Consider the following 144,179-nt stretch of genomic DNA (forward strand, 5'->3'; position numbering starts at 1 on the left):
ACCCAGGCCTCCTGCAGTGGAAGGCTAAGTCTTAAACACTGGACCACCAGGAAATTCACCATATGCCTCTTTTATTCCAGGGACTATCCTCCTATTATTGTAATTTATTTGTTGAAGAAATGGTGTCCTTTGTCTCTAGAGTTTCCCACAGTCTTGATTTCACTTGATGACATTCTCTGTTGCAGTTTAATATGCTTCACATATTAACTTCACAGACCTGAGTTTCCTGTAGATTAGTAGTTCTACAGGATTAATCAGATTTGGTTTTATTTGTGTTTTTCTTTTGGCTTCTTAGGTAGTGGTGTGTTCTATTTGGAGGTACACAATGTGGGTTGTCTCTCTTTTTTGTCATTTTAGCTGCCATTAATGATCAGTGTCATCAGTCTTTAGGTAGGTTAACATTTCTGGATGTTTTGATTGTTAAAAGATAGTTCTCTAAAATTAGGAGATGACTGTGGGAACAAGATTTCCTGATTTGTCACATATTGATAAATTTGTTGCCTTTCTATTTGAAAATCAGACTGGGTATAAAATCTTTGGCTCAGCTTTTCTTTCCTTGAGTATATGAAATATGCTATTATTTCCTGCTGGCATAATGATTGTTGTCAAAGTCTGACAACAATCTGGCTTTCTCTCCTTTATGAGCAATTTTGTCCTTCCACTGGCTTTTTTCCCCTTTAGAGTCTAGCAATTTTACTTGAATATGTCTCATTGCTTTGACTGGGTCAATTTCCTTTTATAACATGCAGTTTCAAATTCTATTTCAAATACATTTTCATGAACTATACTTTTTTGAAATTGTTCTGTTTCCTTCCTTTGATTGTCTTCTTTGAAGATTGAGAGCCCATGAAGAGTGAAACAATTTTGAACAGCTGCTTGAGGGACATCAACATAGGGGTGAAGAAATAAAGAATTGCCAATCAGTATTTAAGGCTGAACTGAGATTAAATGGCATTCACTTGTAGTGGAGCCAACTTTGTATTGCAGAACTCAGCAGATATAAACAAAACAGATGTTTGGGTATGGTGACAAAGCAGATAGCATGTAAGGGTAAGGGATTGAGGGATTCTAGGATGCTACTTAAAGTAGAGCTGGAATTATTACCAACATATTCATTGCACAAATAAATGAAAAAAATACACCTAGGTATTTCTGGGAGAGTTTCAACTTACTGCTATTTTACTTTATTTTTTGTTTTCTTAAAATGATCTTCTATATATTATGACTGAAATATTTATTTATTTATGGCTACACTGGGCCTTGATTGCTGTGTGTGGACTTTTCTCTAGTTGTGGATAGTAGGGGCTACTCTCTAGTTGTGGTGTGCAGGTTTCTTATTGTGGAGGCTTCTCTTGTTGTGGAGCACAGGCTCTAGGCATGCAGATTTAAGTAGTTGTTGTGCATGGGCATCGTTGCCCAGCAGCATGTGGGATCTTCTCAGACCAGGGATCAAACCCTGTGTCCCCTGCATTGGCAAGTGGATTCTTTACCACTGGACCACCAGGGAAGTCCACTGTTTTATTTCAAATGAAGGGAACATAAATGTGTAACTCAGTGGGGGTGAATTCTTATTCATTTGTAAGAATGTTCATAATATATCAGCAAATCAGAAAAGATAAACTTGATAAACAATCTGTCTGGATTTTTTGTTTGAAACAAAAATATTCCATATCCGTATGTTATATCAGCTAGGTCACAAAAACAGTCACACATGGATTTTTGTTAAACAGTAATAATGTCAATGAAAACAGTGCCTGGGACTTAGGACTTTTTAGTTGCAAATTCCTTCTTACAAGTCATTTTTGCAGATGTCTCAACAACATTATTTCTACTAAATTTTAGGTTTGTGGCACTGAAACTATCACTCACTTAGAAAGTGAGCAAAGTTGATCTTTGTTCATAGGCTACATTTCTGAAGTAGGAATTCTTCAGTTTCTGGTTATTTTCTACATTTACACTTACCTTGAAGTAATACTAGACATATTGTAATGTTAGAAAAGTGTATTACTTTTTGGCCTCTCTTTTCCTCATAGTAGTGGTAAAAGGGCTCCTTGGTCAAATACCTTTTCACTCTCCTGTAAGATTCCCTGTGTTCCTCTTGTCACATCTGCACCTCTTGTTACATCTGCACAATAAGCACCATTGATGCTTATTGGTTGGTTTTCTTTGCCACTTTCCCCTAGGTGCCTGTTAAATAAGAGTTAATATACTGATGTCATCTCAGATAAAAATGTTTATGTCCACATGGTCTTGCCCTGCATGGCAGAGGAGGGAGGAGCAAGCTAGATATACATCAAATATATATCCAAAGGAATTCTGCAAGCAACTTTAGAATCTCACATGAAGTTTTATTACTTCCAACCACAAACTGTTGTTCTTTCCATACCTACAAAGTCTAGTCTTTCTTGATGCCCTCTCTTGCAGTTGTCCAGGCAGTAGCCATTTCTTGCTTGCTTTGACAAAGATGGTGAAATGCAGTTGGAATGCTTCTCAGTGAGCTGAATAGGATCTTAAAATGAGCTTCTTGACTAATTTGCTCAGCCTGCAACAATCTCCTTCTAAAAGATTTCAACCCATTTCTGTCCCTATCTATTGTTAAGATGCATTTTGTGGCTAGTCTCCACAGATGGCTCCAGGATGCTGATACTTTCACCAAGAACACCAGTGCCTAAACTCTTTGTTGGACCAAGGTGACATTGTAGATGCTGAATTCTTTGTTGTGACAACCTGAAGATACTTGCACTTAGAGTACTGACACTGTATCAGAGGTCGTGCGTCATGTTGCTGCCAAAGCTGTTGGCACCCATGCTACTGATTCTTTTGCTTTCAATGTCCTATGGAGATTTACTGCAGTAAAGCAGCCTCCTTGCTAAAGGGTTCGGACTTCAGTCTCCAAGGTCTGGCCTAAAATACAATCTGATATACACCATGCTATAGTTAAAGTCCACCTCTCCTCATCCTCAGATACTAATTTATTTCTGTTGAGTCAGATTTGCTCACTTTCCCATACAACTGTTTCCCAGAAGAATCCTTATGTCCTAGAACAATATCTTTTCCAGCCTCACCAATGATCCTGATAATGCTCAGGTTGTATCTGGAGTCCCTGTTAACATTCTTCCCCTTCCCATTAACCCCAGTAAAAAGTTTGCTGTCTTTATTTAGAGTCTAACCACACCCAATAACCAGCCTGAGCAATAGACACTCCTTCCAGTGAGAGCTTACACAACACTAAGTCATTGAGAAGAGAGAAAAGTGGAGCCATCTGGTCTTGTTTATTATCTCACACAAGTTGCCACAGCCCTGTTGATACTGTCCCTGTCTGATGACTTATGGGACCCAGCAGGAAACAGCTATTCAGTGCCTGCTTGGGACATGGTAATCTTTCTGTTGGGACATTGGTATATTTTATGAGATGTCTAATGGTCCTATCTTAGACGCACATCCCATATCCATTTCCTTTTCAGAGTCATGAGACCTCACTATCCACACTGCCAATAATCAGGATGCAGGCCTTTGTCTTTGTTATCCACATACCTCTTGCTTTCTATTTCCATTGTCTCTTAGCTCAAGGAACTATCCAGACTATAGGAAAAACTCCAATGACCCCACCATTCACAACCCTTACAAATTAATTTAACATACTTCTCCCATGTAGTTTAGCCAGAGTCAGGGCAGGGTGAGGCTCACAGGAACATTTTAAATATATGTTAGAAAGAACTAAAGAGCCTCTTGATGAAAGTGAAAGAGGAGAGTGAAAACGTTGGTTTAAAACTCAATATTCAGAAAAATAAGATCATGGCATCCGGTCCCATCACTTCATGGACAATAGATGGGGAAACAGTAGAAACAGTGACAGGGCTTTATTGTTTGGGGCTCCAAAATCACTGCAGATGGTGACTGCAGCCATGAAATTAAAAGACACTTGCTCTTTGGAAGAAAAGTTATGACCGACCTAGACAGCATATTAAAAAGCAGAGACATTACTTTGCCACAAAAGGTCCATCTAGTCAAAGCTATGGTTTTTCCAGTAGTCATGTATGGATGTGAGAATTGGACTATAAAGAAAACTCAGTGGTGAAGAATTGATGCTTTTGAACTGTGGTGTTGGAGAAGACTCTTGAAAGTCCCTTGGACTGCAAGGAGATCTCACCAGTCCATCCTAAAGATCAGTCCTGAATATTCATTGGAAGGACTGATGCTGAAGCTGAAACTCCAATACTTTGGCCACCTGATATAAAGAACTGACTCATTTGAAAAGACCCTGATGCTGGGAAAGATTGAAGATGAGAGGAAAAGGGGACGATAGAGGATGAGATGGTTGGATGGCATCACTGACTCAATGGACATGGGTTTGAGTAAACTCCAGGAGTTTGTGATGGACAGGGAAGCCTGGCGTGCTGCAGTCCATGGGGTCACAAAGAGTCGGACATGACTGAGTGAACTGAACTGAACAGAGAAAGCCTTGGAATAGGTATCTAGCATCTGCTTGAAGTTTTTTTTTTTTTTTTTTCTTCTTTTTTTGTATGTATGGATGGGTAGCTCCTCTGGTGGCTCAGATGGTAGAGTCTGCCTGCAATGCAGGAGGACCCATGTTCGATCCCTGGGTTGGGAAGATCTCCTGAAGAAGGAAATGGCTACCCACTCAGTATTCTTGCCTGGAGAACTCCATGGACAGAGGGGTCTGGTGGGTTACGGGGCCACAAAGAGTTGGACATGACGGCGCGACTAACACTTTCAGTTCACTCTTACTGTCTTCAGCTTTGAGATTTTTAATTGAAATTGTGACCAAGAGTTCCTATTTGTAAGCCTGTAAGTTTTCCCTCAGTAAATGTCAATCTTCCCCCTGAGTATAGCAAAGTTCAGGTACTTACCTAACTCTTACCTGTTCTCTTAATAATAGTCCTCTTCCAAGGCCGGAGAGGGCCGTCTCTAGCATTCTGAAATGCAGGCACACTTAATGTGCTGGGGATGGAGAGTACTGTGGGACTACCTCAAGGGGAGTGCTGGTCAGAGATAAGGAGAAAAATAAAGTAAGAAAGCATTTTATTTATTGTATCGTAGGACAAACCAAGGCTATGTACTTTAATTGCTCTAATTTACATATTCACTAATTAGTATAAATAAGTCAATTTTTAACATAGAATTCCAGGGAAGATAGCAAGCTCCTATATCCCAGGGATGAAAACACCTTATTTAATATCTTGCGAGAGATAGGTAAAGAAGGGCATGAGACTGGTATTGTGGAGAATACAGGCAATAGAGTGCTTTGTAAATAGTAAGTTACTGCAGCAGGCTACCATGTTCATTAGGGGACTATATTACTAGATAGAGACCATGCTCAGTCCAACTTTGGGATGCTCTCAAGCACAAAGTTCATGGAAATTATGGGAATTAAAAGATTTGAAATGTGTATAACAGACTTTATGGGTAAGATCCAATGACAGGTGTATATGTGTATGTGGCAGTATTGCAAATTTTTGAAAATTTTACAAGAAGACAAGGGTGCCTGATAAACACTCAGAGAGGAGATAGTGTGAAGAAGTGTACTTTCTCAAATGTAAGGTGACCATCTTATTATCAATTGATTGATTGATCAATTGGCAGACTTTCCTTTTCTCCAGCATCACCTAATGATGTATGGTAACTCAGGGTGGAGACTCCCTGACTGATGTCTAACTGTGCTGCAATCTTTTAATGACAGTGCCCTCCTGCCATTCAGCCCAGATGACTGTCTCCTTTGGACAGTCTCCTCAGTTTTTGGAACAAAGCCAAAGGAAGCAAACCCCAGGGCTTTTAGGGAACCCTTTGGTTCATTCAACCAGGAAGCCCCACACCAGGACAGTCTCCAGGTGTCACACATGTGATATGGTCACAGCATTTAGGGCAAAGCCAAGAACACATTTAATCAGAAGGACAAGTGAGACATGAATTCAGTGGAAGGAATAAGCCAAGACATTGAAACAAGGCTGTGGAGTGCACATCTATCAGTGAGGAAACATTTAAACCTTCCAGTGATGCATGATGGGTGTTTGGTCTAATGAACTATGAGACATTATTCTCTGTTAAACAATAGGAATTCTTTCCACTTATTAAGAAAATGAGGAAAATAAAAACAAGTTTCCACATAGATCACTCCCAGGTGTATATGGTGCCTTGTAAATGTCTAGTTAGGTAGTTCCCTGAGGATTCGTGGGGATTTTTCTTCTTAAGGTGAGATCTTCTTAATTAGGTGGCCTAAGAGTGTGAAGGCTGCCAGGAGGAGAGTCAGTAGTCTTGATCAAGGGAGTAATAAGACAGATAATGGAAAATAAGTTTCTGACTTTTCAGGATCCACAGGGGATCGATCACCTTGGCTGAACTCATGACGTGCTGCTGTCTAAATGGAAGGAACAACAAAGCAAAAAATAACTGTGAAAACTAAATAACAGGCTAATGGTGTCAAAAATGGCAAAGGACATTTGAAAATTCTCTCTTCCACAAAAGCAATGAGAAAACAGGTAAAATGTGTCAGAATCAACTTTTTCAGAGCTCTGGAAATTAACAAAAAGTTTATGGCAATTTTGGAAATGTTTATTTAAGAAAAGTGGCTAAATCTTGATTAAAACAGTGAGCTTGTGGTGTTTTAACATCTCTTATTTACACTGCATTCTTTCCAGCTCTGTGGTAGTCTTGAAAACCAGTAGTTCATAATCACAATAAAAACCAACATAATGGGAGCACTGGAGGAAGCAGGACAGTTTTGGAGCTCCTTCAAAGCCTCACTCCAAGAGAATTGCTTTTATTTGACTGATCCTGGAATGCTCCTACTTGCAAGAATATAGTCAGAGCTCACATAGTCCTAAAAGCCTTTTTCTTGAGGATATTTGTCAAATATATATATACAGGCATTATTTAACTTCAGTATTGCCTTAAGTGGTGGATAATAGGGGAAAAAAATAGGCTAACCAAAATCTTAAAATGAAAAGCTGGAGAATGAGATGTCCAATGGACTTTAGAAAGCTCTTATGTATTCCTGAGAGTTTAGATGGCCAAACACATTTTTAGACTGTGAGCAGCTCATCAAAGGACTGAGAAAGCCCTAAATACTGAAAAAGGTAACTATAAAGGTAAATATAACAGATAATTAAATATATTTTTGTTTATAATTTTTCTATATACTTTGAGACACTTATAAATCAGTTATTATAAATCTGTGTTGATGGGCATACCATCAGTTCAGTTCAATCACTCAGTTGTGTTCGACTGTTTGCGACCCCATGGACTGCAGCACACCAGGCTTCCCTGTCCATTGCCAACTCCCTAAGCTTGCTCAAACTCATGTCTGTCAAGTTGGTAATGCCATCCAACCATCTCATCCTCTGTCCTCTTTTCCTCCTTCGATCTTTCCCGGCATCAGGGTCTTTTCAAATGTGTCAGTTCTTTACATCAGGTGGCCAAAGTATTGGAGTTTCAGCTTCAGCATCAGTCCTTCCAATGAATATTCAGGACTGATCTCCTTTAGGATGGACTGGTGAGATCTCCTTGCAGTCCAAGGGACTCTCAAGAGTCTTCTCCAACCCCACAGTTCAAAAGCATCAATTCTTCAGTGCTCAGCTTTCTTTATGGTCCAACTCTCACATCCATACATGACTACTGGAAAAACCATAGCTTTGACTAGATGGACCTTTGTTGGCAAAGTAATGTCTCTGCTTTATAATATGTTATCTAGGTTTGTCATAGATACCCAGAACAAATGAGAACATATGTTCATACAAGAACTTGTACACAAATGTTCATGACAACATTATTCAATAGCCAGAGAATGGAAGCAACTCAAAAGTCTATTAACCAATATATGGATACAACAAAATGTGATATATCCATATAGTGGAATATTTTTCATCCACAAAAAGAATGACTTTATGAGACAAGCTAAAATATGGATAAACCTTGAAAACATTATGCTAAATGATAGAAGCCAGACACAAAAGTCCACATATTATATTTAATTTACCTGAAGTGTCCAGAATGCAAATTCATAGACAGAGAAAGTAGATTAGTGGTAGCCAGGGGCTTGGACAGGGCAGAGAGGTGTGCATGCTAATGGGTGAAAGGTTTCTTTTTGCATAAATGAAAATGTTCTGAAATTAGTCACTCTTTCATAACTATAAATGGAGTATAACCTTAAAAATTGTGAATCGTTGTATTGTATACCTTTAAATTATATAATGTGGTGGTGATTTAGTCACCAAGTCGGGTCCAACTCTTGTGACGTCATGGACTATAGACTTCCAGGCTCTTCTGTCCATGGGATTCTCCAGGCAAGAGTACTGGATTGGGTTGCATTTTCCTTCTCCAAGGGATCTTCCCAACTCAGAAATCAAACCTGGTCTTCTGCATTGCAGGCAGATTCTTTACCGACAGAGCTATGAGGGAAGCCCAAATTATATAATCAACTATATATATCAACTATATATCAACTATATATCACTTTAAAAAATAAAAACAAATCAAACAAAAGTAAAGGTGATAAAATAGGTAGGTAGACATTGATGAGGGTGAATCTTAGGACAATTGATTTCACCTTGGCCAACCATATAACTGAGGTTCTGATAGTTAAAAAGTATAACACTTGAAAAATATAGTAACTATTAGTAACCCTTCATGGGATAACACCTGAAGGGCACCATTCCTCTGTGTGGTGCCAGGACACTCAGAATAAGATTTTATGGCTTAAGTGGATAATGGAGTGATAATCCTGATTTTTGTGGGGGTACAAGGAAGAGGTTTACCAGAATTCTGGCTTCCAGTCAAAAAAAAAAAAAAAAAAAAAAAAAAAAGCCAGAATGGAGAGAGCCTCCTGGAAAGGCAAACTCCTTGTTTAGAGGTACCATTGGCTAGACCTGAAGTTGGGGTTCAAGAGGAAGCAGAATGCTCTGATTAAAACATTTTGGGACTCCAGAGTGTATAATCATAAGAGGAAATCTCTAGGTCTTCATGAGAAAATCTCTCTAATGCATAGTGCACATTTCCTTTAGCTAACTACGTGGTACTATTCTCTGTCTTAAAGATAAGAAAATTCATCCCTTTGCCAAAAGGGGGAAGAATTAAGATAGAGGAATCTGCCACATTGAGATCCCCAGTTGTTCATAATCTAAATTGCGAAGCCCAAATGCCAAGTCTGCTCCTAAGGGAATCACTTGGTCTGACCTAGGGGGTACAGTATGCTATTGAGTGAGAGTCGCTCAGTCATGCCTGACTCTTTGCAACCCCATGGACGGTAGCCTGCCAGGCTCCTCTGTCCATGGAATTCTCTGGACAAGATTACTGGAGTGGGTTGCCATTTCCTTCTCCAGGGGATCTTCCTGACCCAGGGATTCTGCATTTCTTAAACATTAAAGAATAAGTAGACACTGGTGAGAAAGTCTTTTAAGTTTTTAGGACCCACCTTGGCCGATGAAACAGAACTTTTTGAAATAGAAGAAAACAACCATTTTCAAAACTGAAAAATAGCAACAAAAGTATTGATTTCAGGGAACACACAAGAAGGCCACCACTCCTTTGTGTGATGCCAGGACCTATAAGAGAAAACTTTATGGTTTGCATGTTTTACATAGTGAGGTCTGAGGAGTATTGATTCCTGTGTGTATGTGGGAGGGAAGGGGGTTGATGAAATGAAAATCAGCTAAAAAGCTAGCAAAACTCAAGACACAGAAGACCTCCTGGGAAGGCCAACTCCGTATTAGAGGATCCATTGGCTAGACCCAAGGACAAGGTGAGCAGAGGGCCTGGAATAGGTAGTCACTGGTGATATAGTTTTTTCACCTTTCTGATCTGTCCTGAATGTTTGCTTTAGCAAAGCTGAAGTGGTCATCTTTTATTAAAAGATAATAATATCTTCCTCTCACTAAAAAAGAAAAATAAAATTGTAATTGAGCAACAAAACAAAAAACACATGCACAAACACTGCACACTACTAAAAACTCACTAAAATGGGGGCTTCCACACTGAAACCTACCAAAGATGTTTTTATCTCCTTAAGATGTGGTTTGTTTGTCTCCTGTGGAAAGCCTACTAAAACTTAGTTTTCAGTGATAGTGTTTTTATTGAAGGTTCCCTTTATTCGCAAGGGGAAACATTGGGAAGTATTCCTTACCCCTGCCTCCCTGGTGGTCCAGTGGCTAAGGCTCCATGCTCCCAATGCAGGGGACCCAGGTTCAATTCCTGATCAGGGAACTAGATCCCACATACTGCAACTAAGAGTTTTCATGCTGCAACTAAAAATATCCTGTGCGCTGCAACTAAGACCCAGCATAGCCAAATAAATAAATAAAAAAATAAATATAAAAAGTAAAAGACAGTAAGAAGAGCAAGGGGGAAAACCAGGAGCTTATACACAAGTGGTTCAATAAACTATAATTTGTATGTACTCTACACTTTTTAATACTTTGATGTATATATTGAAAGGTCAATTTTTATGGAAATTACATAGAGTAAGAAAAAGAACACCTGGAGCCTCCGTATGTGATAATTTCACAAAGGGAAAATCATGTTAAATGCATCAAATATCAGTTGCCTTCTTAGGAATAATGAAGAAAAACTGATGCAAGCTTCAGTTGAAAGTACAATCTATGTGTGATTAAAAAATTTGATTGTCTTCTCTTATTCTGAGCTAAAATGGAAGCTCTGAAGAGGCAGCTGTTGCTTTGTGTAACAATCCACATTTTAATAATTTCTAGCCAAGCTTGGACCAGATGACTTTCAGGACAATTGGCCCATTAATCAGCAGGATGCCTCATGATTATTTGATGTCATTCAGCTCTCTATTTTCACACAAAACTCTATTATTAGCCTTATTTCTTTCAAAGAGCCACAGGCACAAAGCCAGCTACGGTCAACCTGAATATTTGCATTTACAGGAAGATGTTGTTCTGCAAAGGATGGAAGTCAATGAGAACTGAAGCTGGCTGTGTTATGGGAGATAAAAGTGGAAGTGCATGTCATTGGTAGACTTATTACTGCAATACCTAGTTTTCTTGCCATTGCACTGGCTTGTAAGTGGTCTTCACTTTAGGTAGTCCTCTCAGAGATTACTTTGAAGGGTTCTACTCAATAAAAGGGCTCAGGAGCAGCCTTAAAAACTAAGTACTCAGATGTGGACAACAAGGTTCACTCTGAAAGCACAGAGTTATGTTAGTTCAGAGGACCTGAATTTCAAAAAAGTTAATTACAGACTTAACAAGAACTCTCATTTTTGTACTTTTCATTTTCCCCTCACAGAAAAGACTTCAAAGACCTCCATAAGTCTTGAAAACAGCCAACTCTGGATTTTAAGGTCACAGAACACTCTTGGCAAAAGATGAGATGAAGGAGGCTCAAAGGGTTGAAGTTCCTTTATGCTCCATTCTATTTCAATGGTAAGCAATATCACAGACCCTTACAAAAGGACTTGAGTTGCTGAAGTACCGTCTCATTGGTCAGAGGTGATTACATAGGAGCAGTGGGAGATTTTAGAGAAATGGCCTCATGAATGTACAGGCAAGACTCTCTAGTACTCTACCAACCTCCTCTGAGGGGAGCTAGTCAGACACATGGGTGATTATAGAACTTATTCTCCAGTCCATTCATTTATGGGAAAAATAACAAAATAGCTTTGTAGCACACACCTAACTTCTAGGAGGAATTCAGGTCATCCTCTCTCACTCCACAAGAGGATACCTGAAGGGAGACAATGGAGTGTAGGGTGGGGTGGATTGGGGTGTGGCCAAAAGAAAGGGCTATGATGCAAATGGTAAGCTAAAGAGCGCAGGGATGGCTATACTAACATCAGACAATAGACTAAGTCAAAAGCTGTTACAAGAGACAAAGAAGGACATTGTATAATGTTAAATGGGTCAATTCACCAAGAAGATATAGAAATTATAAACATTTATGCACCAACCTCAGACCTTCTAAATATATGAAGTAAATTTTGACAGAATTGAAGATAGAAATAGATAATAGCACAATAATAGATTTGAATACCCCACTTTCAATAATGTAAAGTACAATCAGGAGGTGAGTAACGAAATAGAGGACTTGACTAACACTAAAGACCAATTAATTGATCTAACAGACATGATCAGAACATTTCATCCAACTTAGCAGAATATACATTCTTCTCAAGTACGGATGGAACATACTCTGGGATAAATCATAACTTAGGCTGCAAAACAAGTCTTAACAATCAGAAAGATTGAAATCTTACAAAGTATCTTTTCTGATCATGATGGAATGAAAATAGAAACCAAGAGTGTAAGAAGAACTGGGAAATCCACAAATATGTGGACATTAAGCAACACATTCTTAAACAACCAATAGGTCAAAGAAGGAGTCACAAGGGAAGTTAGAAAATACCTTGAGACAAGTGAAATGAAAACACAAAATACCAAAATTTATATGACACAGCAAAAGTAATAAGAGAAGTTTAAAGCTATAAACTTCATGTATAAATGTGTACATGAAAAAGAAAGATCTCAAAATAACAATCTAACTTTACATATTGAGAAATTAGAAAAACAAGAGCAAACTAACCCCAAAGCTAGCAGAAGGAAGGAAATAATAAAGATTAGAGATAAAATAGAGAACAAACATAGTAGAAAAAACAATGAAATGAAGTTTGTTTTTTGAAAAGATCAACAAAATTGACTAACCCTTACCCGATTTAACTTAGAAACAAAGAGAGAAGATTCAACTAACTAAAATCAGAATTGAGAGAGGAGGTATTAGAGATGATGGCAGAGAAATAAAGAAAAGATTATAAAAGAATACTCTGAAAATTATGTACCGAAAAGTTGGATAACTTAGAAAAAATGAATAAATTCCTAGAAGCACTCGACCTACCAGTGCTGAGTCATTAAAAAATAGCAAATCTGAACTCACTGATAACAAGTTAGAATATAGAATCCATAGTCAAAAACTTCCTAACCAAAAAAGTCCAAGACCAGATGGCTTCACTGCAAATTCTTACCAAATATTTAAAGAACAATTAATACCATCTTCCTAAAACTCTTCTGAAAAGCAGAAGCAGAGGGAACACTTCTAAGCTCATTCTATGAAGTCAGCATTACCTTTATACCAAAGCCAAAGACAATACAAGAAAGAAAACAGATCATTTCTGATGAATATTGATGCAAGAATTCTCAACAAAATACTAGCAAACCAAATACCATAGCACATTAAAAGAATTATCCATCATAATAAGGTGAAATTTATTCTTCAAATACAAGGATGGCTCAACATACAAAAATCAATAAATGTAATAAAACACGTTAGCATTATGAGTGACAACTACATGATCATCTGAATTAAGGCAGAAAAAACACGAGACAAGAACCAACACCATTTTATGATAAAAAAAATACTCAACAAGCCAGGAATAGAAGTAAATTACCTCAGCATAATAAAGACCATATATGAAAAACTGTTAGCTAACATTATACTTAATTGTGAAAAACAGAAAGGTTTCCTTCTAAGATCAGGAAAAAGGCACAGATGTTCACTCTCATCACTTCTATCCAACATAGTACTGGAAGTTCTAGCCAGAGCAATTAAGCAATAAAAATAAGTAAACTTCATCCAAATTAGAAGAGAGAAGTAAAATAATCCCTGTTTGTAGATGATATTTTGAATGTAGAAAATCCTAAAGATTACGCACAAAGACACACACACACACACACAAACTGTTAGAGCTAATAAACTATTTCAGCAAAGTTGTTGGATACAAACTCAACATTCAAAAATATGTTTCATTTCTGTACATTAATAATCCAAAAAAGCACTTAAGGAAACAATTCCACTCAGAAATAATAAAAAATTTTAAGAATAAACCTAACCATGGAATTGAAAGACTTATATACTGTAAACTACAAAACCATGATGAAAGAAATTTCAAAAAGCACAAATAAATGAGAAGACAGCCATGTTCATGGATTATAAGACTTAATGTTGTTAAGATGTCCATACTACCCAAAGCAATCTACAGATTCAATGCAATTGTTATCAAAATCCCCATAGCAAATTTCCAAGAAAGGAGTCAAAGGAGTTCATTACATATTATAGTTATTAACTCTTTATCACATATATGATTTGCAAACATTTCTCCCATTCTAGAGGTTGCTTTTTCACCCTGTTGTTTCACAAAAGTTGCTAAGTTTGATGTCCCATTTGTCTATATTTGTAGAAAAAAAGTTATCCTAAAATTCATGTTGAATTTCAAGGGATCCAAAACAACAAAACAATTCTGAAAAGAACAAAGTTGGAGACCTCACACTTCCTGATTTTGAAACACATTACAAAGCCACAACAATCATAAGTGTTACTGACATAAAGACAGGCATATAGATAAATGGAATAAAATATAGAGTCTAGAAATAAATCCTCATGTATATGGTGAAATAACCTTTGACAAGGGTGCCAAGACCATTCAATGGGGAAAGGATAGTATCCAAACTGTATTTGGAAAACTGAGTATCCACATGAAAAAGAAGAAAGTTGTACACTTATCTTACACTATATACAAAAATTAATTCAAAAGTAGATTAAAGATGTAAACATAAAATCCAAAACTATAAAACTTCTAGAATAAACCATGGGGGAAATTTTCATGACATTCGATTTGGCAATGATTTATTATATAAGATACTAAAAGCAAAATAGTTAAATGGGGCTACACCAAACTTAACTTTTATGCATCAAAGCACACAATCAGAGTGAAAAATCAACCTATGGAATGTCAGAAAATATTTGAAAATTATATGTCTGCTAAGGGGTTAATATCCATAACATATAATTAACTACTGCAATTCAAAAATATCAAATAACTTAATTTTTAAAATGGGCAAAGTACTTGAATAGACAATCTTCCAGTGATGATGTACAAATATCCAACAAACGTACAAAAAGATGGTCAACATTTCTTTTTCTTTTCTTTTTTTAATGTAGGTTTTTTTCTTTCTTCTTTTTTTCCTTTTACTTTTTTTTTTTCATTTATTTTTATTAGTTGGAGGCTAATTACTTTACAATATTGTAGTGGTTTTTGCCATACATTGACATGAATCAGCCATGGATTTACATGTGCTCCCCATCCCGATCCCCCCTCCCACCTCCCTCTCCATCCCATCCCTCTGGGTCTTCCCAGTGCACCAGCCCTGAGCACTTGTCTCATGCATCCAACCTGGGATGGTGGTCTGTTTCACCCTTGATAGTATACTTGTTTCAGTGCTATTCTCTCTGAATATCCCACCCACGCCTTCTCCCACTGAGTCCCAAAGTCTTTCTGTACATCCGTGTCTCTTTATCTGTTTTGCATATTGGGTTATAGTTACCATATTTTTAAATTCCATATATATGTATTAGTATACTGTAATGGTCTTTATCTTTCTGGCTTACTTCACTCTGTATAATGGGCTCCAGTTTCATCCATCTCATTAGAACTGATTCAAATGAATTCTTTTTAACGGCTGAGTAATATTCCATGGTGTATATATACCACAGCTTCCTTATCCATTCGTCTGCTGATGGGCATCTAGGTTGCTTCCATGTCCTGGCTATTATAAACAGTGCTGCGATGAACATTGGGGTGCACGTGTCTCTTTCAGATCTGGTTTCCTCAGTGTGTATGCCCAGAAGTGGTATTGCTGGGTCATATGGCAGTTCTATTTCCAGTTTTTTAAGGAATCTCCACACTGTTCTCCATAGTGGCTGTACTAGTTTGCATTCCCACCAACAGTGTAAGAGGGTTCCCTTTTCTCCACACCCTCTCCAGCATTTATTGCTTGTAGACTTTTGGATAGCAGCCATCCTGACTGGCGTGTAATGGTACCTCAATTGTGGTTTTGATTTGCATTTCTCTGATAATGAGTTATGTTGAGCATCTTTTCATGTGTTTGTTAGCCATCTGTATGTCTTCTTTGGAGAGATGTCTGTTTAGTTCTTTGGCCCATTTTTTGATTGGGTCATTTATTTTTCTGGAATTGAGCTGCAGGAGTTGCTTGTATACTTTTGAGATTAATCCTTTGTCTGTTGCTTCGTTTGCTATTATTTTCTCCCATTCTGAGGGCTGTCTTTTCACCTTGCTTATAGTTTCCTTTGTTGTGCAAAAGCTTTTAAGTTTCATTAGGTCCCATTTGTTTAGTTTTGCTTTTATTTCCAATATTCTGGGAGGTGGGTCATAGAGGATCTTGCTGTGATCAACACTTCTAATTATCAGAGAAATGCAATGCAAATCAAAACCACAATGACAATGCAATCATTACGATGGTCACTATTATGAAAACAAAACCACTTTTCCAAAGAAAAGTACAGATAGCCAATAAAGACATGAAAAGATATGAAAAGATATCACTAATTAGTAGAGAAATGCAAATCAAAACTGCATTGAGATATCACCTCACGCCAGTCAGTATGTCCATCATCAAAAAATCTACAAACAATAAATTCTGGAGAGGATATGGAGAAAAGGGACCCCTCTTGCAGTGTTGGTGGGAATTTTTTTTATTTGTGCATCATTTATTTTTTTAAATTAATCTATTTTTTATTGAAGGATAATTGCTTTACAGAATTTTGATGTTTTCTGATATAGCCACTATGGAGAACAGTATGGAGATTCCTTAAAAAACTAGGAATAAAATTACCATATGACTCAACAATTTCACTACTGGATATATACCCTGAGAAAACCATAACCGAAAAGACACATGTACCGGAGTTTTCTGGCAGCACTGTTTACAATAGCTAGGAGATGGAAGCAACCTAGATATCCATCAACAGATGAATGGATAAAGAAGATGTAGTACATATATACAATGGAATATTACTCAGCCATAAAAAGAATGAATTTGAGTCAGTTCTAGTGAGGTAGATGAACCTGTTATTCAGAGTGAAGTAATTCAGAGAAAAACAAATGTATTAATACACATAAAATATGGAATCTAGAAATATGGTATTGATGAACCTATTTGCAGCGAAGGAATAGAGACTCAGATACAGAGAATGGACTTGTGAACACAGTGGGGGAAGGAAAGAGTGGGACCAACAGAGAAAGTAGCATTGACATATATACGCTACCATGTATAAAATAGATAGCTGGTGAGAAGTTGCTATATAGCACAGGAAGCTCCGTGTGGCCCTCTCTGATGACCTAGAGGAGTGGGATGTGGAGAAATCTGGACCCTTGTGCACTGTTGGTGGGACTGTAAAATGTTGAAGCCACTATGAAAAAACATTATGGAGTTATAGAATTTCAATTTTTCAAAATGGAACTGTTCTGGAGATCTTTAGTACAGCAATGTGAAAATATTTAACACTGTTAATATTAGTCACACATTCATGTCTTTTTGTGATGCTGTGGACTGCAGCCTGCCAGACTCCTCTGTCCATGGAATTTTCCAGGCAAGAATACTGGAGTGGGTTATCATTTCCTTCTCCAGGGAAATCTTCCCAACCCAGGGATCAAACCCAGTCTCCCTCATTGCAGGCCGATTCTTTACCATATGAGCCACCAGGGAAGCCCCTTTTAATACTGTTAAGAAGTGAAGTTGCTCAGTTGTGTCTGACTCTTTGCGACCCCATGAACTGTAGCCTGCCAGGCTCCTCTGTCCATTGGATTCTCCAGGCAAGAATACCGGAATGGGTTGCCATTTCCCTCTCCAAACACTGTTAAGATGTACACTTAAAAATGGTTAAGATGGAAAATTTTATTTACGTGTTCCTTACCAAAATTTTTTAAAAGAACTTTAAAAAATCAAGGGCTCTGAGATCTGACTGACTGAAAACTGGTCATTGGTTTGAGTATGTTCATGAGCTGAGAGATCTATGACAAGTATGTTATAGTTGTGTTTCAGTATTTCCAATTATTAAGAAAGAAATTAACATAGTACCTCCTACACAAGGTTGCTGTCAGAAGCAAATGAGATAAACTATGTCAAAGCACTTGGCCATGGTACTTACTAGATAGTAAATGCTTAGTATTTGTTAGCAATGGTTGCTAGTTCAGGACACCTTTAGGCTACAGTTCTAGAGTAAGGGTTTTTATGTGATGAGGGAAGCAAAGCCCGAACTCTGATGACCAACGTACTCTTTTCTCACAGGCCTTAGGTGAGTCAGAGAAGCAGGGTCATGAAGGTGTACAGATAGGATATTTCTGATACTCTGCCTATCTCCTTTAAGGCAGCCAGCTACATCTCTGGTTGGCCAAAACTTTATCTATTTAATCCTCTGAATTTACCAGAGAAAGAATAAAAGGTGTTAGGAGCATACCCCTAACTTTTAGAAGGATCTCAATGCTCCCTCTTCTGCCTGCAATGCGGGAGACCCAGGTTCTATTCCTGGGTCAGGAAGATCCCCTGGATAAGGAAAGGGCAGCTCATTCTAGTATTTTTGCCTGGAGAATCCCATGGACAAAGGAGCCTGGTGGGCTACAGTCCGTGGGGTTGCAAAGAATCAGACATGACTGAGCGGCTTTCACTTCACTTCTAACTCCACAAAGAGAAGCACTCCTGAGGGTCAGATGAGACAGGGAATATGGTGTGGAGCTTAAGAGCAAGTTTAGATTGACAGAACTTGGGTACTGCCCCTTATCTATGAGATCTTAGGCAAGATTTTAACCCAGCTATGCCTCAATTTCCTCACTTGTTGAACTGGTGTTACAAATGTGTAAAATCCTCACTAGATTATTGTGTGGTTCAAATGATATAACCTATGTAACTCCTAGCATAATGCCTGGCACAGATAAGCATTTAATAAAATGCAGCTGTTAATGTTAGCAAGGTGATCCTTGGGCCACAGGTCTGGATAGTAGAGCTTTTGATGTTATGTACTTGGAACCATTGGAACCATTGTCCTTGGAACAAGCATATTGTATCCTCACTCCATTATGTCCTTGGTTGTATTCATGTCTCTGGAGCATTTAGTGGGGATTGGATGGAAGCTCATACCCTGAACAGGACTAGAGAGAGTAGTTGAACTACCTCTGCTCTAGATGCAAGGAAAAGTACTCTTTTTCCCTGAGTTAGAGGGTTCCCTGATCTTTGATTTTAGAGGCCCTGGGCCTAGCATGAAGAGGCCAAGAAAGCTGCTTAGCATATATTTAGCATTATAAGCCTTAGATCTACAAGAAGCCTTAAGAAGATGGTATCCTTAGGTAATTTCCATCTTTGCCCTTCTATCACTTTCCCTCTTTATTTTCCTATAACATTAGTCTGCTTTTTTGTGATTACAACTTTGGTTGGTTGGTTGGCTGATAAGTCGTGTCTGACTCTGCAACCTCCATGCACTGTAGCCCACCAGGTTTCTCTGTCCATGGGATTTCCCAGGCAAGAATGCTGGAGTAGGTTGCCATTTCCTTCTCCAGGGGGCCTTCCCAAACTAGGTTTTGAACCCAGGTCTCCTGCACTGGCAGGTGGATTATTTACCACTGAGCCTTATTGACATATAATTCAGATATCATTCAATTTACCCATTTATTTTTTTTTCAATCAGTAAAATCCTTTCCCTCTCAGCTTTATTGAGATATATAAATTCACCCATTGCAAATGATTTTCAGTATAATCACAAAGTTGGGAAACCTCACCATTATCTAGTTTTGTAATATTTTCATCATTCCTAAAGAAAACACTGTACCTATTGAGCAATCCTCTATCCCTCCCTGCCAGCCCCTAGCAAACAATAATCTTTCTGTCTCTGTAAATTTGACTATACTAGATATTTCATGAAAATTAAATTATGATATATGGCTTTTTGTGTCTGGCTTATTTTATTTACCATGTTTTCAAGGTTCATCCATGTGTCAGAATTTCATTCCTTTTATATGGCTATACTATAATTTGTTTATCTGTTCATCAATTGATGGATATTTGGGTTGTTTAAAGCTTTTGGCAATTATGAAAAGTGCTTCTGTGAATTTTCATGCACAGTTTTTTAATACTTTTTTTATTTTTGGGGAGAGGGCACACGGATAGGAGTATAGACTTGCTGGATCATATGGTAACTATATATTTAACTTTTTGGGGGAATTGCCAAGCTGTTTCCCACAGCAGCTGCATGATTTTATGTTCACACCAGGTTATTGATATCTTCTTTGGAGAAATATTCACTTAAATCCTTTGTCCATTTTAAAACTGGGTCATGTGTCTTTTTTTCCCTTGAGTTGTAAATGTTCTTTATATATTCTGGATACTAGGCCCTTACCAGATATATAATCTGTAAACATTCCCTTCCATTCTATGGGTTGTCTTCTCACTAACTTGATAGTGTCTTTTGATGCACAAAAGTTTTTAATTATGGTGAAGTCCAGTTTGTACATTTTTTCTTTTGTTTCTTGCTTATGCTTTTGTTGTCATGTCTGAAACACACTGCATAATCTAGAGTCATGAAGATGTATCTTTAAGTATTCTTCTATGAACTTTATGTTATTTAGCTCTTATATTTAGATATTTAATGCATTTTGGATTCATTTTTGAACATGGTGTGGAGTGAAGTAGGGGTTCAACTTCTCTCTTCTACTCGTGGACATTCAGTTGTTCTTAACCCACTTTTAATTCCTTAAACATTCTGAACATTTTTATGCCTCTTAATTTTCTGTCTTCTGCCTCTGCTTTCCCTCTGGGGAAGTTTCTTACCGTGACTCTTTGCATGCCTCGATCCTTCTGATCTTTTAGGTCTCATGTCAAATATCACCTCAGAGCCTCTCTGAACTACATCTAATCTAAAGTTGCCCTTATTCATACCTCAACACCTTATCTTATGACCAAATTTTACTTTTGTTTTGCACATTGTCATTCTATTTCATTAGTTGTTCACTTTTTTTTAAAATTTCTATTCACTAGGATGTGAGCTTGGTGAGAACAAGGATCTTGGATTTCTGATACACAACACATGGTCAACATTTCACTGTAGAAAGAACAAAATGGTCCCATCAGTAGTATAATACTGACAACTATGCCCTCTAAGTCATTTTGGAACTTAATAAATGATCTGTTTCCACTGTGTATGAGGCTGGTTTTTAATTTTCTAAAATCTTTCCCTAGATAGGAAAAGTAAGTTCTGGGAAGGATATAAGTGACTCCCCAAGGTCGAACAGAGAGTCCTTCATTTGTGGAGTGATTCCCACAGCATTAATTTAGCTTGTGGTATCCCACAAGAGTAGAGGAGGAAGGCACAGGAGAGACAGTTCAAGGCCAAATCCAAGGTGCTTGAACCTGCTTTCAGCCTCCCTGCTGTTCCTTGAAATTTCTCTACACTCAAGGAAGAAAACCAGGTGGTCCCGGAGTTGATGACTCTTTGCCAAGCACTCGCTACTGAGTGGCCCCTTAAAACTCATTAAAAATGAAAGAGACTTGTTAAACAACCTGGAAGTACTATAGTGAGATTGGTTTCTCACAGCTCATCCCTGGTTACCTCGGGACAGTGGTTGATCAATAAAGCACTTAACACTGAAAGATTTTTAACCACTCTGCTGCCTCAGCCTCCATATCCCCACATCCTTCCTGAGCCAGTTCTTCCTGAGCCAGCTCTGCTCTTGAGAGGCTGTGGTGTGTGGGAAGCAGGATGGTAAGGGGAGGACTGAGCAATTTGTGTCTCCTTCATAGGTCCTTGTCTCTTTGTGTGCATTCTCAGTCGCTCAGTCCCGTTTGACTCTTGTGATCCCATGGACTGTAGCCTACCAGGCTTCTTTGTCTATTGATTTCTCCTGGCAAGAATACTGGAATGAATTGCCATGTGCTTCTCCAGGGGATCTTCCTGACCGAGGGATCAAACCTGCATCTCCTGCATTGCAGGCAGATTCTTCTTTACCACTGAGCTACCTGGGAAGCACTCCCCGCCACCTTGTCTCTTTGTGAAAGTCACTCAGTGGTGTCCAACTATATACAACCCCATTGACTGTATTGTCTCTTTACCCATTCTTTTAATGTGGAGATAAACTTTATCAGGGTTATTCATGTCCTCGGCCCTCCTGTTTGACAAACACCTTGGTCTTGTAATCTACTCTTGGGACTTCTGTCTTCCACATTTGAACTTTCAGTATAGACTTCCCTCTGAGCTTCAGGCTCATATAAACTGTTTACTATGTACTAGCATATTCCAGAGATGCTTTGAACAGCCAAGATGAACTCAGTTATTTCCAGTTCTTCACTATCCATCACCAAAGAAAAAGGATGTAGGGAGGTCACAGTGCAATCTGCCTTCATTCTTATTTTAATGAAGGATGTCTCCATGCACCTGGTTTCTCAAAGCAGAAGTGTAGGGTTCATGCCATGCTTCTCCCTTTCTCTCATACTCCTTTTGACCCATCCCCTCTGTTCCCACACAACCTGTCTTCTGTCTCCAGGTCTTTTTCTGCATATACTACTTAAGAGCTCCCTGGCTTTGGGAAAGTCATTTAACTTTTATTTTTTTTAAATATTTCATTTATTTGGCTGGGCTGGGTCTTAGTTGCAGCACATGGAATCTTTGATCTTTATTGTGGGATCTTTAGTTGCCACATGTGAAATTGTTTTAGTTGTGCCATGTGAACTCTTAATTGTGGCCTGTGGGATCTAATTGCCTGACAAGGGATCAAATCCAGGCCCCCTGCATTGGGAGCATGGAGCCTTAGACACTGGATCACCAGGGAAATCTCCCCATTTAACTGTTCTAAGTTCCAGTTTTCTGCCCTGAAAATGGAGGTAATGTCTACTTTATAAGGCTGCTGTGAGGAACAACTTTACTATTCAAATTTAAGGGTCAGTTACTAAGTAAAAGGCAAGTTCTGCTTGTGAAGATGAGGCAATGTCTGCCCCTAATTCCCAGCAAATATCCATGATGACAGTCTTGGAGGCAGGTTTTCTAGATAGAAGGCATTTTTACTTTTAATTAGTTTATTTTTTTATAGTTCTTCTTTACCTGGTTGCTCAGTGATAAAGAATCTGCCTGCAATGCAGAAGATGTAGGAGACCCAGGTTTGATCTCTGGGTGGGGAAGATCCCCTGGAGAAGAGCATGGCAACCCACTCCAGAAGTCTTGCCTGCAGAATCCCATGAACAGAGGAGCCTGGCGATCTATAGTCCATGGGGTCGCAAACAGTCGGACATGACTGAAGTGACTGAGTACACACATGTGGATAAAATTTTATTTTCATATTTAAAAGATATTATTTCATCCTTAATAATAATGCTCTTTTTTCTGATTTTATTTATTTTTTTAATTGAAGGATAATTGCTTTACAGAATTTTGTTTTTTTCTGCCAAATAGATGAGCCTATGATGTCCCCAGAAAGCAGGTATATTCCAGGAAGAGAATGAGCAAAGTTTTTTGGCTGCCAATTGTGTTTTACCCACAACTGTCAGGAAAACATGGTATATACTGCAAGTCTCTAGGCAACTGCCCAAATATGTCCTCAGGTGGTCTTACCCCAGCACCCAAACACTCACCCAGAGAACAAAGCCAAGGTTCATAGAGCAGGGCCTTTCTTATTGTGTGGTCCTTCCTTCCTGCAGCTGTTGCTTCATGGGATTTTGTGGGCAAGTAGACTGGCTCGTAGCACTGTCTCTGCTGGCCAGCCACTAGCCCTATCAGATTACCCCTATGGAAAATGCTGTCATATATTTCCTGAGCTCTGCATCTCATTTCCTGAGCATTTGGGGGTTATCCTGTAACCCTCACTTTCCCTGCAGCCTTTAAGACTGTACTGAACTGGCAGGAGGCACACTCATCGTTTCAGTTCTTTTCATGTCCTTCTGGAGTATGATAGCCCAGGTGTTTTGGAGCAGTCTGACTGGCTACACCGGTCAGCAAAGCCAGGGAAGTGTAGTAATGCTGTGATAACCAATGGGATGTCCAAAAACCAATCTTGGGAGTGAGGTCCCCAAATTGACAAAGCTCCATGACCTGCTTCAGGGATCAGAGACAAGGATAGTAAGAATTTCTTGGTTCTGGAATGCTGCTTCTCTTGTTTCATCAAAACTCTTATACCTCATATTATACCTCAGATCTGGGAAATGAATCAGGGTGGTTAGAAAATCACTTATGCTATCAGAAGACACTCCCCACATGGTTTGGCTGGCTGTGAAGATAGGGGTTTACACTGATGGTTTTGCAGTGAAAGGTGAGATAGAGAAGAAGGACAGAGGAAATATTTTCGAGAGACTTGGAAGAAGACTTTTTTTTTTTTTTAACTGTGTTAGAACACTGCCCTAGGAATAGAATTCTAGTCACTTTTTGATTGACTGATGTATGAGAGTAGACCTTCTGTTCCTAGGCAAGACAATTTCATAATTAGTCAGCATTGGGGTACCTTGAATGCAGAGGCTCAAAGGGAAAGGAAAAGTGAAGTTTGATGATTATAAATGTAAGATGATTACCTAGAACAAATGAAAGCTTTGAGAAAGACCTGGACTGCAAGGAGATCCAACCAGTCCATCCTAAAGGAAATCAATCCTGAATGTTCATTGGAAGGACTGATGTTGAAGCTGAAACTCCAATACTTTGGCCATCTGATGCGAAGAGCTGAGTCATTTGAAAAGACTCTGATGCTGGGAAAGATTAAAGGCAGGAGGAGATGGGGACGACAGAGGATGAGATGGTTGGATGGCATCACTGACTCAATGGACATGAGTTTGAGTAAACTCCGGGAGCTGGTGATGGACAGGGAAGCCTGGCATGCTGCAGTCCATGGGGTCGCAAAGAGTTGGACACGACTGAGGGGCTGAACTGAACTAGAAATGCTAATATTGCATTTTTTAAAAAGAGAAGACAGTTTTCAAATATAAATCAGATAATTGCTTAAACCAGGAAGTTTATTCTCACTGGTCTGATCTGACCAGACCAGAAAATCAGGTCAAGGGTCAAAGACTGATGAAGAAAATGACTTAGACTAGGTCAAGGCAGACTAAGTGATAAAGTACTAAACCTCTGTTTACTGCTAATAATCTGTGACTAGTAGTACCTCAGAAGCCCTGAGATAAAAATAAAATGATGGTTACCATTTCCTTGTAGCTGCTCCTGTTTTCACAACAGTACATATGAAGTTGTGTGGTCTTAGAGACCTACTGGGCTTCCCTGGTGGCTCAGCTGGTAAAGAATCCTCCTGTGATGCGGGAGACCTGGGTTTGATCCCTGGGTTGGAAAGATCCCCTGGAGAAGGGGACGGCTACCCACTCCATTATTCTGGCCTGGAAAATTCCATGGACTATAAAGTTCGTGGGGTCACAAAGACAGATGCGACTGAGTAACTTTCACTTTCACTTTAGGCTTCCCTGGTGGCTCAGATGGTAAAGAAACTGCCTGCAATGTAGGAGACTTGAGTTTGATCCCTGAGTCAGGAAGATCCCCTGGAGTAGGAATTGACAACCCACTCCATTATTCTTGCCTGGAGAATTCCGTGGACAGAGGAGCCTGGCAGGCTACAGTCCATGGGATCGCAAAGAGTTAGACACAACTGAGCGACTAACACTTTCACACTTGCACATAAATCCTTGCAGCATCCGCCCTCTGCTCACCTCTCCACCCTTACCTGGTACCACTCCTGCTGGGTTCATTATGTTCCAGTGCCATTGGCCTTTCTGTTCCTTATCATTCCAAGATCCTTCCGCAGAGCCTTTCCATTTACAATCTTCACTCAATTCTTCCACCTCTTCTCTTACTTCTCATTCTTAAGCTTGTATGCTCCAAGCCACATGAGAGAAGCTTTCCATGATTCCTCTATTTAAAGTAGGTCTCCCTCATTTATTCTTTGTAGATTTTTAAATGATGGCCATTCTGACCTGTGTGAGGTGATATCTCATTGTAGTTTTGATTTGCATCTTTCTAATAATTAGGGATGTTGAGCATCTTTTCATGTGCCTCTTGGCCATCTATATGTCTTCTATGGAGAAATGTCTATTTAGGTCTTCTTCCCATTTTTTGATTGGTTTGTTTGCTTTGGTGATGTTAAGCCTCATGAGCTGTTTGTAGACTTTGGAGACTAATCCCTTGTCAGTCACATCATTTGCATATATTTTCTCCCAATGGTTGAGTCCCTTTGCTGTCCGCCTGAAACTATCACAACATTGTTAATCAGCTATTCTCCAATACAAAAAGTTAAAAAAAAAAAGTAGATCTCCCTCAACCTCATTACTCTTTCAGTATAAGTACTTTTTAAATCACTCAATATTCATCAATGTTTATTATTATCATGTTTTTTTCCACTTGAAACTATCACATTGTTAGTCAGCTATACTCCTAAACAAAGTAAAAAGTTAAAAAAAAAACAAAAACAAAAATAAAGTAGGTCTTCCTCAACCTCATTACTCTATCAGTATCACTATTTTTAAATTACTCAGTATTCATCACTGTCTATTATTATTATGTTTGTTTGCTTGTTTAATCTTTTGCATCTCTTTGAGTCGAGTGTAAACATCACAAGGGACCCTCTCTATCTTTAACTCTTGTGTTTCCAGCACTTAACACAGAGTCTGGCACACATGAGTGATTAGGAAGTAACTGTCAGGTAGCCTTTCTCCAAGAGGGAAACAACAGCATGAGTGATGGATCTCCCCACCTAATATATTGGACTTTTTAAGAATTTTGTTTGCTGACAAACATTTTCCATATTTTTTTCTTTTTAAAAGTTAATTTCCACATTAACACACTTACAGAAAGATACTCATAGTAGTCAATATAATACAATTTAGTTTAATTTATACTGCACAAGATGGACTAAAAACATTGTACATTATTTAAGTTTTTTAAAAAAGGATTGCAATCTGTTTTTAAAAAAAATATTATGAATATAGTAAAGATTCTCTCTCAGAAGTTGTTAAAGCAGTCAGTAAGATCCATAAACAATTTATCTTTGGTTTACTTCTTAATAATACACCCATTGCACTCCAAAGGCTCTAAGTTGGCACAGTAAAAATTTTTGATATGTTTCAGTGTTGGCTGACTAGTGTGTTGAGAGTGGGGAGACGTCTGTGTGCAACACATAAACAACTATGGTAGATATTGTATTTTGGTTAATATTGTTACAGCTTATAAACCTACACAAAACAAGACTGAAGTAATTCCCTGAATCTGAATTCCAGTAATGTGTGGGAATTGGATTGTACCAGCTCATGAGAGTAGACTGTGTATGTATCTTTCCAACTCCACTTTCATTGACTTCAAGTTGGTAGCTTGAAATTGGCCATGGTGGGAGTATTTACACCATGGAGATCAGCAAATGCCACCAATCAGGGCTCTCTTGCTCCCATGACACCCAAAACCAGTTATTAAATTAAGTATTGACCTGCCCAACACATCACTCAGTTCAGTTCAGTTCAGTTCAGTCACTCAGTCATGTCCAACTCTGTGCGACCCCATGAATCGCAGCACGCCAGGCCTCCCTGTCCATCACCCACTCCCGGAGTCCACCCAAACCCATGTCCATCGAGTCGGTGATGTCATCCAACCATCTCATCCTCTGTCGTCCCCTTCTCCTCCTGCCCTCAATTTTTCCCAGCATCAGGGTCTTTTCAAATGAGTCAGCTCTTCTCATCAGGTGGCCAAAGTATTGGAGTTTCAACTTCCACATCAGTCCCTCCAATGAACACCCAGGACTGATCTCCTTTAGGATGGACCAGTTGGATCTCCTTGCAGTCCAAGGGACTCTCAAGAGTCTTCTCCAACACCACAGTTTTGGTTAACACTAATAAGGTCATCCTCTGAGGGTAATAAGAAAACTCATCAAAGAGTTGTTAGTTCTAATTTTTATGCAAAAAGAAATATAAGCTTCATCCACACTGTGAAAACTCCATTAATAGCTGAATGAATAAAGAAGATGTACATATTTATATACAATGGAATATTACTCAGCCATTTAAAAAATGAAAGCTTGCAATTTGGGACATCTTGAACAGATCTAAACAGTGTTATGCTAAGTGAAATAAGTCAGATAGAGAAAGACTAATACTATATGATTTCACTTATATGTGGAATCTAAAAACTAAATCAAATAAGCATACAAAACAAAACAGAAACATATTCATAAAGAACAAGCTGGTGGTTGCTAGGGGGGTGGGAGAAGGGGCAAGTGTTGGATGAAATAGGTGAAGAGAATTAAGTGGTACAAGCCTAGGTAATATACAGCATAAGGAATATATAAATAATACTATAATAACTTTGTATGGTGATGAATGTTTGCAAAACTTATGGTGATCATTTTGTATAGGTGAAGAGAATTAAGTGGTACAAGCCTAGGTAATATACAGCATAAGGAATATATAAATAATACTATAATAACTTTGTATGGTGATGAATGTTTGCAAAACTTATGGTGATCATTTTGTATTAAAGTGTCAAATCAATATATTGTACACCTGAACCTAATATGACACTGTACATTAACTATACTTCAATAAATTTTTAATCTCTTGGTAATGTAAAAAAAAAAGAAATATAAATTTCATTTCTAGGTTTTCAGTCTAGAACTGAAAATATAGTATAAGCAAGATGTAGTTACCGTATCCAACCTGCATGAGTGACAAGTCATAGAGTCTATGTGGTTTTAAATTTGTATTCATATAATGCAAATTCTCCCAAGTTCAAAGGCAATGGGACTCTGGAAATAAATGGTCCCTTCAAGTAAGACTAGAACAGAGCATAGAACCAGAGTAAGAAGAAAGTTTAAAATTTTTTAAAAAGTAACCCCTAAAGAAAAAGCAGCTCTGATAAAAGAGGAAAAATAATTTAAGTTATATGCTAGTAATTATATGGCTTGTTTTGGGGGTGGTTAAAATATTCTGGAATTATATTGAAGTGATGGAGTGTACAATTTTGTGAATATACTAAGAAAACCATATTCTATACTTTTAAAGGGTAAACCTCATGGTATGTGACATATGTCTGTAAAATTGTCAGTTAAAGACTTAAAGCATATTGGAGAAGCACGTAAAAGCAGGTTCAAAGAGTAGCCAGTTAACAGAGAAATACATTTTTGTAGACATAGCAAATATTTGGCTTATACTGATCTCTAGTGCATTCTTAACTTCACAGATTGATTCTAAAGAACTGGCAAGGGTTGACTGGCACCTTCACAAAGCTGAAAGCAAGCAACGGCTTCTCTTAATTTCACTTTCCCTCCCTCTTTTTTCAACACCTTTCTTATAACAATTAACATAATGTCTCTGTTATAATCTATTGGTGTGAATCTAAACCAGTAGTCAGAATTTTTTTTAAATAGCCAGAGCGTAAATATTTTAGGCTTTGTGGACCATGAGATCTTTGTCACAACTACTCAACTCTTCAGTTGTAATGTGAAAACAGCCATAGATGATACATACATGAATAAGTTATGTCTGTGTGCCAATAAAACTACAAAAACAGGCAGCCTATTGAATTTGGTGCATGGCACAGGCTCCAGCTTGCTGACCCCTTGTCTAGACTGCAAAATGTTGTGGGAGTGTTGATTCTGCTTGGGAAATTCTATTGTACAGAGCAGTGTTTTGCAAACTAAGAATGGGGGTGGAGTGGTGCTATGTATCAGAATCACCTGTCACCATATCTTATCTTTGCAAGATCTCTTGTTTCATACTGATCAAAGGCAGAATGTAGGTATTCCCCAGGTCCCTGACCAATACCCATTTTAGTATTATTAAAATATTATATATCACCCTGTCCCCTAAATGACTAATAAGATGTGTTCCCTTCTCAATCCTTCCCATATGATATTATGGAAGCGGGGCTGAAAAGCCTTTTCAGATGTAAATTTACCAAGAGCTGCAAGATGCCAGCAATTTTTTTTTTCCAAGGTCACTGCTGCTGCTGCTGCTGCTAAGTCAACGTCAGTCGTGTCTGACTCTGTGTGACCCCATAGACGGCAGCCCACCAGGCTCCACCGTCCCTGGGATTCTCCAGGCAAGAACACTGGAGTGGGTTGCCATTTCCTTCTCCAATGCATGAAAGTGAAAATGAAAGTGAAGTCGCTCAGTCATGTCTGACTCAGCGACCCCATGGACTGCAGCCTACCAGGCTCCTCTGTCCATGGGATTTTCCAGACAAGAGTACTGGAGTGGGATGCCATTGCCTTCTCCTTCCAAGGTCACTATCAATTGTTAAATTAAGAACAGGAAACAAAACTTTACCCAATAAGTTTGATTGTTATTGAGCATAGTTTCCATGGTATTCCACTCAGGGAACTGGAGGCACAGGAAAAAGAGGATAAAAAAAGTAAGTAAAATTAGCTCTTAGAATTGCAAATAGTGATGTTACCCAAATGTCAGGTGTAGCCGCTAAGCAAAAGGCAATCTTTATCAATGCATAACACAAAATCACTATCTTTCTGATGTCAAAATTTTCAGCCATATCTCACACACAGTGTCTGTTAATATCGACTTATTTTTAATGAGAAAGGGTCAGCATTTTTCTTTATATAGTCCCATATCTGAAGCAGTAGTGCTTAAGAGGACATAAACAGGAAGATTATAAAACTTATCTTTGGAGTTTATACTGCTAAAAGTCTGACATTCAACCTTTGGGGTCACCCCTTCCTACCCCAGTAACTGCCTTAGTAAGCCATTATCACATATGGGAATGTGGTTTATCAGTGTGCTGGAGCAGGAAAAAAAAATGGTTAGAAAGTGCTGGTGGGAAGTAGCAAGATAGACAGATGCATACATTCATGAATATAAGGCTATATCACTGATGAAAGACAGGAATGCCCACGGGAAAGATTTCAACAACTTCATTAAATACTCAGGCTACAATGAATGTGCTAAACTGCTAGTTCATTTGCTCTCATATTCTGAATCATAACAGGCCTGATAACCTCCATAGCATTCTGAGAAGGTAAGTGGGCCATTATGGAAGGAAAGTTTCTTTGGATCAGTCTAGTATGCTCTATTAGGGTTTCCCTGGTAGCCCAGATGGTAAAGAACCCACCTTCAATGCAGAAAACTCCAGTTTGATCCCTGGTTCAGGAAGATCCCCTGGAGAAGTGAATGGCTACCAACTCCAATATTCTTGCCTGGACAATTCCTTGGACAGAGGAGCCTGGCGGGCTACAGTCTATGGGGTCGCAAAAAGTCAGAAACGACTGGGCAACTAACACACAACAACACAACAGTATGCTCTATTAAGTTTAGCTAGATACCATTCCTTCTTCTAACTCATTTTGTTCAGCCAAGTTCCCTGTTCACAAGGCAACTCAGAGGTGAAAGAAGACATATATGCAAAAAGTTGATACAAGGTAGAAGGTAATAAATTTCCTGAAATAAATATAGAGTGCCAGGGACATTAGAGGTGGGAGAAATGACATCAGCTTGGAGCAGAGTGTCAGGCAAAGCTTCATGACTTTCCAGACTTCTCAACTCTTCGCTCAAATATAAGAACAGTTATTGGTGCTTTGGGATATTAAACATTGACTTTTGGTAGTGCTGCTATTACTTTTTGATAGTACTGTTATTTTTTTTTCAATTATTTTTATTTAAAAAAGTATTATTTAGCCTTTTCAATGTGTGATTTTAAGTTTTTCAGTGTAAACTTGAGACACCTTGGAGTCATGGATGGCCCTGTTGGAGCACCTTCCCCATCATATAGTGGAAATCAGTTTGGGGAAGAGTTTATTCTGTCCTACTCCCTTCTGGCATGTGTCTACTGAGTCCTTTCCAACCATGCAAATCTGCTACGTAATATACATGGTGAGATTATTTAGGGTTTGGGAAGTTAGGGAGAACATCTAACCCTAACCCTAACCCTAACCCTAACCCTAACCCTAACCCTGCCCGGCAGGCATTTGGGCAGCAGGTGAGGAAGTGAGACAGCTATGCAGTTCAAGTGTGGACATATCTGCACACGCTCACACACACACACATACGCACGCATGCACACACTCTCACTTACTCTCGCACATCTGACTTGGCATCTGTGAGGAAGGAGGTGTGGGATGCTGTGCCCGCTAAGCTACTTAAGTGCCCGCATGTCTGAGGCTGACTTTGAAGCCTCCAGCGTGTTTGGAGTTAATTCCCATTAGGTTAGACTCCGCCTCTCTCTCCCAAAGGTAAAGCAAGTTTTTTTCAGGCATCACTGCAAAGAGCAGCTGGAATTCCCATCCCCTCTGACAAGCTGTGAGGAGAAGTTGTTTCTCAGATGTGAGTCCGAAGAGAGGGAACAAGTCAATCAGCCTTCGTGGTCAGAAGGTAAATTTGCAACTTGGGCCAAATACAATTGAAACAGCTGGATAAGAAACTGTTTGCTCTCCCTTTGCTCAACCCCCCTTCTCCCCTTCCTTTCTCAGGCTTCCTGCCCTTTCATCTGACAGCTCAGAGAAGCCGTTTTCTTCCCAAAGGCAAACTGGTTCATTTTTACTTCCTCAAGTCTGTTGTTTACACAGAGGCTAAGAGGAATCGGGGCTGGATTCCCGTTTCGTGTTGACACGGTGTGAAGACCTAAGAGTTAAATGCTGGTTGGTTTCCCCAGGAGAGTTGGTAACTTGAGTAGAGGAAGTCCGGGTCTCTGGGAGTGGAGGGAAGGATTTTGTTCTGACCTGTCTATAGAAATAAAAGTGGATCGGGTTTGCTGATGTGCTGGGTTGACTGCTTAGACTTGCCAAAATTGGGGTTATGGTACTGAATTGGGATGCTGGGGTTAAACTGAAATGCAGATGTTGAAGTGAGTTGGACTGGAAGTAAAAGATTGCATTTGCTCAGTAAATATTTGAGTTCCTACTGTGTGCCAAAGCATGATGATTTCCAGAAAAACCTGAAATAGTTTAGCTATAAATCCATTCTTGAAAGGAACACTGGGCCAAATGATTCTGTTTCATGGTAGGAAACAAAGCAGAAAGAAGTCTCATGGTGAGGAGAAATCACTGAGAGATTGGTTAGGGGAGAAAGGGAAGAGGAATAATGTTCCCCTTCTTGAGTGACTCTGAGTCTTCTCTATTACTTAAGGGGACGATATTGTCTTCTCTAGTAGGTGGGAGAATTACCTATCCTGGTGTTAGGATAACATAGCACAGATGATACTTCACTTGAACTCTGTGTTCCATTGTCTTTATTTTATAGAGGAAACTCAAACTCAAAGGTTTTAAGTGAGCCTTTCAAGTTCATCTATCTTGTAAGGGGCAGACCTCAGGACCCTATCCCAGATCTGGATTCCAAAATCTGGACTCTTGTCCATGAAGATGCTATTTCTCAATCATTAGTTTTCATCAGAATCAACTGAGGATTTTTGAAAAATGCAAATTCCATAGACTCTAATTCAGTGAATCTTAAAAGGAGGTCGTAGTCTACATTTTTGACAAGTACTGATGGTGATTCTGATGCAGAGGTGTTAGGGGACCCCATTTGAAAAACACTCTTCACATGCCAGACTGCCTCTCATGTCTGCTGAAGTAGTAGAAGCATTCAGTGCACTTTCTTCCTACACTGGCTAGATTCATTGAATGGAGGAGGTCAGCTGTGGTGGCATTTTATTCATTACTGGAGGTCATGGGTAGAGGGAGTACTGGGCAACAATAGCAGGGCTGGGACTATTAACTTAAGGTTGTAGGGAAATGCTTTACCGGTTAATCCATTGTTGATAGAACTTAATGGTGTCTTGCTAGAGCAGGCTGGTTGGAGTAGTTCCTAACCGGTGGAGGGTGTGAGATAGGTCTCCTAGCCAACCAATTGAACACTAAAGGTGTTGGCATTGGTCCAGGCAGAATAAGACCTGGGGTGAAGATCTCTGATTGATACCCTACTTTCCAAAGCAAAAGACAGACAGGGAACTCAATGAGCAGTATTTTATTTTATTTTTACAAAGAAGGGAGAAGCTCATATAAAATTTAGGAAATCATTCCAATTTTCACCTTTCTAATCTCAGACTCAGGAGAAAGGGAATAGCCCAGGACTTAACATGGAGGTTCTTTTTACGGGCTTTCCCTGTCTCTCCATGGCCAACTTGATTATTTATAATTGACCTTCTAGGTTATTGATGACTCGGTTGGTCCTCTGCACTAACTCCTTGGCTTCCTGCCTCCCAACATCTTACCTCCTGGTGAACATCTTCACCTCAGGATGGAGAAATGCAAATAAATGAACAAACAAACCCAACACAGCTACTTTTGCTAGTCTTTCTACCCCAGATTAAAAGAGGATGGGAGGAGAGAGAAGGCTTAGAAAGACAATCCACAAGCAAGAAAGCTGAGAATTTGAAAGACAAGATTTAGACCTAAAGTGAGGTCTTTGTAAGCATAGAGTAGACTGGTGGTTGCCAGAGGCTGGAGGAAGGGGGAATGTGGAGCTGTTTCTCAGTAGGCGTAAAGTTTCAGTTACACAAGATGAATAACTTCTAGAGATATTCTGTACAGCTTTGTGCCTGTGGTTAACGATATGGTGTTGTGCACTTCAAAAATACATTACAAGGATAGACCTTATGTTAAGTTTTCTTAACACACACAAACCCACAAAACAATACAAGGAACTTGTTTTTTCAATTTGTTTATTTATTTTTAATTGCAGGATAATTGCTTTACAATGTTGTGTTGGTTTCTGCTGTATAACATGAATCAGCTATAAGTATACATGTCTCCTCCCTCTCCAAACTCCCTCCTACCCCCACCCCATACCATCCATTTAGGTTGTCACAGAGCACTGGGTTGAGCTCCCTGTGTTAATACAGCAACTTCCCATTAGCTATCTGTTTTACATATGATAGTTTATGTTTCAGTGCTACTCTCTCAATTCGTTCCGCTCTCTCCTTACCCTCTATGTCCACAAGTTCATTCTCTAGGTCTGCATCTCTATTCCTGTCCTGCAAATAGGTTCATCAGTACAGTTTTTCTATATTTCATATATATGGGTTAATACATGATATTTTTCTCTTTCTGACTTACTTCACCCAATATAAGAGGCTCTAGGTTCATCCACCTCACTAGAACTGACTCAAATTCATTACAAGGAACTTTTTGAAGATTATGAATATATTCAGTGCCTTGGCTGTGGTGATGGTGTTACAGATGTAGGCATGTGTCCAAACTCATTGAGATATATACATTGAATATGTGCAGATTTTCATATATCACGTGTACCTCAATAAACCTTACAAAAAGTGAGATCTTCTTCAAGTTGCCACAATACAAATGGGAAACAAACACAACTCTGGGGGTAGATAAGTCATGAGATGATTTCAGGCATAGGAGAATCTGGAGAGATGCCCATTGTGGAGATGTATAGAGGAGAAAATTCTGGGGGAACTCAGGTGGCAGAAAATAAGGCAAGAAATACTTGGAAAGTTGTTATAGATTCTTTTTGAGGCTGTGTCTGAAGCAGGTGGCACTTGTAAAGAATCCACCTGCAGCACGGAGAACAAGGTTCCATCCCTGTGTCGGGAAGATCCCTTGGAAAAGGAAATGGCTACCCACTCCAGTATTCTAGCTTGGAGAATCCCATAGACAGAGGAGCCTGGCGGGCTACAGTTCATAGGGTTGCACAGAGTTGGACACAACTGAAGTGACTTAGCACGCACTTAAGCAGAAAGATCTAGAATGGTCAGGTTGCTTATATATCCAATTCAATACAAGAGCAAGAAATTTTTTCTGGAGTAGGACTCTATTTACCCACTGAAGCCATATCCCTATGCCTATTGATTATTTCTTAAAGTCTCAACACTGAGTATGATGAGTGAAGTGAAGTGAAGTCGCTCAGTCATGTCTGACTCTTTGCGACCCCATGGACTGTAGCCTACCAGGCTCCGCAGTCCATGGAATTTTTCAGGCAAGAGTGCTGGAGTGGGTTGCCATTTCCTTCTCCAGGGGATCTTCCTGACCCAGGGATCAAACCCGGGTCTCCTGCGTTGCAGGCAGACGCTTTACCTCTGAGCCACAAGGGAAGCCCGACTATGATGAATAGGGTTGGCCAAAAAGTTCTTCCAGGTTTTTCCGTAAACTGTTATGGAAGAAGCTGAACAAACTTTTTGGCCAAGCCACTATTTGTTAAAGGGTTGGCTAGTAGGCTATGCACACTGTCTGGGGGTGTGAGGAGAAAGGCCTATTCATATTCCCTTGCCAATAACAGTGCCAACAAAGCTGCTTCTCGCAAACCAGTCCAAAACCAGTAGTGTTTTGAGTCCTTTTCCATGGAGACTGGGGAGGAGATAAGGTGTTGGAAGAATTTGCTTTGTTTTTCTCCACCAAGGAAAATATAAGAGCAATGTTTCCAGTTTCATTAATACTAAGTAAGTGCTCACATATAAGTAGGGATACACAGGAGTGAAAAGTTGAGAACAAATGATCACAGGCTTGGGAAGGAGACACCACAGGGAGAGGTAGAGTGCTCATTTGGGGAGGGAAAAGTCCAAAGGTAAGGTACCAGCAGGGCTTCTCCTGTGACTCAGATGGTAAAGAATCCTCCTGCCAATGCAGGAGATGCAAGAGATACAGGTTCAATCCCTGGGTTGGTAAGATTCCCTGGAAGAGGGCATGGCAACCCACTCTAGTGTTCTTGCCTGGAGAATCCCATGCATAGCAAAGCCTGGTGGTCTACGATCCATGGGGTCGCAAGAGTTTGACACAATTTAGCAACTGAGCGCAAGATACCAGCAATCTGAGTTAATCTGTGTTGATGAAGGGCTCTTGTCAGGATGACAGTGGCCAATCTGTCCTCCATTTCCTCTGAGGACCTGACCAAAGGAATTTACCTTAAGTTGGTAGATGGTGATGGACAGGGAGGCCTGGAGTGCTGCGGTTCATGGGGTCATAAAGAGTCGGACACGACTGAGCGACTGAACTGGACTGTATCAGAAAAGGTTTAAAATGAGACGTAAATGATTTATTGACAGTGAGAGTCATCAAGCTACTGAGAAAAACTGTTGAGTCCTCTTTCCTCTAGAGTTCTTTAAAAGCAGTATAGATAATCATTTGATGTGTATGACTTAGGAGGGTTTCCTGTATCTTATAGGTTGAAATGACCTCTATCCATTAGTCTATGTTAGAATGACCACTGTATCCATACTACTAGTCTCTAGTAAGGACAATAAATTTAGGGCAGGCTTCATGCTTCCACCCTGGTCATTATAACTTTCTAGCCATATTCACTGCATCTCATACAGCCACTCTCAGAAACAGGCATGTGATCCATTGAGGAGATAGAGCAATGAAGGGGGAGAGACCATGTGATAAACAAAGAGAGAGGGGCAGTAGCCAACCTAGCAATACCTGGTTACTGGACAATTTAGCAGGAGCACCGGGATGAGTTCTTGGTTTCTGAAATCCACTGTGGCTGTGTGGTGAGGCCTTCCAGGACAGGGAAACAAAGTGATTGCTACATGAAATATACAATAGAAGTAAAGTGAAGTATAGCATTGTGTGTGACTTTTATTTATGTGAATGTAAAAGAGACTTGGCTAGCTCCTGGGAATGAACTTGATTGCTTTGGAGCGCTATCATGAAAGGAGGTTACTCCATGACAGCTGGTGCAGTAACTCAAAGCACTTGGTTGAATGCATTTCTCTGTGTGAAGGTAGAACAGTGTACATGCAGACCCCACATGGCCGATTGCCATAGTAGAAGCTGGACTGGAGCTTATTTTGTGCTCAGAAAATATTGAGCAATGGGATCTCTGACCTCCCTTTCTTGACTGCATGAGGTCAAGCCTATGATTCAGAAAGATTTTACCTTCAGGATATAAAGATTTCATCTCTCCATTATTTAATTCCATGGTCACTTTTCACTTCATATTGTTTGAGTCCTAGAGAGAGAGCAAGAGAAAATTATCTGTGGCAGTGATTCTCAACCTGCTGTCCGTGGATTGTGCTGGCTCACCACACTTCTAGTCCTAGATAGAGTGACTAGCTCATCCATTTTGGGACTTTGTTCTTTACAGTTTCATCCCTGACAATCCCACATCCCTTAGTCCCAAGTTAACTAGCATGGCTGGACATCCTAGTTCTAAATGAGATAAGGAGAACGAGTTTTTCCTGAAGTTGAAAGTATTTAAATTCTGAAAGCCAATGAGTTTTTCTAAAGCTAAACATATTTAATTTAAACTGAATTTTGTGATTCCACCTTCCTATCTCTTGGCTTCAAAATAGCATCTTTAAAATGAAATGATGGTAACAGTGGTTACCATAGTAGTCTTATAGTTTTTTAAACAGCCTGACTTGGCCCAGATGGTGATTACCTTACATCAGAAGCCCTCCTCCTATTTTAGTATAGTCTAGGTACCACTCACCGATTTAATCCCTTTCTCTGCCTTATACTCTCTGCCCTTCTACTGGATTTTGTACTGGAACTTGATCTCAAGATGATAAACATTCATGGTGGACATATGGGGCTAGTTCTGACTACAAACTTGAAATAGCTAATGCCCTGGTCTTGATGGTGACAAGCTGGGTAGAGAAACTCACCTTCCTCTTGCCTTGCCTGTCCTTCCTGTCTGATTTTTTTCATCATCCTTAAACAGATTTGCCATTGTGGGTGGGAAACCATGGAAGCTTTTCATCAAAACACTTGGTGTGATGAGGAAGACTATGGGGAATGTGAAGTGAGAGGTGAGAAATGATGGTGCTGCTATTTGAATCACTGTGTAAATTTGGGCAAGTTCCTTAGCTTTCTTTTTTTAATTTATTTTTAATTGCAGAAAAATTGCTTTACAATGGTGGTTTCTGCCATACAAAATGCAAACCAGCAGTAATTATACATATATCCCCTCCCTCTGGAGCCTTCCTCCCCTCCCCACATCTCACCCTTCTGGGTCATCACAGAGGACCAGGCTGGGCTACAATAACTTCCCACTAATTATCTACTTTACAAATGATAGTGTATGTATGTCAGTGCTACTTTCTCCATTCATCCTGCTCTCCTTCCCCCACTGTGTCCACAAATCCACTCTCTACATCTGCATCTCCATTCTTTCCCTGCAAATAGGTTCATCAGTACGATTTTTCTAGATTCCATATTTGCTCATTTGTAAACCAGGGGTACTACCTTTCTTACCAACCTGAGGAGATTGTTTGGCAGAGCACATGAAATAATGATCTTGGAAGGGAATATGATGGTGCACCCAGCAGTTGTTTATCAGCTTGTTTCCTCTCATCCTCTGGCCTGGGCTTCTTCACCAGGAAGTGAGCTCATAAAAGAGAGCTGCTTGCATTTTCCATAATCTTACATGCTCTAATATAGCAAGCAGAGGCATTACCTCATTGTGGCCAAGCATACCTGCTTTCTAACAGCAATTACTCAAGACTAGTTTCACTTCTCCTGTTGGCTTTCAACCCTGCGTCACATCTTTCTTTCATTCCCCCAACTCTCAGGTACAAAGCCTCATTCCCTAGGGCCGAGCTCAGGGCACTTTCTTCCCAAGCCCTAACATTCCAAAGTAAACACCTGCAATTTATAGTCTCTGCTCCCTTCCTGTGCAAAACACACAGCACACAATATATCTGTATTGGGAGGGGAATTGTGGTGGAGCAAGAAAAGAGCTTTATACTAAGAATCGGATAACTGGACTCTGATCCAGCCAGGGTACTTCACTAGTTCTTTACCCTTGAGGAAATCATTTCCTCTCTGTATTCCCATCTGTAAAGTGATAGAGGAGGAGGGTGGTTTGCACTGTGGAGTACAAAAGTACTGGCCTAGGCATCTGTAGATTGGGTTTCTTATTCCAGTCTGGCTGCTTGCTAACTTCTCTGTGATTTAGGGGAAATCACTACCCACTTACAGGGCCACACCTCCCCATATGTTAAAAAAAAGTTTGAATTAGGTGATTCATCAAGATTTCTGGCAGCCTAGAAATTGGATGCTTCTCTAGAATGGGTTTCATTAAACATACATGGATGGCGGTGCCTGCTTCATGCCAGACATTGTTTGATGATAGTTGTGACAGGGCTCATGGCTGGGCAAGGTCCTTGAGATCCTGAGTACAACTGCTACTTGTTGCTGGCCATGTCTCAACTGGCAAGGTGGTGACCCCATGGACAGTTCCTATAATTCCCCTGCCTTTGGTCCCCTATCCCCTCTCCCCTTTCCCACCACCTGTAACTTTAAGCAGTGGTGATGAATCATGGAGTTTCTGAAACAGATTCCACCATCTGTTTGCTGGAGATGTTCACAGGGCTGTCAGCAAGCTGCAGTGTGGTCTCTGGCTGCCTTCATTGAGAAACAGGCCAGAATGCAATGGCAGATTAATGTAGTTGGGAGGGAAGCAGTTGATTTTTGACAGTGGGGTCTGTGAAAGCCATTTGTGAGCTGGGCTGAGGAGATTAGATCTAAAAAGGCACTCAGCATCTTGAATCTTAGACGACTTGTTCCAAAAGGCATCTTGAAAGGCCCTTACAGCTCGAGATCTATGTTCCTGCAGCCAGGCAGGGGGCACCAGATCTGTTTCAGAGAGAGGAGAAGTTTTCATGTTTACATTCAGCAAAGGACTGGGCAGTTTTTCTTAGTAAACAGTTTAGTGTTAAACAACCCTCACTGTTTGGGAAGGTGCCTCCCATTTTGTTCTTGGGGAAAAGTGACTGAACAGAGCTTGCTCAGTGATGAACATAGGGAGTGAGAGTAGGTGCCCCTTATTTTATTTACCCATTTAAACCTAACTGATGCAATACTGGGAAAGCCCAAGTTAATGCTCTATTGGATATCCTACTAAGGTCAAATGGGCACTCCATGGTGAGCGCTCCTTCCCTCTTCTCCCTTGGAGTGTGGGCAGGCCCTGTGAGTGATCTTCCTTCTTCCTTCACTCTCTGAAATCACCTTGGTTCCTGGCCCTCTTGAGACAGTACCTCCTTCCAGGCCTCAGGTAAACAAAGTTTTTCCATTGGAAATTGGGGGCTCTCTGGAGAGCCTAGGTTTGATTCAGGCCTCCCTCCTACCCGTTGTTCCATACTAGATGTCAAGAACTAAAAGCTGTCTGTTTGGGTTGCATTGGGCTTCCCAGGTGGTGCTAGTGGTAAAGAATCTGCTTGGCAATGCAAGAGATGTAAAAGATGTGGGTTCAATCCCTGGATTGGGAAGATCCCCTGGAGAAGGGCATGGCAACCCACTCCAGTATTCTTGCTTGGAGAATCCCATGAACACAGGAGCCTGGCGGTCTATAATCCATAGTGTCACAAAGAGTTGGTCACAACTGAAGTGACTTAGCATGCACACACTCGGACAGGCTGCACTGGAGTAGATGGAACAGTCACTAACTCACTTCTGTGGTTCTTCCATTGCAGCCTAGAGACCATAGAAGTCTGAACCAGGTGGAAGGAAGGGAAGATGGGAAAAGTGGTGGAGAGCAGAATCCCATAGGGACCCAAATGGTCCTCGAGACAATAACCTTATCCAGAAGTAAGGGCCAAGAAGCACATGACTGAGCCCTGAGGCTGGCCAGGCAGATGAAAACTAGGCTGGTGGAGCCTACATGACAACTTTCTGCATTTGGTGCTGTGAACCGACTCATCTCCCCATCCCCGCCAAGAAACCTGGGACCATGAGGAGCAGCCTGACCCTGGTGGGGACCCTCTGGGCCTTTCTGTCCCTTGTTACCGCCGTGACCAGTTCTGCCAGTTACTTCCTGCCTTATTGGCTCTTTGGATCTCAGCTGGGGAAGCCAGTGTCATTCAGCACATTCCGGAGGTGCAATTACCCTGTGAGGGGAGAGGGGCAGAGTCTGATCATGGTTGAAGAGTGTGGGCGCTATGCCAGCTTCAGTGCCATCCCCAGCCTGGCCTGGCAGATGTGCACGGTGGTGACAGGTGCTGGCTGTGCTCTGCTGCTCCTGGTGGCACTGGCTGCTGTCCTGGGCTGCTGCATGGAAGAACTCATCTCCAGAATGATGGGACGTTGCATGGGAGCTGCACAGTTCGTGGGAGGTAAGACTGTGTGGCTGAGATTGGGGAGGTTGGGGAGCTTTGCAGGGGTGGGCGTAGTGGGCATATTGCCTTACAGGGAAATCCACTCTCAGCTTCTCCTCTTTGTCCAACTCTAAGGCTGTGAATGGGCTAAGGCTGTGAATGGGCTTCCCTGGTGACTCAGATGGTAAAGAATCTGCCTGCCAATGCAGGAGACACAGGTTCGATCCCTGAGTCGGGAAGATCCCATGGGGAAGGAAATGGCAGCCCACTCCAGTATTCTTGCCTGGGGAATCCCATGGGCAGAGGAGCCTGGAGAGCTACAGTCCATGGGGTCACAAAGAGTTGGACATGACTTGGTAACTGGACAACAACAACAAGGCTCTGAATGGGGGATCCTTTGAGATACCTGGTCTGGGACTCCCCAAAGTGCAATCTACATCAGGGTTTTATTTACAGCAAGATTGACTAGTAGGCAGAGTTGATATCTGTTTTTTGGCCCTGATTTTCATCACATTCTTTTTCCTGCAGAGTGCCCATTTAACATATTATCCAGGTCTGCTTTGCAGAGGAAGTAACTCTAGTATACTACTAGTATGGTATACAACTCTATACTCCAGTATTGCTACTGCTGCTAAGTCACTTGAGTCGTGTCCGACTCTGTGCAACCCCATAGACAGCAGCCCACCAGGCTCCCCTGTCTCTGGGATTCTCCAGGCAAGAACACTGGAGTGGGTTGCCATTTCCTTCTCCAGCGCATGAAAGTGAAAAGTGAAAGTGAATTCGCTCAGTCGTGTCCGGCTCTTAGCGACCCCATGGACTGCAGCCTACCAGGCTCCTCCATCCATGGGATTTTCCAGGCAAGAGTACTGAAGTGGAGTGCCATTGCCTTCTCCGATACTCCAGTATTACAGTTCCCAAATAAACTTGACCTCTAAGATCCCTGATCGCTGGTAGTTATCTGAGGACCGTGATCTGATTAACACATACACAAAGGTTCTAATTACTAAATGAGTTTAATATGCAGTCCTCACCAAAAAAATACATCTCTAATAGTGAAATGCTAGCTACCAGGCAGATTGCAATTGACCACTTATCTGGCAACATCTAAGGCTAGCCCTGACTGGTAGCCATCAACAGTCTATTCAGGTTTCCTCTGGCCCCGACTCACTCTACTTATCTTTTCTCTCATTCAGTCTGCCTCTAAATTTAGTGCAGGAGACCTGGGATGCTGGCAGTGTGTGGATGGGCTAGGAAAAGACAAAATGCAAAAATGGCAGACAGTAGGAAAGCAATGGGAGTGGTTTCATTTGAACTGAGAGGAAAAAGGCAAGTTTAGACACACAGGCAGATATATGTGTGAATGTATGAGCTATTTTTTACACCTGGATGGGGAAATGGAAAAAAGTGCTGGTAGAATCAATGGCTGAAGTTTGTTGTTGTTCCTGAAAAGTTTTAGAATTCCTTTTCATTATCACTGTCATCTCCATTAGCAGCACAGTGTGGGTGACTGGAGCCAGGAAACTTCGATCCCACTTCTGGCTCTTTTGTCAAGCTGCCCTGTGGCTATAAGCAAATGACTGATCTCTCTCATGTTCACTTCCCTTCTTTCCTTGAATTGGTTCATTGGCAAGATAGCCCAGATCCTCATTTTCTTCTTCTCTCCGATGACTGCATTCAAGTAGCCTTGGGGTGCAATGGTAGTGATGACCTAAGACAGTGCTTCTCATCAGGGACTGATTTTTTACACCCCTCACTCCAGCCACCAGAGGACATTTGGTAATGTCTTTGAGACATTTTTGATTATTACAAATTGGGGAGGGTGCTACTGACAATCAGTGGATAAAGATGAGGGATGCTGTTAAATATACCACAATGCATAAAAATAAAACAGTTGCCTACTCCCCAAAACAAAGAAATATCTGGTCCCAAATGTCAATAGTGCCAAGATTGAGAAACCCTAAGCTAAGGTATGATTTCCTTGCCTTCTTATGAAAAGTACCGGATTCTCTTTTTGTGCCAGTTAAGGTGATGTTAAGATGTTTCCCTCTTTCCTTAGACTCACTGTAAAAATTTTAAATTTGAATTAACATTCTAATCTCCCTTATGTATGAACTTTCCCATTACTAATGATTTTCTGGCCATATTGAAAAGTCATTACATTAATTTCTCTCTTCCCCTTGAAAACCCTGGTACAGAGCTAACAGGTTACTAAGGCTGGTCTAAACCAATGACTTTAGCCCCCCTTTGTGGGCTCCACAGATATTACAAATGAATCTTAAGTAGGCTCACCTTTCACCTGCTTTCTTGGGCTTACTATGACTAGCTTGGTACTTCTATGGGCTCATTATTTCAGGAAGTGATACTTAGCTGGCAGAGAAAGGAGTGCTTCTTACAACTCATATTTATAGCCCAGGGCCCAACTCAGCGCCTGGCATATAGCAGGTATTCAGTAACGGTAGAAAGAATGAACATATGGCTAAGGCAATGTCTGGTATATTTTGGGATAAGTTGGTCACATGAGAGCTGGCTTCATTCACATCCTTTCCTTTTTTCCAGACTTTCATTCAAGGATATTAGCACCCTGTATTCTCTTCTCTTCTGACTTGAGAGTGAAAACTTAGCTTCATTTGCTTTTCTAAGAGTTTCCAGCAGAGAGTAAGGAGGGGCTAACTGGTAGGAATAAGAAGGACAGTAGCAACAGTCTACATCTGACTCTAAGAATTAACATTGGCTCCTACAGCCACCTTGCCTCCTACCTTGGGCTTGAGTGAGACTTTCACGAAACCTCTGTGGGTCTCCATATAATACATTTTGGTTGATCTCACCTTTGAGGTCCAGAAACTCAAATTGTTGAAGGAAGATGTGACTAGGTAATGGAGACTTGGGCTTTCTAGGTGGTGCTGGTGGTAAAGAACCTGACTGCCAATGTAGGAGACACAAGAGATGCAGGTCTGTGGGTCGGGATGATACTATAGAGAAGGAAATGGCAAGCTACTTCAGTATTCTTGCCTGCAGAATCCCATGGACAGAGGAGCCTGGAGGGCCATGGTCCATAGGGTCACAAAGAGTCAGACATGACTGAAGGGACTTAGCACGCACATGCATGCAATGGAGACTTAGACACCCATGAACTGAGTGGGGAAGAACTTTAGCTGAGTGGCAGATGTCATGCAGAGGCAACAGAAACATCAGTATCATTTTCATCTCATATGATTTCTGCCATTTTATATTCCCCATTGGCTATTGCTCACAGGAACATAGTCACAGTGTTTATGCTTAGATGAGGATCTTTAAAACTCAAGAATAAAATGCCATTTGACAGTAGTCATGGAAAGAGTTAAGACCCAAGGTGTGCCACAAGGTTTCTCCCTGGGCAAGGGAATAATACTGGACAGATGGCTGAATTTCCACAACTTCCCCATCTGTAATACCAGCCAACTAAGAGTCATTTTCATTTCCTTTTTAGAAACTGGAGCCTGTCAAGGTTATATCAGATGTGAAGGAATGGTAAAGCCTGCTTGAATGTATCATATTTTCTAGGCACCCCTTGGCATACAACCATTATCCAAGGTTCTTCAGAGATCTTGTGCCTCACTCCTCAGAGATGGGCTCTGTTAGTGGCAGAAAGCCAAACCTGAAGAGCGTTTTGAGCTGCACGGATAAAAGACATATGAGAAAGAGCTGTGGGGGTTAAGTTGAAGCCTGTTGTTCAACCGAGGGAAATTGATTTCATTGCTCCAGGCCAGACTGCTTCTCAGAGCTAGTGCATTAACCAAAATATATCGGGGGAGGAACCCATTTGTTTCAGGTTTGGTTTATCCCTGCCAGACCCCAAACCACTGAAGAGATGGAGTATCCATTAAGAACTACTCCCTCCCCTCTGCCTGACTTTTGTTCCCCAGTTTGGCGGCTGTCCACAGAGATGAGCGGTGGGAAGTGGGAGAGACAGGAAGAAATAAAGAACTGCTGGCCTGAGTCAGATTCAGCAAGGTGACCTGATGGGGCCCTTGGGTCCTATTTGCTCCACCTGCAGCCAATCCAGCTGGACAAGTGTAGGGTCCAGAGAGCCTTCCACTGGGACCTTCATGCCCTCCTCTAACCGGGGAAGGAAACATCTGGTCAGGAGATTATTTCAACCCCGGGGATGCTGAGGTTTCCAGCCAGCTGGCCCCTGATCCCTGAGAACAAGGTCATTATTTACATTCCCCTGTGTATACACATGCAACATGCTTGTGAGTTATCCTTTACCTTCAGTGAGAGCTAACCGAAGAAGAAATAGGTGAGAAGTAAATATAAAGAACTCTTGGCAGGAAAAAGTGTAAGATCTTGGATCAGGTTACTTGAGGGAGGCCAAGAATCTTTCTAGAGCAGGGAATGTATCAGAATCACCTGGAGTGCTTAAAAAAATGGTCTCTCTCCTTCTTTCTCATACTAATATACATAGCAACAGGTGGAAGGCTACATGTTTTTTTAAAAATCTCACCAGTGACTCTGATGTGTGTTCTGTGTTCCCTTTCCCCAACCCAAGTAAGAACTACCACTCTGGACGTTTTTTGTTTTGGTTTAGTTAAGCAGATAGAATTCAACACATCCAGACAGGCACTAATGTTTTGCTCCACATAAGGTCCTAATGCTACATGCTTCAAGCTGAATGAAAATTGCCATTGGAGACAGATCACTGAGAATGTGATTCAAGGAAAGGGTGGTGTTTTTTTTAAAAACCATTATCTTCTCTGCAAACCAAGCATTTCCTGGAAAGTCTTCCAAAGTGTCATCAGTCATCATTTAACTTATCTTTACCATGTTGAGCAAGGATTATAAAAGTGGCTTTCTGTTTGGGAAATGGTGTTTAAAGGAGTTAACCTATTAACAAAGACTCATGTAGAAGATTTGAAGCAGAGCAGAGAATATGGTCGAGGCCCTCTGACTCTCAGCCTTGGGCTTTCTGCACTGGTGTCATTGATTTTTCTTTATCTCTTTGGAGAGGAAGTTCTATCATAGTGTTTCTCAGAGTGGTCCATGAAGCACTTATATAAGAATTTCCTGGTGTGCTTATTAAATGCAGATTCCTTAGTGCCTTCCTAAATCTCCTGAATAAGAGCTGATGCCTGGCACTCTGGATTCTACATAGCCTCTCAGGCTGACTGATTTATTTTTCAAAGTATAGTATGAAATATTTCAGATATATGCATCCTAAGGCTTAAGGAATAGATTATTACTAATGTTGCTGACGTCTTCATACCCTGATCGTATTCCCTTGTCTCCACAGCAAAGGTAACTACTGTCTTGGATTTGTTATCTATTTGTTATTTTCCCATCATGATTCCAGTACCCACTAACATTTGAGAACCTCTGCTCAGTTTCACTCATAGTGTTGCTTTTTTCTGGAATTCCCTTTTCTTCCATCTCTGCCTGCAAATATCTGTCTATGTCTAAAAGGCCAGGTTAAGTACAGCCTCTCTGTGAAGCCTCCCTGATCTATTTTAAAATTCTCTAGAAGAGGTGAACTGTCTTATAACTTGGAGAGAGAATATGCAGTGAAATGAATGGGAGAGTTGAGTGGGGGAGTTCCCTGGGAAGGGAAAGCTGAGATATAGTTAGACCATAAACATAAATTTTCCACCATGTTTGAGCTGAAGTTGCTACAAGAGCCATAAATTGAACAAATTAATAACAAATTAACCCAGACTAGACTTCTGCTCAAGGTAGTAAATTCAAGCTACCAAATAGCCATATTTGGACAGATATTTGAGGGTGGAGTGTGAAGTGTAACAAAACGACTGCTCACTCAATAGTTGCACTTGTGATTGGGAGGGATGATGGGCAAAGGGGGTTCATAACAGCCAGTTGAGGAGGTTTTCTCTGCCCGGAGACAAAGACTAGGCATCCACCTAATTGAGAATGTGCAGCTGGGAGGGGATTACACAGCTGTTGAAATATGGGGAAGTTGTAATTCTGGCAGCAGGGGAAGATTCAGGACAGCTAGGATTGCAGCAGAAGAGAGGGTTCTGAGGTCTGTTCGAGATCATATGCACAAACATTTGTATTGGCGTTGAGATTCCACAAGGGCTGAAGTCAAGTAAAGTGTCTAATTCCAGACCTCGGCTTGGTCAGAGCAATGATTGAAAACTATAGCAACCATGTTTGGGGAGGACACTTGGTACACTTTGTGATGGGATTCTTATGGAAGGAGCCGTTGAAGAAGGGAAACAGTATGGCCACCCACTGGTCATCTGCACACGAGCTGTGGAGGAGTAAGGACAGTAACACACTCGAAAGGGCTTTCACTTTCTAGAAATAGGTGAGAATAGGGAAGTACCCAGCTGAGCATGTGCAGTTGGGACAGACTTCTCCCAGGGGCATACGTGGCTGGAGGAGCAGTAAATCCTTAGTTAGGAGTGACACATAGAAAAGTTGGAGCCAGGGCTACAGCTCATACAGGGCAGGGCTGAGATTTAAACTAATTTTCTCTACCACCAGAGCTCCTGCTTTTCATATTTTTAGTGGTGTTTTTCTCAAATGCTGGTACCAGAGCCTGAGGCATCAGCATCATGAGGGTGCTTTTGAAATGCATATTCCTGGGCTACAGTTACTGAATCAAATCCCTGAGGGTGAAGTTCAAGAATCTATATTTTTAATAAGCCCCCAGTCTTCCAGAAGGTGGCAGGGCTTGTCACTGGAAAATGACTTCTATGTTACTATTTGAAGCACATCTTCACATCCCAAATTGATTATAACTGTTGGAGACAAGTATGTGTTTAGTCGCTAAGTTATGTCTGACTTTGTGACACCATGGACTGTAGCCTGCCAGGCTCCGCTGTCCATGGGATTTCCCAGGTGAGAATATTGGAATGGGTTGCCATTTCCTTCTCCAGGGGACAGGTATTCAGTTCAGTTCAGTTGCTCAGTTGTGTCCGACTCTTTGCAACCCCATGGACTGCAGCATACCTATCCATGGATAGGCCTCCCTATCCATCACCAACTCTCAGAGTTTACTCAAACTCATGTCCATGAGGTTGGTGATGCCATCGAACCATCTCATCCTCTGTCATTCCCTTCTCCTCCTGCCTTCAATCTTTCCCATCATCAGAGTCTTTTCAAATGAGTCAGTTCTTCCCATCAAGTGGCCAAAGTATTGGAGTTTCATCTTCAGCATCAGTCCTTCCAATGAACACTCAGGACTGATTTCCTTTAGGATGGACTGGTTGGATCTCCTTGCAGTCCAAATGATTCTCAAGAGTCTTCTCCAACACCGCAGTTCAAAAGCGTCAATTCTTTGCCACTCAGCTTTCTTTATAGTCTAACTCTCACATCCATATATGAGTACAGGAAAAATCATAGCTTTGACTAGATGGACCCTTTTTTGGCAAACTAATGTCTCTGCTTTTTAATATGCTGTCTAGGTTGGTCATAGCTATTCTTCCAAGGAGCAAGCATCTTTTAATTTCATAACTGCAGTCACCATCTGCAGTGATTTGGGAGCCCCCCAAAATAAAGTCCCTCACTGTCTCCATTGTTTCCCCATCTATTTGCCATGAAATGATGGGACTGGTGGAAAATGAAATGGCAACCCACTCCAGTATTCTTGCCTGGAGAATCCTGTGGACGGAGGAGCCTGGTGGGCTGCTGTCCATAGGGTCGCACGGGGTCAGACACGACTGAAGCAACTTGGCATGCATGCATGCATGGTGGGACTGGATGCCATGATCTTAGTTTTCTGAATATTGAACTTTAAGCCAGCTTTTTCATTCTGCTCTTTCACTTTCATCAAGAGGCTCTTTAGTTCTTCACTTTCTGCCATAAGGGTGGTGTCATCTGCATATCTGAGGGTATTGATATTTCTCCCGGCAATCTTGATTCCAGCTTGTGCTTCATCTAGCCCAGCATTTCACATGATGTACTCTGCATAAAAGTTAAATAAGTAAGTTGACAAAATACAGCCTTGATGTACTCCTTTCCCTATTTGGAACCAGTCTGTTGTTCCATGTCCAGCTCTAACTGTTGCTTCTTGATCTGCATACAGGTTTCTCAAGAGTCAGGTCAGGTAGTCTGGTATTCCCATCTCTTTAAGAATTTTCCAGTTTGTTGTGATTCACACAATCAAAGGCTTTGGTGTAGTCAATAAAGCAGAAATAGATGTTTTTCTGGAACTCTCTTGCTTTTTTGATGATCCAATGGATGCTAGCAATTTGATCCCTGGTTCCTCTGCCTTTTCTAAATCCAGCTTGAACATCTGGAAGTTCACGGTTCATGTACTGTTGAAGCCTGGCTTGGAGAATTTTGAGCATTACTTTGCTAGCGTGTGAGATGAGTGCAATTGTGCGGTAGTTTGAACATTCTTTGGCATTGCCTTTCTTTGGGATTGGAATGAAAATTGATCTTTTCCAGTTCTGTGGCCACTGCTGAGTTTTCCAAATTGCTGGCATATTGAGGGCAGCACTTCCACAGCCTCATCTTTTAGGATTTGAAATAGTTCAACTGGAATTCCATCACCTCCACTAGCTTTGTTCATAATGATGCTTCCTACAGCCCACTTGAGTTCACATTCCAGGATGTGTGGCTCTAGGTGAGTGATCACACCATCATGGTTATCTGAGTCATGAAGATCTTTTTTGTATAGTTCTTCTGTGTATTCTTGCCACCTCTTCTTAATATGTTCTGCTTCTGTTAAGTCCATACCATTTCTGTCCTTTATTGGGCCCATCTTTGCATGAAATGTTCCCTTGGTATCTCTAATTTTCTTGAAGTGATCTCTAGTCTTTCCCACTCTATTGTTTTCCTCTACTTCTTTGCACTGATCGCTGAGGAAGGCTTTCTTCTCTCTCCTTGCTGTTCTTTGGAACTCTGCATTCAGATGGGTATATCTTTCCTTTTCTCCTTTGCCTTTCACTTCTCTTTTTTGCTCAGTTATTTGTAAGGCCTCCTCAGGCAACCATTTTGCCTCTTTGCATTTATTTTTCTTGGGGATGATTTTGATCCCTGTCTCCTGTACAATGTCATGTACCTCCGTCCATAGTTCTTCAGGCACTCTGTCTATCAGATCTAATCCCTTGAATCTATTTGTCACTTCCACTGTATAATCGTAAGGTATTTGATTTAGGTCATACCTGAATGGCTCATTGGTTTTCCCTACTTTCTTCAGTTTAATTCTGAATTTGGCAATAAGGAGTTCATCATCAGAATCACAGTCAGTTCCCAGTCTTGTTTTTGCTGACTGTATAGAGCTTCTCCTTCTTTGGCTGCAAGGAATATAATCAATCTGATTTCAATATTGACCGTCTGGTGATGTCCATGTGTAGAGTCTTCTCTTGTGTTGTTGGAAGAGGGTGTTTGTTGTGACCAGTGCATTCTGTTGGCAAAATTCTGTTAGCCTTTGACCTGCTTCATTTTGTACTCCAAGGCTAAATTTGCCTGTTATTCCAGGTATCTCTTGACTTCCTACTTTTGCATTCCAGTCCCCTATAATGAAAAGGACATCTTTTTTGAGTGTTAGTTCTAGAATATCTTGTGGGTCTTCACAGAACCATTCAACAATGAGGATAAATTACCCTGTGACTTTGTTTTTAAAATAATATGTCTCCTTGGACATCTTTATTCATCTATGATCAAATGTGATATAATCCTCTGCTACAAGTGCAATAAAGCATGCACTTGTATGGAACAAGTCCATGAAGTATGTTTATAACCTATTGTGTTCACCTGTCTGAAAGGCAGGAGGGAGAATGGGGGATGGGAGGGGTGATAGGGCAGGTTGAAAAGAGCATGTGGCCACCTACACTGGGGCAGAATACATACCTGGCAGATTCCTACTTTCTGGCTTGGTTACTGAGAAAAATTGCAAGAAAACAACTCCAAGCAGGTGACTTTAAAATCAAGCCTTGTTCAGCTTTTGACTTTTCAACTGTTATGAGGACAAAAATGTGAGGAAGAAATTAGCATGGAGAATATAAGTAGAAAGTTAGGGAAGAGCCAGAGGAAGAGGTTGATGTTTAATAATAGTAATAAATCTTTATTGAGCACATACTATGTGCCTGGAAACTTTATGAGTACTACTTTTGGAAACAGCCCTATAAGTTACAGTACTATTATTCCCATTTTTAAGATGAGGTGACTGAGGCACAGAGAGATTAAGTAACTTGCCAAAGTCACACAGCCTCTACGGGGCAGAGCTGGAATTTGAAATTAGATCTAGGGACTACAGAACCCAATCTCTTTCTCTCTCTCTTTTTCCCCAGCTTCATTGAAATACAATTGACATAACATTGTGTAAGTGTAAGGTGTACAATACACTGATTTGATGTACATTGTGAAAGGATTATCATGATAAGGTTAGAGAACACATAAATTGCCTTACATAATTATTTTGTGGTGAGATCATTTAAGATCTACTCTCTTAGCAAATTTCAAGTATATAATATTGTATTGTTCTCTTAAGCCATCGTGCTGTTTCTCTGACTCTTAATGCCTATAAGATTCCTAGTGCCTACTATAGATACTGTTGCCAAAAAGTGATCATTTCTGGACACCTGCATCTAGAAGAACAGCACTTCTAAGGATCTCTCTTATTAGTAAGAAAAGCATTGCCAGCAACTGGCTCTGCGACCTTGAGTAAATTGCTTTCCCTCTCTGGGTCTCAGCACCCACATCTGTAATGGAGAGAGACTGGAGTAGATACTCTCTGAACGCCTTTCCTTCTCTAAAATTCTGTACCTGTATGGAGTGTCTAGGATGACCTCTCATGTCTACCATGGAGATCCTTTCAGAAGGCTCCCCCCTTGGGAAGTGGGAGCAAAAGAAGCTGTCTGTTAGATAGGCAGAGCATACTCTGACACAGGTACATTTATTGAGCACTTATTACATACCAGATAATAAATAGGTAACAAGGATACATAGTTGAAGATAAATATGGTACCTGCCTTCAAGGAATGCACAGTCCAGTAATGAAAGCAGGCAGCAGTTTTAAGGGCTTATATCACAGAATATTCTGATCACAGAAGTAAGCACAGGGTATTTCTGGAGCAGAGGGAAGGAATATGTAACTTTGCTTGGGGTAGGCACTGGGGATGGTGAGGAAAGGTTTCCTGGAAAAGGTGATCTGTGACTTGGCTGAAGAAGATGGTAGGTTCCTCCTGCCATGTCAGGAAAGGCATTTAGCTAACACACGCCCCTGCTTGAAAAGTCAGAGCTCATGCCCGTCCCAGAGATCTGAGTGTGGAGGCTGGAATACAGAATTGCTGTTCTTTTATAAACATGTGTTTTTTTCTTCCTACTCTGTGTGGAAAAGCTCATTTTTTTATTAACTCTTCTCTCAAAGGGTAGACTCTGAAAGCAGGAAAAGGCTGAGGTTTCATTTCCAATTCTGTCCTTAACCCATTGTGTATACTCTGGGATCACATACTTTGGTGCATACCTCTTCATATCATATGATTTCAGTTTATCTGTGGTAAGAAAAAAAATGAGTGCTGTTCCATTGCCACTGGATAAATTCCAGAGCCTAGAAAAGTCTTTTGAGTGACCAGTTTCATTTCCTTTAAGACTATCGGACAGATAAGAATGTCTTTTAATTTTAAGCATTCCACTGAAGGGAATTTCTAACCTTAATTGGTCATTCTTTTTAGTTTCTCAACCCTCTCTCACCATCAGAAAGTTCCTTCTGTTTTCCTATTTAAACTCTTCTTGTTTTTTCTTTAGGTCCATATCTTTTTCTCTGGCCTCATTGAATATTGAGAACAGCTCATATTGCCATGTTGCTAACAAGCTTAGCGAGTGTGTTAAGACCTTTGAAAAGGCTTCAGCTGAAGGCAAAGTGGGCTTATTAGCATCTCAGAGTGTACATAGAATCTTCCTCAGTGAGGAGAGAAGCAAAGGTGAGGCTAGTAGTCCCTGGAGCAGCCTGCCTTTCACTGTCTGGAACCTTTCTGGAACGTCTAAATATGCCAGTTAGTCACCATTAATCAAATATCTGCTTTGTGGGGGCTCTATACTATGTTAGGTTCTGCATCCACACTCGTGGTAGGTGATCGTCCCATGACCTGTGATGTAGCACTCAAGTACAGTGTTCTTGTAGTTAGACTCTCTTGGTTGTAAGTAGCAGAGACTTGAGTTCTCCAATGAAAACGGAATTTATTATAACATAAGAAAAGTGATAAAAATAAATGAAAAAAAAAAAAAAAGAAAAGTGGAACTGGAAAGCCATTAACAAGGACTGAATTCCCTAACTCTTTCAGGAGCAGTATGGAGTTTCCCTTCACGGTGTATCTGATTTCTGTCACTGTGTTCTCTTCTTTTACCAATCAGTTTGCTCAGCTTACCCAGAACTGACGTCTATTCATAACTTTGGATTGAACTTGGCTTCAGCTTGACACAGACTTGATTTTACCTCCTGGTGTTTTTTCCCTATCTTCTGCTCCATCTGCTAACTAGCACAACGTTTCTGTATTCCTTGATTAAAATTTTCAGAAACAAGAATCTGGCCCAGCTATTCTCTTCAGAGCATGCTATATCACCCATTACTGGCCAGCCAATGAATTTGGTTGCTCTTGTGTCAGATGCCAATGCTTAGTCCAATACATGATCGCCAAAGGCAAGGGGGAGCGGGTCACAGGTTACAAAATGTAAACCTAGGCAGCAAATAAAAGCTGTAGTTGACATAAATGTCCTTAAAAGGCAGTGCCAGCAAGTAGACCCAGATTTATATCTCTACTCAGAAGAGTAATGTTATCACTAAGATCGCACAGAGTTCCTCTAATAACTAAATGACCTCAACAAAATGAGATGAAGGCAAGGGGCACAGTGGAAGGTTTTGAAAGCTAAAGAAAGTAGGAATGCTTAGCATGAAGCTGGAATGTTCTCTCAGAAGTGTTTCTGGAGGAGGAATTGTGGTCCCCTGCTCACCAGTAGATGCCTACATAATATGTATGCTTTGTGTAGATCTCAGTCTGGCAACTGACTTCAAGTTACAGAAATCATGACCTATCTTCAACTAGTAGAGACTGACCTGACTCTTAGAAAAGGCTGAATTGTAGGGACAAGTAGCTGTCTCTACCTTGTTGCTGTTTGTAAATCAGACCAAGATAGAAGAGGAATCTGGTTGGAGAGGCCAACTCAGCTTTGTGAATCATTGGCAAAAACATTTTGGCTGTAAAAAGTACATTGGTTGGTCTCAATCCCCAATACTGTCCTTTTTTTTTTTTTTATGAGTTGGCCCCTTTACTATCTGTTGCAGCTCACCACCCATGACACAGTAAAGACATCCTGTTAAGTTGATAGGGTCATAGACAGCTAGGGTAAAAGAGGAAAGGTAAACTCTGAGGGGAAGAGGCAGAATTTGAGCTGAGCTAATCCAGAGGGGATGTTGGGATGACAGAGGCCTGTTATATTTTTTTCTGCCTGTATGTATTTTTTTTTCCAGGACTGCTGATAAGCTCAGGCTGTGCATTATACCCCTTAGGATGGAATAGCCCGGAGATAATGCAAACGTGTGGGAATGTCTCCAATCAATTCCAGTTAGGTAAGATGGCTTGTGCAAGATGGCAGTGATGGGGAATCGGTTTCTCAAAGTGCTCTTAGAGGGGCCTGTACTTGCTAGTGGTGCTTGCCTGACTCTTTCATTGTGTTAGCTTGTGGGAAGTGGTATCTTGGTTAGTCTCATGTGGCCTTGCTAATTTACAAGGATTGAACATAAATTCTGCTTCTTTAATGATGTCTTACCACACCCTTATGTACTTTTACCCAGAGTTCTGTGACCGATTTAGGGCAACTCTGTCTACAGAGAGCTTGCCTGGTGGCTCAGATGGTAAAGAATCTGCCTGGAATGCAGGAGACCTGGGTTTGATCCCTGGGTCCAGAACATCCCCTAGAGAAGGAAATGACAGCCCACTCCAGTCCAGAGAATCCCATGGACAGGGGAGCTTAGTGGGCCACAGTCCATGGGTTTGCAAGGAGTTGGACATGACTGAGCAGCTAACAGTTTCAGTTTTATCTACAGAGGGATTCTAAATGCTTAGAGACTGCAGATCTGTCATCCTTTGAATAAGTCCTAGACTCTATTAGTATTTCTTTCTAGGCAACTATTTTCCAAATACAAATCAATAGCAGTTCTTCTCACTCTCCACTGAGCATAAAGCAAGAGATAATTTGTTTTATATCATGCGTTAGGAACCTAAGTTAAACATTGGGAATTGTTACTGGCATTTTTACATTGTTACTGGCATGTTAATGACAAGAGGTGTTAAATATTAAAATGGGTGACAGAAATAACTTTGGACTCTTCTATGGTTGCCAACTTCTTTGAGAATGACTTAAGTTTATTATTGTGAATTGGGAATAGATTAGACTCTACCTGGAAGATTTCAAAATACTTGTCCAAACTACCAGGATGGAATGTCTAGGTTTCCTTGAGTATTTTCAATTGTAGTAGAGGATTTTGGAACAATGAGGCCACCCATTCACTAAAGCTTTTGCTCCCATACTTCCCTTTTCTCTGTTACCTCAGACTGTTTTTTGAGCCTTACCTGACTCATCTTTGGAGAGAGTTGTTAACTGTACAAACATAATATAAGGAAAGGACTGTAGAGAAGATGTGACAAAATGAAGACCCTAGCATGTCCAGTGTTCCTGGTTCAGGGTGGGGCTGACTGGTAAACACAATGGTTCTACCATAGGTGAAGGAAGGAGTAAAGAAATTCAAAAAGAAACTTTGGGGGCAGGGGCTGAAGGAAAAAGAAGCAAGACACTGGTGCTGCTAACCAGGGTAGAGAAAGCTGAAGATTTAGCACACATCTCTTACTGGGTTCTTACTCCTATAATTCTACTTAAAAAAATAAATAAATAATGGCTTTAACAGAACATTTTTAGGGCAGTGAAACTGTTCTGTCAGACTCAGTATCTACTACAATGGTGGACACACCCAGGTGGCTCAGCAGTAAAGAATCCATCTGCCAATGCAGGAGATGCAGGTTCGATCCCTGGGTCGGGAAGACCCCCTGGAGAAGGAAATGGCAACCCATTCCAGGATTCTTTCCTGGAGAATCCCATGGACAGAGGAGCCTGGTGGGCTAAAGTTCATGAGATTGCAAAGAGTTGGACACAATTGAGTGACTAAGCACCTTTGTCCAAGCATATTGAACGTATGATACCACGAGTGATTTGTAATATACCCTATGGACTTTGGGTTGTTATGATGTGTCAGTGTTGATTCATCAGTCATAAAAAATTTTCCACTCCACTGTGGGATGTTGACAGTGAGGGTGGTCGTGGGTGTGGTGACAGGGTGCAGAGGAGAAATCTCTGTAACTGTCTACTCAACTTTGCTGTGAACCGAAGACTGCTCTAAAAAGTAAAGTTTATTTTTTTTAACTGAAAAAAGTAACAGTTTTATTGATATAAAAATTTGCATAGTATAAAATTTGCCCTTTTAAAGTGTACAGTTAGTGGGTTTTACTATATTCACATGGTTGTACAATCACTACTATCCAATTTCAAAATATTTTCAAAATCCCCAAAAGAAACCCCTTACCCATTAGCAGCCACTTCTTATTCCTCCCTGTGGCCAGTCCCTGGCAACCACTGTCAATTTAGATTTGCCTGTTCTGGACATTTCAGATAAATGGAATCATATAAGATGTGCCTTTGTGGGTCTGACTCCTTTTACTTAGCATAGTGTTTTCAAGATTCATCCATGTTGTAACTTGTATCAGTACTTCTGCCTTTCATAGATGAATAACATTCCATTGTATAGCTATATTTTATTTATCCACTTATCAGTTGATGTATGGAGAAGGAAATGGCAACCCACTCCAGTATTCTTGCCTGGAGAATCCCAGGGACAGAGGAGCCTGGTGGGCTGCCGTCTATGGGGTCGCACAGAGTCGGACACAACTGAAGCGACTTAGCAGCAGTAGCAACAGCAGCGGCAGCAGTTGATATATACTTCGGCCTTTCTACTTTGGGGCTATAATGATTAATACTGCTATAATGATTTGTGTACACATTTTTGTATGGAAATCTATTTTTATTTCTCTTGGGTGTATATGTAGGTAGGCACAGAATTGCTGTGTCAAATGATAATTCTATATTTAAGCCTTCTGAGGACCTTGCAAGTTGTTTTCCAAAGTGACTGCATCATTTTACATTTCCACCAGCAATGTATAAGGGTTCCAATTTTCCAGCATCTTCACCAATACTTATTTTACATTTTTAAAATTATAGCCATCCTAATGTGTGTGAAATGATATCTCATTGTGACTTTAATTTTCATTTCCCTCATGACTGATGTTAAGCATTTTTTCATTTACATATTGGCCATTTCTATATCTTTGGAGAAATGCCTATTCAAATCCTTTGCCGATTTTTAACTGGGTTATTTGCCTATTTTTGTTGAGTTGTAAGAGTTCTTAATGTATTCTGGACACTAGACCACTTTCAGAAATGTGATTTGCAAGTACTTTTCCTCATTCTGTAGATTGTATTTTCACTTTCTTGATGACATCCTTTGAAATACAAAATTATTTAATTTTAATGAAATCTGCTTTTATCTAATTTTTCTCTTGTGGCTTGTATTTTTGGTGTCATATCTAAGAATACAGTTAGTAGTCCCAAATCTAAAGTTATGAAGATTGTTTTGGCTACTCTGGCCCCCTTGTGGTTCCCTGTGAATTTTAGGTTCAACTTTTCAATTTCTGCAAAAAAAGTGAGCTGGGATTTTGATAGAGATTGGATTGAATCTATACATCAGTTTGGAGTGTATAATCTCTTTAGTCATTTTAAGTTTCCCAACCCATGAACACAAGATGATGTTTCAGTGAATCAGGTTATCTTAAATCTTTTTTGATGATATTTTTTAGTTTTCAGTATACAAGTCTTACAATTTGTTTGGTGACATGTATACCTAGGTATTTTGTTGTTTTTGATGATATTGTAAATGGAATTGTTTTCTTAATTTTATTTTTGGATTGCTCATTGTTAGTGTATGTGTGTGTGCTAAGTCACTTCAGTCGTATCTGACTCTGTGCCACCCTATGGACTGTAGCCGATCAGGCTCCTCTGTCCATGGGATTCACCAGGCAAGAATACTGGAGTGGGTTGCCATGCCCTTCTCCAAGGGATCTTTCCAATCCAGGGATCGAGCCTGGGTCTCTTGCATCTCCTGCATTGGCTGGCGGGTTTTTCACCACTAGTGCCACCTGGGAAGCCCATGTTAGTGTATAGAAATACAAATGACTTTTCTGGATTGACCTTGTATCCTGCAACCTTGCAGAACACCTTTGCTAATTCTAATGATTTTTTAGCAGATTGCTTAGGATTTACTATATAACTGATCATGTCATCTGAGAAGAGAGAAGTTTTACATCTTCCTTTCCAATCTTTTCTTTGTGTAACTGCCCTGGCTCGAAACTCCAGGACAATGTTGAATAGAACTTGTGACAGTGAACATCCTTATCTGTGATCCTAGGGGTAAATCATGCAGTTTTTCACCACTAAGTACTGATGTTGACTAGGCTATTTTTGGACTTTCCCAGTGTCTCAGCAGTAAAAAATCTGCCTGCAATGCAGGAGACACAGAAGACATGGGTTTGATCTCTGTGTTAGGAAGATCCCCTGGAGGAGGGCAGGGAAAACCACTCTAGTATTCTTGCCTGGAGAATCCGATGGACTGAGGAGCCTGATGGGCTACTGTCCATAGGGTTGCAAAGAGCTGGCCATGACTGAAGTGACTGAGCATGCATGCATAGGGTATTTTCATAGATGGCTTTTATTGGGTTGAAAAAGTTTTCTTTTATCTATTCCTAGTGTTGTGTTTTCATCATGAAAAGGTGCTGAATTTTGTCAAGTGATTTTTCTACACCTACTGAGATAATCATATGTTTTTATTGATTGATTTTCATATATTAAACCAACCTTGAATTTCTGGGACAAATCCAAATTGATCATGGTGTGTAATCCATTTTATATGCTGCTGGATTTGGTTTGCTCATATTTTGCTAAGGATTTTTGCATCTATATTTGTTAACCTGTAGATGTCTTTCTTGAGATGTTGACTGGATTTTGGTATGGGTGTAATATTATTCTAATAGAATCAGTTGCTGCTTTGATTAATGTAGCAATAAAATACCAGAGGGAAAACTGAGATGTGAGTTGCATGTAATCATTTGGCAATTTTCTGCACCAATCATCACCACTAAGGACTTAGTTCCCAAAAGGGCAACTTTGTTTATGTCTGTCTCTGTTCCAAGTTGATGGCCTTCAATTGTTTACCATAGGATCACGACTTTTCTCATCTCCTTTATTTACCCTTCTCTCATGCACCATATATTTGCCTAAAGACAATAATGCCTCTCTCCTTAGTGCACTAAACACTGTGCTCTGTGAATCCATAGGGATGAAAGAATTACAGAATTTTGCTTGAGTCAAGTCCTCCTAGTTCCTTTTTTGATTCACTGTTGCATTCTTCCAATTGCTCATGTCTCTTATTCTTCTGAGGCTTGCATTTGCTGCCCATATTCTCCAATAACATGCCCCTATATTAGGACCTTCCTTCAGTTCAGTTCAGTTCAGTCATTCAGTCATCTCCGACTCTTTGTGACCCCATGGACCACAGCACTCCAGGCCTCCCTGTCCATCATCAACTCTCAGAGTTTACCCAAACTCATGTCCATTGAGTAGGTGATGCCATCCAGCCATCTCATTCTCTGTCGTCCCCATCTCCCCCTGCCTTTAATCTTTCCCAGCATCAGGGTCTTTTCAAATGAGTCAGCTCTTTGTATCAGGTGGCCAAAGTATTGGAGTTTCAACTTCAACATCAGTCCTTCCAATGAACACTCCTTTAGGATGGACTGGTTGGCTCTCCTTGCAGTCCAAGGGACTCTCAAAAGTCTTCTCCAACACCACAGTTCAAAAGCATCAATTCTTCAGCACTCAGCTTTCTTTATAGTCCAACCTCTTATTCATACATGACTCCTGGAAAAACCATAGTCTTGACTAGGCAGACCTTTGTTGGTAAAGTAGTCCTTTCTAATATGCTGTCTAGGTTGGTCATAACTTTCCTTCCAAGGAATAAGTGTCTTTTAATTTCATGGCTGCAGTCACCATCTGCAGTGATTTTGGAGCCCCCCCAAAATAAAATCAGCCACTGTTTCCACTGTTTCCCCATCTATTTGCCATGAAGTGATGGGACCAGATGCCATGATCTTGGTTTTCTGAATGTTGAGCTTTATGCCAACTTTTTCACTCTCCTATTTCACTTTCATCAAGAGGTTCTTTAGTTCTTCTTCACTTTCTACAATTTGGTGTCATCTGCATATCTGAAGTTATTTTCGAAAGATCCCGACAATCTTGATTCCAGCTTGTGCTTCCTCCAGCCCAGCATTTCTCATGATGTACTCTGCATATAATTTAAAAAGCAGGGTGACAATATACAGCTTCCTGGTTAATACTAAAAACCTGTGCCATTCTTGACACATTTCTAGTCAACTGGCCAAGCATACATGACAATGACAATTCTATTGGCAGTTGTTCCCTTGTAATACAGAGGTGCCAGGAGCAATGGTAAAACATGTAATAGAATTTAAAAGAAATATTTTATGATGTGATGGGAATGCCAAGGTTTGGGAATGCCAATGCTAGAAGTATAGCCTTTTTTCTTAGACCTTTCTTTAATACTCTGGAAATTTAGATAGTGTGGAAGCATCCTCACATACCTTAGATATTGTGAGGATGGATGATAAACTAGGAAAAAAGTACCCTGAGTGTCCAGTCTCCAGGCTTTTGTTCTCTTTTCCTTGAGAGGCAGCGTGGTATACTGGAAGATCATAGAGTTTGGAGTCAAACGACTTGGTTGGTATCCAGGCTCTGCTACCTATGGGGTAAAGTCAGTTGATGTTTGTGTCTCAGTTTTCTTCTCTGTGATACTAATGATACCATGGGGTTTTACAGGTGGCTCAGTGGTAAAGAATCTGCCTGCCAATGCAGGAGATGCAGGAGGATGTGGGTTTGAGCCCTGGGTTGGGAAGATCCCCAGGAGAATGAAATGGCAACGCACTCCAATATTCTTGCTTGGAAATTTCCAAGGACAGAGGAGCCTGGTGGGCTAATCATGGAGTGTTGTTGTTGCAATGAAATAAGAAAAAGTGTATTGAAGGACCTAGCACAGTATTTGACTTAAAAGAGGTGATGGGTTTCCTTACAAAGTAGAATGTGCTGGGGAGTAGAGAGTCAAATGATGGCATTACTTTGATTCTGCTCTAGGCTCTGCACCCTACTATGTGCTCTGTATTTTGGGAAGGGAAAGACTCAGAGACAAGAAAGACATGGACCATACCCAAGGAACAAAGCTTCTTACCCTGACTGGTTTGAGAGAGATGAAGGGGACAGGAAGGACAATAGAAGCAGAGATTTCAGTTGATTTCAACTGATGTCCTAATATATATACTTCAGCTTTGCTGTGATATTCAAATCATCTTAGAGCTACAGAACTATTATGGAATTCCTTCATACCCAATGGCCTATAAGTATTGGGTACACAAATGAGTCCCATTGAGAATTTAGAAAAGCTAGATACTTCTAAGGTCAGATCGCTATTTTCAAGCAAGTTTATAAAACCATTGTGTTATCAGCAGCATGTGATTCTAAGGTAAGGTCTCTTTGTACTTTATGTACAAAGGTCTTTTTGTACTTTATGAATGGCTCACATTTGCAATGTGTTCTCATGAATATGAGCTAATCTGATCCTCAAAAGCGCATGCACAGAAGATGGCAATATACCTATTTTATAATGAGGAAATCCTGAGATATAGAGAGGTATGGCAATTTGTATAAGGTCACACAGCAAGTTAGAGTCAGAACTATGAGTGGAGCCTGTCTCCTGATTCAATTTCCTGTGTGTACTACATTGACTCTCCCCCTCTCTATTGGTGAGTGTGTGTCTTGAGTCATTTGAGATTTTTTCCCTTAAAATACACTTTAGCTCTATTGTTTTCAGAAACACCATGGAAAATACCCAGTATTTCATCCTGTCTCCCCCACCCCCACCACCTGGACTCAGCCTGAGTTCCCTATCAATCTTTTAGTGTAATCAGAGTACAAATAAATAAGGCAGTGACTGGACATGATGGAATTCTCAAAAAGTTTCCGTGGAATGAGTATTCATGGGAAATTTTAAAGTGCCTCTGAGTTTGACTTGTATTCATAAAGGCACCTAAATGGTCCTGTAAAACTTGATCATAGAAGAAAGGTATAAAGATACATAAAAAAGTTTTTGTGTTCCACATTCTAAGATCACATGCAGTCTACCTAAGGCCTCTATCTGGTCTTCTGGGATATCTACTCCTTATGTGTGTTTTATCTTCTTGAGAGAAAGAGATTGTGTGTGTGTGTGTGTGTGTGTGTGTGTGTGTGTGTGTGTGAGATAAACAATCTGAGGCAGAGAGGGAAGATACAGATCTCAAAATAAAAACTTAGAGTTGCAAAAAATATCTCAAACCCCTTGCCTTCCAAAAGTTTGAACTCTTTTTTTCCAACCTTCTCCTGTTTCTAGGATCTGCTGTCCTATTTCTCAGTCCATCTTCCAGGTGCCCTGGGGTCCCAATCCTCCCCTAGTGACTGCTCTATCCCTCTGGAAAATCAATTACCTGGCTCTTACCCACCAGTCAAGTTTAGGGAATTGACTCTCTTCTTCTTCTTCATTTAAAGAAAAAATTAACTTGTATGGAACCACACAACATCTGAATGACCAAAGCAATCTTGAGAAAGAAGAACAAAGCTAGAGGCACCGCACTTCCTGATTTTGAACTATATTACAAAGTTATAGTAGTCAAAAGCAGTATACTGTTGGCGTAAAAACAGACACATAGATCAATGGAAGAGAACACAGAGCTCAGAAATAAACCCACACATGGGTCAGTTAATCTGTGATAATGGAAACAAGAATATACAATGGGAAAAGGGTAGTCTCTTCAATAAATGGTATCAGGAAATCTTGATGTCCACATGCAAAAGAATGAAACTGGATCACATCTTACACCATACATAAAGAGTAACTCAAACTGGGTTAAAGACTTTAACATAAGACCCGAAACCATAAAACTCCCAGCAGAAAAACGTAGGCAGTAGACTCCCTGATATGGATCTTGGCAATGATTTTTTTGGATTTTACCCCAAACACAAAGGCAACAAAAGCAAAATTAAACAAGTGGAACTACATCAAACTGAACAACTTCTGTACAGCAAAGGAAACCATCAACAAAATGAAAAGGTAACCTACCAAATGGAAGAAAATATATGCAAATCAGATATCTGATAAGCTACTAGTATCCTATATATATATATATATATATATATATATATATATATATATATATGTAGAGAGAGAGAAGTCATATAAATCAATAATTTAAAAAATCTAATTTAAATATGGTCAGAGGATATGAATAGACATTTTTCAAAAAAAGATATGCAGATGACCGATGTCCAATAGGTACACAGAAAAGTGCTCAACATCACGAATCATCAAGGAAATGCAAATAAAATCCACAGTGAGATGTCACCTCACACCTGTCAGAATGGCTATCATAAAAAAATACAGGAAATAACAAGTGTTGGTAAGGATGCAGAGAAAAGGGAACATTTGTGCACTCTTGGTGGTAATGTAAATTGGTATAGCCACTATGGAGAACAGTATGGAGGTTCCTCAAAAAATTAAAAATAGAACTACCATATGATCTAACAATTCCACTTCTGGATATTTATTCAAAGGAAACAAAGGCACTTACTTGAAAAGATATATGTACCCCTATGTTCATTGCAGAATTATTTACAATAGACATGACATAGAAACAACCTTACCATGTCCACCAATGAATGAATATTTAAAGAAAATGTATACAATGGAATATTACTCAGCCTTAGAAAGCAAGGAAATCTTGACATTTGCAACAACATGGATTGACTCTGAGGGCATTATGCTAAGTGAAATATCAGTAAGTCAGACAGACAAATACAAGTACTGTATGATCTGAAAAAAACAACCAATGACAAAAGATAAAAATAAATTCTTAGATACCGAAAGTAGGTTGGTCATTGCCAGAGGCCAGGAGTGGGCACTGGGTGAAATGGGTAAATGGAGTCAAAAGGTACAAACTTCTGTTTATAAAATGTATAAGTACTAGCCATGTAATGTATGCATGGTTATTATAGTTAATGATGTCTGCTTAGTCACGTCTGACTCTATGACCCCATGGACTGTAGCCCACCAGTCTCCTCTCTCCATGGGATTTACCAGGCAAGAATCCCGGAGTGGGTAGCCATCCCCTTCTCCAGGGGATCTTCCTGATCCAGGGGCCAAACCTGGGTTTCCTGCACTGCAGGCAGATGCTTTACCACCTGAGCCATCAGGGAAGTCATATTTTATGATATGATATTGTATATTTGAAAGTTGCTAGAAGAGTAGATCTTAACATTTCTCATCATAAGAAAAACATATGTGGTGATGGATGTTAACTAGATTTACTCTGGTGATTATTTCATAATATATGCATATAGTGAATCATTATGTTTTATGTCTGAAACTAATATAATTTTATATGTCAATTGTATCTCAATAAAAATAAATTAACGAATCATATTTTAAATAGAAAAAAAGAATCATGAGCTTGAACTGAAACTTACAAGGAGAGGGACCGTGCAGATCAATCAATGGTCTCATTTATAGCTAATAAGATCCAGTAAGCACAGTGACTTTCTCAAGTCCTCACTAGGGATTTGAGACTAGCTCACTGATCCTCATATATATTACTAACATGTTGCTCAATGGCAATCCAATATCTGTTTGTTAAATGTATCACCTATTCAGTAAGAAGGGAAAAGTCAGACAACGGCTGCCAGCAATAGCTGAGTGCAAATTTCCTCACACTTAAATTTGACTAAGTAAATGAAAGATATCAGCTGAGAAAGATGTTTTGATGGTTTTTAATTGAACTCTAGATATCAAATAAAGATTTCATGGACTTTATCCATACAAATGAATCTATCTTGGTTCAACTTTAGCTTTGATGCATTTAATGCCGTCTTCACCAAGCCTTTAATTGGCTTCACCAAGAGTAGGAGCCAGAGAAGAACCCATGAGAGGATTGCCTAGTGGTAAAAGTGGGCTTTATCATCAGTACACCCTTAGTTCTGTGACCTTGGGCAAATCTTTTAGCATTTAGGAGCTTATTGCTACTTCCTGGGGTTGTTGTGAGGATCAAATGACATCACACATGTAAAACACCTAGTACAGGGTTTTGAATATAGTAACCTGTCAATAGTTGTTGTCTGGTATCATCATCATCATCATTATAATGATACCAGTTCCCAGTACTTTAGGTTTCAGAAAAAGCCTCTATTACAGCAAGGAGCCACTTGTACAAAGCATGATAAATAACAACACAGGCTAATAGTAGAAAGACCTGGATTCAAATGTGAGCCCTGCTGCGGGGAGCCGGCCTGCTCAAGGCCCAAATAGGCCCTGGGAAAAGGCCTTGAAAGAGGCCATTCCCTGTCCCGCCACCCCATGATAAAGTAGTAAAATATTTGCTGGGCCTCCTTTGTTCTTCCTTGAGAAAAACGTAGTAGTGACCTTCACTTAGTAGTTTATTTTGGGAATGCCAAAAACAAGATGTAACCTTCTGCAATCACTTAAAACAAAGAATTGTATTGATCTGACAAACACCAGATGGCATTTTTTATGAATTATGTTTTCTGCTTGTACTAGTATAAAGGTAGCTGTTTTACTCAATAAAATCGCTGGCTTGCCTAAAGAGCATTCAGCCCTCTCGACCCCATCCTTTACTATCATCTTTTTTTTTCCTCAGGCTTCCGTGTGGTTGCGGTCGGGACTTGTTCATTTTGCCGACTGGTCCCGGCACCCTGCCACTTAAATAATTGTGCAACTCTGGGTGCACTACTCAACCTCTCTGCATTTCCATTAATGGAGATAGATAAAAATATGTTTTTTCCTAAGGTTATTGAGAAGGTTAAGTGAAGTAAAACATGCATAAAAACATTTAGTACACTCAGTCAGTCAGTTCAGTCGCTCAATCATGTCTGACTCTTTGCGACCCCATGGACTGCAGCACGCCAGGCTTCCCTGTCCTTCACCAACTCCCGGAGCTTGCTCAAACTCATGTCCATCGAGTTGGTGATGCCATCCAACCTCTGTCGTCCCCTTCTCCTCCTGCCTTTAATCTTTCTCAGCATCAGGATCTTTCCCAATGAGTCAGTTGTTCGCATCAGGCAGCCAAAGTATTGGAGTTTCAGCCTCAGCATCAGTAATTCCAATGAATATTCAGGACTGATTTCCTTTAAGATGGACTGGTTGCATCTCCTTGCAGTCCAAGGGACTCTCAAGAGTCTTCAACAACATCACAGTTCAAAAGCATCAATTCTTCAGCGCTCAGCTTTCTTTATAATCCAACTCTCATATCCATACATGACTACTGGAAAAACCATAGCTTTGACTGAACAGACCTTTGTTGACAAAGTAATGTCTCTGCTTTTTAATATGCTGTCTAGGTTGGTCATAGCTTTCTTTCCAAGGAGTAAGTGTCTTTTAATTTCATGCCTGCAATCACCATCTGCAGTGATTTTGCAGTCCCCCGGAATAAAGTCTCTTACTGTCTCCATTGTTTCCTCATCTATTGGCCATGAAGTGATGGGACCGGATGCCATGATCTTAGTTTTCTGAATGTTGAGATTTAAGCCAACTTTTTCACTCTCTTCTTTCACTTTCATCAAGAGGCTCTTTAGTTCTTTGCTTAGGTTGCACTAAATATAACCTGCTATTAGTAGGTAATCAGCCCATTTCTCAAGAGCCTCTTTGGAGAGAATGTCCCAGGCTTGACTTCTGGGAGGGAGAGTGGGAGGGACCCAGTCAGCTTGATAAAAACCCACAACAGAGGCTACCTAAAGGCCTTGGGTATGCTCCCTGTTTCCTCTCTTAGAGGCCCATTTCCTCTATTTTCCCATCATTTCCTGTCATTCTTGCCAGTTCAAAGCCTTTTACGGTCACTCGGGGTTTAGCTTTTATGGTTTCAGTTTACAGGGATTTCCTGTTACCTTTCCTCTCTGCCAGTTTCCTTCTTTAGGAACGGAGTTTTCTTGTGCTCACCAGAGCACAATAGAACAGCTTAATACATGCTCATGTCCACAGAGGGGCAGCAGAGTGTGGTGGAAATAGCCCTTGCCTGGGTATCAGAACAGTTGGGTTTTAATTTTCCCGAGCTTGCTTGGGCATGTCACTTTCTTATTCTGAGCCATGGTTTCCCTGTTTTGACATAGAGAGCCTTGGACTAGCTGAAGAACAACCAGAGGCCCCAAATACCTACCGAGTTCCCTGTCATGACCCGCCTACCTTTTTTAAAAAAAATCTTCTATTTTATGTATTTTTAAAAAATGTTACACGACATTATTACATGCTTTTATAAAAAAGAAAACCCACAATTCTACATTTAGCTGCTGATGTAAAGAACCAATTATCTTGCCTCACACATGCTTCATGTGGGATGAATTTGATGAGTTAAATAATATGTTTTTATTTTTTTATCTAAACCTTCCTGCCAGCCAGACACACTCCCTGTTTTTCTAAACAGTTTCTCACTTTCACATGAGCATTAGCACAATCCACAAACCTTCATGGCATATGGGTGCAATTATCTTTTCTCCTGAGGAGGTAAGTCAACCGATTTGGAGAAGTGTTTCCCTAGGCCTCCAATGGTGTCAGGCATGGGAATGGTGTCTTAGGGTTTCAGTCATGCGGTGCTGGCTCTCCCACCTACATTTGGGTGCAGACACTTGATCCAATTTCATATTTACTTTGTTCTTAAAAAACCAGAAAGACAGTGACAAAATAAGCCAATCTACTTAAGGCAACCCTCCTAGAAGAGAGGAACCTTTTAGTATCAGTCACCCATGGCATCACCAATTCAATGGACATGAATTTGAGCAAACTCTGGGAGATAGTGGAGGACAGGGAAGCCTTGTGTGCTGCAATCCATGCAGTCACAAAGAGTCAGACGTGACTTAGCAACTAAACAACAACATGGGGGTGGAGTCCAAGGATTGGCCAAAGGCATTGCCAAAAGCATCTCATTGATGAACAGCATCAACTAGAATGCCCTGGGCAGCCAGTCCTTCCAGAAAACTTGTGGTTCAGGTGTTGCTTAAGGTTTTTCAGTTGCCCTCCTAGTTCACCCAGAGAGGAGTCTCCACCCAGAGAGGAGTCTCCACCCAGAGAGGAGTCTCCACCCAGAGAGGTGGCTGGGCTAAGCTGGGGGAGGAAAGAGGGAATCAGTGGATGAGGGAGAAACTTAATTCAACTGTGGATCCCTGGTACCTGGCACGCTCTTGGCACTCTCTAAATGTTGCATTGAGTAGAATGAACAAATTGTAGAGTGGTTCTGTTGCCATCTTACTGTGTGACCATAGCCAAGTGATTTAGTTCTTTATTTTTTGGGTGTTTTAATTGAAATACATTTGGTATATAACATTGTATAAATAAAAGCTGTACAACATGTTAGTTTAATACATTTATATATTATAATATGATTGCCATTGTAGTGATCACTAGCACCTATATTACATTGTGTAATTATAATTTCTTTGTAGTGGTTGGAATAATTATGTTCTGGTCTCTTAGCAAGTTTGGTGACTATAATACAGTATTGTTGTCTATATTCACTGTACTGTGCATTAGATCTCAAGGTCTTATTTAATATTTGTTGCAAGTTTGTATCCTTAACATCTGTCCTATTCTCTCACCCCCAGCCCCTGGTAACCATTTTATTCTTTTTTTTTATGATTTTGACTTTTATAGAGTCCACATACAGAGTTCAGTTCTTTACACCTATTTCCCTATGGCTGAAGTGAGGATAACTTTATCTACTTTCAGAGATGGTTTTGTTCATGAAATGACAAAGTCTTCCTGAACCTGATATATGAAAACAATGCCCAACAAGTGTAAGTGATAAAACATGAGAAAGCTGCTTTGTTAACTTCCTCCTCCCTCTCATTTCAGTAGCTAAAATTCAGGGCAAGTTTTTTCACTGACCATCTTCTATTAAAAATAGAGGCAAGCTTAAAGTAATGAGGTTCTACACATCTCATGGAATGCTAAGCTATTTTCATTTTGAATGTAATAGAAAAAATAATGGTCTTATAGACATTTTTGTCTTTCCTGAAATTCCCCATATGAGAGGAGGGTGCTTACCCTTGGGGTAGTTAATCTCTAGAGTGATGTCTAGCCTGGTGACTCCAGAGTGAGTGTCATATGTGCTAAGTCACTTCAGTCGTGTCTGATTCTTTGCGACCGCATGAACCATAGCCCTCTAGGCTCCTCTGAGCATGGGATTCTTCAGGCAAGAATACTGGAGTGGGTTGTCATGCCCTCCTCCAGGGGATCTTCCCGACCCAGGGATTGAACCTGTGTCTCTTAAGTCTCATGCATTGGCAGGTGAGTTCTTTACCACTAGCGCCACCTGGAGGTAGACAAGCTCTAAAAAGGCCCCAAGGGCAGGTCCTCCGCTTCACTTGGCTTTATTTCCTTACCCAGTGTCCTGCAGAGGGTCTAGTAAGCTCCAAGAAACAAGGCTGAATTGTGAACCAGTTGTCTATACATCAGACCACCATGAGGTGGCAGTAAAGTCAGGCGGATTTCTTCTGTTCTCTGCCGCTTTCCGGTTCTGCCTCTGGTCCTCCGGTCAAAGAACATTATTCACGCTTCATTTCTTTGTTCCCGTTTTCCTCCACTCGATTTCCCTCTATAAACCTCAACATTGGCTTTCTTTGTTCCCCTCACCTTTAATGAGTGTTTGTCTTTCCTTGCTACTCAAGGATTATACTGTATCCTAAACCTTTGTTTTAAAATCAGAAACCATTTTTTAATTCAGTTCAGTTCAGTTCAGTCGCTCAGTCGTGTCCAACTCCTTGTGACCCCATGTGCTGCAGCACGCCAGGCCTCCCTATCCATCGCCAACTCTCAGAGTTTACTCAAACTCATGTCCATTGAGTCGGTGATGCTGTCCAACCATCTCATCCTCTGTTGTCCCCTTCTTCTCTTGCCTTCAATCTTTCCCAGCATCAGGGTCTTTTCCAATGAGTCAGTTCTTCACATCGTGGCCAAAGTATTGAAGTTTCAGCTCCAGCATTAGTCCTTGCAATGAATATTTAAGACTGATTTCCTTTAGGATGGACTGGTTGCATCTCCTTGCTGTCCAAGGGACTTTCAAGAGTCTTTTCCAACACCACAGTTCAGAAGCATCAATTCTTTGGTGCTCAGCTTTCTTTATAGTCCAACTCTCTCATCCATACATGACTACTGGAAAAACCATAGCTTCAACTAGACAGACCTTTTTTGGCAAAGTAATGTCTCTGCTTTTTAATATGCTGTATAGGTTGGTCATAATTTTTCTTCTAAGGAGCAAGCGTCTTTTCATTTCATGGCTGCAGTCACCATCTGCAGTGATTTTGGAGCCCCAAAATATAAAGTCTATCACTGTTTACACTGTTTCGCTATCTATTTGCCATGAAGTGATGGGACCAAATGCCATGATCTTAGTTTTCTGAATGTTGAGCTTTAAGCCAACTTTTTCATTCTCCTCTTTCACTGTCAACAAGAGGCTGTTAAGTTCTTCGCTTTCTGTCATAAGGGTGGTGTCATCTGCATATCTGAGGTTATTGATATTTCTCCTGGAAATCTTGATTCCAGCTTGTGCTTCAGCCAGCCCAGCATTTCTCATGATATACTCTGCATATAAGTTAAATAAGCAGGGTGACAATATACAGCCTCGATGTACTCCTTTCCAGATTTGGAACCAGTCTGTTGGTCCATGTCCAGTTCTAACTGTTGCTTCCTGACCTGTATACAGATTTCTCAAGAGGCAGGTTAGGTGGTCAGATGGTATAATTTTTTAAATTAGGAGTGTTAATACTGCAGCAACCATTTCACTGGATTCTTGTGATAAAATGAAATTATATACCTAAAACATTTGGTACAGTGCCTCCACTCGTTAGGCTGACCCAGAAAGAATTTTTTTTAAGTAAGATGAAATGTGTTTTAAAGGTGGGAACCAGAAAGAAAACTGGGGACAACTTATGCACATGCTAAAATCAGTTCTCTGGCCAAGTTAATGATACAGGGGTGAAAATATATGTCTGTGTATTGTGTCATATGACTTTTCCAAACTATCTTCTCCAAGCCCCATCCAGGTGAACTGGAAAGAATTGTGTACAAATATATCTTTCAAATGAAAGCCCCTACCACTGCACTGAGCATACCATAGATTCTCAATAAATGTTGATTCTCTCCTACTTTTTACCTAAAAACTCTTAATATGATCTGGTTCAGGTGGTTCCCCGGTGCACTGTACATCAGAATCATTTGGGCCCTCTCCCCAAAGATAACAATTCTGTACATCTGGAGTAGAGCCTAGGAATCTGTGTTGTAAAGCTCTTTTGTAAAGCTCTTCCTGGACACTTCTGGGAACTAGTGAATTAGTTGAAAAGTGTTTAGCTGAGAGAAAACAGAGCTGAGAAGTATTGATCATTCTAGGTGCCATGCTAAGTGCTTTATATGTGTCATCTCATTTGATCTTCACAGCTGCTCTGAGAGGTAGGTGGTGTCACTTCTATTTTCCACATGGGGGACCTGAAACTCAGAAAGGTTAAATGCCTTGCCTAGAGATTTAGCAAATGACAGGGCATAGTTTCAAACACAGTTCCTTGTAATCGTCATCCCAGGCCCTTCTCCCTATACCACAGACTTTCCAAGCACACGTGGGCCTGGTCCTGTCTCTACCCTCTGACCAAGTGAAAATCTTGGTCAAGCATTTCACCTGGCTGCTCATTTCCTTCCTTGATAACACTATTCTTGCCTCTGACTTGGACTTGATGAATGAATAAAACAAAAGAAAGAGAATTAAATGAGATAATGGATGGAAAAACTAGCTTGTAAAGTGCTATACACATATTGTATTATTTTTGACATTGGTTATGGTTTAATCTCTAAGTCATGTCCAACTCTTTTGTGACCCTATGAACTGTAGTCTACCAGGCTCTGCTGTCCATGGAATTCCCCAGGCAAGAATACGGGACTGGGTTGCCATTTCCTCCTTCAGGGGATCTTCCCAAACCAGGAATCGAACCTGTGTCTCCTGCATTAGTAGGCAGATTCTTTACCGATGAGCCACCTGGGAGACAAAGCATTGGTTATTGCTCAGGGATCCTGGATCACAGGAAAGTGTGTATGGCCTATATCTATTGACCAATGGAACCTGGAAGGAAATAGCTGAAACACAAAGCTGGCATTGGTGGTATGGCATGAAGTCAATAGCTGGAATGAAGGTGCATTCATTCCTGAGTTCTGAGGTAGGTCAGCTTGCCAGGTCTAGCTTTTTAGCACTTATAAGTATTTGAATATTATGTCAAAAATAGGTAACAGTCACTCAATAAGCATATTCTGGACACTTACTGTATACAAGATGTTGAATGGAGCACTGTACATAATTCACAGAACTCAAGATTACAGTCTTCAAGGAGCTTGTGGTTTATTTGAGAAGACATGATATATATATATATATATATATATATATATATATATATATATATATATATATATATATAAACAATGACTATCTAATGAATGTGACCATAGTAATATCAACCCCAAACTATAAGGATGCCGGTCATCAGAAGGAATAAATACTGCTAGCAAAGGCATACAGTGAGAACCCCATAATCTATCCTCTTTCCCTTAGTATCAGTTCTTATCTGGATTACAGATAACAGCCCCTGACTTTCTCTCTCTCTCTGTTCCTCAAGATACTACACATGACTGCCCTGATCTGTTTCCCATTCTGTGTCCAAAAGTGATGTTTCAAAACTGCAAATCTGATGTCATTCTCACTATTTGGTAATGGTTTCCCCACTGCCTTAAGGATAAACCCCAGACTCCTTTACATGGTCCATAGGGACCCCGACCATCATTTCCATCACCACCCAAGCTTCTCTTGCCCAGCCACCCTGAAAATACCGTGTTCTTTCAAACTTTGGCAACCTTGCATGTGTTCTGCCCATTGTTCAAAAATACCCTTGTCACCTTCCTCACCTTGTTGTTGTTGTTGTTGATCAGTTGCTCAGTCGTATCAGTTGCTCAGTTGCTCAGTTGTGACCCCATGGACTGCAGCATGCCAGGCTTCCCTGCCCTTCACAATCTTCCAGAACTTGCTAAAACTTATGTCCATTGAATTGATGATGCCATCCAACCATCTCATCCTCTGTCATCCCCTTCTCCTCCTGCCTTCTATCTTTCCCAGCATCAGGGTCTTTTCCAGTGAGTCGGCTCTTTGCACTAGGTGGCTAAAGTATTGGAGCTTCAGTTCAGCATTAGTCCTTCCAATTAATATTCAGGGTTGATTTCCTTTAGGATTGACTAGTTTGATTTTCTTGCAGTCGAAGGGACTCTCAAGAGTCTTCTCCAACCCCACAGTTTGAAAGCATCAATTCTTCAGTGCTCAGCCTCCTTTATTGTCCAACTCTTAAATCCATACCTGACTACTGGAAAAACCATAGCTTTGACTATACAGACCTTTGTTGGCAAAGTAATATCTCTGCTTTTTAATATGCTGTATAGGTTGGTTTTAGCTTTTCTTCCAAGGAGCAAGCATCTTTTAATTTCATGGCTGCAGTCACCATCTGCAGTGATTTTGGAGCAGCCCCCAAAAATAAAGTCTCTCACTGTCTCCATTGTTTTCCCATCTATTTGCCATAAAGTGATGGGACCAGATGCCATGATATTTGTTTTTTAAAAGTTGAGTTTTAAGTGAGCTTTTTCACTCTTGACTTGTTCACCTTCATCAAGAGGCTCTTTAGTTCCTCTTTGCTTTCTGCCATAAGCATGGTATTATCTGCATATCTGAAGTTATTGATATTTCTACCAACAATTTTGATTCCAGCTTGAGCTTCATCTAGCCCGGCATTTTGTATGATATAGTCTGCATATAAGTTAAATAAGCAGGGTGACAATATACAGGCTTGATATACTCCTTTCCCAATTTGGAATCAGTCCGTTGTTCCATGTCTGGTTCTAACTATTGCTTCTTGACCTGCACACAGATTTCCCAGGAGACAGGTAAGGTGGTCTGGTACTCCCATTTCTTTATGAATTTTCCACAGTTTTCTTGTGATCCACACAATCAAAGGCTTTAGTGTAGTCAATGAAGCAGAAGTAGAAGTTTTTCTGGAATTCTCCTGCTTATTTTATGATCCAATGGATGCTGGCAATTTGAGCTCTGGTTCCTCTGCCTTTTGTAAATGCAGCTTGAACATCAGAAGTTCATATACTGTTGAAGTCAACTTGGAGAATTTTTAGCATGACCTTTCTAAATGTGAAATGAGTGCATGTGAAATGAGTGCAATTGTGTAGTAGTTTGAACATTCTTTGGCATTGCCTTTCTTTGGGATTGGAATGAAAACTGACCTTTTCCAATCCTGCGACCACTACTGAGTTTTTCAAATTGCTGGCATATTGAGTGCAGCACTTTCACACAGTATCATCTTTTAGGATTTGAAATAGCTCAGCTATAATTCCATCACCTCCACTAGCTTTGTTTGTAGTGATACTTCCTAAGACCCACTTGACTTCACATTTCAGGATGTCTGGCTCTAGGTGAATGATCATATCACTGTGGTTATCCGGGTCATTAAGATCTTTTTTGTATAGCTCTTCTGTGTATTCTTGCCACCTCTTCTTAATCTCTTCTGCTTCTGTTAGGTCCACAGCATCTCTGTTGTTTATTGTGCCCATCTTTGCATGAAATGTTCCCTTGGTATCTCTAATTTTCTTGAAGACATCTCTAGTCTTTCCCATTCTCTATTTCTTTGCATAGTTCACTTAGGAAGGCTTTCTTATTTCTCATTGCTATTCTTTAGAACTCTGTACTCAATGGCTATATCTTTCCTTTTCTCCTTTGCCTTTCATTTCTCTTCTTTGCTCAATTTTTGTAAGGCCTCCTCAGTCATCCATTTGCCTTTTTGAATTTCTTTTTGGGGATTATTTTCATCACTGCCTCCTGAACAATGTTATGAACTTCTGTCCACAGTTCTTCAGGTACTCTGTCAGATCTAATCTCTTGAATCTGTTTGTCACTTCCAATTATAAACATAAGGGATTTGATATAGGTCATACCTGAATGGCCTAGTGGTTTTCCCTACTTTTTTCAATTTGAATCTGGATTTTGCAATAAAGGGTTCATGATCTGAGCCACTGTCAGCTCCTGATCTTCCTCACCTACCTTATTTTTCTTGAAAACACCCTGCCCCTTTCAAACTGTATTTGACCCCCCTCATCTGTACCCTTTTGTCACTCTATGTCATAACACTCATCACATTAATACTGTATTTCTTTGTTCTACGCTGGTACCCTTTTACTCATCTGATTTGTTGATCTTGCATATGTGAGAACAACATGTTTAAAGAGCTTAACACAGTGCCTGGCACATGGAGACATTTAACCAATATTAGCTATTTCTATTCCAGTTACAGAGCCAATTAGCTGAGAAACTTCAAATGGATGCAAGAAGAGGTCTATTGAGCAGATATTAGAGAAAAGGAGTTTTTTTTTTTTTTTTTTTTTTTTTTTTTTTTTTTTATAGAGGTCAAATATCCTAAAGAGCTCATACTGAGTCAGAGGTCCAACACTTTCTTAGCGTTTTTTTTTTTTAAACCTGTCTCTTGGGGAGAGTACATGTCTTAGGCTGTTTGGGCTGCTATGAGAGATACCAAAGACTGGGTAGCTTACAAACAACAGAATGTTTTTCTCTCAGTTCTGGAGGTTGGCCAGTCCAGTATCAATGTGTCAGCAGATTCAGTGTCTGGTAAGGAAATACTTCCTTATTTGGTACATTACCATTCTCTTACTGTATTTCACATGGCAGAAGGGGGCAAGGGAGCTCTCCTCCTTTATAAGAAGACTAATTCCATTTATTAAGGCTCTGTCCTCATGACCTGATCACCTCCCAAAGGCTCCACCTTCAAAGGCCATCACACTGAACATTAGCATTTAACATAGGAATTTGGGGGACACAGACTTTTAATCTATAGTAATTCCCAAAGTTCTTGTGAGGAGGTGCTCCAAGTGTCCTGTGTGTGCTCGATTGTTTCAGTCATGTCCAACTCTTTGCAGCCCCATGGACTGTAGCCTGCCAGGCTACTCTGTCCATGAAAATTCCCAGGCAAGAATAATGGCATGGGTTGCTATGTCCATCTTCAGGGGATCTTCCCGACCCAGGGATCAAACCTGAGTCTCTTGCAGTTCCTGCATTGGCAGGGAATTTTTTTACCACTGAGCCTCCAGTGAACCCTAAGTGTAGTTGATGAAGTATACAAAGGACAACACAGAGTGACATGGAGGTCTTTTCAGGAGCAAGAACGGGGTCAATCTTGGCAAAGACCCAGTAGCATAATTTATATTGGTCTGAGACATAATTCCTTCTCCTCACTCCCAGTGGAATAAAAAACATGAGCAGAGTAGCTGGACCTCAGGCTAGTGATGCAAGAAATGATATAAATAGGAAAAGCAGGTTGGCAAAGTATGAGGATAGATGAGAATCAAATGCTCAGTAGTGGTGGGGCAGATTTCAATAGGACTCAATTTGTTTAGCAGAAGTTTGTGTAAAAGCAAGAAAACAATCAACCAAATCAGGACATCTCTGTCACCGTGAGGACTTGATTCTACAGAGTGCTACCCTGACTTTCTAGAAAGTGCTCTGGCCTTCCCTTGCTTTTTAGAGCATCAGGTTGGACCAAGATGGGGTTGGCAGCTCAGAATGTCCTACCTCCCTGGCAGACCTGACTAAGCCAGCCAAATAGTAGCTACCAGCAATAATATGGTTACCTGAACTACTGAAGTTTTCAGAAGCTTTCTTGTTTGTTTGCTTTGCCTTCCTCTCTAACAAGGGAGCCTGAGAGGCTCCTGGGATCTTCCATAGGCTTCCAATCTAAGCTCCTACTAATACTCATATTCACTGAAGCAAGTGAGAAGAGAGCTATTCTTATGGCTTGGGTATCTTTTCACTGGGGGCTGTGGTGGGTGTAGGTAGCTTTGAATTCACTGGCTTTGCTTTATCTTTGACAATTATGCATCTGTACTGAATCTAGCAGAGAAGGTTCTCTACTCATTTAACTTGGCTTTGGCTGCATTAAAAATGTTTTTATGCTGCTACCTATGGCCTTCCCTGGTGGCTCAGATGGTAAAGAATCTGCCTGCAATGCAGGAGACCTGGGTTCAATCCCTGGGTCAGGAAATTCCCTGCATAGAGAATGGGTATCCATTGCAGTATTCTTGCCTAGAGGATCCCATGGACAGAGGAGCCTGGCGGGCTACAGTCAATGGGATCATAAAGAGTCAGGCATGCCTGAGCGACTAACATTTTCACTTTCATGGAGACCCTGAAGTCAGCAGTATGCTTAGCACTAAATTCAGGTCCTCACGGGAAAAAAAATATGTTGAGTAAGCAAGTAACAAACTGCCCTCTTCCTCACCGCCTTCCTAGTCCACCAACCACACACACTAAGCAGCAACTGGGGCAGTGGGTTGGAGATTTGGTCTCATAAGCTTAGAGGGTGCTGCAGTGATGGAGGGAGTACCTGTTTTTCCTGAACTGAGTCTGCTTTGGAAAAAAAGGACCCTCATGAGGAAGAGGTCTGTTGAAGATCTCAACTCAGTGTGTATTGTGTTCTCAAGGGTTCTGATCTTCTCCTAATGTTCTCTCAACAAACTCCCCCTACCTTTCTTCTCATGCTCTTTCACCTTCCCCTTTAGTCTCATTGTCTCCTTTGATCTCTCTCTAGTTCTTCCCCTCTCAATCTACTTTTTGGAATTCCAAAGGAAACTTAGGTATCTCTCTGTAGCTGAGGGTCTTTCACTCAGAGCCAGTGTCAGCAGCCTGATTTGATATGATGAAGTCTATGAAAGCCCCAGACAGACATCCTGCGTAGTTCATATCTATGCCATCCCTCTACTCTGGGTACTGAGGTTGACAGCACTATGCTGGTTCCTGTTGCAGGTCCTTCTACATCCTGCAGTCACTCCTTCCCTTATTTTGCCTACCTAAGGTTTGAGCAGTGTTTTTCAAATTTCCTGGTTATTGGACTAAATTAGACCAAAAAAAAAAAAAGAACAGGTGTTAATATGGTTCTCTTTGCGTTCTTCATCAACCACCTCCCAACATTCTGACTCCATGAGTTGCTGGAATGTGTCTTTTCTCTTTGTACAGGATTTCAGTCCTCTCTCTACACCCTTGAGCTGCTTATATTCTCAAAGTAAATTTATTCCTTCTTGCCCTACCTCAAGGCTTGCCTCCATCAGCCTCTCCTGTACCACACTAATATCTAGATCTTCTTCCCACTGATCTCAAGTCACAAGCAAGTCTTTTTCTGAAGTATTAGCTCTTAGAACTTGACTTTTGCCAACTCTTGTGTCAAATCAAGGGCTTCCCAGGTGGCTTTAGTCATAAAGAACCTGACCTGTCAATGTAGGAGACATGAGATGTGGGTTCAATCTCTGGGTTAGGAAGATCCCCTGGAGTAGGAAATGGCACCCCACTTCAGTATTGTTGCCTGGAAAATTCCATAGGCAGAGGAGCCTGGTGAGCTATAGTCTATGGAGTTGTAAAGAGTTGGACACGACTGAGTGATTGAGCACATATGCATGTATGAAATAAAAACTTAATATATCTCTAAATTCGATTTCATTTCATTTAGCCCTCATCAGTTTTCAAGGTGTTAGTGGTTGCTGTATTCTTTCTATATCTCTGCTTCTCTGTCTCCTCCTCCAGCCTTTCAGGAGCCTAGCATCTCATCAAATGATTCTAAAGGGGAAGACTTGAAAAACTGAAAAGACAGACTTCCCTCAGTCTTTCTCTCTCATTTTATTAAGACTTTAATAAAGAAGTTTTAGTTCACAGCAACACTGAGGGGAAGGTACAGAAATTTTCCATATACTATCTGCTCCCACACATCCATAGTCTCCCTCATTATCAACACCCCTACCAGAGTGGTACATTTGTTACAACTGATGAAGCTACATTGACACAACACAATCACCCAGAATCCATAGTTTACCTTATGTTTCATTACTAGTGTTGTACATTCTATACTTTTAGGCAAATGTATAATGATGTGCATCCATCATTATTTTGGGTTGGCCAAAAAGTTCATTTGGGAAAGCATCTCCTAGGAAAAAAAAATGCCCAAGCGAAATTTTTGGCCAACCCAATAGTATCCTACAGAGTATTTCACTGCTCTAACTATCTTCTGTTATTAAAAAAAAAAGCAAAGACATCATGTTACCAACAAAGGCCTGCCTAATCAAAGCTATGGTTTTTCCAGTAGTCATGTATGGATGTGAGAGCTGGACTATAAAGAAAGCTGAGTGCCAAAGAATTGATGCTTTTGAACTGTGGTGTTGGGAAAGACTCTTGAGAGTCCCTTGGACTGCAAGGAGATGCAACTAGTCCATGCTAAAGGAGATCAGTCCTGAATATTCATTGGAAGGACTAATGTTGAAGTTGAAACTCCAATACTTTGGCCACCTAATGTGAAGAGCTGACTCATTTGAAAAGACCCTGATGCTGGGAAAGATTGAAGGCAGGAGGAGAAGTGGATGACAGAGGATGAGTTGGTTGGTTGGCATCACCAACTCAATGGACATGAGTTTGAGTAAACTCTGGGAGTTGGTGACGGACAGGGAGGCCTGGCGTTCTGTGGTCCATGGGGTGGCAAAGAGTCAGACATGACTGAGTGACTGAACTGAACTGAACTAAACAATCCTCTGTGCTCTGCCTAGTCATTCCCACACTCCTGCAACTCATGGCAACCACTGATCCTTTTACTGTCTCCATCTTTTTTCCTTTTCCAGAAGGTCATATAATTGGAAATGTATACTATGTAGTCTTTTGGGAATGGCTTCTTTCACTTAGTGATATGCATTTAAGGTTTCCCATGTCTTTTCATGGCTTGAAAGCTCATTTCTTTTCAGCACTGAATAATAGTCCATTGTCGAAATGTACCACAGTTTACTTATCTGTTTACCTAATGAAGGACATCTGGGTTGCTTCCAAGTTTTGGCAATGATGGATAAAGTTGCTGTGTGCAGGTTCTTCTGTGACTGTAAGTTTTCAACTCCTTTGGGTAAATACCAAGTAGTGTGATTGCTGGATCATATGGTATGAATATGTTTAGTTTTGTAAGAAACTATCTTCCAAAGTGGGCATACTCTCTTTTTTGTGCCTTTCTTCTCTTCCTCCAAGGAGGACTCTTTTCTTTGGATTACTTCACTGGCATTATTGGCCTCCAAGCTGGAACTACAACCATGCCCTCTGCAGAGAAATATTCTCCATCAGACTCATTCCTACTCTTATTCCCAACTCTGACATCCACACCACTGTTGGGCCTCATGAAAAACATTAGCTTGTGGCTAACCCTTCCTATTTGCTCATCATGAACCATTGATATTTGGCCTGACAACAAGTCCCTGAAGAGCATAGGACTGGATCTCTAGGGAGCAGGGTCAGTTTAAGTAGCAGACAGTGATAATTTGTTCTCTAAACAGAGGAGATGTAATAACTTAATGCTGAATCAAAGGAAATAGAGACAAACTCCAAACCAATTTGATTTGCAGCTTGAAATAAAAGGCAACATGTCTTGATTTAAATGTCAGGCCCACTGCTGAGTGATGATTTAATAACTCTTATGAGGGATCTTGTCACAGCAAATGCAACATTGGAATGGAATGACTCACAGATAGAGTGTTAGAAATGATACAGAAGAGCACAAAAAGGAGCAGGCTTATCTTAAGACTTATCTAGAAGCTTTGCATAAAGCTAATTTGCAGTTAGGACCTCTTCTCTCACCCTATCCTGCCACCCAGTCTTTCTTGTCACAGATAACTATGCATGTATGTAGACACAATCCCCAGGTGTGATGTCAGCTCACTGCAGTATTTTCTGGGGACACAGGTCCTTGAACAATTCCAGCATGCAGGTTCAGTCCATGCATTCAGTCTGAAAGGCTAGGCTATTTCTGAAGGGGACCTCAAAAATTCATCCTATTGCTCTATCTTTACAAAGATACTTAATTATTTTCTCCCATTTTAAGGGTGAGAGAGCTGAGATCCTGTAGGGGTAAGAGATTTCTTCAAAGACTCCAGTTTCTTGACTCTCAGGGAATCAATAGTTCCTTCTCAATACATTATGAGATCTCTCTCCTTGACCTTCCCCAGCTTCCCTGGGCTAGCACACTAGAATGCTCAAGGCTGACCAGGCCCCCGTTTCAGCCAGTTTGCCAGGTCAGTGAGGAACCATGCATAGCTGTTCTTAAGGAAGAAGAATCCATTCTGCTGGGGTAATCTTTCAGTCATCAAGATTCATTTTGGAGATAATGCAAAGTATAAATATGTGGTGTTTGCCTCAATGACAGTTGCTCAATCTTGAAAATATGAACATTTTTGTCCAGATCATTTTTTGTGGTGGGAGGCTGTTTTGCATATTGTTGGATGTGTCACAGCGTCTGTGACCTCTGGTTAACTGGTCCTATAGCACAGGAACTTCCAATCCCTTTTACATACAGCTTTTAAGTTAATCTCCCAAACTGTACTTCTAACTCAGTGGTTCTTAATACCTCCACCCTGGGGACATAGCCAAGTCTGTCAATATTTTTGTTTTTCACAGTTCAGTGGAGCAGGGATAAGTTGTAGACATCTAGTAGGTAGAGGCCAGAGTGTTACAATTCACAGAACAACACTACCCACCCCCATTACGACAAAGAATTCTTTGGCCTAAACTGTCAATATTGCCAAAGATGAGAAACTTTGTTCTATCATATCATTATCTGATCAGAAATTACCATTGTTCTCCACTCCTGGTGGGAAAGATGACAGAGTCATGATCCTTCCTTGTCTAGATTCAGCTCATTATTTGCCATCTACAGCTTCTTTTCTGAAATGACTCTGAATGGAGTGCTGTTTCTGAACCATGTGGTCTGCATTCTCACTTGTATAACTTTGCTCACACCAACCTCTCCCTCTACCCAGAATGCCCCCTTCCCATGACTAAAGTCTGGTTGAAATGCTAGCTACTCTATAAAACCCTACTTGAACCTAAATCCTCTCAGTTACAAGTAATTCTTTCCCTGGATATTACGTACATTTTTTACTTGTATGTCTCTCAAAGCATTTATCATGTTCATAATAGAATGGAAAATTTGAATTGAAAGCTGCCTTTATAGAAATGTCTTTAGTAAAATTCCCTTCACTTTAGAAAAAGGAAATTGAGACCAAGAACAGTGAATTAACTAGGTGACGGTATCATGCATGCGTGTGTGCTAAGTTGCGTCAGTTGTGTCCGACTCTTTGCGACCCTATGGACCACAGCCAGCCAGGCTCCTCTCTCCATGGGATTCTACAGGAAAGAATACTGAAGTGGGTTGCCATACCCTCCTCCAGGGGTTCTTCCTGACTCAGGGATTGAACCTGAGTCTCCTTCATCTCTTGCATTGGCAGGTGGGTTCTTTACCACTAGCACCACCTGGGAAGCCCAAAGGTATCATACTTTCTCACAAAACTTGGATCATAATAACTTGTATTGTTGATTCCACTCTCTTGGCCTGGTTGAAATGGATAGCCATGGACTTAGTCCTGGCATTCAAATTTCAACTCTGACACTTGTTAGTTGGTAAAGTAATTAAGTTTCTGAGATTACTAAATCTTCAGCTCTAAATGGAAATAATCATGGCTGTTGTGAGAATCAAATGAGGTGATGTATTCAAAATGTATGGCACATAGTAGATACTTGATAAATATTTGTCAGATGAATAGAAGGATCAAATGTATTTCAAGAAATAGAATTTAGGGATTGGTGATGTTCCATGGGGCTTCACTAAAAGGTGATTGGACGTAAAGTGTGGTAGCTTTTTCCCACGGCTTCCTACTTTTGCATCCTTCCACAGAAAACACGAGTTCCTCTGTAGGCCATGAGACCAGTGTCCAAGCTTTCTGTGGAGTATGTGAATATTGACAGCAGCTCTCAGCTTGGAAATGTAGTTCTTAAAAGGTTTGCTCTTTCCCCCCCATTTGCAATGCTAATGTTGTAACCTCTCTGTTCTCTCAGGTAGATAACAGGTAGGGTTGGGGGAGAGGATTGGATAGGAGATATATTTCCTCTATTTCTCTTTGATTTCCTGTGTGATAGCAGCCTTGGGCTTAGATGCTGTTCAGCGGCTTAACTGGCATCTCTGTGAGAGGAAATTCTGCACTTCGGGTGGCGATGGGGGCACTTTGGTGTTGGCTTTTAGCCCAGGGATACCTGGTTCTGACTTGGCTTCAATAAGGTTTATTAAGACCTTTCTAGCTAGCTCTTCACTCTGGAGCTGCCCACTGTCAGCTTTCTTCCTGCTTAGGGCTTTGGAGTAATGGCATGCTATGCATTTATTCCTTTCATTTACAGAAACAAGTCTTTCCCTGGCCCCAGGGTGCATGTACCTAATAGAAAAAGCTCTGCCCTTCCAATGGGGGTGGGGATGACCAGACTGGAAACTGAAGCAGCAGCTTGAGACTTCTGATGCCTGTCTAGACTAGATTGGGAGCATTGCAGAGAGGAGGAAAGTCTCCAACAGTGGCCCCTCCCCACAAAGCTGGCTCCTGCCTACTCTGTCATGTGAGCACAGGAGATTTTCATTTGAGTGGTTAGGAAAGAAGCTCTGGTGAGTGAGTCTATTGCAAATTGACACAGGATCCCCCTCTGTAGGGCTTACAGATTAAGGGTCCTGTAAGAGCCAAATGGCTTTTGGGAGGATGAGAAAAACAGTAGAGGGCAGAGAACCAGATTGAAAGTAAAGATACTTGATCTGGATCCCTGCCGGTACCCGCTGCTTCTGAGAGAGTTTCTAAAGGCTTTAAACTGAGCCTCACATTCCTGTCTGTGAAGTAGGTACAATATAGCCTATAGCCTTCCTTGTCAAGATGGCAAAACTGGAAGGTTTGCCTTCTCTAGAATTTTCACTCTGTGAAATCCAAAGCATATAAAACCTCCTACTTTTACTGAGTGACTGAGTGACTGAAAAAGTGAGTGTCTAAAGGAAGGTGTGATAAGGTTGGAGTGGAGGATCCAGATCTATTGTCTGCTTGCCTCAAGATGGTATTTTTCACTTTACTCTTCCCAGAGTTCTACTGTCATTGTTCATGTTGCAGTTATTCACGATGTTGGATTCCTCTCTTCTATTTCATATCCAGAGTTGAGCTCTGAAGAATGGTTGAACATTGACTACACAGAGTGGTGGGAAGTGTATATGTATGTATGCACATGCAATAAGCATTTTAGGCAAAAGGAACAGAATACGCATATGCCTTATAGCACATTCCAGAAACAAATAGAATAGCTGATTTTGTCATTTTAATTCAAAATTTAAGTCATAGTTTTGGGTGTTGAGGGTTGAAAATGCAAATATATCTATCTTTGAAGTACTGTTAGGCTAAATCATACTGAGCATCCACTGTTGACAGAGCATGAGGGGCATTATCAAAAAAGAAACAAATACATTTATTCTATTGCGCCAACAATCTGGAAGGAGGTAAAGAGAAAATGAAAAATACATGATATGAAAATCTTCATTCCAACATTTTGTCTAACAGGTACACTCATGTAAATGGTATATAGATAAATTCCTGGAGGCCTACTTGGTTGAGGTGACTTGAGTTCACTGAGGTTAGCCAGGGAAGATTTCCTGGAGGTGCTGAATCCTGAAGAGTATTCTTAGGAAGATATGAATTGGTGAATAAAAGGAAAAGCTATGTATAGCAAGAGAGACAGCATGAGTGATGGCTTGGTGGTAGAAAGATTATTTCTAAGGTGGGAAATTAGGGATAAATTAGCCTGGCCGTAATGGAAAAGCAAAGCAGCCTAACTTGGGGGCATCTTAGACTCTTTATATATATGCCAACCAGACAATTAAAACAAGGAAAATTAAGAGTCAGTGGGAACCATGTGAAGAGAAATAATTGGTTATTGAAAAATAAATTGTCATGAGGGGAGAGCGATCAAGATGGTGGAGTGAGAGGACCTGGGGACCACATCCTCCCCACACAAACATCAAAAATGTATCTATGTGTGGAACAAGTCTCACTGAAAGTCTTCTGGAAACTGGCAGAAGGACTCCTGGACAAGCAAGTCTATATGAAAGATACATATGTAATTTGATAGGAAGGAAGAAAAGGGGACTCATATGAAAAGGGACAATGCAAGGATGGAGACAGTGAGAGTTATAGATTGGGTCCCCAGTCCTGGGATCCTATGTATAGGAGACAAGCCATTTTGGCTGGTTGGAAAACCACAGGGATTATCGGGGGGTGGTGGAGTGGGGCTGTGGGAAGCCTGGACTCTGCTCATGTGCTTGTGTACACATGCTTGCTTGCTCCCTAGGCAGGACATAGAGAGCTCTTTTCTGGTGACTGCCCAGTTTCCCATGACTGCCTTGCTGTGCCCCAGCACAAACCAAGCAAATGCTCCAGCCCTACTCACTCCACATCACAATGCAGCACTGAATCTGGGGCAGCCACAACCAAGGAGAAGACTTAACCATGGGATACAGAGGTGATCAGGTCCTTGGGTAAAGTCTCGGTAGAATAGCAGTGGCTATCATGGGTGCTTATTCAAGCACTGTATCAGAAGCAGCCTAGACCTCTGAGGGTAGCCATTCCACTATAGCTCAACCCCCAATTTACAGTGAGAGTTCACATGGGCCCTGCCTGCCTTATGATGTGGCATGGTAGCATGGGTGGCAGAGGCTTGAGCAGTAGTCAGCTATGAGGAACAAAGGGAACTTGCATCTGAGGCTTGGAGCAGAGAGGAAACAGTTGCAGGCACCCGTATAGGCAGTTTATTGGAGACAGTCTGGATCACTGTCTGCAGCTGACTTGAGCAGAGAGCCTGCATGAGGCCCCCTTACTTTAGCACTCCCCATCTCTGGGACAAGGATCCTGGTTTAGGGAGAAGGGGAAATACATGCATAAAGGCAACAGAGCCAACTTGAACTCAGACTTCAGAGCTTTTCCTCCAGCAACATGGGATCAGATCCAATCTGTAATAGGGTGGTTACAGCCACTGAGCAGAAGTCCCACCTCACACTGGCTCCAGCTCTAGCCTCTCCATTTCCAGCCCAAACACATGGAAGTGAAACAACACGCTACTAAAAAACCAATGAGTCAATGAAGAAACCAAAGAGACAAATGGAAATTGAAACATAACACATCGAAATCTATGAGACTCAGCAAAGGCAGTTCTAAGAGGGAAGTTTATAACAACAAAAGCCTTCCTCAAGAAAAAAAAATCTTGAATAAACAACCTAACCTACCACCTAAAGGAATTAGAAAACAAAGAACAAAATAACCAAAGTCAGTAGAAGAAAGAAAATAATAAATATCAGTGAGAAAATAAATATAAAAAAATAGAAAAGATCAATGAAACCAAGATCTGTTTTTAAAAAAGATAAACAAAATTGATAAACATTCACCCAGCATCACCAATAAGAAAAGAGAGAAGGCCCAAATAAACAAAATGAGAAATGAAAGAGGAGAAATAACAACTGCTACCACAGAGATACAAAAAATAATGAGAACACTAGGAATAGTTATATGCCAACAAATTAGGCAGATTAGAAGAAAGAAAATTTCTAGAAACATACACTCTGCCAAGATTGGATCAAGGAGAAATAGATAATTTGAACCAACTGATCACTAGTAGTCAAATTGAATTTGTAATTTCAAAAATACTCCCTGTAAACAAAAGTTCAGAACCAGATGGCTTCACATGGGAATTCTATCAAACATATGAAAAGATGATACTTACCCTTCTGAAACTATTAAAAAAAATGAAGAGAAGGGAATACTTCCAGATTTATTCTATGAGGCCACCATTATTCTTCCCTGGTGTCTCAGATGGTAAAGAATCCACCTGCAATGCAAGAGATCCAGGTTTGATCTCTGGGTCAAAAAGATCCCCTGGAGAAGGGAATGGCTACCTACTCCAGTATTCTTGCTTGGAGCATTCCATGGATAGAGGATCCTGGCGAGCTACAGTCCATGGGGTTGCAAAGAATCAGACACAACTGAACAACTAACACTTTCACTTTACCATTACTCTTATACCAAAAGCAAACAAAGATACTGCAAAAACAAAAAATTACAGGCCAATACGTTTGATAAACATAGATGAAAATATTCTCAACAAAATATTAGCAAACCGTATTCAACAAAATATAAAAATTATCATATACCATGATCAAGTGGGATTTATTCCAGGGAAGCAAGAATGTTTCAGTATTTACAAATCAATCAATATAATACACAGATTAATAAAAGAAAGGATAAAAATCACATGATTATCACATGATTAATAGATGCAGGAAAAATTTTTTGACAAAATTCAATATCCATTCATAATAAAAACCCTTATCACAGTGGGTATAGAGTGAATGTATCTGAGTATAATAAAGACCAGTTATAGCAAACCCACAGCTAACTTATGCTCACTCAACAGTGAAAAGCTGAAATCCTTTCCTCTAAATTCAGGAAGATGACAGTGATGCCCAATCTTGCCATTTCCATTTAACATATTGAATATTGGAAGTATTAGCTATAGTAATCAGACAAGAAAAAGAAAAAGCATCCAAATTGAAATGAAGAAGTAAAACTGTCACTATTTACAGATGACACAATACAACATATAAATAAACCTAAAGTATTCACCAGAAAACTATTAGAACTAATAAATGAATTCTGTAACATTGCAGGATATAAGATTAATATATAGAAGTCTGTTGCTTTCCTATACATTGTTAATGAACTATCAGAAAAATAAAGTTAAAAAATCCATTTTAAAATTGCATCAAAAAGAATAAAATTCTTAGGAACAGACTTAACCAGAGGTGAAAAACCTATATTCTGAAAGCTGTAAAACACTGATGAAGGAAACTGAAGATTATACAAAGAAATGGAAAAGCTAGCTCATGCTCTTGGATTAGGAGACTTAATATTGCTAAAACAGCTATATAACAGAAAGAAAGAAATCTACAGATTTAATGTAATCCCTATTAAAATACTAAATATTAAAACCCTAGCCCTAATAAAATACTCATAATGTTTGTCACCAAGCTAGAACACATAATCCTGAAATTCGTGTAGAACCACAAAATACTCAAAATTGCCAAAGCAATCTTGAGAAAAAAGAACAACTGAAAAAAAAAAGAAAAAGAAAAAAAAAAAAAAAAAGAACAACTGGAGATATAACCCTCCCAGATTTCAGACAATACTACAAAGCTACATTAATCAAAATAGCATAGTATTGGCACAAAAGCAGACAGACAGATTAATAGAACAGAATAGAGTTCAGAAATAAACCTACACACTATAGTCAATTAATTCGTGACAAAGGAGGCAGGAATACACAATGGAGAAAAAATAGTCTTTCCAATAAGTGATGCTGGAAAAATTGGACAGCTACATATAAAACCATAAGATTTCCTCATAACACATACAAAAATAAACTCAAAATGACAGTATCATACTGGCACAAAGACAGAAATATAGATCAATGGAACAAAATAGGAAGTCCAGAGATAAATCCACGTACCTATGGACATCTTATCTTCGATAAAGGAGGCAAGAATATACAATGGAAAAAAGACAAACTCTTTAACAAGTGGTGCTGGGAAAACTGGTCAACCACTTGTAAAAGAATGAAACTAGAACACTTTCTAACACCATACACAAAAATAAACTCAAAATGGATTAAAGATCTAAATGTAAGACCAGAAACTATAAAAATCCTAGGAGAACATAGGCGAAACACTCTCTGACATAAATCACAGCAAGATCTTCTATGACCCACCTCCCAGAATATTGGAAATAAAAGCAAAACTAAACAAATGGGACTTAATGAAACTTAAAAGCTTTTGCACAACAAAGGAAACTATAAGTAAGGTGAAAAGGCAGCCTTCAGAATGGAAGAAAATAATAGCAAATGAAGAAACAGACAAAGGATTAATCTCAAAAATATACAAACAACTCCTGCAGCTCAATTCCAGAAAAATAAATGACCCAATCAAAAAATGGGCCAAAGAACTGAACAGACATTTCTCCAAAGAAGACATACAGATGGCTAACAAACACATGAAAAGATGCTCAACATCACTCATTATCAGAGAAATGCAAATCAAAACCACAGTGAGGTACCATTACAGGCCAGTCAGAATGGCTGCTATCCAAAAGTCTACAAGCAATAAATGCTGGAGAGGGTGTGGAGAAAAGGGAACCCTCTTACACTGTTGGTGGGAATGCAAACTAGTACAGCCACTATGGAGAACAGTGTGGAGATTCCTTAAAAAACTGGAAATAGAACTGCCATATGACCCAACAATACCACTTCTGGGCATACACACCAAGGAAACCAGATCTGAAAGAGACACGTGTACCCCGGTGTTCATCGCAGCACTGTTTATAATAGCCAGGACAGGGAAGCAACCTAGATGCCCATCAGCAGACGAATGGATAAGGAAGCTGTGGTACATATACACTATGGAATATTACTCAACCATTAAAAAGAATTCATTTGAATCAATTCTAATGAGATGGATGAAACTGGAGCCCATTATACAGAGTGAAGTAAGCCAGAAAGATAAAGACCAATACAGTATACTAACACATATATATGGAATTTAGAAAGATGGTAACGATAACCCTATATGCAAAACAGAAAAAGAGACACAGATATACAGAACAGACTTTTAGACTCTGTGGGAGAAGGCGAGGGTGCGATGTTCAGAGAGAACAACATTGAAACAAGTATACTATCAAGGGTGAAACAGATCACCATCCCAGGTTGGATGCATGAGACAAGTGCTCAGGGCTGGTGCACTGGGAAGACCCAGAGGGATGGGATGGAGAGGGAGGCAGGAGAGGGGATCGGGATGGGGAACACATGTAAATCCATGACTGATTCATGTCAATGTATGGCAAAAACCACTACAATATTGTAAAGTAATTAGCCTCCAACTAATAAAAATAAATGGAAAAAAATAAAAAAATAAACCCAAAATGGATCAGGAATCTAAATGTAAGAACCTGAAACCGCAAAATTCCTAGGAAAGAACATCAACAGAACACTGTTTGACATAAATTATAGCAATGACTTTTTTGGGTATCTGTCTTCCAAGGCAAAAGAAATAAAAGCAAAAATAAGCAAATGGAACCTAATTAAACTTAAAAACTTTTGCACAGCAAAGGAAACTATCAACAAAATAAAAATAGAACCTGTGAAATGAAGGAAAATGCTTGCAAATAACATGACCTACTATGATTAGTACCCAAAATATTAAAAAAAATACCTCATACAACTTAATATTGTTAAAACAAACAACCAATTTAAAATTGGACAGAAGATAGGAATAGAGATTTTCCCAAAGAAGATATACAGATGGCCAAAAGGTACATGAAAAGGTATTCAATATTACTAGTTATCAGAAATTCAAGTCAAACCAATGAGACATCACCTCACACTTGTCAGAATGGTTATCATCAAAAAGTCTACAAATAACAAATGTTGGTGAGGACATGGAGAAAAGGGAACACTGTACACTGTTGGTGGGAATACCAATTGCTGTATACACTATGGAAGACTGTTTGGAGAGTCCTCAAAAAATGACTGTATGATCTAGCAATTCCACTCCTGTGTATATATCAGGAAAACATGAAAATACTAATTCAAAAAGATACATGCACCCCAATGTTCATAACAGCACTATTTACAATAAACAGCATATGAAAGCAACCCAAATGTCCATCAACAGATGAAAGGATAAAGAAGATGTGGTGTATATATATTTGTGGAGAGGAGTGGTTTGCCAAAAGTTTGTTCAGGTTGTTCCATATGATGTTATGGAAAAACTCAAATAAACATTTTGGCCAATCCAATGCAATGGACTATTACTCTGTCATAAAAATACTGATAATGTAATTCTGCCATTTGCAACTATATGAATGAATCTAGAGAATATTATGCTTAGTGATTTGTCAAACAGAAAGACAAATATGGCATGATATCACTTATATGTGGAATTTAAAAATATAATACAAATGAATGTATATGGCAAAATAGAAACAGATTCACAGATATGGAATAGAAACTTCATTATCAGTGGGACTAGGAAAGGGGGGAGTGACAAGATAGGGGTATGGGATTAAGAGATACACACTACTGTGTATAAAATAGAGAAGTAACAAGGATATATTGTATAGCACAGTGAGTTATAGCCATTGCCTTATAATAACTTTTAATGGAAGTATAATCTGTAAGAGCTTCCCTGGCTCAGGTGGTAAAGAATCTGCCTGCAATGCGGGAGACCTGGGTTCAATCCCTGGGTTTGGGTTCGATCCCTGAGTTGGGAAGATCCCCTGGAGAAGGGAATGGTAACCCACTCCAGTATTCTTGCCTGGAGAATGCCATGGACAGAGAAGCCTGATGGGCTACAGTCCATAGGGTCTCAAAGAGTTGGACATGACTGAGTGACTAACACTATAATTTGTAAAAGTACTGAATCACAATGCTGTACATGGAAAACTAATATAATCTTGTAAATCAACTCTACTTCAATTAAAAAATGTAAATTGCCCTGAAAATCAGTCTTGACATCACCACTGACTGACTATAGTCAGGACTTGCTTTCTATAGGACTGTGATGTAGGTGAAAGCCACTTTGTTTCTCAGGATTCCTCTGCCATTTTGTATCACTGGGCATCTACTCCAATTTCTGGAGTCCTATTCGCTTAAGCACTTGATTTCAGCAGTTATTTATTACTCTGATCCCTTGTAATATAATAGCTCTCTTTCATTGGGCATTGACTTTTTCTGATGGATCTCTGAAAAAATTCAAATACTTTAAAGGAAAGAATCTACCTGTGCTAGAATAAATGATGGGTGGGGTGGATGTTTGTGAACAGGTGACTTTTCCCATTATCTTTCAGACTGAAACTACCCCTTAGAAGCTTGACCTTGATTCCAGTGCATATTTCTTCCCTGGATGTTGAAAAATTAGGTAGAATAGTGACACATGGCATGGAGCAAGTAATTTGATTTTGCCTGCAAATTTCCCCATGATACAGGATATAGTTCTTTGAAAACAGTTCATGCAGTGTAGTCTATCAGTGTGGTTAAAAGTGTGGAGCTGCAGATTTAGGATGAGCAAGTGTTTATATCCTGATTCTACCACTTCCTATCTGTGTGATTTTCCACAAACCTGTGCCTAGGTTGCCTCTTCTTATATAAAATAGGTAGGGATAATAAGAGTACCTAACTCCTATAGTTACTATAATGATCAATGAGCTATGTCTAAAGAATTTAACATAGTTCTTGACACTTGATCAAGTTGTTCTTGTCATCACTGTCATTAGCATCACCACCACTGCCACTACCCACACCACCCCCATTCTGTTACAGACGTGTAACAGAATAACGTTCCTCTTGCTAAAGCTAATACCAGCCATCAGCAAAGGAAGAAAGAGAAAAGAGTGAGCCCAGTCTCATTCACTGTTTCCTACTCTCACTTTAACCCTAACATCTCCAAGAGAATGTATGAGAAGACAATCTAACCCTTATGTCTCTATCCCTGTTTCCACAGGTACCTGTCAGCTTGGCTGGGCATATTACTGTGCTGGAGGTGGCGCAGCTGCAGCCATGTTGATTTGCACCTGGCTCTCTTGCTTTGCTGGAAGAAACCCCAAGCCTGTCATGTTGGTGGAAAGCATCATGAAGAACACCAATTCTTATACCATGGAGTTTGACCGCTGCCTCAAACCTTGAGATTTGGCAGAATTGGAGAGGGTGGGAAAGAGGAGGGAAGGGAACCTTGAAAAGAAGTACTAAGACTAGGCCAGTTGCACTAGGCCAGTTGCTACCCACTTGCCAGTCATGTAACCCAGTGTTTGTATGCTTTTTAACTCATCATTCATTTTCACTTTGCCTTAAACCAGTGGGTCAGTGGTTATTTACAAAATTCACCAAGGACAATAATTTTATCAAATGTTTATCTAGCTGGCGAGTACCCACTAGCCTCCAAGTCCCAAAGTGCCCTTTCATACAAAATAATAAGAAAGATCAGTTGAAAGTTGTACAGTCAAGCAGTTCTTCAGAATTCTGCATCTCCTGTCACTTACCCCAAAGCTTAAAGGTTGGGTAAAAACACTTATGGGCTTTCCAGGTGGCTCAGCAGTAAAGAATCCGCCTGCAATGCAGGAGACATGGGTTCAATCATCCCTGAAATGGGAAGATTCCTCTGGAGAAGGGCATGGCAACCAACTCCAGTATTCTTGCCTGGGAAATCCCATGGACAGAGGAGGCTGGCAGGCTACAGTCCATAGGGTCACAAAAGAGTCAGACTCAACTTAGTGACTAAACAACAACATCAGCAGCAACAACAAAAACACTAGTGCAGGGAAGAGCCATGAGATGAGCAGGGCTGGTTCCTACTGCTCCATTCCTTTGGTCCTCCCCTGATATTTGTTGTCATCTGCAAACATCTATGAAGTGCCCCTGCCCATTTTTTTAATGCCTTTCTCATGATTGTGCCTTGACTCTTCCTCTTTTTCCTGCTTCTCTTCCTTTCTGGTTGTGACGAAGCTTGTGGGGAGAGTGACTGCCAGTGGAAAAAACAGTAATCAAGGATGCTTGCGTGTAGTCTAAGACTCCTTCCTCATTATGCTTTAGAAAATATTCATAACAGTTCATTTTGTGTTCTGGCTGGGTGACTGGCATTAAAATAGTGGCAAGTATTCCCTCATCCCTTATAGATACAGGAATGGTTTTCATCAGATGTTCTGAGCAGAGACTAGCATTTGTTGTGTGCTCAATAAATACTAATTCAAAATGATGATGACAAAGATGTTTCTGCTGGTTCCTTATTGAAATTCTTACTAGAGTTAATTTTCACTGACAAGGAAATCCACAGTGGCCTTTTGCCCCTATAGTCATTCCCAGCATGATACATGTTTCTCTGCCTGTTTCAAAGACTTTCAAGTGCTTTTCCTTCCATCTGGGGTGAATTAGACATAAAAGAACACAGTCCTGATGTCACCTAGGGCTGATGTATTTTTAGGCCTGGCCTCCATCCCATCTGTGCTCAAGGCTGATGGATGGCTAAGAACTTGGTGTTTCTCAGGAACAGAATTTATCTCCCCTACTTTTTCTTAATTAATTCAGGCTAGCTCTATTGTTCCATAAGTACAACTTTAGGGACTAGGGATGGCCTGTGACTCAAAAGGCCAGTTCATCTCTTTCTATTCTTAATCACTCCAGTGTAGTTTCTATACAGCTCAATATAACCCTACCTGGGAGGAGAGAAATGACAAAAAGTGTTCTCATTAGTTACAGGCCATCCTAAGAAGGGCCAATCAGGGTCCATATATTGGCCTTGTGGAGGTAAGTGAATTCAAGCATATACTCCATTCATGAGCTCATTCATTTATTTAATCACTTATTCAGGACACACTTTTTTTGAATACCCATCTATATGCCACTTTCTATGCTAAGTACTGAGGGAAAAAAGATAAAGATACAGTTACCCTAAAAGTGATAGGATATTGACAGACATTTAAATAAATAATTGTCAAACAGTGTGTTAAGTGCTAATAAGTGAAGGGGTGGGGGATAAAGGTTCACATAGAGGGGCTGTTAAACCAATTTGGGGGTGAAGGAGTTCATGGGAAAGATTTCTAGAAAAGATGATGTCTAAGATGAGTCTGAGAGATGAATAGGGAGAGTTAGCAAAGGCTAAGTGTGTACCATACAAGGGAACATGGAAAGCAGGGCATGGAGACTTGACAAGACGGCTCCATCACAAGAACGATGAATAAAGGTGTGAAAAGGGAGGTGGCAAAAGCTGAGGCTGCAAAGGGAAATACTAATGGGATCTTCTAAACCAGGATAAGGAGCTTGGATTTTATCCTAAAGGAGGGCCATTGAAAGGGAAGTGATGTGAACGTATTTGTGTTATTCAAAGATCAGTTTGACTAATGTGGGGAGAATGGAAGAAAATAGGGAGAGACTATATATATTTTAATAATCTAGGTGTAAGATGATCAGGTCCTGACTGTGGAGCTGGAGCAGATGGATTTATTTGAATGAAGATATTTAGAATATTTTATTACATACCAGAATTAAAATATCTTATTAATAATTTTATACTGATAAGAACAGATACTATATTTGATTTTAGCCAAAAGGCCAAGTAATGTTGAAATGATAATATTTGGAGAATATTGGGTTAAATAGAACATATTAAATTTTTAGAAAGATATCTAGGAAATAGATCCCATAACACTCGATGTCTAGTGGTTTTGTGACGATGAGGACAAGTGAAAATTTTGGTATGATCACTCTGGGATGTAGGCTTTCATCAAGATGGGGAATAACATAGGAATACCAGATAGTAGGGAACTGATATTTGAATTAATGGCAAGCATTTTCCCTATGAAACTGAATTAAGTATTTAAGGTAAAGAAAGTTGGGCATACCTCACTGGGAGGAAAACAGTGTAATTAGGTTTGTAACACCCCCTTACCCCAAGAAAGATGACTAAGAACAGGTGAAACAAAAATGCAACTGGCTCAAACTTCATTTCTATTGTGTAAGCACAATAATGCAACCTTAATTTAGGAGAGCTTGGTGTATGGAGAATATGTCTGTCAATTGAGAAAATGCAGATCAGTTTCTTTAGAAAAGGCAGTCGGATCAAGTAATCTTTCTTCTCAGAAGTCTAGGGAACCTTTTGGAATTCTGCAGGATAAAATTTGTGAAAGTGATATAAGTGCTTAAGTTAGGGTATTAGCAGGAAACAGATGGTACACTCAAGGAGTTTTCCTAGCTGAGCTTAATAAAGGGGCTATTTATGGTGGTAAGGGTAGAATTCAGGAAATCTACCATGATGGTGGGGGATGCAGAGGCAATGAATGGTGGAGAGCTGATATCATCCCAAAGACTGAAGGGGCAAGGGGAAGAAACTGTGTTATTAGAACCCAGCCAGAACTCTAGTGGTGCAAGAGGGGTTACCTGATAGGAACTGTGTCTTTAGGTAGAAAAGTTGAGTGACAAAAAGTGTTAGTCACTCAGTCATGTCCGACTCTTTGTGACTCCAGGGACTGTACCCCACCAGCCTCCTCTGTCCCTGGGATTCTCCAGGCAAGAATACTGGGTTGCCATGCCCTTCTTCCCCACCCAGGGATTGGATCTGGTACTCCTGTATTGGCAGGCAGATTCTTTACTGTCTGAGCCACCAGGGAAGCCCACTGCTTAAATGTAACACACCTGGGAGGGAGGCAGGGGCACAAAATCTTTATTTCCCTCTCTTCCTGCTCTCTGATCTCTCCTACAGATGCCCACCTTTAGCCAGTCCCAGCCAGATGCCAGCTGACAAAAAAGCCTGTTGCTACAGTCCATTGAGGTCAGCCTCCTTTGGCACAGAGCATGGCAGAGAAGGGCAGAGCATGAACCTTGGGGATTTGAGAGGCAAAAGGAAAATAACAGCTCAGTGAGTGTTCTCAGCTCCCGATTTCCATGCACATTGCTTCCCCAATGCCTCGCTGCCCTCAGTGGCTCAGATACCTGAACACAATGTGAAGTAGCTATACCCTAGAGAGGAGACTGAGTAGAAAGGGGTTAATTCAAAAGAACCATTTAAAATGACTGTCATCTTGTATAAGGTATTAGTTTGTTGGCCAGTTTCCTCTCCTTTTCCAGGGAAAGGGGATAGGATTTAAAGGGGATTTTTTTTTTCCTGTGAAGAAACCAGGCCCACAGGGGCTTATATTCAAAGAGGGATCCAGCCCCTTGTTCAATGTGAATTTAAATCCCTCACTGCAGGTGTCTGGTTTCTTTCCTGCCAAGCCTTGTTTTTTGCATAGAATAGAGATCTGACTAGCCTGCTGGTTTTTTTCCCCCTGTGGCCTAGAGCAGACTCTGGATGCTAAGCCAGCCTTGTCTGTCCCTGTTCAGTAGAGAGGAAGGAGAGCCCATGGATTAGGGGAGGGTTGAAAGAGCAAAGGGAGGATCTGAGAGACAGGGGTCTGTCCCACGCCTGGCTGGCTAACATGCTCCCTGCTTGTGCACACAAATCGAGTGCCTAACCATGGATCCTCTTTGACTCTCAGAACCACTTAGATCTTGTGTGTAGAGGGGTGATGGGTGGCAGGCTAGCTCAAAACCAACTGAGCATTTCTCAAGAGTCTACTTAGCAGGATATTCCTTCAAGAAGGAGTGTCAGATTGACAGCACCTACCCAATTGACATATCTGTTCGGTTCAGTTCAGTCGCTCAGTCGTGTCCAACTCTTTGCCACCCCATGGACTGCAGCACGTCAGGCTTCCCTGTCCATCACCAACTCTAGGAGCTTAGTCAAACTCATGTCCATCATGTTGGTGATGCCATCCAACCATCTCATCCTCTGTACCCTTCTCCTCCTGCCCTCAATATTTCCCAGCAGGAGGGTCTTTTCCAATGGGTCAGTTCTTCGCATCAGGTGGCCAAAGTATTGGAGTTTCAGCTTCAGCATCAGTCCTTCCAATGAATATTCAGGGTTGATTTCCTTTAGGATTGACTGGTTGGATCTCCTTGCAGTCCAAGGGACTCTCAAGAGTCTTCTCCAACACCACAGTTCAAAAGCATCAAATCTTTGGCACTCAGCTTTCTTTACAGTCCAACTCTCACATCCATACACGACGACTGGAAAAACCATAGCTTTGAATAGATGGACCTTTGTTGGCAAAGCCTTTTAATATGCTGTCTAGGTTGGTCATAGTTTTTCTTCCAAGGAGCAAGCATCTTAATTTCATGGCTACAGTCACTATCTTCAGTGATTTTGGAGTCCAAGAAAATAAAGTCTGTTGCTGTTTCCACTGTTTCCCCATCTATTTGCCATGAAGGATGGATGCCATGAGCTTACTTTTCTGAATGTTGAGTTTTAAGTCAACTTTTTCACTCTCCTCTTTCACTTTCTGTAGGGTTATAATTTCTCCACCTTGGGTGTCCCTCAGTATACTGCAAGTGTCAAGTTACTCAGGCCTGTCTTGAATAATCCTTCTCCCAAATGTCACCTCTCATTATACCAGTCCCAGGGGAGTAGCTGCCTCCATTGATTTTCAGATGCTGGTCACTTCAAGGCACTGGGTCCCCACCTTACAGGAGCATGTGCCCTGAACCAAGATGGGCCAGCTCTGGTTTCTGAGTTTCTGCATGAGCAGGTTTCTGCATATGAGGTTTGGGTTGAATGAGGAGAAAACCTGGGAAGATGAAGGCATGAGGAAGCTGCTGGCAAGCAGAGATTTTATAAACTGTCCAACAGTTTGCATTAAGACAGAGGTCTGGCCCCTTCAGATTGTGATAAGGACACTTTCTTCAATCAGGTATTCACTCTTGGTAGAAATACTAGTGTGGAGAGGCTTCCGGATTGTATTTAGTCCTAGGAAGTCTGTTGGTGAGAAAAAAAATGGAAGTTTCCAGAAAACTAATAGTGCATGCATTTTGTAAAGGATGGAAGGTAGCACACTCGGTGGCCCTAGAGGAAAGTTGTATGGTTTCTAGAACTCACAGTCAATCTCCAACCAGACCTAGTAAAGCTTTTTCAGCAAGCAGACAGAAGGAGTCATCTCCTTATAAGGAGTCATCTCCGCTGTGTGTCACTGATTTAAAAGCATTTTTCTGAGCCGGAGGGGGGCTGAATTGAAAAATATTTATTACTGGCCTTTCTTTCAGATATGGAGGGATGCATTTTTGGCTTCCCTTTTCATTTTGTCTACTTATGAGATTAGACTCTCTCAGTGTTGATCTCTTCTCTAAATGTATCGAACCCCTACTGTGTCCTCAAAGCTAACAGCAAATAAACAGTTGCTATGTGTGCACACAAATGATTTAGAATTTCATTACACAGAGCTGCTGCTATGTCAGGAGGCAGAAGTAGTGGGAGACAGAATGCTTGGTTTTGACTGCAGCGCTGTATCCTGCTTCTTCCTCCCTTTCCAGAAAGGAGGCTCCAGGGCACAGTACTTGGGGAAGGAGGACATCAAAGCTGGCTGGCCTCCATGAGGGCAGCCTGCAATGTTGGCTCCTTTTCATGTAGTGCCTCCACTTCTGAAAGGGGTGGTGGCAACTACGGAAAGGAAACAAAGCTAATGGAAAAATCAAAGGGAAGAAAGAGGGGTAGATGGAGAGGTAGACATGGGGATCGTTCCAGAGACACAGTGCCTCTTGCCAGTATGGACTATTAGAATCTCATCTGGGGAAACATTGCATTTTCCCCCCTGAAATATCTCTATGTATATTGTCAGTTAAAATACTGACCCCCTACACAGCATGGTAAAAGGAAGACAGTTCAGGTTTTGGAATCAGATAATGGTTAGGTTTTTTCCTCTCTTTTTTGGCCACACTGTACAGCATGTGGAATCTTAGTTACCCGACCAGGAATTGAAACTGCATCCCTTGCATTGGAAGCATGGAGTCTTAACCGCTGGACCACCAGGGAAGTTCCCAGACCGATCAAGGTTTGAATCCCAGCCCAAATATTTGTGAGATGCGTGTTCTTGGGCAAGTTACTTCTCTGAGTTTACAAAGCTTTCTGAGACAGCCTCTGCTATCTGCCTCTCAGGGTCCAGGAGCTATAGGAGGCACTTACTATCCAGTGGCCCCATACTTTTCAGTTTGTACTGGTTAACAGTAATTTTGAATCCTGGTTCACGTTGGAATTGGGCGTCTCTAGTAGCTCAGATGGTAAAGAGTCTGCCTGCAATGCAGGAGACCTGGGCTCAGTCCCTAAGTTGGGAAGATCCACTGGAGAAGGGAATGGTTACCCACTCCAGTACTCTTGCTTGGAAAATCCCATGGATGGAGGAGCCTGGTGGGCTGCAGTCCATGGGGTCGCTAAGAGTTGGACACGACTGAGCGACTTTCACTTTTTACTTTCATGCATTGGAGAAGGAAACGGCAACCCACTCCAGTATTCTTGCCTGGAGAATCCCAGGGATGAGGGATCCTGGTGGACTGCCGTCTATGGGGTCGCACAGAGTCGGACACGACTGAAGCGACTTAGTAGCAGCAGCTCAGATGGTAAAGAGTCTGCCTGCAATGCAGGAGACCTGGGTTCAGTCCCTAAGTTGGGAAGATCCACTGGAGAAGGGAATGGCTACCCACTCCAGTATTCTTGCCTGGAGAATTCCACGGACAGAGGAGCCTGGTGGGTTATAGTCCATGGAGTTGCAAAAAGTTGGACACACCTGAGTGACTAACACTTTGTTTCATACTGTTGCTACTCAATGTGTAAGCTTTAATCCAAAAACTTGGGTGGGCATTAGAGATTTAGAATCTTGGGCCCCACCTCAGGCCTACTGAATCATAATCTGCATTTTAGTAAAGTCCCCAGGTGACTCTTATTCATTAAAGTTTGAGAAGCACTGTTCTATGCCAGTTGGTCTCAGCTTTGATTGCAAATTGAAATCAGCTGAAGAGTTTAAACTCTGCAAATGCCTAGGCCCACTTTAAGAGGTTCTAATTTAATTGGTCTAGGGTAGGGTCTTGACATATGCAAGTTTTGTAAGTCACCGTGTGATTTTACTGTGCAGCTATGATGGAGAACCACTGATTTAAATATTGATGACTCCCAGAGCAGTATCTTTAGGCTAGTGCTGACTCATTAGTGGGTGGAGTCCATGTCCAGAAGAGTTTAGGGCTGTTCCCCACCCCCTGGTGGATGAAGCCAGGTCCTGTGGTTAGTGCTGGACTACTGGCAAGGAGAACCTAGAGTCTGGTTGCAAGACCCAGGGTAACCAGAGTAGGTGTCAGATTGCTGGTGGTGGGGAATGGGCAGTTTTTGACGCAGCTGGGTTTGGGGCCTGGAGTGTCCCAAAGCCTGTACTGGCTTGCTAGTGAGCAGGGCCAGGACACAGCTGATCTAAGAGAAGGATCTGGCCTACTGATAAGCAGGCTGGGTCCACAGGCTGCAGGACTGTGGTTTTCTTGGCATCTGATATCTGCCCCCTGGTGGGTGGAGCTGGTTCAGAGGCTAAAACAAGCTTCTTGGAAGGCAGGGCTGGAGCCCAGGGCATTCTGGGGCTGGTGGGTGGAGCTGGGCCCTCTGGTGTGCAGGGCCTTGTCCAGAGGCAGCTGTGAGCTCAGAGGGTCTTGGCAACCTGTGTGCTGCCTAGTGGGGCTGTGTCTCTGGCCAGCTAGTTCGTTGGTCTGAGGTGCCCCAGCAGTGGCAACTGCAGGCTGTTAGGCCAGGGCAGGACTGGGTCCTGGGGCTAATAAGCTAGAGGGAGGAGCAGCAATATCCCTGTGGTAGAAGGAGCTCCCCAAAATGGCTGCTGCTAGTGTCTGTGATTTCAGAGTGAGCTGCACTTGCCTCCTGCCGCTTGGGGAGACCCTCCAAGACCAGCAGGTGGGTCTTACTCAAGCTCCTACTCAATTATGGCTTTTGTTCTGGGTCCCAGAGCCTGTGAGAGTCTGTGTGTACCCTTTAAGTGAAGTCTCTATTTTCCCCAATCTAATGCCATGTTTCTGTCTCCGCTTCCTTGCCCCTGCCCCCAAATGCAAAGCCCCTTTTGGCTAAACTTTATATGTTTCATCTCTCTTTTCTAGGTCAGACTTGCCCTCATTATTTATACAAAATTCTGACTCAGTAGTAGCATTCCAAGATCCTGAACCAAACTCTAAACTCTGGAATATAACCTAGGAAAAAGGACCTATTTCATTATTATGTGAGCTTTAAGCTCTTTCACAGTTTTGCTTTCTCAGCCAGGACCAGCTCATCTCTACACCATCCTTTTAGGACTGAGTCAGCAGTAGTGTAGAACATTAACTTGTTAACAACAAAATCCTCTTTCCTAACTCTTGCCAGGCTAAGGTTGTTTTCAATTAGCAAATTTGGAGAGAGATTCCTCCCCCCATTTATTGCACAGCCCTTCCTTTTACAGGGTAACTGGGAACTCTGAACTCTGCCACAACCACACAAGCACGGAGGAGAGTCCTGGGCTTCCACACGAAAATGCAGCTCAGCTGACAGCTTAGAAGACCCTGAGCAGAGGTTCCTATTACACCATGATGCATTTGTGACCTACAAAACTGTGAATGAATAAATGGGTAATATTTTAAGCCACAAAGCTGATGGTAATTTGTTAGGCAGCCAGAAAAACTAATACATTACTGAATTAATTCTGTCCCAGGATCATAAAGCTCCTGAAAGCGTGGATCATGTCATCTTCATGGAAAAGGTCCACAGTCCCTAATGCAAAGTCTTGTGTCCAGCAAGTATTCCAGAACTGCTCACTGATGATAGATCATCTCACTAGTCCAGGTGCAATTGCTCAATCTGCTTGCAGGACTTAGAGTATCATTGAGCTGCTTCTCTGATTCCCTGCCACTATTAAAATACTGGCTGGAAGACAAGGGCCAGAGAGCCAAGTTGCTCAGCTTAGGTTCTCTCTTCCCCTACAACAGATAGGAAAAGTCCTTTAGGCACACACGAGTTTAATGACAATGTTGTGTGGTCTTAAATAAGACAGGCTGGGCCCCTCTGGGATCTGGGAGTTGATGGGAGTGGCTTATAAAAATAAACCACGAGGCAATTGCTGCCCTCATTCTTGGGCTGATGAGCCTGATGATGAAGTTACACTTTAAACATGATCATGAGAATGGACCACTCATCTTTCAGTTCCCATTAGGGTCCTTGTCCAGAAAAACTTTGTCTATGTAGAGGTGCTTTGCAAAATGTGAGGAGGGTATAGCAACCCACTCCAGTATTCTTGCCTGGAGAATCTCATAGACAGAGGAGCCTGGTGGGCTACAATCCATAGGGTTTCAAAGAGACAAACACTACTGAAGCAATTCATTAGGCATGCATGTATGCAAAATGCAGCTCTCTTCCTGTTCTTGGCAGGAAGGGCAGCATGGTGCTGGAAATGGCTTGGCTTTACCTTCCATCTTCATTGCTTTCTTTGCTTCCTTCTTCCTTCCTTTCCCCTGCCCCCTATTCCTAATTTCACTTTTTGCTATTGAACTGTTTGGTGGGGAGAGTGAGAGCCCCAGAGCTGCAGCAGGCAAAAACAAACAAACAAACAAACAAACAAAACCACAAAAAGACCTCAACCTCTCAGAGTGAGATAAATGTCCTTTATTCTTCTTTGAGTTTCTCACTGCCTAGAGTGTAGGGATAGAAAATAGAACTGTCTAACAGAAGCAGAGAGCAAGACCTTTTCCATGGTGTTTGGAAAAGACTGAAAAAGGGAGCAGAAAAGAGGATGAGGTGACCCTGTTTCTGTCCCTCGGCAGTCAGTCAACATTTCTGGAGTGCTGTGACATTTATTGTCATTTCACGTAAGGTCATTAAATAGGGCATAACGTGATTTTAGCACATGTGTCCCCTGTGTGCCCAGACGTTTGCTACCTGTTCTGGTACTCCAAAAGAAAAAGATGATTTGGGCTATGCCCTTGAGGAGCTATTAGGGTTTCTTGAGAGCATAGAACCCATGTATGAAAAACACATGCAGAAGATAAAGACAGCCTCAGGACCAGGCCACAAAACCAGGGACAGGTTGTTTGGGGGCTGGAGTAGAAGGGATGTGACTTGAGGAAGCAGCAGTGATGGTTATAGAGATGTGTGGGAAGGGTCTTTGCGGAATGGGGTTGGGAAATAAGATGGAAATGCAGTTGCATAGATGCAGGGAGCGACTTAGCAGCAGCAGCAACAGGGTAAATGAGGGTAAACATTCTTTGTACCCAGTTGTTACAGTTTTCATGTTCTTTTGGACTGATCTTGTTGTTGTTCAGTTGTGTCCAACTCTTTGCAACACCATGGACTGCAGCACACCAGGCTTCCTTGTCCATCACCAACTCCTGGAGCTTGCTCAAACTCATGTCCATTGAGTTGGTGATGTCATCTAATCACCTCATCCTCTGTCGTCCCCTTCTCTTCCTGCCTTCAATCTTTACCAGGATCAGGGTCTTTTCCATGAGTCAGTCTTCACATCAGGTGGCTGAAGTATTGGAGCTTCAACGCCAATACTTTGGACTGATCTCTGTTCCCTCAAATTTACATGTTGAAGCCCTAACTCCCAATGTGACACTCTCTGGAGACAGGGCATTTAGAGAGTTGTGTGGGTGCTAAGTCACTTCAGTTGTGTCTGACTCTTTGTGACCCTATGGACTTTAGCCCACCAGGCTCCTCTGTCAGTGGGATTTCCCAGGCAAGAATTCTTGAGTGGGCTGCCGTTTCCTTGTCCAGGAGATCTTCCCAACTCAGGGATCAAATCTTCATCTCCCGTGTCTCCTGCATTGGCAGGTGGGTTCTTTACAACTAGCACCACCTGGGAAGCCCTCTAGAGAGGTAACTAAATAAATAAGGCCATGAGGTGGGACCTGAATCCAATAGTATTAGTGTGTGTACAAACAAACAAACAAACAAACAAACAACAGACACCAGGAGGCTTGTGAATAAAATAATAGGCTATGTAAGAACAGAGCAAAACATGGTCTACTGCAAGCTAAGGAGAGGGGCCTCAGGAGATCAATCCCACTGATGTCTTCATCTTGGGCTTCTAGCCTCCATAATTGATAAAATAAATTTCTATTGTTTAAGCCACCCAGTCAGTGGTATTTTGTTTTGGGAGCCCAAGCAGACTCATACATATATGAAGGAAGATTGTTTGCAAGCCCCGGTTCTCAGGGCTGGATGCCAGTTGCTGTAAGTCACTTATTCTCATGGTCAAACATTTAAGAGGGCCAACAGTGATGGCTATGTAAGCACTTGAAGAGACAGGCAGCTTCTGGCATGGTTCTCAGCTAAGTGACCTTTTGTAGGTCATGTTACTTATCTGGGCCATTTTTGTCTCTTCAGTGAATTAGGAAATTTATAAGAGTAACTTGCTAATGCATGGATATAAAGTTAAAGGTAAGGATCATAATAACCTTGGCATATTTTTCATAATAGTCATGCTCTACTGCTTGGCTCCCTGTTCCTATTGAGAATCGTACTGGTTTTGATATTACAGGTCAGTAAGGTCTGCAGTCTTACCCATACATCCCTACTTCTTGTAATTGATAAGTTCTTCAAATCCTAAGAGAACCAGTATCATCTGCCTTTTCGCTGGGTAGAGTCAAGAACTTAATCCATCCTATGGTACCACCATTAGGTGCTAGGAGAGAGGAAAATGCCTCTTCTGAGGTGAAGGTTGAGGGGAACCTGAGAGTGGTGAATCAGGGCTTGGGAGCTCTCCAATGGTCAAATAAGTGTGACTCAGGTTAGGAAACACCAAAGTCTTCACCTCCTGCTTTATGTTCACTCTTAGAAAAAGTGTCCCCAGCTCTGGAGGAGGTGGCATAGAGTAGTATGACTTCTCTTGGGCAGAGAGGAGCCCCCCATCCTTAGCAACCTTTGCTTCCCACTCACCAGGCATGTCTTAGCTGAAGTTCTCATTCAAACAACCTGAATATAGGTCTGTTCACAGAGACCAGGGGCCTGGGTACAAGAATGAAGCTTTGAACTCACAGGCACAGACCGCCTGGTTCTCCCCTGCCACTAAAACTAGTAACCTCTCCCACCATGTTTGAACCTCCACTTCTCATATACACCTGCCACCCCTCTGAACTGGGGAGGACCAAAGTCTCCTGAAGCCCATGCTAGAAATCCTGAGTGCAACTGAGTAAGTGCCAGAATGATTGAACATCTTTTCCTTCAGCTTTGATGAGCTTCTAACCCAGGCAGGAGATTTATTTCTGTTGTCAATGTTATTTCAGGGCTCAGGAACTAGTTGTCTACCTGGCTCCTCAGCCAGTCACAGGCAGTGGTAAAGAGAACGGCAGGCAACAAGGTCCGCTGGGGATAGTGCAGGTTATTTTAAGCTTATCTTATTCTTAGCCAGCAGCCTGGGGTGTTGGTGTCTGCACATGATTCAGTTTTGCCTGGTGGCGGTGGCAGCAGGACACTTTGCTTCAGGTGACTGGTGTGCAGGATTACAGAGATGAATTATGGGTAAAGCAGTTTCCTGATGCCAACTCAGTCTCCCGGTAGACCTAGAGGGTCAGGAGGAAGATTTCAGGCAGGCAGCCTGCTATGTGAGCAGACGCAGAAATGCCAGTGCCCACAGGGGAGCCTGGTGCTTAAAACAGAAAACAACCAATTTGGCACCACAATCTGTCTGGCCTGAATCTGAGATGCAAGAAACCAAAGCCCTCATTATTCTGATGTGGCAAGGCTGGCAAGGGACTGGGCAATAGGAGAGGGGCTGGTAAAATGCACAAGGAAAGGGATGCCTTATTTTTTGTGTTCCTCCCTCTTTGGGAACAAGATGGACAATTAATACCCACGCCTTCTCAATACATAAAATACTAGGTGATGAGTTACTCTGGTTCCCAGAAAGTCCCTACCTATGGCCTTAGATTTCCAAATCCTTGGTGTGTAGAATCCATTAATAACTCCCAACTCTTTCCTAATTGCACATAGGAATGCTTAGCACAGTGCTGGCCACATTTGCCTTCATTCAACACATTCAATAAATGGTCTCTTTTGGTGGTTTTCATACTTAAAAAGTTGACAGAACCCTGTTTTCCAAATATAATCTTACTCTGAAACAGAATACACAGAATGGATAAAGGAGAACCATACTATTATACTGGTCCTGGGGGAAGGGGAGGGGCAGAGCTATGCCTCTGTCTTCCCTTCACTGTTTTCTATGGGACAGAGTCAAGAATGCTGATTCCCTCAGTGAGGATTCATTAAGTATCTATGGCTTTCTCAGCCTCATATGCATTCTGGAAGATATAAAATGAGTAGAAAACTTTACTATGGATAGGACACAGTTTAAGATGAATGATAAGCAGATGTTAGATGCTGTTATTAGCAAGCCTCATTTTACAGCAGCACTGGACACTGAAAGTGGTAGAAGAAATCAGAGACATTAGGGTAGATGTGTTGAGGGGATGTAGAAAGGGCCCCTCTAAGAAGTAATAAAAGTGTTAATAAAATGGAAAAAATGACAATAAAATGTATACATGAAAGATATATGGGGTAACCAGAGAAACACGAGGAAGGAAATTCATGGGCTGGATTCCACAGAAAAGCTTGTCTTTAACCTAGGCCTTAAAAGAAATGAAAGATTTCAGTTTATACCAACAGGGGAAAGTGCTGCAGATTGAGGCTACAGGGTAAGCAAAGGCACAGCAGTGGGAATGAGCATAACAATGGCACCAGGACGGAAGAAAGGGACTGATAGTGGAGCAGCCTGACTAAGTAAGTGGAAGAGATATGTGTGTGGTGGGTGTGATGTTGTATTCAGAGGGATAGGATTTACTAGGCACCAAAGTGGAGTCAGATGATGGTGGTCTTTTAAAAGAATTTTGTTTTATTATTTTTAAATATTTATTTTAATAGGAGGATAGCTACAATATCATGATGGTTTTTGCCTACATCAACGTGAATCTGCCACACATATGCATGTGTCCCCTCCATCCTGAACCCCTCTCCCACCTCCCTCCCCATCCCATCCCTCCAGGTTGTCCCAGAGCACCAGCTTTTGGTGCCCTGCTTTAGGCATCGAACTTGCATCTTATTTTTTAAATTTGTCTTTCAATTGGAGGAAAATTGTTTTACAATGTTGTGATGTTTTCTGCTGTACAAAAAAGCAAATCAGTCATAATTATACATATATTCCCTCTCTCTCAAGCCTCCTTCCCCTCCCCTCACCCACCCCTCTAGATCATCACAGAGTGCCAGACTGGGCTCCCTGTGTTACACAGCAACTTCTCACCAGCTATCTATTTTACACATGGTGGTGTATATATGTCTATTATGCTTTCTCCAGTCATCCCATTCTCTCCTTTCCCTACTGTGTCTGGAATATTACTCAGCCATGAAAAGAATGCTTTTGAGTCAGTTCTAATGAGGTGGATGGATCTAGAACCTGTTATACAAAGTGAAGTAAGTCAGAAAAAAAATAACATATATTAACATATATATATATATATATGGGATTTAGAAAAATGGTATTGATGAACCTATTTGCTGGGAACGAATGGAGATACAGGTGTGTATATATATATATATATATATATATATATATATATATATGTTTATTTTTGGCTGTGCTAGGTCTTCATTGCTGTGTGGATTTTTCTCTAGCTGTGGCGAGCGGGAGCAGGAGCTACTCTCTAGTTGCAGTGCAAGGGCTTCTCACTGCAGTGGCTTCTCTTGTTGTGGAGCATGGGCTTCAGAAGTTATGGCTCCTGGACTCTAGATCACAGGCTCAGTAGTTGTGGTGCATGGACTCAGTTGCTCCTCAGCATTTGGGATCTTCCTGGATCAGGGATGGAACCTGTGTCTCCTGCCTTGGCACATGAATTCTTTACCACTGAGCCACCAGGAAAGCCCAATGGTGGTCTTGAAAGGCTGTCAGAGGAATTTAGGAGCTGGTAGGCTATGAGGAAGCTATGGGAGGTATTTAAGCATGTGACTAGCTCAGCGAGAAATTTCTCTGACAGTAATCTAGAGAACATATGCATGGAAGAGATGAAAGTCCACAAGTCCATTTAAGAAGTGATTGCATTAACATAGGTCAGAGGCATGTCTCCTTTTTCTGTTTAATATGACTTAGTCCCTGTTGAGTTGGGTCAGAACAACTGATCTAGAAAATGACTATTTGCATTCCACTTCAGGCTATATGGCCTGCTAAAGTGGTATCCATTTTTAATGCAAATAATGTCCTTAGTCTACAGCAAACTGGTTATTTGAATGTTTCAGATTGTTCAGTGAGTTTCTGAACAAGAGAAATAACCCAGGGAAAGTCGCTTATAATGACATTGTCTTGAACCAACACAGGTCTACTTTGAAGCATTAAATTGATGTCACATCATGTTGGGTGGCACTCAGATTAGACATACAATGAGGATTTGTTTTTAAAGTATCTGGAGAAAATTACACAGTACAATTGGATTACAAGCATCCTGGGAATATTTATGGAGTTACAAGTTCTGGATAACACATTTAAGCAGCCCAGTCAATGCACAAGCAGTGAGCTGGATTTGTCTAGAGAAGTGTGATAAAATCAGGCACTAGTGCATTTATCCCATTTTGCCTCTCCAGGCAGACTTTGCCACTTCTCAACCCAACCTCAAGTCAGATACTCCCATGAGAATTTCAATTGTACAAGTCCTCTCTAAGTTTGGGTAATAGGGTAAAGAAGTGGGAATGGTGGTAAGTAGAAAAGTCGCAAGGCCTGCCTAGGCAAAAGAAACCCATAGAGAAGGAAACATCAGCAGAGGCAGATGTGACCAGATAATAACTTTCCCTGGAACTTGGAGATGTGATGGCAGTTGTTATGAGTGACTAATGCTCCTCATAAGAGAACAAAGAATAAAAAAAAAATGCTGAATGGGAGAAGGTATTTCCAAATCATATATTTGATAAGGGGTTAATATCCAAAATATGTAAAGAACTCATACAACTCAACAATGAAAAAAATCAAATGACCTGATTAAAAAATGGGCAGAGGACCTAAATAGTAATTTTCCCAAAGAAGACATACAGATAGCCAATCGGTACATTGAAAGAAGCTCAACATCACTAATTATCAGGGAAATGCAAATCAATACCACAAAGAGATATCACCTCACCCCTATCAGAATGGCTATTGTAAAAATACACAAGAAATAACAAATGTTGGATGTGCTGAAAAGGGAACCCTAAGCGCTTTTTGTGGGAATGTAAATTGCTGTGGCCACTACGGAAACAGTATGGATATTCCTCAAAAAATTAAGAATGAAACTACCACATGACCCAATTATTCTACTTTTGGATATTTACCCAAAGAATACAAAAACACTAATTCGAAAAGATATTTACCCCTATATTCACTGCAGCATTATTTGCAATAGCCAAAATATGGAGACAACCTAAGTGTCCATTGATGGATGAATGGATAAAGAAGACACAATATATGTACACAGTGAAATGCTACTTGATCATAAAAAAGAAGGAATTCGACCATTTGTGACAACATGGGTGGACTTTAAAAATATTATGCTAAGTGAAATAAGTCAAATGAAGAAATACAAATGCTGTATAACTTCATGCATATATGGAATCTAAACAGAGCAAATGAACAAGTAAACTCAAAACAGATTAGCAGTTACCAGAGGGGAAGGGAGTTGGAGATAGGGGAAATGGGTGATGAATCATAACTAGACTTGTGGTGATGATCACTTTGTAGTGTATACAGATGTCAAATTATAATGCTGTTACCTGAAACTTATATAGTAAAAAAAAAAAAGAAACAAGGAATAGGAGGTTAGAGTAGGCCTAAGTGCCATCTATTGAGAGGTATTTAATGAGAAACATAAAATAATTCATTTTGCATGTTCAATGAATTTTTAATAAGTGAACAAATATAGGCACTAAAGAATCAACAGTAAATAGAAATACCTGCCTGCATGGAGTTTACATTCTAATGTGGGACTGGAGTAGGCAAGAGACAAAATAAACAGACTCCCTAAATGATTTCATCCAGATTCATGGTTTTATTTACCATCTATATTTTGACTCCTAAATGTACATATCTAGCCCTGATGTCTCGCTGGGACTCCAGATTTATTTACTTGATTGCCAATTCAGTGTCTTCACTTAGGTCTTATAGGCCTATCAAGTAGACTATGACCAAAACAGAATTCTTGTATCCACCCCCCCCACATCTGTTTCTCCTATTGCATACTCCATCTTGATAAATGATGTCCTTCAGTTGCTCAGATCAAGACCTGAGAGTCATTCTTGATTGTTAACTTTTCTTCACCCTCCAGTCTATCAGCAAATCTTGTAAGTTCCACCATCAAAATGCATGTTGGATCTCTCCATTTCTTGCCACCTCCATGACTATCATCCTATCAAGCTGTTCTCTCTCACCTGAAAAACTGCAAGCATAAAAAACTTACTATTTGGTCACTCTTCCTCCACTTTTTTCTTCTTATAATTTATTTCTCACACAATAGTCAAAATGATCTTACATACTAAGAATTATATCACATCACTCTGGCACTTAGAAACTAAAGTCTTCCCATGAATTTGAGAAGTAAACAAAAATACTTTTTCAAGGCCTCCAACAGAGTCTGGTCAAGATCTGGCCCCAGCATCCTTCTACAACGTCATCTCCTAATAGTCTCTCTTACTGTTTTGATCGGTAAGCTCAAAATACTCCGGTTGCCTTTCTTCTTCTTCTTTTTTAATTGAAGTATAGTTGATTTACAATATTGTGTTAGTTTCAGGTATAGAGCAAAATATTCAATTTATACATACACATATTTACATATATGTATTTCATATTATATGCATAATCCCAAAGAAAGGCAATCCCAAAGAATGCTCAAACTACTGCACAATCGCACTCATCTCACATGCTAGTAAAGTAATGCTCAAAATTGTCCAAGCCAGGCTTCAACAACATGTGAACCTTGAACTTCTAGATGTTCAAGCTGGATTTAGAAAAGGCAGAGGAAACAGAGATCAAATTGCCGACATCCACTGGATCATCAAAAAAGCAAGAGAGTTCCAGAAAAACATCTACTTCTGATTTATTGACTATGCCAAAGCCTTTGACTGTGTGGATCACAATAAACTGTGGAAAATTCTGAAAGAGATGGGAATACCAGACCACCTGACCTGCCTCTTGAGAAACCTGTATGCAGGTCAGGAAGCAACAGTTAGAACTGGACATGGCCCAGCAATCCCGCTGCTGGGCATACACACTGAGGAAACCAGAATTGAAAGAGACACATGTACCCCAATGTTCATCACATCACTGTTTATAATAGCCAGGACATGGAAGCAACCTAGATGCCCATCAGCAGATGAATGGATAAGAAAGCTGTGGTACATATACACACTGGAATATCACTCAACCATTAAAAAGAATACATTTGAATCAGTTCTAATGAGGTGGATGAAACTGGAGCCTATTATACAGAGTGAAGAAAACCAGAAAGAAAAACACCAACACAGTATACTAATACATATATATGGAATTTAGAAAGATGGTAATGATAACCCTGTGTGTGAGACAGCAAGGGAGACACAGATGTATTTAACTGTCTTTTACACTCTGTGGGAGAGGGTGAGGGCAGGATGATATGGGAGAATGGCATTGGAACATGTAAATTATCATATGTGAAGCGAATTGTCAGTCCAGGTGTGATGCATGACACAGGATGCTCAGGGCTGGTGCACTGGGATGAAGCAGAGGGATGGGATGGGGAGGGAGTTGGGAGGGGGGTTCAGGATGGGGAACACATGTACACCCATAGCGGATTCAAGTCAATGTATGGCAAAACCAATACAATGTTGTAAAGTAAAATAAATAAACAATTTAAATTAAAAAAAAAAGAATGATCAAAACAAACAAACAAACAAACAAACAAACAAAAAAACTGGACATGGAATAACAGACTGGTTCCAAATAGGAAAACGAGTACATCAAGGCTGTATATTGTCACCCTGCTTATTTAACTTATAGGCAGAGTACATCATGAGAAACGCTGGGCTGGAAGAAACACAAGCTGGAATCAAGATTGCCAGGAGAAATATCAATAACCTCAGATATGCAGATGACCCCACCCTTATGGCAGAAAGTGAAGAGGAACTAAAAAGCCTCTTGATGAAGGTGAAAGAGGAGAGTGAAAAAGTTGGCTTAAAGCTCAACATTCAGAAAACTAAGATCATGGCATCTGGTCCCATCACTTCATGGCAAATAGATGGGGAAACAGTGGAAACAGTGTCAGACTTTAATTTTTTGGGGCTCCAAAATCACTGCAGATGGTGACTGCAGCCATGAAATTAAAAGACGCTCACTCCTTGGAAGGAAAGTTATGACCAACCTAGATAGCATACTGAAAAGCAGAGACATTACTTTATCAACAAAGGTCCATCTGGTCAAGGCTATGGTTTTTCCAGTGGTCATGTATGAATGTGAGAGTTGGACTGTGAAGAAATCTGAGCACTGAAGAATTGGTGCTTTTGAACTGTGGTGTTGGAGAAGACTCTTGAGAGTCCCTTGGGCTGCAAGGAGATCCAAGCAGTCCATCCTGAAGGAGATCAGTCCTGGGTGCTCACTGGAAGGACTGATGCTGAGGCTGAAACTCCAATACTTTGGCCACCTCATGCAAAGAGTTGACTCATTGGAAAAGACCCTGATGCTGGGAGGGATTGGGGGCAGGAGGAGAAGGGGACGACAGAGGATGAGATGGCTGGATGGCATCACCGACTTGATGGACATGAGTTTAAGTAAACTCCGGGAGTTTGTGATGGACAGGGAGGTCTGGCATGCTGTGGTTCATGGGGTTGCAAAGAGTTGGACACAACTGAGCGACTGAACTGAACTGAACTGATTGATTTCATATTATTTTCCTTTATAGGTTATTATAAGATGTTGGGTATAATTCTCCAAGGTAAGGAGCAGTGGCTGCGCTTTGCTGGAGCAGCTGTGAAGAGATACCCCACGTCCAAGGTAAGAGAAACCCAAGTATGGTGGTAGGTGTTGCGAGAGGGCATCAGAGGGCAGACATCCATAATAAAACCATAATCACAGAAAACTAGCCAACTTGATCACAGGACCACAGTCTTGTCTAACTCAGTGAAACTAAGCCATGTCCTGTGGGGCCACCCAAGACGGTTGGGTCATAGTGGAGATGTCTGACAGAATGTGGTCCACTGGAGAAGGGAATGGCAAACCACTTCAGTATTCTTGCCTTGAGAACCCCATGAACAGTATGAAAGGCAAAATGATAGGATACTGAAAGAGAAACTCCCCAGGTCAGTAGGTGCCCAATATGCTACTGGAGATCAGTGGAGAAATAGCGCCAGAAAGAATGAAGGGATGAAGCCAAAGCAAAAACAATACCCAGTTGTGGATGGGACTGGTGATAGAACCAATGTCTGATGCTGTAAAGAGCAATATTGCATAACCTGGAATGTTAGGTCCATGAATCAAGGCAAATTGGAAGTGGTCAAACAGGAGATGGCAAGAGTGAATGTTGACATTTTAGGAATCAGCGAACTAAAATGGACTGGAATGGGTGAATTTAACTCAGATGACCATTATATCTACTACTGTGGGCAGGAATCCCTTAGAAGAAATGGAGTAGCCCTCATAGTCAACAAAAGAGTCTGAAATGCAGTACTTGGATGCAACTTCAAAAATGATAGAATGATCTCTGTTCATTTCCAAGGCAAACCATTCAATATCACAATAATCCAAGCCTATGCCCCAACCAGTAACGCTGAAGAAGATGAAGTTGAATGGTTCTATGAAGACCTACAAGACCTTTTAGAACTAACACCCAAAAAAGATGTCCTTTTCACTATAGGGGACTGGAATGCAGAAGTAGGAAGTCAAGAAACACTTGGAGTAACAGGCAAATTTGGCCTTGGAGTATGGAATGAAGCAGGGCAAAGGCTAATAGAGTTTTGCTAGGAGAATGCACTGGATATAGCACACACCCTCTCCCAACAACACAAGAGAAGACTCTACACATTGCCAGATGGCCAACGCTGAAATCAGATTGATTATATTCTTTGCAGCCAAAGATGGAGAAGCTCTATACAGTCAGCAAAAACAAGACCGGGAGCTGACTGTGGCTCAGATCATGAACTCCTTGTTGCCAAATTCAGACTTAAACTGAAGAGAGTAGGGATAACCACTAGACCATTCAGGTACGACCTAATTCAAATCCCTTATGAATATACAGTGGAAATGAGAAATAGATTTAAGGGACTAGATCTGATAGACAGAGAGCCTGATGAACTATGGACAGAGGTTTATGACATTGTACAGGAGACAGTGATCAAGACCATCCCCATGGAAAAGAAATACAAAAAGGCAAAATGGTTGTCTGAGGAGGTCTTACAAATAGCTGTGAAAGGAAGAGAAGCAAACAGCAAAGGAGAAAAGGAAAGATATTCCCATTTGAATGCAGAGTTCCAAAGAATAGCAAGGAGAGATAAGAAAGCCTTCCTCAGCGATCAATACAAAGAAATCGAGGAAAACAACAGAATGGGAAAGACTAGAGATCTCTTCAAGAAAATTAGAGATACCAAGGGAAAATTTCATGCAAAAATGGGCTCAATAAAGGACAGAAATGGTATGGAGCTAACAGAAGCAGAAGATATTAAGAAGAGGTGGCAAGAATACACAGAAGAACTGTGCAAAAAAGATCTTCATGACCCAGATAATCACAGTGGTTTGATCACTCACCTAGAGCCAGACATCCAGGAATGTGAAGTAAAGTGGGCCTTAGGGAGCATCACTATGAACAAAGCTAGTGGAGGTGATGGAATTCCAGTTGCACTATTTCAAATCCTAAAAGATGATGCTGTGAAAGTGCTGCATTCAATATGCCAGCAAATTTGGAGAACTCAGCAGTGGCCACAGGACTGGAAAATGTCAGTTTTCATTCCAATCCCAAAGAAAGACAATGCCAAAGAATGCTCAAACTATCGCACAATTGCACTCATCTCACATGCTAGTAAAGTAATGCTCAAAATTCTCCAAGTCAGGCTTCAGCAATATGTGAACTGAGAACTTCCAGATGTTCAAGCTGGATTTAGAAAAGGCAGAGGAACCAGAGATCAAACTGCCAATATCTGCTGGATCATCAAAAAACAAGCGTTCCAGAAAAGCATCTACTTCTGCTTTATTGACTACGCCAAAGCCTTCGACTGTGTGGATCACGATAAACTGTGGAAAATTCTGAAGGAGATGGGAATACCAGACCATCTGACCTGTCTGCTGAGAAACCTATATGCAGGCCAGGAAGCAACAGTTAGAACTGGGCATGAAACTACAGACTGGTTCCAAATAGGAAAAGGAGTACGTCAAGGCTGTATATTGTCACCCTGCTTATTTAACTTATAGGCAGAGTACATCATGAGAAATGCTGGGCTGGAAGAAGCACAAGCTGGAATCAAGATTGCCAGGAGAAATATCAATAACCTCAGATATGCAGATGACACCACCCTTATGGCAGAAAGTGAAGAGGAACTAAAAAGCCTCTTGATGAAGGTGAAAGAGGAGAGTGAAAAAGTTGGCTTAAAGCTCAACATTCAGAAAACTAAGATCATGGCATCTGGTCCCATCACTTCATGGCAAATAGATGGGGAAACAGTGGAAACAGTGTCAGACTTTAATTTTTTGGGGCTCCAATATCACTGCAGATGGTGACTGCAGCCATGAAATTAAAAGACGCTCACTCCTTGGAAGGAAATTTATGACCAACCTATACAGCATATTAAAAAGCAGAGACATTACCAACAAAGGTCCATCTGGTCAAGGCTATGGTTTTTCCAGTAGTCATGTATGGATGTGAGAGTTGGACTGTGAGGAAAGCTGAGCACTGAAGAATTGGTGCTTTTGAACTGTGGTGTTGGAGAAGACTCTTGAGAGTCCCTTGGACTGCAAGGAGATCCAAGCAGTCCATCCTGAAGGAGATCAGTCCTGGGTGTTCATTGGAAGGACTGATGTTGAAGCTGAAACTCCAATACTTTGGCCACCTCATGCAAAGAGTTGACTCATTGGAAAAGACCCTGATGCTGGGAGGTATTGGGGGCAGGAGGAGAAGGGGACAACAGAACATGAGATGGCTGGATGGCATCACCGACTTGATGGACATGAGTTTGAGTAAACTCCGGGAGTTTGTGATGGACAGGGAGGCCTGGTGTGCTGTGATTTTTGGGGTTGCAAAGAGTTGGACATGACTGAGTGACTGAACTGAATTGAACTGGGTATAATTCTCTGTACTATACAGTAATTCCTTGATGCTTGGCTATCTTATGTATAGTAGTTTGTATCTGTTAACCTCATATCCATAATTTATCCCTTACCCCGGCTCCCTTTCCCCTTTGGTAACCATAAATTTGTTTTCTGTATCTGAAGCCTGTTTGTGTTTTGTATATAGATTCATTTGTATTATTTTTTAGATTCCAAATGTAACTGATATCCTATAATTGTCTTTTTCTGTCTATCTTACTCAGTATGATCTTCTCTAGGCCCATCCATGTTACTGAATAAATGATTTTATTCTTTTTGTTTTTATGGCTGAGTAATATTCCATTGTATGTATATAGCACGTCTTCATAAGCCAATCATCTATTGGTGGGCAGTGGGATTGTTTCCATGTCTTAGCTGTCATAAATAATGCTGCTATGAGAATTGGGTTGTGTGTATCTTACCAAGTTAGAGTTTTCATCTTTTCTGGATATATGCTCAGGAGTGGGATTGCTGGATCATATGGTAGCTCAAATTTTAGTTCTTTTAAACAATCACCAGATTGTTTTCCATAATGGCTATACCAATTTATTTTCCTATCATCAGTGTAGGAGGGTTCACATTTTCCCATACTCTGTTCAAAATTTATTATCTAAAGACATTTTGATGATGGCCACTCTGATCAGTGTGAGGTGATACCTCATTGTGGTTTTGATTTGTATTTCTCTAATAATTAGCAATATTGAACAACTTTTCATGTGCCTGTATGTCTTCTTTGGAGAAATGTCCATTTCAATCTTCTGTGCATATTTTGATTGGGTTATTCGGGGATTTTTTTGATACTGAGTTGTATGAGCTGTTTGTATATTTTTGAAATTAAACCCTTGCCAGTTGCATTGTTTCCAAATATTTTCTTCCATGCTGTAGGTTGTCTTTTTGTTTTGTTGATAGCTTCCTTTGCTCTGAAAAAGCTTATACATTTTATTAGGTTCCATTTGTTTGTTTTTGCTTTAATTTCTTTTGCCATGGAAGATTGATGTAAGAAAGTGTCACCATGATTTACATACAAGCATATTTTACCTATGTTCTTTTCTAGGGGTTTTTTAGTGTCATGTCTTATATTTAGGTCTTGAACCATTTTGAGTGTATTTTTGTATTTGGTGTGAAGAAGTGTTCTGATTTTCATTGAGTTACATGTAGCTGTCCAGCTTCCCCTACACTGCTTATTGAAAAGACTGTCTTTTCTCCATTATATACTCTGTCTCCTTTGTTGTAGATTAATTGACCTTAGGTGTGGGGTTTATTTCTGGGTTCTCTATTCTGCTCCATTGATCTATATATCTATTTTTGTGCCAGTATCATGCTATTCTGATTTCTATAGCTTTGTAGTATAATCTGAAGTCTGCAAGATTTACACCTCCAGTTTTGTTCTTTTTTCCTCAGAATTGCCTTGAAAGTTCTGGGTTTTTTTTTTATGGTTCCATACACACTTTAGGATTATTTGTTGCAGCTCTGATTAAAATGTCATGGGTATTTTGATAGGGATGACATTAACTTTGTAGATTCCTTCAGGTAGCATGGCAATTTTAACATTAATTCTTCCAAATCAAGAACATGAGATGTTTTTCCATTTCTTTGAATCATCTCCAGTTTTCTTTATCAGTATTTTATACATTTCAGCATATAGGTCTTTCACTTCCTTAGTTTATTCCTAGGTTTTTTTTTTTTTTAACTCGATTTTAAATGATACTTTTTAAATTTTATGTTATTTCATTGTTAGTATAAAGAAATGCAACAGATTTTTATATGTTAATCTTATATCCTAATATCTTATTAAATTAATTTATTCTAATAATTTTGTGCAGAGGCTTTAGAGTTCTCTATATACAGTCTTCTGAAAATAGTGACAGTTTAACCTCTTCCTTTCCAATTTGGATGCCTTTCTTTTTCTTGTCTGATTGCTATGGTTAGGATTTCCAATACTATGTTGAATAGAAATTATGAGAATTCACATCCTTGTCATATTCCTGAATTTAAAAGGAAGGCTTTCAGCTTTTCACTGTTGAGTATTATGTTGAGTATGGGTTTATTGTAAATGGCTTTTATTATGGTTGAGATATATTCCCTATACACCCACTTTGGTGAGAGTTTTTATCACGAATGAATATTGAATTTTGTCAAATGTTTCTTCTGCATCTTTTGAGATGACCATGGTTTTTGTCTTTCCTTTTGTTCTCATAGTGTATGACATTGATTTTCTGTGTGTCAGACTATACTTGCAACCCTGAAGTGGCTCCAAAGTTTCTCGGTGTATGATCCTTTTCATATATGATTGGATTTGTCTTGCCAATATTTTGTTAAGGGTTTTTATATCTATAGTCATCATAGATATTGCCCCATAATTTTCTTTTTTGTATTGTATTGTCTGGTTTAGGTATCAAGGTGATGGTGACTTTATAGCATGAATTTGGCAGTGTTTCCTCATCTTTAGCCTTCTGGAATATTTTGAGAAGGACAGATATAAGTTCTCTGTCTGTTGGGTAGAATTCTCCAGTAAATCTCTCTGGTCCTGGACTTTTGTTTGCAGGGAGTCTTTTTTTTTTTTTTTTTGACAAAGTCTATTTCACTTTTGGTGCTCTGTTTGTTCAAAGTATCTGTTTCTTTTTCGCTCAGTTTTGGCCATCTGTATGTTTCTAGAAACTTGTTCATTTCTTTAGGTTGTCCAATTTAGCTGTTCACACTATTTTTTTTTTTTAAATTTCTGTATTATCAGTTATTTCTCCTGTTTCATCACTTATTTTGTTTATTTTGCTCCTCTCTCTTTTCTTCTTTGTGGATCTGGGTAGAGTTTTGCAAATTTTGTTTATCTTAACAAAAAACCAGATCTTGGCTTCATTGATTTTTTCCTATTTTAAAATTTCCATTTTATTTTTTTCTTCTCCATTTATTTTCTTCCTTTTTCTGAGTTTGGGTTTTGTTTTTTTCTAACTTTTTAGCTGGTAGATTAGGTTGCTCATTTGAGGGATTTTGTATGTGTGTGTGTGTGAGTGTGTAAAGCCTTTACTGCTGTGGATTTCCCTCTTAGAACTGCTTTAGATGCATCCAGTAGATTTTGTAAGGTTGTGTTTTCATTGTCATTTTTCATGAGGTGTTTTCTGATTTCTTCTTTGATTTCATCATTTTCCTATTGACTTTTTAAATAGGATCTTTTCCAGTTTCCATTTGCTTGTTCTTTCCCCATTTTTATTCCTGTGTTTAATTTCTAGTTTCATATCATTGTGGTCAGAAAATATGCTTGAAATAGTTTCTATCTTCTTAAATATATAGAGGCTTGTTTTGTGACTTAGTATGTATTTTTTGGAGAGGAGAGGATGTAGTGCCCTGTAGATGTGAATTGAATCCAACTGGTCTATTGTGTCATTTAGGACCTCTGTTGCCTTATTGATTTTCTGTTTGTAAGATCCATCCATTGATCTCAGTGGGAGTATTAAAGCCTCTTACTATTAATAGTTTTGTATTTCTGTCAGTTTCATCCTTTATGTCTGTTCGTATTTATTTTATATGTTTAGGTGCTCCTATGTTGGTTATATATATGTTAACAAGTGTAATATCCTCTTCTTGAATTGATCCTTTTATCATTATATAATGTTCTTCTTTGTCTTTCTTTATGGACTTTGTTTTAAAGTCTATTTTGTTTGATATGACTATTTCTATCCCTGCTTTCTTGCCATTTCCATTTGTATAAAATATCTGTTTCCAAATCCTCACTTTCAGTCTGTGTCTTTGACACTGAAGTGGATCTCTTGTAGGCAGCATACTGCAGGTTCTTTTTCTTTTTTAAAATGCAATCTGCCTATATATTTTGATCAGAGCCCTTAGTCCCCTGTAGTAAACTGAATTCCTTTCTTTTTGGTTTTTGTGACTGTATTGCGTGTTTTTGATTTTCAGCTACCATGGAGTTTAAGTATGTTGCCTCATAATTATATCTACTCCCTTAATTGATAGTCATTCAAATTCAAACACATTAAAAAGATTTTTAAATTCCCCTCTCCCGTATTTTGTGATTTTGATGTCCTATCTTACATCTTCACACTTTTTTCCCACTGTTTATTGCATTAATAGTTAAAATAGTTTTTACAATATTTTATTCTTTTTTTAATCTATGTACTCTTTGTATTTAAGTGATCTTCTGTTCTTTTATACATTTGATTTTCCTATTGTGATTTTCTTTTTTCTAAAGGTTGTAGCTTCTTTTCTACTTATAGAATAACCTTTAATATTTCTTTGAGTGTAGGTTTAGTGTTACTTAATTCTTTTAGTTTTTGCTTGTCTGAGAAATTCTTTACCTCTCCTTGTATTCTAAATGATAATTTTGCTGGATTGAATACCCTAGGTTGCATGTTTTTCTCTTTCAGAACTTAGAATATATTTTGCCACTCCCTTTTGGCCTGCAAAGTTTCTGTAGAGGAATCAGTTTATGGAGTTTCCCTTGTAACTGACTCTTTGTTTTTCTATTGCTGTCTTTCAAATTCTCTGTTTAACTTTTGCCATTTTAATTATGATATGTCTTGGTGTGGGTCTATTTGTGTTCATCCTGTTTGGGACCCTCTGTGCTTCCTGTACCCGGATATTTGTTTCCTTCTTTAGTTTTGTGAGATTTTCAGTCATAACTTTTTCAGATACATTTTCAATCCCCTTTTCTCTCTTTTCTTTCTAGGACCCCTATTGTGTGTAGGTTGGAATACTTTATATTATCCCATAAATTTCATATGTTTATTTCTTTATTATTTTTTTCTATTTGTTTTCTGTCTGCTGTTTTGATTGGATGGTTTCCATTATTCTATCATCCAGGCCACTTATTCATTCTTCTGTATTATTTAATCTGTTATTCATTGCTTCTAGATTGGTTTTTATCTCAGCAATTGAGTTGGCTAATTTTTATTGGTTCCTGTTTATAGTTTCTAGTGCCTTGTTACAGTGATCTGCATTTCTAATAAGAATCTTTCTTAATTCCTTTCACATTTTTACTACCTCCTTTTTGAACTTGGGGTCTGTTTCATTATTTGTTCTTTCATGGAATTTCTCGTGTTCTTTTAATTAAGAGTTGTTCTTCTGCTTTTTAATATTACTTAAATCTATCCCCATGAATTTAGGAGAAACAGCTATCTACTGTGGTTTTGAAGGGGTAATTTTATGTGGGAATGTCCCTGTGTAGATTGTGTGAGTCCAATATTATTGGCGCTGCTTTCTGTGTGGATGCCAACCATGTCTTTCCTCAGAGTCTGCTGGCCATTTAACCTTGATAAGGGATGTGATTGATGTTGTGGTGTCCAGAACCTACACTGGATGTTGACCAGGTCTTCTTTGTTGCTTCATGACTGTCACAGCCTTGTCAGGGACAGGGTCTGCTCTCCAGTTATTGGAATAGAAGCACTGATGTTCAGTTTTGATCAGTCTACATTGCTCTCTTGTGCATGCCCTACCCCAACAGAAGTGACTGCTGAAGCAAGTGAATCCCACCCATATGGTCACAGCCAACCTATTCACTGCCTGTGCAGACATCCGCAGGTCTGCCCATAAGTAGCCCAAGGTCATATCCCTTTCTGTGTTATATTCATCTCAGACCTAGCACTAGGCTATGGTGTGGAATGGGCTGGTATTGGGTGCCCGGGTGCTGGCTACAGGAGCCTATGTACTTGTGCTGCTGCCTGGGACCTGGGTTGCCTCTGGGGCAGACCTCTCACAGAATCTGTCCACCTCAGATCCAGCTCTAAGCTGCCATGTAGTCAGGGCAGAGCCGGAATTCTCCTGCCAGGAAATGAACCACTATGTATTTTCTCCAAGGGCTGTCCACCTGAAAGTTGTGTTTCTGTGATGCCACTTGTGTGCACACAAAAGTCTACTTCAGCCAGACCAGTCCCTGCCATGAGTTGATTAATAGTGGACTCCACAGCCAGACCCACCCCCACCATGTATGCACTGACAAAGGGCTCCATGGTTTTGGCTGGACCAAACCCCAGGTCCTCCATGCTGTCCCCATGTAGCTAGATGAGTCCTTTCCTAGGGCCTGTCAGTCTGAGATTCAGTACTTAGCAGCTCTGCATGGTTGTGGCCCCACCTAGTGTGTGCCCTTCAGATTGGGAAGTGGGGGAAAGTGGTAGCTGGTGCTGGTCTCTCTCTGCCCTGATTGTTACAAAGCCAGCATGTGCACACTCACAAGTAGATTTTGGGCTACTCCAGTCCCTCTATTTGGCCCAATGGATTTCTTAGGAGGCAAGGAAACTCCCAAGGGTCAGGTTATGCCCCTATAGATTTTTTGCTCTTTAAAGATACTTCCCAGGGGCACTGATCCTGTCCTGATGACTTTTTTCCCTCTGTCCTACCTGGTTATAGGAAGATGTTTCTTGCAGATTGGTTGTTTAGGAGATCATGTGCCAGTTTCCAGTTGGTTTTCTGTGATGGTCCACATGTAGATGTATTTCTGATGTGCTTGTGGGAGAAGGTGAGCTCCATATTCTTCTACTCCTCAATCTCAATCCCTCTCCTGTGTCACTCCACACTGGTCTCCTTTCTATTGCTGAACTATCCAAAACCTTTCCTCCTGCCTGTTGCCATTTCTCTTCCCTGTGTCTGCTGTGCTCTTTCTCTGGCTTTTCACAGGACTAGCTCCTTTCTCTTTCCAGCTTACTACCTCACAGTGACCTTCCCTGACAATCTAAAATAGACCCACTTCTGTTTTTCTCTGGCAATAGCTCCCTATTTGTTTCCTTCATCATACTTATTACTTGTATGAGTGCATGTGCACATGTGAGTGTTATCTGCCTCTCCCATTAGGCTGCAAGCTTCATTAATGTCAGGGTAATGGCCATCTAGTGCCCAGCTCAGTAAAAATGTTTGAATAAATGAATAGGTGGAGAAGGGTTTTTGGATATAAGTATCATGAAGGTCTGAAGAAACCGAAACTATGAATTTTCTGGGTTCTAGATCTTCATACCAAAGACTCTTGGGATTAGGCACAAACTTTCAGGATAGGGTCAAAGTCAGAGATTATCATGGCTAGGGTGCGTGATGTGGAGGTCAGAACAGTGATTTTATCTATACTAGGTCAATAATACTGAAATAACAAATTCATGTGTAGTGTGAATCTGCCCTGATAACTTGTGTCCCAGGGACACAGAACTTTCTTTCATCAGAGGCAGAATATTACTCAGAAGAAATAAATACTTTGCATCAGACAAACCTGGGTTTAAACATCTTCTCAGCCATTGACAAGCTGGGTGACTTTGGGCAATTTATTTAACCCATCCAGGCATAAGTTATCTCATTTTCAAAATGGATATGATAACACAGTTACTTCATGGGGTTATTGTAAGGACTAATGAGTTAAAATGTAGAATAGGACCTAGAGCATAATACAAATAGAAGGAGAAGAAGAAAAAGAAGAAATGAGTTCTCGCAAGATTATACAGTACTAGGATTCTCTCTGTCTATATCATTGGTTGGTCTGGGATCTCAGGAAAGTGATTGTGATGACCTTGGCATGATTGCATGGGTTACAATCTTGAGGGCTATGGTCATAGCTCCATAACTGTACCAAAACCCAGTCAATTAAATCAGGAAAAATTAGAATCATTCAAGCTATTATAATTGTTTTTTTTTAAAATTTTTATTTATTTATTTATTTTTTTATTAGTTGGAGGCTAATTACTTCACAACATTTCAGTGGGTTTTGTCATACATTGATATGAATCAGCCATAGAGTTACACGTATTCCCCATCCCGATCCCCTGTCCCACCTCCCTCTCCACCCGATTCCTCTGGGTCCTCCTAGTGCCCCAGGCCCGAGCACTTGTCTCATGCATCCCACCTGGGCTGGTGATCTGTTTCACCATAGATAATATACATGCTGTTCTTTCGAAACATCCCACCCTCACCTTCTCCCACAGAGTTCAAAAGTCTGTTCTGTACTTCTGTGTCTCTTTTTCTGTTTTGCATATAGGGTTATCATTACCATCTTTCTAAATTCCATATATATGTGTTAGTATGCTGTAATGTTCTTTATCTTTCTGGCTTACTTCACTCTGTATAATGGACTCCAGTTTCATCCATCTCATTAGAACTGATTCAAATGAATTCTTTTTAATGGCTGAGTAATATTCCATGGTGTATATAAGCTATTATAATTGTATGTCCCAGGGCTCAGACCATGAGCCATCAGTGGTTTACTAGCCCAACATTTCCATGCCACCTGTATCCATATGGGTCCTTATAGACTGACTCCTCCTTGTACTTTGAGGTAGAGATGTACTGATGTAGCATGGAGTTACAGATGGCCAGGGAGCCAGGAAAAGCTTCAGTATGACTTCTTTCAAAGAATGCCACAATGCAATACAGTAAAAAAGAAGTCACTTATCTCCTGAATGAGGGCATAAATTCTGAGAAGTAATCATACTTCTAGTTGTTCTTGGTGCACAAAATAGAAGCAGCAATGAATTATCAATCCTAAAATTAGAAAGGAATATTTTCTATGAATATTTGTAGTTCATTATTGACTTTTGAGGCTCATTATATGGGAACTAAAATGTGGAATTTTGTGATTACTTTGTATAATTATGTATAGACAGAGGGAGCCAAACTCCCTTTAAAGCCAGTGGGAGATATGCATAAAGAATGAGAGCTAAAATTGGCCCCTCTGTATCTTTCAATTTTGCTGGATGTAGAATTAAATGTTTTAAAATGAAAAAAGACTCATCTTGTTTTCAAATTAACTATAAAGCACAATAACAATAATTTATTTACATAGCTATGTTCTGGGAGCTTATAGCATTTTGCAGCTGTTCTCTTAGTTATTTTCATAATGGAAAGAGTAAGAAATCTAAATCTTTGCTTTTTTCCATCTATGGAAACTGAGTCAGAGAGTTTCCAAGTCATTTACTAGTAATAGCACAGTAGATTGTAGATACTTTTAGAATGAGAGTAACAATAATGCCCACCCTATCTTATAGTGCTGCTATAAGGGCATGAATAGGACATTTTTTGTGTAGCATCAAATCATCTCGACCTTACCTCCTACCCTAGCCACTCCTGCATTGTTTATTTCCTCATAGACTTTCAATCTGACACTGCTTCACATTGGACCCACTGCTCCTGTCTATTGTTCCCTACTCTGGTTTTGAGGACATCTTGGAATTGAATGTTCTTGTAACCACCCTTGACCAATGGAAGTCATAGTTTAGAGATAAATGCTTCGCTGGTGACTTAGACAGTAAAGAATCAGCCTGCAGTGCAGGAGACCTGGGTTTGATCCCTGGATCAGGAAGATCCCCTGGAGAAGGGAATGGTTACCTGCTCCAGTATTCTTGGTTTTAATAGCTACCCACTCCAGTGTTCTTGCCTGGGAAATCCTATGGACAGAGGAGCCTGGCCGGCTACAGTCCATGGTGTCCTAAAGAGTCGGACACAACTGAGCAACTAACACTTTCACTTTCTTTTCCTCATTTTCCTCTGGGCTAGTAGTTCTGAGACACCCTCTTTGAGTTTCCTCAGCTTCTCAATTATCCATGAGGATAGTCAGTTCAAGAATGTATCATTTTTCTCTCCTTTCCCATTTCACTACCCTATCTCTCTCCTTCGAATTGTTTCTGTAATATACTACCTGCACCCAAACCTTGCCCTTAGTCTCTGTTTACAGATTAACTAAGGCCAAAAAGAATCACATGGAACAGTAACATATATGAGAAAACTTGAAAACCCCAAAATGCTATGTAATATAAACTATTACATATAATAGTAGTAATAGTTGTACCTATTATAGTCATTATAATTAATTTTCAATTTGAAGCTATTGAAACAATGAAACAAAAATTGTCAGGTCTTTCTGAAACCCTGGAATCATCATAAAAAATTAAGTAGTATTCCTTTCTTGGTGGGGGGTAGGGGCACAATGACCTCCCAAGAGATACACAGACAAAAGAAGCATTGAGAATCAATTTTTAGCATCATTTCAACTTCCATACATATAATTCTTAAAATTAATCTGCCTGAGAATGTGCCTGCAGTTAAGGTGTCCTACTAAGATATTTTTTTCCCACCCGTTCTTTTAGAGTTGTCCTCCTACTACACAAAAGAAAGGCAGAACATGCATCCTGAAACTTCTGATCATATAATTCATCTTCTGACTACTGCTTAGAAACAATAGCAACATTCCTGAGGAAGAGTCCTGTGAGAGAAGAACAAAGAGAGCACAGGTAAGAAATAGCTTTTGTCAAACTCTTCTTTCTTTTCTTTTTATATTTATTTTATTGAAGTTTAGTTGACTTAAAATGTTGTGTTAATTTCTACTGTACAGCAAAGTGATTTTTATACATGCATACATATGTATATTGTTTTTCATATTCTTTTCCATTATGGTTCATTGTAGGATATTTTTATAACTTATTTTCCTTATTATAGAATACTGAATATAATTCCCTGTGCTATACAGTAGGACTTGTTGTTTATCCACATATGTAATAGTTTGCATCTGCTAATCCCAAACCGCCAATCCACCCCTCCCTCACCTTCTTCTCTCCCTTGGTAAGCACAAACCTGTTCTCTATGTCTGTGGGTTTGTTTCTGTTTTGTATATAAGTTCATTTGTGTCATATTTTAGATTCTGTGTGTAAGTAATATCATATGGAATTTGTCTTCCTCTTTCTGATTTACTTCACTTAGTAAAATAATCTCTAGGTCTATCCATGTTGCTGCAAATGGCATTATTTTATTCTTTTTTATGGCTGAATAGTATCACATTGTATATATGTACTATTAATCCATCTTTATCCATTCATCTGTCAATGGCCATTTCTTGGCCATTGTAGGTTGTTTCCATATCTTGGCTATTGTAAATAGTGCTGCTATGAACACTGTGGTGCATGTATCTTTTTGAATTATAGTTTTGTCCAGATATATGCCCAGGAGTGAGATAGCTGGATCATGTGGAAACTCTATTTTTTGTTTTCTGAGGAAATTCCGTACTGTTTTCCATAGTGACTGTATCAATTTACCTTCTCACCAACAGTGTAGGGGGGGTTCCCTTTTCTCCATAGCTTCTCCAGCATTTATTGTTTGTGGATTTTTTAAATGATAGCCATTCCGACTGGTGTGAGGTGGTACCTCGTATTCATGTACCTGTTGGCTATCTGTAGGTCTTCTTGAGAGAAATGTCTATTTAGGTCCTCTGCCCATTTTCTGATTGAGTTGTTTGGTTTTTTGTTGTATGAGCTATCTGTATATTTTGTAAATTAAGCCCTTGTCAGTTGCATCATTTGCAGATATTTTCTCCCAGTCTGTGGGTTGTCTTTTCATTTTGATTATGGCTTCCTTTACTTGTGAGCTTGATTAGATTGTGGACCTCTCACTTCTTAATGGTTCTATAACGTCTCTTTCATGTGCTGTTAATTTCTATGTGTAGATTAAAATTGCCCTTATAAAAGTGAGCATCTGCCTCTGTACAAGTGTAGGACAAAAGATTTCTAAAATGCTTTAGAATGTGATAGCCAGGACTTTAGGAAACCAGTTGCATTTAATTAGGGAAAAAAAAAAAACTCTTTTCTCAGCTTATATATGTCTTTCTGATTCTGTCAAGTGAATAATTACAAGCAATAATTTCAACAATAAAATTACTAATCTATATATAAAATTCTTAAGTATCTATCCCTCTGTCTACCAATTTTAAAGGCATTTCTAGGATAGTTTGATTATCCTAGAACTGAAGTAGAGCATACAAAATATGTATGTATGTGTTTATGTGTTTGTAGCCCATGAGACAAATCTTAAAAGTACACAGCTTCCAATTTTTTAATTTATTTTAAACTTTGTACTTTGAAATAATTTTAGATGTTCCCTTTGTAATTAATACATATCTTTGGAGAGATACTTTGAGACTGCAAATGTCTAGGTCCTCCTTAAACTTTTGCCCACTATTTTTAGCATCCATTGGTAGATTTTGTCTGTTACAGTTTGGTGTACTAATAGTGTTTTTGTATTTTCCATATTCCTTCTATATTTATTACCTGGAATTCTTTCTTTCTTTCTTATATCAATGTGAATTTAACAGATATTTCTTGTATTCAATGGGCTATAATCCTGCACCATTATTTATTTTCCTTAAATTGTTCTAGTTTTGACCATTGGGATTTCCAATAATTGGGAAGGAAATCTGTTTGTAAGTCAGATGGTTTAAATTATTTACTTTCAACAAAATGAAAGGATTAGTCAGTTTATGAGCTGATTGATCATTAAAAAGAATGTTGATAGAACACTGTGAAATTTAAGTCTTTTTTAAACTTTAAAAAGCAGTTGCACAATTTTAAAAGTTACTTTCCATTTATCATTATTGCAAAATATTGACTCTATTCCTTGGGTCTGTATAATACATCCCTGAGCCTTACACCCAGTAGGTTGTTCCTCCCACTCTCAGAACCCTGTATTCCCCCACCCTCTGTTCCCTCTGGTAACCACTAGTTGAACATGGTGAAACTTTTTACATGTAATACAGGCAACCTTCAAACAATTAAGTGACACTGTAATAAGAAACCTTTATTCCCGTATGCCTATCCTGTGGCCCAGAAGTTCCAGTCTTCAGTATTTTTTCAAGAGAAATGAGCACATATAATTACCCAGACTTATAGCAAATGTTCATAACCATTTTGTTCATAAGAGCCCCAAACTGGAAACAACCCAAATATCCCTGAATAATAGAATGGATAATGAAATAGTAGTCTTTTCATAAGGAAAAAAAGACAGTCCTTTTTTGTAAAGAACAAACTGCCTATATACCCCAAAACATTGGTGAATGTCAAATGCATTATATAAAGTGAAAGAAGTAACACAAAAGAGTGTACACTGAATGTTTTCATTTCTATGGAACTAAAGAACATGTTAAATTACATTTAGGGTGATAGAAGTGAGAACCATCTTGGAGGCAGTATTGTTTGGGGAAGAGCACAAGGGAAACTTCTGGTGTGCTGTAAATGTCCTCTATCTTGATCAGGGTGGTGGTCACAAGAGTGCACACTTTTATCAAAACTCAGAATTTGTTTACTTTTTTGGTTTATAAATTAATAGCTCAATGAAAATAATAGTGTGTGAAAATATCAACTGAGAAAAAAATGTTTGATGCATATAGGATACAAAGGAGCTATATGCAAGACATCTAAAGAGCTCCTGAAAAAAAAAGTGTCCAGTGAAAAAGTGGCTAAAAGATAGAAATAGGCCAGTCACCCAAAAGGAATTGTATGTCATCAAAATGCCTATGAAAAAATTCACTAGTAATCAGAGATATGCCAAATAAAGCACAAAACTATACAACTCTATTTTTAACCCCAAACTGGTAACTTTGTTGGGAGGATAGTACAGGACCGTAAACAAATCCTCCCTTCTCTCTCTCCCAGAGAATTATTACAATGTTATAAATAATACTTAATAAGTACTTACAATGAGCACTATAATAAATGATAATAGAATAGATAACAAAATTTTTTGACCTAAGCTTCAGTCATTAAGAGCTGAAATTGGTTAACAATTCTTGAATCCATATAGGACACAAGATAATCTCAGTTTTCTAAATCCAAATATCTTATTGGGCCTTTGACAGTGGGGTGGTTTTCACATGTAGATGACATAACTTACCTGACATCCCTGCACTGGTTTGGAGAGCAGGAAGAGAGCATTGTACCAAGCCTTCTTGGTAAAAGCTGCATGGTACAGGTAAACAAGAAATCCAAACTGGTTGGTCCCTGAGCTGATATATTTTGTTTGACTTTCACAGTGTGCTGGTTTTACTTGAGACCAGCATTTAAAATTTTAAGAAGTTAACACAAAGATCATTCATATCTGTCTAAATCAGCTAGAGCTGTGTAGCAGTCGACTCCCCAGTCAATGTGTTCTCCATTTTACCACAATGCCCATGGCCACATTTTGTGCTCTGACATAGAGGCTGGTGACAGGTTTTCTGATGTCAGACCCATATTACTTGTTTATGTTACCCATCTTGTCCATATAGGTAACTGAGTTTGTGACCTAATGTAAAATACCATGGAGAAACAATAACAGATTTTAAGTTTTAAAGACTATCATTTATTAATAATGGACATGAATGAGAGAGAGAATGAATGAATGAATGAAATCTTCAGATGGACTGATTTACTTAGCTCTTTGACACCTTTAAGTTACAAATGTCCTTATATACAACTTCACATGGAATAAATATGCAGATATGCAAAACTGTCTTTAGAAAATTTAACAGTCTGAAAGAGGACCGTGTCCCTTTCCCATTCACTGTTATTCTTTTATATTTGGGAGCAGTTGTGACATAGAGTTTGGGAGAAGATTTTCATATAGCATAGGGGATCTGTGGGTGCTTCTGGCAAGAGAGGTATGAGTGCAGTCTTTTTAAAAAGTACATGGATTTTACTCTTGGGATTCTTTGTCAAAGGGTTTCAGCCCTTTCTTGACCCAGTTAAAAGTGGCTTATCTCCCCTGTCAGCGTGGCTGAGCTGGCATCCTTCTTAAATGTAGAGGAGATGTACAGTAGTTCAGTGCCCCGAAGTACACAGATGTCAGGTTAAAACTGAAATAGCTGGCCCCATCCCCAGAGTTTATACTCAGTAGGTCTGGAGTGGAGCCCAAGAATTTGTATCTATAACAAGTTCCTATTGGCTTCCCTGGTAGCTCAGCTGGTCTTCTGCCTGCAATGCAAGAGACATGAGTTTGAGCCCTGGATCAGGAAGCTCCTCTGGAGAAGGGAATGGCAACCTGCTCTAGTATTCTTGCCTGGAGAATCCCATGGACAGAGGAGCCTGGTGGGCTGCAGTCCATGGGGTTGCAAAGAGTCAGACACAACTGAGTGACTAAACAATAACAACAAGTTCTCAGGCCATGCTGATGCAACTGGTTAGGAAACTACACTTTAAAGAATCCTTGGTGAAGTCTTCAACCTCTGATAAAGAGCTATAACTCCTGGAAGTCTGTATGAATGATTTATGCTCAGGAAGATCAGACATAAATGATAACCCAGTAGATTTAACTGCATGTTCTTTTTAAAATTTTTTTTATTAATTTTTGGCTGTGCTGGGTCTTCATTGCTGTGTGAGCTTTTCTCTTGTTGCTGCGAGTGGGGGCTACTCTCTAGTTGTGATGTGAGGGCTTCTCATTGCAGTAGCTTCTCTTGTGGATCCTGGGCTGTAAGGCACATGGGCTTCAGTACTGGGGGCACATGGGCTCAGTAGTTGTGACTCCCAGGCTCTAGAGCATGTGATCAATAGTTGTGGCACATGGTCTTAGTTGCTACACAGCATATGGGACCTTCCCGGATCAGGGATCGATCCCATGTCTCCTGCATTGTAGGCAGATACTTTTACCACTGAGATACTGGGGAAGGCATAATTGCATGCTCTTAATGCATGTTTCCTGTTACTAATTGCCCTCATTTTTTCTTGCAAAGATGTCAGGAAATGGAATTATTTAATTGTGAGATTGTTTTTAGAGGCATCAAAGCCATCAGTGGAGAATTGATTCAGTTAAACCTGAGATCTGAGTCCTTCATTTCTCCCTGGGGATTCCCTCCAATGGGCAGCCATAAACACACTCCCCTGTGGTTTTGTTGCTGACAATTGGAAGTTTTCACAATAGATCAGGAAGGGCTGGGCTTGCATGGCATCGAAAGAGAAGACCATTAAACAACATGACCAGGCAAACTTGAAAACTAAAACTGGCGTGCTGGGAAAGTAACTAAAGGAATTATTTCTCTCCTGATGTGTTTAAAGGTAGAATCAGATGTTCTGACAGTTATTGGTTCAAAAGCCTCTCCCCTAAGGCATGCTCTCTTTCTCCCTGTCTTTCTCTCTGTCTCCTGTCTTTATTGCAGCCAACCATTCCAAGAGAAGCAATACACTTTTTTTTCTTTTTGCTTGTGTGTGTTCATGCAGAATCTGTGTGGCTTTCTGATATACATAAATATTATTCTGGGGCTTCCATTTGGCTCAGCTGGTAAAGAACCTGCCTGCCAATGCAGCAGACACTGGAGATGTTGGGTTTGATCCCTGTGAAAGTCGCTCAGTCATGTCTGACTCTTTGCGATCCCATGGACTATACAGTCCATGGAATTCTCTAGGCCAGAATACTGGAGTGGGTAGTCTTTCCCTTTTCCAGGGATCTTCTGAACCCAGGGATTGAACCTAGATCTCCCGTGTTGCAGGTGGATTCTTTAACAGCTGAGTTCAGCAGGCATCAAAGTTATCAGATGATGTTAAAATAGAGATTGCTGAGTTCCAATCCAAGAGATTCTTGTTCAAGAGGCCTGTGGTGATGCTCAGGAATCTGCATGGAAACAAATGTATTGTGGTATAATTTATTTACCATAAAATTCACCTATTTAATACATTCAATTTTTAGGAAACATGTAGAGTTGTATAACCACTTCACACAATCCGGTTAGAAATGTGCATCTTAATAGGCTCCCTGGGAGTTTCCAACACAGCAGGGACCCAGACTGCACTTTCAGCATGGCAGAGATTAAGAGTAGATTTTCTGGGACTCCAACAGCTCTGTCACTTTTTGCCCAACCTTTTCATGGCCCCCACCTCTCTCACGTTCTTACCCCTCTCACTCCTGATGGCCCTTCAGGCTGTCCTTTGATATGATGTGAACTGTAGTCCTGTCTCCCACCCCTCCTGTTTATCCTTGCCCTTTTCACACACACTGATATTTTCCTGTAGAGGATCCCATCTGAAAGACCTATGTTAACTCAAGTTATTCTTCAGGCAAGAATACCCAGTGGGTTATATGTGTACATGTATCCCCTCCCCCATGAGCCACCCTCCCACCCCACCCCTCTAGGTCAGTGACTGAACACTGAGCCGAGCTCCCTATACTATACTGTAGCTTGTCACTAGCTATCTATTTTACACATGGTAGTGTATATAGGTCAGCACTACTGTCTCAATTTGTCTCACCCTCTCCCTCTCCCACTGTGTCCACAGATCCATTCTCTATGTCTGTATCTCTGTTCCTGCCCTGCAAATAGGTTCATTTCTCTAGATTCCATATATATATATATATATATATATATATATATGCTTTAATATACAATTTGTTTTTCTGTTTCTGTCTTCACTTTGTCTATCAGTCTCTGGGTTCACTACAACTGACTCAAATCCATTCCTTTTTATGGCTAAGTAATATTCCATTGTATATATGGAATACATATATAGGTACCACAACTTCTTTATCTGTTCATCTGTCGATGGACGTCTAGGTTGCTTCCATGTCCTACCTATTGTAAATAGTGCTGCCAGGAACATTGGGGTATGTGTGTCTTTTCTTTTTTTTTTTTTAATTTTTAATTTTTTATTTTTCAGTGGGTTTTGTCATACATTGATATGAATCAGCCATAGAGTTACACGAAAAAATCATGGTTTTCTTAGGGTATATGCCCAATAGTGGGGTTGCTGGGTCATATAGTAGTTTTATTCCTAGTTGTTTAATGTATCTCCATACTGTTTTCCATACTGGTTGTATCAATTTACAATCCCAGCAACAGTGAAAGAGGGTTCCCTTCTCTCCACACCCTCTCCAGCATTTAATGTTTCTGGATTTTTTTTCATTTATTTTTATTAGTTGGAGGCTAATTACTTCACAACATTTTAGTGGGTTTTGTCATACATTGACATGAATAAGCCATGGAGTTACATGTATTCCCCATGCCGATCCCCCCTCCCGCCTCCCCCCCAGCCGATTCCCCTGTGTCCTCCGAGTGCACCTGGCCCGCACACCTGTCTCATACATCCCACCTGGGCAGGTGATCTGTTTCACCATAGATAATATACATGCATGTTTGTGGATTTTTTTATGATGACAATTCTGATTGGTATGAGGTGGTACCTCATTGCAGTTTTGATTTCCATTTCTCTAATGAGAGATGTTGAGCATCTTTTCATGTATTTATTGGCCATCTGTATATCTTCTTTAGAGAAATATCTGTTTAGGCCTAAAACTATGCAGAAGATTATATGAAGATCCTAGGAACTTCATGTTACAAGGCAGATCCATCAATCAGGTAAAAAGATGTTGCTTGGCTGCAGAAGATGGTGTTTCTCTATGTGAAGTAAATAAGGCTGCCCCAAAGAATGCAATGACCAGAATCATTTTTGAGCAAGAGGCCGCCGTGGGTCTCAGTCAGTCCCCTACTATCCTCAAGGATGAGAAAGCAGTAGGATCAATAATTAGGATTTTGTGATTTCATATATAAAATGTCACTTGTCAAGACAGAAGCAATAGCAAGCACATCAAGTTGTCTGGAGCCTAAACAGGGAATGAAACCCAAACATCACTGTTTCCGGCATTGAAATAGATCTTAGAGATGAACATCACTAGTAGGTACATCACACTCTGGGTCTATATGCAGAACTCAAAGTTCCACATGACTATAAAATACAATCTATTAAACTACTGAAAATTATCTAGAGTTTTCCATTCAAGGAATATTTATTGAGCAAATATAGTGCCCCAGGCACATTAGTTTCTGGGTCACTGGTGCACATAATTAAATTCACCAGTGAAGATGGCAAAAATATAATACAAATATTCTGACCTTGGTCGTGAAGCTCTGATTCAGTAAGTTTGAGGTGAGACTATAGGCATTGCTGAGGAGAGACTGCATTGAAAATCAGGACTGTAGAGAAGGGGCTCTGAAACTTCTCTTTTCTCAGTGTCAAAACCACAATGCAGAAATGCTGGTTGCTCTTCACTTAATACTAAACTTACCCTTGCTTAATAATGTAGGATGTTAGTTTTTACTCTTTTTTCTTCAAGTCCCCTGTTATGGCATGACCACCAATCTTACTCCCTGGAATAGGTGTTGTATGATTGGAATTCAGTATTCTGATAAATATGAGGTCCCAGAGGCCCCTGTATGTTATGTTGTTTTGGCTACTCTCAATACAAAACTGAGGGTACCTGTGTTTTTCAAAAAGGTGATACAGATGACTTGTAGAGTAGGCAGAATTCTGAGATGGCTCCTGGTATGGGCAGAATTCTGTCCCCTCCTGCCCCAAATTCATATGTTGAAGTTCTAATATCTAGTATCTAACAGTATTTGGGGGAAAGTTCTTTATAGTGGTGATTAAATAAAAATAAACACATTAGGGTGGGACCCCTAATCCAATATGACTGGTGTCCTTGTAAAAAGAAAAAGAGACACCAAGCGTGCACACAGATTAAAGTCGTATGAAGAGCAACCAAGAGGTCAGCCATCTGCAAGCAAGGAGAGAGGTCTCAGAGGAAACCAAACCTACTGACACCTTGATCTTGGACTTAACAGCCTCCAGAACTGTGACAAAATAAATCTATGTTATTTAAAACACCCATTTTATGGTATTTCATTATGGTAGCCCTAGAAAACTAACATAGCTCTCAAAATTTCTATCCTCTGGTATAAAACACCTCCCAGTTATGTAATCAAACACAAACCTAGGTACTGCTATGACTTTGCTGATGCAATTAAAATCTCAAGTCAGGACTGTGTGTGATCCTTCAGCCCAGATGGGAAAGGAGATGCTGTGAGCTCCTGGATAAGGGTGAGGGTTATTTTGCAAAACTCCCTTGGTTTTGTGCTGGTGGAGTATTGTGGGCAGTCAGCAAGAACTCGAAATTAAATTCATCGCTCAGCTGTCACTGCCATTGATTTTGCTCTCATCACATCTCATCTAGAATGTCTTGGCTGCCTTCTAACTAGTGTCTGCTCCCATCTCTTCCACCCTCAACACTGCCTTCTGAGGGGTGTTTGTGGAATACAGAGCAGTGTTGATGGAGAAGTCTTGAGGCTACTGTAAGAATAAGACTGAAAGCCAGAGGCAGGAGGCTTAAATAGCAAACTTGAGAACACTAGAAAACTGTTGACTCCAGGGAACATAAATCAATAAGAGCTCATGCTAAAGCCTCCACACCCACACTGAAACCAAGCCTCACCCAAGAGCCAACAAGTTTCAGAGCAAGACATACCATGCTAATTCTCCAACAATGAAGGAACATAACACAGCATTAAAATACAGGTGGTCAAAAGTCACACTAAACCCACAGACACCTCAAAACTCACTACTGGACACTTCATTGCACTCCAGAGAGAAGAGATCCAGCTCCACCCACCAGAACACTGACGCAAGCTTTCCTAACCAGGAAACCTTGACAAGCCACTCATCCAACCCCACACACATGGAGGAATGTCCACAATAAAGAGGAACCACAAATTTCCAGCATACAGAAAGGCCACCCCAAACACAGCAATCTAAGCAAGATGAGAAGGCAGAAAAATATTCAGCAGGTAAAGGAACATGATAAATGCACACCAAACCAAACCAAAGAGGAGGAGATAGGGAGTCTACCTGAAAAAGAATTCAGAATAATGATTGTAAAAGTGATCAAAAATCTTGAAAAAAAGATGGGGCTACAGATAAATAGTCTGGAGACAAGGATTGAGAAGGTGCAAGAAATGTTCAACAAGGGCCTAGAAGAAATAAAAAAGAGTTAATCAATAATGAATAATGCAATAACTGAGATCAAAAACACTCTGGAGGGAACCAACAGTAGAATAACAGGCAGAAGATAGGATAAGTGAGATGGGGGATAGAATGGTGGAAATAAATGAAGCAGAGAGGAAAAAAAGAAAACAGAATTAAAAGAAATGAGGACTTCCTCAGAGACCTCTGGGACAATGTCAAACGCCCCAACATTCAAATCATAGGAGTCCCAGAAGAAGACAAAAAGAAAGGCCATGAGAAAATACTTGAGGAAATAATAGTTGAAAACTTCCCTAAAATTGAGAAGGAAATGGCACCCAAGTCCAAGAAACCCATAGGGTCTCAAGGAAAAACACCCCAAGACACATATTAATCAAATTAACAAAGATCAAAAAACAAAGAACAAATATTAAAAGCAGCAAGGGAAAAACAACAAATAGCACACAAGGGGATTCCCATAAGAATAACAGCTGATCTTTCAATAAAAACTCTTTAGGCCAGAAAGGAATGGCAGGATATACTTAAAGTGATGAAAGAGAAAAACTTCCAACCCAGATTTCTGTACCCAGCAAGGATCTCATTCAAATATGAAGGAGAAATCAAAAGCTTTACAGACAAACAAAAGCTGAGAGAATACAGCACCACCAAAGTAGCTCTTCAACAAATGTTAAACGATCTTTTCTAGATAGGAAACACAGAAAAGGTGTGTTTTCTGAAGGATCCGGGCTGAAGGATCACACACATTCCTGACTTGAGATTTTAATTGTATCAGCAAAGTTAACGGCAATGGGATCATACTTATAAATAATTACCTTAAATGTAAATAGGTTGAATGCCCCAACCAATAGACAAAGACTGGCTGAATGGATACAAAAACAAAACCCCTATATATGTTGTCTACAAGAGACCCACCTTGAAACAAGGGACACTTACAGACTGAAAGTGAAGGGCTGGAAAAAGTTATTTCACACAACTGGAGATGAAAAGAAAGCAGGAGTAGCAATACTCATATCAGATAAAATAGACTTTGAAATAAGGCTGTGAAAAGAGATAAAGAAGGACTCTACATAATGATCAAAGGATCGATCCAAGAAGAAGATATAACAATTTTAAGTATATATGCACCCAACGTAGGAGCACTGCAATATGTAAGATAAATGCTAACAAGTATGAAAGGGGAAATTAACAGTAGCACAATAAAAGTGGGAGACTTTAATACCCCACTCACACCTATGGATAGATCAACTAAACAGAAAACTACCAAGGAAACACAAACTTTAAATGATACAATGGATTGGTTAGACTTAATTGATATCTATAGGACATTTCACACCAAAACAATGAATTTCACTTTTTTCTCAAGTGCACACAGAACCTTCTCCAGGATAGATCATGTCCTGGGCCATAAACCTAGTCTTTGTAAATTCAAAGAAACTGAAATCATTCCAAGCATCTTTTCTGATCATGATGTGGTAAAATTAGATGTCAACTACAGGAAAAAAATGATTATGAATACAAACATATGGAGGTTAAACAACATGTTTCTGATGAACGAACAAATCAGAGAGAAAAACAAAAAAAGAAATCAAAATATGCATAGAAACGAATGAAAATGAAAACACAACAACCAAAAACCTATGGGATTCAGTGAAAGCATCCCTAAGGGGAAGGTTCATAGCAATACAAGCTTACCTCAAGAAACAAGATAAAAATCAAATAAATAACCTAACTCTACATCTAAAGCAACTAGTAAAAGAAGAAACGAAGAACCCCAGGGTTAGTACAAGGAAAGAAATCATAAAAATTAATCCAAAAATAAATTAAAGAGAAACAAAGGAGACCATAGCAAAAATCAATAAAGCTAATACTTGGTTCTTTGAGAAGATAAATAAAATAGACAAACCATTAACCAGACTCATCAATAAAAATAGGGAAAAGAATTAAATCAACAAAATTAGAAATGAAAATGGAGAAACACAACAGACAACACAGAAATACAAAGGATCATAAGAGACTACTATCAGCAACTATATGTCAATAAAATGCACAACTTGGAAGAAATGGACAAATTCTTAGAAAAGTATAAACTTCCAAAACTGAACCAGAAAGAAATAGAAAATCTGAACAGACCCATCACAAGCACGGAAATCAAAACTATAATCAGAAATCTTCCAGCAAACAAAAGCCCAGGACCAGACGGCTTCACAGCTGAATTCTACCAAAAATTTAGAAAAGAGATAACACCTATCCTACTCAAACTCTTCCAGAAAATTGCAGAGGAAGGTAAACTTCAAACTCACCATGAGGCCACCATCACCTAAATCTAAAACCAGATAAAGATGCCACAAAAACAAAACTACAGGCCAATATCACTGATGAACATTGATGCAAAAATCTTTAACAAAATTCTAGCAAACAGAATCCAACAACATATTAAAAAGATCATACATCATGACCAAGTGGGCTTTATCCCAGGAATGCAAGGATTCTTCAATATTCACAAATCAATAAATGTGATATACCACATTAACAAATTGAAAAATATAAACCATATGATTATCTCAATAGATGCAGAGAAATCGTTTGACAAAATTCAACATCCATTTATGACAAAAGCCTTCCAGAAAGCAGGTATAGAAGGAACATACCTCTACATAGTAAAAACTATATATGATAAACCCACAGCAAACTTTATCCTCAATGGTGAAAAACTGAAAGCATTTCCCCTAAAGTCAGGATCAAGACAAGGGTGCCCACTCTCACCATGACTATTCAACAGAGTTTTGGAAGTTTCAGCCACAACACCATGACTATTTAACGTAGTTTTGGAAGTTTTAGCCACAGCAATCAGAGCAGAAAAAGAAATAAAAGGAATACAATTTGGAAAAGAAGAATTAAAACTCTCACTGTTTGCAGATGACATGATCCTCTGTCATGTCTTTGGAAAACCCTAAAGACTCCACCAGAAAATTACTAAAGCTAATCAATGAATATAGTAAAATTGTAGGATATAAAATTAACACAGAGTACTCCCTTGCATTCCTTACACTAACAATGAGAAAACAGAAAGAGAAATTAAGGAAACAATTCCATTCACCATTGCAACGAAAAGAATAAACTACTTAGGAATAAATCTACCTAAAGAAACAAAAGACCTATACATAGAAAACTATAAAACACTGATGAAAGAAATCAAAGCTGACATAAATAGATGGAGAAATATACCATGTCCATGTATTGGAAGGATCAATATAGTGAAAGTGAGTATACTACCCAAAGCAATCTATAGACTCAATGCAATCCCTATCAAGCTACCAATGATATTTTTTAGAGCACTAGAACAAATAATTTCACAATCTCTATGGAAATACAAAAACCCTCGAATAGCCAAAGCTGTCTTGAGAAAGAAGAATGGAACTGGAGGAATCAGCCTGCCTGACTTCAGGCTATACTATAAAGCTACAGTCATCAAGACAGTATGGTACTGACATAAAGACAGAAATATTGATCAATGGCACAAAATAGAAAGCCCACAGGTAAATCCACACACCTGTGGGCACCTTATCTTTGACAAAGGAAGCAAGAATGTACAATGGAAAAAAGAAAAACTCTTTAACAAGTGGTGCTGGGAAAACTGGTCAACCACTTGTAAAAGAATGAAACTAGAACACTTTCTAACACTGTAAACAAAAATAAACTCAAAATGGATAAAGATCTAAATGTAAGACCATAAACTATAAAATTCCTAGAGGAAAAAATAGGCAAAACACTCTCCGACGTAAATCACAGCAGGATCCTCTATGACCCTCCTCCCAGAGTAATGGAAATAAAAGCAAAAATACACAAATGGGACCTAATTAAACTTAAAAGCTTTCGCACAACAAAGAAAACTATAAGCAAGGTGAAAAGACAGCCTTCAGAGTGGGAGAAAATAATAGCAAACAAAGCAACTGACAAAGAATTGATCTCAAAAATATACAAGCAACTCCTGCAGCTCACTTCCAGAAAAATAAAAGACCCAATCAAAAAAAAAATAGGCCAAAGAACTAAACAGACATTCCTTCAGAGAGGACATATAGATGGCTAAGAAGCACATGAAAAGATGCTCAACATCACTCATTATCAGAGAAATGCAAATCAAAACCACAATGAGGTACCATCTCACGTCATTCGGAATGGCTGCTATAAAAATGTAAACAAACAATAAATGCTGGAGAGGGTGCAGATAAAAGGGAACCCTCTTATACTGTTGGTGGGAATACAGACTAGTACAGTCACTATGGAGAACAGTGTGGAGATTCCTTAAAAATCTGGAAATAGAACTTCCATATGACCCAGCAATCCCACTGCTGGGCATACACACCGAGGAAACCAGAATTGAAAGAGACACATGTACCCAAATGTTCATCGCAGCACTATTTACAATAGCCAGGACATGAAAGCAACCTAGATGTCCACAGGCAGACAAATGGATAAGAAAGTTGTGGTACATACACACAATGGAATATTACTGAGCTATTAAAAATGCATTTGAATCAGTGCTAATGAGATGGATGAAACTGGAGCCTATTATGCAGAGTGAAGTAAGTCAGAAAGAAAAAACACCAGTATGTACATTAACACATATATATGGAATTCAGAAAGATGTAACAATGACCCTATATGTGATACAGCAAAAGAGACACAGATGTAGCAGTCTTTTGGACTCTGTGGGAGAAGGTGAGGGTGGGATGAGCTGAAAGAATAGCATTGAAACATGTATATTATCATATGTGAAATAGATTGCCAGTCCAGGTTCGATGCATGAGGCAGGGTGCTCAGGGCTGGTGCACTGGGATGACCCTGAGGGACGTGATGGGGAGGGAGGTGGGAGGGTAGTTCAGGATGGGGAACAAATGTACATCCATGGCTGATTCATGTGAATGTATGGCAAAAATCACTACAATTTTGTAAAATAATTAACCTCCAATTAAAATAAATAAAATAATTTTCAAAATTTTAATAATAAATCTCAAGTCAATTTTCTTTAATTGAGGTTATTTTCAGTGAGCCTGACCTAATAAGGTGACCCTGTAAAACGCTCTTCCTAGAAAAAGTGATTTCAAGTGTAAGAGCAATTCAACTTGACAGAGATTTTCTGCTGCTGGAATAGGTTATGTAGTCAGGAATGTGGGTGGCCTATAGTAGTTAAGAGCAGACTCCAAATGACAGCAAGGAAATGGAGACTGCAGTCCTGCAACCATAAAGAACCAAATTCTGATATAGTCACACAAACTTGGAATAGGAGTCTGAGCTCCAGATGAGAAAGCAGCCTAGCTAACACCTTGATTTTAGTCTTGGTAGGCCTTGAACAGAGAACCCAATCATATTGTGCCTGGACTTCTGATCTACAGAAATGTGACCTAATAAATGAATATTATTTTAAACCACTACTAATTATGTAGTAATTTGTTATGCAGCAATAGAAAATGAATTAACATTTTTTATGGACAAATTCTCTTTAGTGTTTCTAAAACTCAAATGTTCATCAGAATCTACCTGGAAGGTGATATTCCTGGGCTCCACCCCAGAGAATCTGATACAGTATGTCTCAGATGGGTCCTAGGAATCAGTCTATTTAATAAACTATCCAGGTGATATTGATACTGTTGAGCTGTGAACCATGATGTGAGAAACAGACTGATCCTTTGGTGTCCACATACTACTGAGATGCCTCATGAACTCCTTAGAAGTAGGAGAGATTTGGGTGGGGGGAGGGTCAATAGAATACTAGAGTAGAGTTACTAGGTTCATACTCTTAAGTTCAATCTGAAAATTCCTTTCCCATACTTTACTTTTTATATATTAGTGTTTACTTTCTTCCCCAGCCCTCTTTCATTTGTTTGATATATTAGGCTTTCATGCAAGATTTCTTTTTGAAGAGTTTCATTATTTAGAAAAGAATTGAGAAAAACTTCTAAGTCAATTAT

At 40.2% G+C, this 144,179-nt stretch overlaps 1 protein-coding gene across 1 annotated transcript; it reads left to right on the forward strand.

The window, feature by feature from the left end:
• The first annotated feature begins 41,399 nt into the window (after window positions 1-41,399).
• LHFPL1 (LHFPL tetraspan subfamily member 1) lies at window positions 41,400-93,689 on the forward strand. Its single transcript, XM_065916653.1, has 3 exons — window positions 41,400-41,781; window positions 55,175-55,273; window positions 93,508-93,689. Exons 1-3 carry the CDS (start codon window positions 41,400-41,402, stop codon window positions 93,687-93,689), a joined length of 663 nt encoding a protein of 220 aa, XP_065772725.1.
• The last annotated feature ends 50,490 nt before the right edge of the window (window positions 93,690-144,179 follow it).

The sequence above is a fragment of the Muntiacus reevesi genome, chromosome X (assembly GCF_963930625.1).
Source record: "Muntiacus reevesi chromosome X, mMunRee1.1, whole genome shotgun sequence".
Classification (NCBI taxonomy): Eukaryota; Metazoa; Chordata; class Mammalia; order Artiodactyla; family Cervidae; genus Muntiacus; species Muntiacus reevesi.

Coding starts and splice junctions, on each gene's coding strand:
- LHFPL1 (XM_065916653.1), top strand. CDS start 41,400: ATGAGGAGCAGCCTGACCCTGGTGGGGACCCTCTGGGCCTTTCTGTCC. Junction 41,782..55,174: donor AGCTGCACAGTTCGTGGGAG/GTAAGACTGTGT, acceptor TTTTTTTTCCAG/GACTGCTGATAAGCTCAGGC. Junction 55,274..93,507: donor CTCCAATCAATTCCAGTTAG/GTAAGATGGCTT, acceptor CTGTTTCCACAG/GTACCTGTCAGCTTGGCTGG.